This window comes from Hylobates moloch, unplaced genomic scaffold, assembly GCF_009828535.3.
Source record: "Hylobates moloch isolate HMO894 unplaced genomic scaffold, HMol_V3 SCAFFOLD_12, whole genome shotgun sequence".
Lineage (NCBI taxonomy): Eukaryota > Metazoa > Chordata > Mammalia > Primates > Hylobatidae > Hylobates > Hylobates moloch.
The window spans coordinates 50302683-50437183 of NW_026652287.1; the positions used below are offsets into that span (position 1 = coordinate 50302683).

At 54.2% G+C, this 134501-nt stretch overlaps 10 protein-coding genes across 21 annotated transcripts in view; 5 read left to right on the forward strand and 5 right to left on the reverse strand.

Annotated features, from left to right (window-relative positions):
- The window catches only part of USHBP1 (USH1 protein network component harmonin binding protein 1), a 20975-nt gene extending 13214 nt beyond the window's left edge, over positions 1–7761 (reverse strand). The window contains exons 1-8 of the mRNA XM_058424763.1: positions 7709–7761; positions 7284–7385; positions 7040–7188; positions 5582–6020; positions 2942–3067; positions 2640–2776; positions 2333–2473; positions 1258–1431 (exon numbers count right to left, since the gene is read on the reverse strand). Of these exons, the coding sequence (XP_058280746.1) occupies positions 1258–1431; positions 2333–2473; positions 2640–2776; positions 2942–3067; positions 5582–6020; positions 7040–7188; positions 7284–7337 (1220 nt within the window). The 5' untranslated portion in view covers positions 7338–7385; positions 7709–7761. The remainder of the gene's footprint in view (positions 1–1257; positions 1432–2332; positions 2474–2639; positions 2777–2941; positions 3068–5581; positions 6021–7039; positions 7189–7283; positions 7386–7708) is intronic.
- A 3023-nt stretch (positions 7762–10784) lies between these two features.
- On the forward strand, positions 10785–23195 carry BABAM1 (BRISC and BRCA1 A complex member 1). 3 transcript variants are annotated; one of them, XM_032170076.2, is made up of 9 exons: positions 10785–10904; positions 12199–12496; positions 15165–15223; positions 17472–17592; positions 17675–17753; positions 19377–19401; positions 20086–20215; positions 20415–20501; positions 22703–23195. In XM_032170076.2, exons 2-9 carry the CDS (start codon positions 12212–12214, stop codon positions 22904–22906), a joined length of 990 nt encoding a protein of 329 aa, XP_032025967.1. In that variant the 5' UTR covers positions 10785–10904; positions 12199–12211; the 3' UTR covers positions 22907–23195. The 3 variants fall into 3 exon arrangements, with proteins under 3 accessions (XP_032025967.1, XP_032025965.1, XP_032025966.1); XM_032170074.2 differs by having other exon boundaries at positions 10799–10904; positions 12161–12496; XM_032170075.2 differs by lacking the exon at positions 10785–10904 and having other exon boundaries at positions 11880–12496.
- Positions 23196–26176: 2981 nt separating this feature from the next.
- Positions 26177–32274, forward strand: ANKLE1 (ankyrin repeat and LEM domain containing 1). Of its 3 annotated transcripts, none has more exons than XM_032170077.2 (9): positions 26177–26451; positions 26526–26678; positions 27125–27230; positions 27333–27471; positions 27690–28346; positions 28551–28728; positions 29905–30064; positions 30155–30293; positions 30851–32274. In XM_032170077.2, exons 1-9 carry the CDS (start codon positions 26228–26230, stop codon positions 31021–31023), a joined length of 1929 nt encoding a protein of 642 aa, XP_032025968.1. In that variant the 5' UTR covers positions 26177–26227; the 3' UTR covers positions 31024–32274. The 3 variants fall into 3 exon arrangements, with proteins under 3 accessions (XP_032025968.1, XP_032025969.1, XP_032025971.1); XM_032170078.2 differs by having other exon boundaries at positions 26177–26448; XM_032170080.2 differs by having other exon boundaries at positions 27690–28424; positions 30851–31109.
- A 4285-nt stretch (positions 32275–36559) lies between these two features.
- On the reverse strand, positions 36560–48368 carry ABHD8 (abhydrolase domain containing 8). Its single transcript, XM_032170081.2, has 5 exons — positions 48184–48368; positions 45812–46580; positions 39765–39935; positions 39378–39594; positions 36560–37277 (listed from the first exon to the last, which is right to left on the reverse strand). Exons 2-5 carry the CDS (start codon positions 46570–46572, stop codon positions 37107–37109), a joined length of 1320 nt encoding a protein of 439 aa, XP_032025972.1. The 5' UTR covers positions 46573–46580; positions 48184–48368; the 3' UTR covers positions 36560–37106.
- A 2250-nt stretch (positions 48369–50618) lies between these two features.
- On the forward strand, positions 50619–51780 carry MRPL34 (mitochondrial ribosomal protein L34). The gene is made up of 2 exons (XM_032170082.2): positions 50619–50889; positions 51098–51780. Exons 1-2 carry the CDS (start codon positions 50825–50827, stop codon positions 51309–51311), a joined length of 279 nt encoding a protein of 92 aa, XP_032025973.1. The 5' UTR covers positions 50619–50824; the 3' UTR covers positions 51312–51780.
- Positions 51781–56209: 4429 nt separating this feature from the next.
- On the forward strand, positions 56210–67523 carry DDA1 (DET1 and DDB1 associated 1). 2 transcript variants are annotated; one of them, XM_032170084.2, is made up of 5 exons: positions 56210–56327; positions 60722–60802; positions 61037–61088; positions 62592–62653; positions 66770–67523. In XM_032170084.2, exons 1-5 carry the CDS (start codon positions 56325–56327, stop codon positions 66878–66880), a joined length of 309 nt encoding a protein of 102 aa, XP_032025975.1. In that variant the 5' UTR covers positions 56210–56324; the 3' UTR covers positions 66881–67523. The 2 variants fall into 2 exon arrangements, with proteins under 2 accessions (XP_032025975.1, XP_058281046.1); XM_058425063.1 differs by lacking the exon at positions 56210–56327 and adding an exon at positions 56995–57070 and having other exon boundaries at positions 66770–67108.
- A 2876-nt stretch (positions 67524–70399) lies between these two features.
- Positions 70400–82380, reverse strand: ANO8 (anoctamin 8). Of its 5 annotated transcripts, none has more exons than XM_032170083.2 (18): positions 82090–82380; positions 81218–81328; positions 80950–81082; positions 80629–80767; positions 80458–80554; positions 78805–78921; positions 78598–78725; positions 78338–78499; positions 77862–78014; positions 77635–77761; positions 77469–77524; positions 77266–77340; positions 75667–76491; positions 75211–75402; positions 74960–75091; positions 74757–74867; positions 71941–72610; positions 70400–71092 (listed from the first exon to the last, which is right to left on the reverse strand). In XM_032170083.2, the coding sequence occupies exons 1-18, from the start codon at positions 82193–82195 to the stop codon at positions 70725–70727; spliced, it is 3702 nt and encodes a 1233-aa protein (XP_032025974.1). In that variant the 5' UTR covers positions 82196–82380; the 3' UTR covers positions 70400–70724. The 5 variants fall into 5 exon arrangements, with proteins under 5 accessions (XP_032025974.1, XP_058281042.1, XP_058281044.1 ...); XM_058425059.1 differs by having other exon boundaries at positions 71941–72694; positions 82090–82377; XM_058425061.1 differs by having other exon boundaries at positions 71941–72694; positions 81683–82173.
- A 2643-nt stretch (positions 82381–85023) lies between these two features.
- GTPBP3 (GTP binding protein 3, mitochondrial) lies at positions 85024–90232 on the forward strand. Of its 3 annotated transcripts, none has more exons than XM_032170087.2 (9): positions 85024–85135; positions 85478–85725; positions 85839–85925; positions 86013–86215; positions 86428–86500; positions 86597–86740; positions 86905–87070; positions 88531–88809; positions 88995–90232. In XM_032170087.2, the coding sequence occupies exons 1-9, from the start codon at positions 85083–85085 to the stop codon at positions 89218–89220; spliced, it is 1479 nt and encodes a 492-aa protein (XP_032025978.1). In that variant the 5' UTR covers positions 85024–85082; the 3' UTR covers positions 89221–90232. The 3 variants fall into 3 exon arrangements, 2 of the variants coding, with proteins under 2 accessions (XP_032025978.1, XP_032025976.1); XR_004250812.2 differs by having other exon boundaries at positions 85030–85135; positions 86428–86740; positions 88995–89360; positions 89654–90232; XM_032170085.2 differs by having other exon boundaries at positions 86428–86740.
- A 9244-nt stretch (positions 90233–99476) lies between these two features.
- On the reverse strand, positions 99477–119947 carry PLVAP (plasmalemma vesicle associated protein). Its single transcript, XM_032170088.2, has 6 exons — positions 119527–119947; positions 113989–114085; positions 113177–113889; positions 108488–108548; positions 108252–108333; positions 99477–100391 (listed from the first exon to the last, which is right to left on the reverse strand). The coding sequence occupies exons 1-6, from the start codon at positions 119893–119895 to the stop codon at positions 100385–100387; spliced, it is 1329 nt and encodes a 442-aa protein (XP_032025979.1). The 5' UTR covers positions 119896–119947; the 3' UTR covers positions 99477–100384.
- Positions 119948–129823: 9876 nt separating this feature from the next.
- CCDC194 (coiled-coil domain containing 194) overlaps positions 129824–134501 on the reverse strand; it is a 7006-nt gene continuing 2328 nt past the window's right edge. The window contains exons 2-5 of the mRNA XM_058425835.1: positions 134372–134468; positions 133833–133965; positions 133140–133286; positions 129824–131885 (exon numbers count right to left, since the gene is read on the reverse strand). Coding sequence (XP_058281818.1) covers positions 131861–131885; positions 133140–133286; positions 133833–133965; positions 134372–134468 — 402 coding nt within the window. The 3' untranslated portion in view covers positions 129824–131860. The remainder of the gene's footprint in view (positions 131886–133139; positions 133287–133832; positions 133966–134371; positions 134469–134501) is intronic.

Sequence of the window (134501 nt, forward strand, 5' to 3'; positions counted from 1 at the left end):
GATCTCCTGACCTTGTGATCCACCCACCTCAGCCTCCCAAAGTGCTGGGATTACAGGCGTGAGCCACTGTGCCTGGCCGAGACGTCTTTATAAAAAATTAGCTGCGGCTGGGTGCAGTGCCTAACGCCTGTAATCCCAGCACTTTGGGAGGCAGAGGCAAGTGCATCACCTGAGGTCAGGAGTTCGAGACCAGCCTGACCAATATGGAGAAACCCCGTCTCTACTAAAAATTCAAAATTAGTCGGGTGTGGTAGTGGGAGCCTATAATCCCAGCTACTCGGGAGGCTGAGGCAGGAGAATCACTTGAACCCAGGAGGCAGAGGTTGCAGTGAGCCGAGATCAGACCACTGGACTCTAGCCTGGGCGACAAGAGTGAAACACCGTCTCAAAAAAAAAAAAAAAAAAAGACAGGGTCTTACTCTGTCACCCAGGCTGGAGTGCAGTGGTGCAATCTCAGCTCACTGCAGCCCCGACCTCCCAGACTCAAGGCATCCTCCCACCTCAGCCTCCCAAGTAGCTGGTACTACGCGGGCACACCACCACACCCAGCTAATTTGTTTGTCGTTTTGGTAGAGAAAGACTTTCGCCATGATACAAGGGCTGGTCTTGAACTACTGAGCTCAAATTATCTGCCTGCCTCGGCCTCCCAAAGTGCTGGGATTACAGGCTTGAGCCACTGTGCCTGGCTGCGGGTGCCAGTTTTTTTGTTGTTGTTGTTGTTGTTTTGAGACGGAGTCTCGCTCTGTCGCAGAGGCTGGAGTGCAGTGGCGCAATCTCGGCTCACTGCAAGCTCCGCCTCCTGGGTTCACGCCATTCTCCTGCCTCAGCCTCTCCGAGTAGCTGGGACTACAGGCGCCCGCCACCACGCCCGGCTAATTTTTCGTATTTTTAGTAGAGACGGGGTTTCACCGTGGTCTCAATCTCCTGACCTCGTGATCCGCCCGCCTCGGCCTCCCAAAGTGCTGGGATTACAAGCGTGAGCCACCGCGCCCGGCCAGGTGCCAGTTTTAACCAGTAGGCATCGTCATTCATCTTCATGCCAACTGCAATGTCTGTCAACCACCATGCCAACTTTGTCAAGTAGCAACAGGCCAACTGCAGTTGAGCCTCATGTCAACCAACTACAGTGAGCTCCATACCAACCTTGCTGGACACAGCCACACCAAGCCCCCAAACGTGGTGAGCTCTGGGAGCTCCATTCCCCAGTCAAGACCCCACTCCTCAACCAGGCCAATTCCCAGGGTTTCAGGGGGGTACCTTGGCTGTGAATTCTGCAGTGCTCCTGCATCCATGGCAGCCTCCTCTTGTGCCAGCAGCCTCCATGCTTCCTTTTCAGCTGCTTGCAGGTCACCCATGGGGGCTTCGTCTCCTGCTCCTGAGTCGGCCTCCCGCAGAGCAAGCAGAACCCTGTATGCCTCTTCACAGTGCTCACTGTGGGACACTGGTTCTGAGTGCTTCAGGACACTCAGCTTGTCTGGGTGCAATGGCCCTCACCTGTAGTCCCAGCACTTTGGGAGGCTGAGGCGGGAGGATTACCTGAGGTCAGGAGTTCGAGACCAGCCTGACCAACATGGTGAAACCCCATCTCTACTAAAAAGACAAAGATTAGCAAGGTGTGGTGGTACACACCTGTAGTTCCAGCTACTCAGGAGGCTGAGGCAGGAGAATCACTTGAACTGGGGAGGCGGAGGTTGCAGTGAGCCAAGATGGCACCACTGCACGCCAGCCTGGGTGACAGAGCAAGACTCTGTCTCAAAAAAAAAAAAAAAAAAGAAAAAAGAAAAAAAAACCACTTAGCTACATCTCGCTCTATAGGTGCCAGTCCCCACTTGCTCCTGAACCCCTCTTCTCCCCACTGCCCTCAGCTCTGGAAGCATGCAGACTCCCTTAGCAACCCTGAACTAAAATTGCCTAAAGTTAATTTCTGGGCCAGGCAAGGTGGCTCACACCTGTAATCCCAGCACTTTAGGAGGCCCAGTGGGGCGGATCACGAGGTCAGGAGTTCGAGACTAGCCTGGCCAACATGGTGAAACCCGTCTCTACTAAAAATACAAAAATTAGCTGGGTACAGTGGCATACACCTGTAATCCCAGCTACCCAGGAGGCTGAGACATGAGTATCATTTGAACCCAGGAAGCAGAGGTTGCAGTGAGCTGAGATCTCGCCACAGCACTCCAGCCTGGGTGACACAGCAAGATTCTGTCTCAAAAAAAAAAAAATTAATTTCTGAAGTGGGGAAGGTGCTCTCCAGTGAGGATTCTGTGGATTGGGGCCATCCTCAGAAAGCCCATTCCCTCCCCAGCTGGTGACATCACTGGCAGGGTGCACTGACCTGTACTGCAAGGCCAGATGCAATGCTGTGGCCTCAGCCTCCCGCTGGCCTAGCTGCATGCTGAGGCCTTCACAGCGGCCCTTGTAACCCTGGAGCACAGCTGATAGCAGACGGTTAAAGCATTTAAGCTTCTCAATGCTCCTGTCTCCGAAGGTGGGGAAGACGGAAAGTCAGAGGCCTTCTAAGGCAGTCAGGCCTCAATTTTCACCCTTTCCCTCCCTCCTGTTGCAGCTTCAGACTCCTGGCTTTATAACTCAGTTGGAGGAGGTGCCTGTGCCCTTATGAGCTCAGCATTTGAGTCTCTTACCCCCGGAGTTGCTCCATCTGGGCTTCCATGATGTGCATCTCAGGACTGAGGGGCTGGGTGGGAAGCGACCCAAGGATCTGGGTGCTGGAATGGCTGCGGAGGCGCCGAAGCAGGGGGTGAGCCAGGGAGAAGGAGTCCTGCCAAGAAGAGGTAATATAATTGACCCCAATTGTCACCAAGAGCCTGGGATTGTAGGCATTTTGCAACCCCAGAAGCTGTTGGATCCCATGACAAAGATTTGAGTCTCATTCCCCTGAAGGCTAAGGACATCAAGACCATGGGATTGAACTTCTCGCACTCACCTGAGTCTCCCAGGGTTCCCCATCTGCCTCAGAGCTGCTAGAACCACTGCCTGAGCCACCTGCTTGGCTGTGGGAAATACGTGGGCAGGGCTCCAGCCTCAAGAGGGAATCCTGCAGCTCCTGAACCTGGGAAAGATGAGGGGGATGTCAGGCCTAGGGGCTCAAACCAACCACCAGCCCTCCCTCCTCAAGGCCTATTCTTGGGGAAGTGGCAAGAACCCTAGCCGGAAGGCAGGAGGCTTGGATACTCAGCCTGCCAAAAGTCTCACTATCTGATCTTGGGAATGTTTGTCAGCTGCTGAGGATTTTATTTTTCCCAGCAGAAAAATGGGCCCCACTCTGGGGGAAAATGAATCCCTGGACTGGGCTCCCACAGCCCCGAGTTTTTCTACCAGCCTGAGATGAGGGCTTCCCTCTCAATATCTCATTCGGCCACATGCCTTTTTTATTTTTATTTTTATTTTTGAGATGGAGTCTTGCTCTGTTACGTAGGCTGGAGTGCAGTGGCACAGTCTCAGCTCACTGCAACCTCTGCCTCCAGGGTTCAAGTGATTCTCCTGCCTCAGCCTCCCGAGTAGCTGGGATTACAGGCATCTGCCACCATGCCTGACAAATATTTGTATTTTCAGTAGAGATGGGGTTTCACCATGTTGCCCAGGCTGGTCTTGAACTCCTGACGTCAAGTGATCGTCCTGACTCAGCCTCCCAAAGTGCTGGGATTACAGGCATGAGCCACTGCACCTGGCAGCCACACGGCTTTAAATGCCACCTGCGTGCTAGGGATGCTCAAGTGTCTCCCTTCTGCCCTGCTGTCTCCCCTGAGCCCTGGACTCAGACATATAGCTGCTCCCTTGAGGACCCACGTGGATGTCTCATGGACACTTGAGCTTATCAAGGGCTAAAGAGATCTGGTCACCCCCAGCCAAACCTGCCTACCCTGTAGCTCCTCCATCTCTCCCTTCTAGTCCAGCAGGTCCCAAAGCCTGAAGTTGTCCTTGACTTCTCTCTAGCCTTCACACTCACACGTGTCAGTTCCATCTTCCACATCAGCCAGAATCCATCCGCATCTCTCCACTTCCACAACCTCCACCATCGTGCATGTCTGGACCAGTGAAGTCACCTCCTGGCTCTCCAGGAGTCCACCCTCACCTCCGCAGACTGTTCCTACCTCCGCCACCAGAGGGCGCCTGTGAACACCTGCGTCGAGCATGCCCCTCCTCTGCTCAAAACCCTCCAGGGCTCTCACCTTAATCAGAGCAAAGCCCAAGCGTCTCCTTGCAGCCCACGAGGCCCTACGCGATCTGCATTTGTTCTCCCTCTGTTCTGTTCTGGCTCCCCACACTCCCTGTTGCCCCCTGTGTTCCAGCCACACTGGCCTCCTGGGTTTCTTGAACAGGCCAGTCATGCTGCCACTCCAGGGCCTGCTCTCACCACCCTCAGTTTTCTTTCTTTCTTTTTTTTTTTGAGAAAGAGTTTTCCTCTGTTGCCCAGGCTGGAGTGCAATGGCGGGATCTCGGCTCACTGCAACCTCCGCTCCCGGGTTCAAGCAATTATCCTGCCTTAGCCTCCCAAGTAGCTGGGACTACCAGCGCGTGCCACCACGCCCGGCTAATTTTTTTTTGTATTTTTAGTAGAGACGGGGCTTCACCGTGTTAGCCAGGATGGTCTCGTCTCCTGACCTCGTGATCTGCGCCTCGGCCTCCCAAAGTGCTGGGATTACAGGCGTGAGCCACCGTGCCCAGCATTTTTTTTTTTTTTTTTGAGACAGAGTCTCACTCTGTCACCCAGGCTGGAGTGCAGTGGTGTGATCTTGGCTCACTGCAACCTCCGCCTCCTGGGATCAGGCGATTCTCGTGCCTTAGCCTCTCTGGTAGCTGCAGAATTGCGTCAAGCAATTCTCCTGCCTCAGTCTCCCGAGTAGCTGGGATTGCAGGCACGTGCCACCACACCTGGCTAATTTTTGTATTTTTAATAAAGACAAGGTTTCACCATGTTGGCCAGGCTGGTCTCTAACTCCTGGCCTCAAGGGAGCCACCCACCTCAGCCTCCCAAAGTGCTGGTGTAGATTACAGGCATAAGCCACTGCACCCAGCCAACCTGGCTGATTTTTCTTTTTTGAGACAGAGTCTCACTCTGTCCCCCAGGCTGGAGTGCATTGGCACGATCTCAGCTGACTGCCATCTCCATCACCCGGGTTCAAGCGATTCTCCTGCTTCAGCCTCCTGAGTAGCTGGATTACGGCTAATTTTTTTTTTTTTTTTTTTTGTATTTTTAGTAGAGATGGGGTTTGACCATGTTGGCCAAGCTGGTCTTGAACTCCTGACTTTGTGATCCACCCACCTCAGCCTCCCAGAGTGCTGGGATTACAGGTGTGAGCCACTGTGCCTGGCCAACCTGGCTGATTTTTAATTTTTTTGCAGAGGTGGCAGTCTTGCTGTGTTGCCCAGGTTGGTCTTGAACTCCTGGCCTCAAAGGATCCTCCTGCCTCCACCTCCCAAAGTGCTGGGATTATAGGCGTGAGCCACCACACCCAGCCTCAAAAGGTTTTTTGAATGAACAAATGAATGAATATTGCCTACATCAGGCCCACCTCCTCCCTCAGACAGAGAGCCACATGGGAATCAGGATGGCCCCACTCACCTCTTTCTGCAGCGTCTCCTTCTCAGCTCGGATGGCCTCCAGGGAGGCCTGCGTGCGGACCAGCTCATCCTCTCGGCTACTCAGGGCTAGCCGGAGCCAGGCATTCCTCTCGGCCAGGCGAGCTGCCTCTCGCTGGCAGCTCCCTGCCCCTTCCTGCTTCCCAAGGAATCCTGGTCCCCCTTCGCTTGTGCCTTCCAACTCCATCGGCACACGATGGCTGGGGGGCCGGTGGCGCCAGGCTGCAGCCGCTGCCTCCAGGGAGCTCAGAGCATGCTGGAGGGTCTGAAACACATCAGGGGCCCCAGTCCCAGGGGGCACAGTCTCCTTGTACGGTAGGGCTGCTTCTGGGGCCTGGTGGGCTTCCACTGCAGGTTTGTGGGGCACTTCGGGGGCTGGGGCCAGTCCCCTGCCAGAGCCCCCATCCGTCTTCTTGTCGGTCCTGTGGACACCAACTCAGGCACTTGAGTCACTCCATGCTGGGTAGGGAATCCTTTCTTATTTTTTGAGACAGAGTCTCTGTCCCCCAGGCTGGAGTGCAGTGTCGCAATCTCGGCTCACTACAACCTCCACCTCCTGGGTTCAAGTGATTCTCCTGCCTCAGTCCCCCAAGTAGCTGGGATTACAGGCTTCCACCACCACGCCTGGCTAATTTTTATATTTTTAGTAGAGACAGGGTTTCACCATGTTGGCCAGGCTGGTGTCAAACTCCTGACCTCAGGCGATCCGCCCAACTCGGCCTCCCAAAGTGCTGGGATTACAGGCATGAGCCACCACATTCGGCCCTGGGCAGGGAATTCTGAGGGCTTAAACTTCATGGTCTTGGGGAGGGGTGAGCGGAGCAGGCAGTTGGCAAGAGCTGCGTGTTCTAGGACTGGCATCCCAGGGTGAGACTGGGAGGCTGGGAATTCAAGGAAGAGGTTGGACAGAGGTGGTGAAGAAGTTGGAGGGGAGCCCTGGCGCCAAGAAACAGAGTGAAGAGTAAGTTGGACTGTGATGGGCACTGGGGAAGGCCTGAAGGTGAGAGACAGAAGTTTCTGGAAATGGGGTCTTCTGGGGCGGCGGCTTACACTTGTAATCCCAGCACTCTCAGAGGCCAAAGTGGGGGGATCACTTAAGGTCAGGAGTTCAAGACCAGCCTGGCTAATGTGGCAAGACCCTGTCTCACTAAAAATACAAAAATTAGCCGGGTGTGCTGGCACACACCTGTAGTCCCAGCTACTCAGGAAGCTGAGGATCCCGCTTGAACCCTGGAGGCAGAGGTTGCTGTGAGTGGAGATTGTGCCACTGCACTGCACTGCAGCCTGGGTGACAGAGCAAAACTCAAAAAAAAAGAAAGTCAGGCTGAAGGCAATAGGGAGCTATGGTAGGTGTGTGAGCAGAACGGGCACATCAGCAGATCTGTGGATGGCAGAGATGCGTCTGGACTGGAGTGAAGGGCACAGACCAAGCGGGTCTTACCTGCTTCCTAGGCCTTGGCCACTGACCTCTTCTATGGGGCCCAGCTGCTCCAGCCCAGAGCTCACCGGAGGTGGGGCAAAGCTGGGCTTGGAGCTCCCACTGGCTGCCTCGACCTCCTCTGAACTCTCAGCCACGGGATCCAGTTCACCCTGCAAATGACCCCCGGGGCCCTGTTCTGAGCCAGGCAGGATGGGACCTTGGGGTCCCCAGGAGCTGGGTGTGGAGGGGAGAGGGCAACACTTACGGGTGGAGCATGCCTCCCTCGCCGGCTTCGGGGCCGTGTGGCACGGGCACTCATTGCTGTCCAGAAGCCAGTGCCCTCTGAATGTTTCTCCTTCGTCAACCCCTAAAACCACAGCCTGCCATGAGCTCTTGCCTTTGTTGTCCTGGACAAAGGACAACCTCAATTTCCTCTGCTGTGAAATGGGGCATTGACTACCCCTCAGGAAGGGATTTTGTTATCAATGTTGATTGGGCAGATTTGAATGCCTCCCTGGACAGGGAGCTCACTACCTAACAAGATTGTCCTGATCTCCCCCTTCTTCTCTGCCTTCTTTACCTTCACTGCGTCTTTGTCCACTTCCCTCCTCTATTTGAGCCTGGGAATGCGATCTCAAGAATTCCCTCTCTTCCCCGGCCCTCCCAAATGAGGGGTTCAGCTCTCTCTACCTCTGATCCTCTGGGGGTAACTTGATCAGAGGCCTGAGTCCCTGGACACTCTGTTGGGGTCACTCTGGCCACTGCCTGTTCAGGCCTGGGCTGGCCAAGCCTGGCCTGGGAGGGGCCGGGAAACAGGAAACCCCCCTCCCCTGGTCACGTGACTTGTTATTGTGTTGTTTCCTTCTTGGGGACAGCGGCTTCCTGCAGCCCTAGCAGGGCACACATACCTGACTCCCAAGGTTTCAGCCCCTCCTCATCTCAGCCTCCAAGCTCATGGCCCTTCTAGCTCTGACTCTTGGATTTTATTTCTCAAGAGCTAGAATGGGCCGAGCACTTGGCTCACGCCTGTAATCCCAGCACTCTGGGAAGCTGAGGAAGGCAGATCGCTTGAGTCCAAGAGTTTAAGACAAGCCTGGGCAACATGGCGAGACCCCCGTCTTTACAAAAATATAAAAATTAGCTAGGAGTAGTGGTGTATGCCTGTAGTCCCAGCTACTCAGGAGGCTGAGGTGGGAGGATTGCTTAACACCTGGAAGTTGAGGTTGCAGTGAGCCGTGGTCACGCTACTGCACTCCATTCTGGGTAACAAGGCAAGACCCTGTCTCAAAAAGAAAGAAAAAAAGAGCTAGAATGTTCCCCCGAGCTGATGGTTTTTATTTGGCTCCGCTGTGAACTTCTCTTCACTGTGGGCTGACGGTTCTTTTTTTTTTTTTGAGATGGAGTCTCGCTCTGTCGCCCAGGCTAGAGTGCAGTGGCGCAATCTTGGCTCATTGCAACCTCCACCTCTTGGGTTCAAGAAATTCTCCTGCCTCAGCCTCCCGAGTAGCTGGGATTACAAGTGCCCACCACAATGCCCAGCTAATTTTTGTATTTTTAGCAGAGACAGGGTTTCACCATGTTGACCAGGCTGGTCTCGAACTCCTGACCTCAAGTAATCCACCAGCCTCGGCTTCCCAAAGTGCTGGAATTGCAGGCATGAGCCACCGCACCCGGCTAGGGATGGGTTTTTGCCATGTTGGCCAGGCTGGTCTTAAACTCCTGACCTCAGGTGATCCACCCACCTCAGCCTCCCAAAGTGCTGGGATTACAGGCATGAGCCACCGACCCCACCAGCCCCAGAAACATTTAAGAGCCACTTGAAGCCTCAGTTTATGTATGTATGTATGTATTTATTTATTTATTTTTATTTTTATTTTTATTTGTTTTTGAGACGGAGTCTCGCTCTGTCGCCCAGGCTGGAGTGCAGTGGCGCGATCTTGGCTCACTGCAAGCTCCGCCTCCCGGGTTCACGCCATTCTCCTGCCTCAGCCTTCGGAGTAGCTGGGACTACAGGCGCCCGCCACCACGCCCGGCTAATTTTTTGTATTTTTAGTAGAGATGGGGTTTCACCGTGGTCTCGATCTCCTGACCTCGTGATCCACTCGCCTCGGCCTCCCAAAGTGTTGGGATTACAGGCGTGAGCCACCGCGCTCTATTTATTTATTTTATTTATTTTATTTTTTTAGATGGAATCTTGTTCTGTCACCCAGGCTGGAGTGCAGTGGCGCGAGTGCAGTGGCGCGGTCTTGGCTCACTGCAACCTCCACCTCCTGGGTTCAAGCGATTCTTCTGCCTCAGCCTTCTGAGTAGCTGTGATTACAGGTGCGTGCCACCACACCCAGCTAATTTTTTGTATTTTTAGTAGAGACGGGGTTTCACCATATTGGCCAGGCTGATCTCGAACTCCTGACTTCGTGATCCACCCACCTCGGCCTGCCAAAATGCTGGGATTATAGGTGTGAGCCACTGCCCCCAACCCCTCAGTTGTCTTTTTTTAAAGAGTCAGAGAAGCCGGCCACATTGGCCAGGCTCTAATTCGAGAATAGCCGGAGGGGCTGTGTAAGATGAGCTTTGAAGGATAAAGAACTTGCCAGAAAAGCAACAGGAGGAACAGCATTCCAGGCAGAAGGAACTGCCTGGGCAAAGGCTTAGAGCCTTCAAAGAGCCGCTCTAGGCGACACAGCGAGACTCCATCTCAAAAAAACAAAAACAAAAACGAAAAAAAAAAAACCAACAAAAACCCAGCTCTACTAAAAATACAAAAAAAATACATATATATATCTCAGCCGGGCCTGGTGGTGCATGCCTCTAATCCCAGCTACTTGGGAGGCTGAGGCAGGAGAATTACTTGAACCCTGGAGGTGGAGGTTGCAGTGAGCTGAGATTGAGCCACTGCACTCCAACTTGGGCGACAGAGCAAGACTCTGTCTCAAAAAAATAAAAATAAATAAATACCCCTGGAACTAAGGGGGAAAGCGTGCACTAAGAAGACAACAGCAGCCTGGGCGACAGACTGAGACTCCGTCTAAAAAAAAAAAAAAAAAAAAAGTAAGGAAGCCTGGTTTAGCCTGATGCGGTGGTCCTCGCCTATAGTCCTAGCTACTTGAGAGATCGTTTGGCTGTAGTGATTAGCCAGGATCGCGTGACTGCAGTCTAGTTTGGGCGACAGAGCGATAGATACCCCGTCTCTAAAAATAAGAAAAAAAAAAAAAAAAGCCATGAAAAAGGAGGCAGGCTTGAAATAGGCCCAACTTAGCTTTGCTCCACCTACAGTGACCCAATAAGACCAGAGTAAGTATTTTTTGATTCATGCAAATATATGTAAAATAACGAACAAGAATTAAGTAATTGGGAAGGGCCCTGGATGCTCAGGCCACACCCACATGAGAATGCCTGCCCCACACGTAGGCTCAAGCCAGCTCCACCAATCACCAATCAGCTCCTCCTCTTTCCTTAAATCGGGCTTCTCCGTCCCTCTTAGCCTATCACATTGCAAGCTCCACCCCTATTCCCCGTTTCAGCCTATCAGGGTAGAAGCACTGACCATTGTAGTCTGATTCGGCCAAGAACAAAAAAAAAAAAATTCACTGATTTTTTTAATCCAATCACATTTCATACTTTGCTCCAGTGTAGCCAATCACATTCCAGGTCCCGTAGCACCCAGCTCCAGGCTGCTCTCACTCCAAACCCCACCCCCTAGCCCAGTTTCAGCCGATCAGCTTCCAAGTTCTCCCTAGTCTCAACCAGTTTCTGTCTCCGCTTGTTCTGCAGCCCGCTGAACTACATTTCCCAGGAGGCCTCGGGGCTGCGCCGCACAACTTCCGGCTGTAAAGATGGCGGCTTCCTAGCGAGTCGGCGGCTGATTTAGAAGGAGGCTCAGGCTACGGTGAGCCGAAGTTGGGTGGTGAAAGCATGCGGGGCCAGTTCCTAGGGACCCAGCTCCCTTTGCCCCAAGAGATCCAGGTCCTCGCCTTTCCTGGGGCTTCCGCCTTTATTTCTGGTTTCTCCTGCAGTGTAGCGTCCATCCTTCTTGCTGCCGCTAAAGCTTTGTTTTCCTTAGAGGTGTGGGGACTGCAAGGCGCTCAAAGACCATCTTGGGAAGCCCGTGCCTATTGCCCAGATAGACCAACTGCTCCATTCGCATCCTGTTTCTCTCCAAGGGAACCACAGTACTAATATTTTGCTTCTCCCTCATGCAGACACCCGTTAGGCACGAGGGTGTCCTAGAGGTTATTATTCCTTTATTCACCAAGACATTTTCAGTTTTAGGTAACAGAAAACCCTACTCAATCTGGCTTAAGGAAGAAAAAGGAAGTTAGTGGCTTATAGATTGGGTCTAATAGGAGCTGGGTCCAGGTGGTCAGAATTCGATCTGCAGTTTTCTGGGTGGAGACCATTTCGCTTTTTACCTTAGAGGCAAAAGGGCCCCCTCGCAGCTCTCAACTTTATTCTCCCAGCTCTGCAACTCTAATGAAAGTCTCTTTTCCTTGATGGCACTGTTAGAAGTTGCAGAGCTGCCACTCAATGGCCTGATTTGGGTCATGTGCCCATCCCTGAGCCATTTTCAGTGGCCAGAGAGCTGGGATGTGCTCATTGGCCGAATAGGGGCATGAGGCTAGCACTACGTTAAAAAAAAAAAAAAGAGGAAAAAAGAGGGGGGACTGTTATCTTATGTCGGAGTGGCTGCTCGGCTGATAGGTGTAAAAGGCACCCATTCTACAGCTGAGGAAACTGACTCCCTAAGAGGAGTGACTCATCATCAGTAAGCGGCTCATCGCCCCTCTTCCTTCTTAGTAACCACGTTTTTTTGTTTTTTTTTTTGTTTGTTTTTTTGAGACGGAGTTTCGCTCTTTTTGCCCAGGATGGAGTGCAATGGCGGGATCTCGGCTCACCGCAGCCTCCGCTCCCGGGTTCAAGCGATTCTCCTGCCTCAGCCTCCCGAGTAGCTGGGATTATCTGCATGCGCCACCACGCCCGGCTAATTTTGTCTTTTTAGTAGAGAAGGGATTTCTCCATGTTGGTCAGGCTGGTCTCGAACTTCCAACCTGAGGTGATCCGCCTGCCTCAGCCTCCCAAAGTGCTGGGATTACAGGCGTGAGCCACCGCGCCCGACCATAACCAAATGCTTTTAAAACTCCCAAGGGGAGGATTCTGGCTTCCCCTGTCCGTGTTCCATCTAGCCACACAGGAGCCATGGAAGTGGCAGAGCCCAGCAGCCCCACTGAAGAGGAGGAGGAGGAAGAGGAGCACTCGGCAGAGCCTCGGCCCCGCACTCGCTCCAATCCTGAAGGGGCTGAGGACCGCGCAGTGGGGGCACAGGCCAGTGTGGGCAGCCGCAGCGAGGGTGAGGGTGAGGCCGCCAGTGCTGACGATGGGAGCCCCAACACTTCAGGAGTCGGCTCTAAGTCCTGGCAGGTGCCCCCGCCAGCCCCTGAGGTCCAAATTCGGACACCAAGGGTCAACTGTCCAGAGAAAGTGGTAAGTAGAGGGGGTGGCCTGGGGCTCTGAGATGCTAGGGAACCTAGCATCTTGTCTTTTGGGATTCACTCTGCAAACATTCCCTTTGTATTAGTTACCTGTGGCTGCCACAAGTCACCATGGACTTGGTAGCTTTCAACAAGAGAAATTTATTCTCTCACAGTTCTTGGGGCCAGAAGTCAGGTGTCGGCAGGGCCACAGCCTCTCTGGAGGCTCTAAGGGAGGATTCTTTCTTGCCTCTTCATTTTGTCTGTCTTTTTTTTTTTTTTTTTTTTTTTTGAGATGGAGTTTTGCTCTTGTTGCCCAGGCTGGAGTGCAATGGCACGATCTTGGCTCACTGCAACCTCTGCCTCCCTGGTTCAAGCAATTCTCGTGCCTCAGCCTCCCAAGTAGCTGGGATTACAAGTGCCCACCACAATGCCCGGCTAATTTTTGTATTTTTAGTAGAAACAGGGTTTCGCCACATTGGCCAGGCTGGTCTCGAACTCCTGACCTTAGGTGATCTGCCCGCCTTGGCCTCCCAAAGTGCCGGGATTATAGGCATGAGCCACCCCACCTGACCCGTTCTTGCTATTCTAGCCTCTCGTGGCTCCTGGCATTCCTTGGATTGTGGCTGCATCACTCTAGTCTTTGCCCAATTTTTTTTGTTTTTTTGAGGTGGAGTCTTGCTCTGTCACCCAGGCTGGAGTGCAGTGGCGTGATCTCGGCTCACTGCAACCTCCGCCTCCCGGATTCATGCCATTCTCCCGCCTCAGCCTCCCGAGTAGCTACAGGCGCCAGCCACCGTGCCCGGCTAATTTTTTGTGTTTTTAGTAGAGACGGCGTTTCTTGTTTTTTTTTTGTTTGTTTTTGGTTTGTTTTGTTTTGTTTTGTTTTTTTGTTTTTTTTTTTGAGAAGGAGTCTCGCTCTGTCGCCCAGGCTGGAGTGCAGTGGTGCTATCTCGGCTCACTGCAAGCTCTGCCTCCCAGGTTCACGCCATTCTCCTGCTTCAGCCTCCCGAGTAGCTGGGACTGCAGGCGCCTGCTACTACGCCTGGCTAATTTTTTGTATTTTTTATTAGAGACAGGGTTTCACCATGTTAGCCAAGATGGTCTGGATCTCTTGACCTCATGATCCACTCGCCTTGGCCTCCAAGAGTGCTGGGATTACAGGCGTGAGCCACCGCGCCTGGCCACTGAGACGGGGTTTCACCGTGTTAGCCAGGACAGTCTCGATCTCCTGACTTTGTGTTCCACCCACCTTGGCCTCCCAAAGTGCTGGGATTACAGGTGTTAGCCACCGTGCCCGGCTGTCTTTGCCTAATTCTGTCCAGTCCTCATAAAGCCTTTCTCACTGTGTCTCTGTGTCTTCTCCGCTTCTGTCTCCTATAAGGACACTTGTCATCAAAACAGGATCTTATCTCAAGACCCTTACTTTAATTACATCTGCAGAGACCCTGATTCCAAATAAGGTCACATTCTTTTTTTTTTTTTTTTTTGAGACAGAGTCCCGCTTTGTCACCAGGCTGGAGTGCAGTGGCGTGATCTCAGCTCACTGCAACCTCCGGCTCCCTGGTTCAAATGATTCTCCTGCCTCAGCCTCCCAAATAGCTGGGATTACAGGCACTCACCGCCACACCCAACTAATTTTTGTATTTTTTAGTAGAGACCAGGTTTTACCATGTTGGCCAGGATGGTCTCAATCTCCTGACCTCGTGATCTGTCTGCCTCAGCCTCCCAAGGTGCTGGGATTACAGGCGTGAGCTACCGTGCCAAGCATCTTTTTTTTTTTTTTTTTGAGATGGAGTCTCGCTCTGTTGCCCAGGCTGGAGTGCAGTGGCGCAACCTTGGCTCACTGCAAGCTCCGCCTCCCAGGTTCACGCCATTCTCCTGCCTCAGCCTCCCGAGTAGCTGAGACTACAGGTGCCCGCCACTACACCCGGCTAATTTTTTTAGTAGAGACAGGGTTTCACCCTGTTAGCCAGGATGGTCTTGATCTCCTGACCTCGTGATCCTCCCGTCTCGGCCTCTAAAGTGCTGGGATTACAGGCGTGAGCCACCATGCCTGGCCTCTTTTTTTTTTTTTTTTTTTTTTTGAGACAGAGTTTCACTCTGTCATCCAGGCTGGAGTGCAGTGGCGCAATCAGGGCTCACTGCAATCTCCACCTCCCGGGTTTGAGCAATTCTCTTGGCTTAGCCTCCTGAGTAGCTGGGATTACAGGTAGGTGCCACCACACCTTGCCAATTTTTTGTATTTTTAGTAGAAATGGGGTTTTGCCATGTTGGCCAGGCTGGTCTCAAACTCCTGACCTGAAGTGATCCACCCACCTTGCCCTCCCTAAGTGCTGGGATTACAGGTGTGACCCACTGTGCCTGGCCAAATAAGGTCACATTCTCAGGTTCTGGTTGGACATGTCTTTTGGGAGCCACAGTTCGATCCACTGTATCCTCATTTCTGTGTTGATGTGTCACACATTCTCTGGCTCATTTATTCACTTATCTACTTGGACTCCCAGTTCAGTGCCTATTCTTCTAAGCCATTGCTTTTCAAAGTAGATGGCTTGGCTGAGGATTGGCGGGGGGTCATCATACTGCCTTTTCAGACAAGGCAGCTTGAAGAGGGCCAGTGAGTGGTGTGGGGGCCAACGTTAAGGTCAGAGGACGCTCACCACCCTCCAACTACCTTGCAGATTATCTGCCTGGACCTGTCAGAGGAAATGTCACTGCCAAAGCTGGAGTCGTTCAACGGGTAAGAGGGACATTTTAGGGCTTGAACATGCGGCCATGGCTGGGAGGGTCCAGCCCAAAAGATACGGGGCTCTCACTCTGAAACTCACACCAGCTTGGTCTGGCTTCAGGCGTGGCAGTATCAGAGAGTAGCAAGAGCCAGGTGCAGTGGCTCATGCCTGTAATCCCGGTGACTCAGGAGGCTGAGATAGGATCACTTGAGGCTAGGGGTTCGAGACTAGTCTGGGCAACATGGACCCCATCTCTAAAAAATATATATATATATATATGTATGTGTCTGTATGTATGTATTTATTTTTGAGACAGGGTGTCGCTCTCTTGCCCAGGCTGGAGTGCAATGGTGTGAGCTCAGCTCACTGCAACCCCCGCCTCCAGGGTTCAAGCCATTCTTGTGCCTCAGCCTCCTGAGTACCTGAGATTACAGTCATGCACCACCATGCCTGTTTAATTTTTGTATTTTTTGTAGAGACAGAGTTTTGCCATGTTGGCCAGGCCGGTCTGAAAACTCCTGATCTGAAGTCATCTGCCTGCCTTGGCCTCCCAAAGTGCTGGGATTACAGGCATGAGCACCCAGCCTCTAAACTTTAAAAAATTAGCAGGCATGGTGGCATGCTCCTAGAGTCCCAGCTACTTGGGAGGGCAAGCTGGGAGGATCACTTGATCCCAAGAGTTTGAGGCTGCAGTGAGCTATGATTTTGCCACGACACTCCAGCCTGGGCGACAGAGCGAGACCCTGTCTTTTTTTTTTTTTTTTTTTTTTTTGAGACGGAGTCTCGCTCTTGTCTCCCAAGCTGGAGTGCAGTGGTGCGATCTCTGATCTCTGCTCACTGCAAGCTCCGCCTCCCGGGTTCACGCCATTCTCCTGCCTCAGCCTCCCGAGTAGCTGGGACTATAGGCGCCCGCCACCACGCCTGGCTAATTTTTTTGTATTTTTAGTAGAGATGGGGTTTCACCGTGTTAGCGAGGATGGTCTCAATCTCCTGACCTCATGATCCGCCTGCCTCGGCCTCCCAAAGTGCTGGGATTACAGGTGTGAGCCACTGCCCGGCTGACCCCGTCTCTTTAAAAAAAGAAAAAAAGAGGCTGGACTTGGTGGCTCATACGTGTAATCCCATTACTTTGGGAGGCCGAGGTGGGCAGATCATGAGGTTTGGAGTTCGAGACCAGCCTGGCTGACATAGTGAAACCCCCACCTCTACTAAAAATACAAAAATTAGCTGGGCACAGTGGCGCGTGCCTGTAATCCCAGCTACTCGGGAGGCTGAGGCAGGAAAATCGCTTGAACCTGGGAGATGGAGGTTGCGGTGAGCCAAGATCGCGCCATTGCACTCCAGCCTGAGCAATAAAAACGAAACTCTGTCTCAAAAAAAGTAAAATAAAATAAAAAAATAAAAAAAGAGTAGCAAGGACAACTGGTAATGTTAAGGCTATGGCCCATTGAGGCTCCATTCATAGCAATGAGTTGGAGACGCCAAGAAGCAAAGTGACTTGCTCAAGGGCTCAGAGTAATGGGGCAGAGCCAGGATTCGGACCCAGGCCCGACTGGCCCTGAAGCCCTTGTCTGGAGTCATGTGCTGCCTGCAGCTGTATCTGGGGTGGGGGGCAGTTTGGGTTGCAGGGCCTGGATGGGGCTTGAGGACCTCCTTGGAGATGTTGAAGGTGACACCTTCTTCCCCTCAGTGGCGTTCACAACTGCCCATGTCTGAGCAAAGTTCCTGCAGTGACTCTAGGGGAACCTTGAGCCCCATGCTGCGCAGAGGGACCCATTTGGAGAGGGCAGGAGCTCCGATGTCGGCCAGACTGGGTTTGTGGCTGAGCTCCGCCACCCCCCTGCAGTGTGACCTATACCTCCAGGGCCTTATCATGGGGCTGGTGCAGGGTTCTCAGAGGAGGGTGGCGGAAGGAACTTTTTTTTTTTTTTTTGAGACAGAGTCTCACTCTGTCGCTGCCCAGGCTGGACTGCAGTGGCGCGATCTCGGCTCACTGCAACCTCCGCCTTCTGGGTTCAAGCGATTCTCTGACTCAGCCTCCTGAGTAGCTGGGATTACAGGCACTCGCCACCAGGCCCGGCTAATTTTTGTGTGTTTTTAGTAGAGACGGGGGTTTCACCATCTTGGCCAGGCTGGTCTTGAACTCCTGACCTCGTGATCCACCTGCCTCAGCCTCCCAAAGTACTAGGATTACAGGCGTGAGCCACTGCACCCGGCCCTGAGGGAACCTTAATTCCCCTGTACTCTCTGCCTCCCCAGCTCCAAAACCAACGCCCTCAATGTCTCCCAGAAGATGATTGAGATGTTTGTGCGGACCAAACACAAGATCGACAAAAGCCACGAGTTTGCACTGGTGGTGGTGAATGATGACACGGCCTGGGTGAGGCTGCGGCAGGCGCTGGGTGCCCTGGGGTCCCCTGGGACCCAGGGAGCACTGCACTGAGGCCTCTGCTTCCCTGCAGCTGTCTGGCCTGACCTCCGACCCCCGCGAGCTCTGTAGCTGCCTCTATGATCTGGAGACGGCCTCCTGTTCCACCTTCAGTATCCTTCCTGGCAGAGATGTCCCCATGAAGGGGGCTGTCTCCTTCTGTCATCCTTGGGGCCCAGGAAAGTCTGAGTCATGACTCTGGCTGGCTGTGGTTCAGATCTCAGCTCTGCCAAGGCTGGGAAAGTCACCCCTCTGAGCCTCAATTTCCCCATCTGTACTGTGGAAGGCACAAAGCTGCCTACCCCATGGAGATGCTGTAATAATATAGAAGCAAAAGTACCTGATTTTGTCCGGGCATGGTGGTCCACGCCTGTAATCCCGGTGACTTGCGAGGCTGAGGCACAAGAATCACTTGAGCCCGGGAGGCAGAGGTTGCAGTGAGCTGAGATCTCGCCACTGTACTTCAGCCTGGGCAGCAGAGTGAGACTCTATCTTAAAAAAACAAACAAAAAGAAGTACCTGATTTGTACTCAGGAGGTCCAAAATTCACCCACAAGGGGATCACCTCACACAGGGCTGGGCATACAGTCGGTGCTCAATAAATGGCAGTATGTGACGGAAATGTCACCATTGCTCCTACAGCCACTTGAACCTGGGCGCAGGACATTTTATGGTAATTTGGACATAAAAGGCTCATGTGTGGCCCAAAACTGAAATAGAATAGGACTCTTGTAAGTTAAAAAAGGAAAAAATGGGGAGAGTTTTTTCCAGAAGGACAAGAACACCCCTGGCTCTTTCGTTTTGAGGAGAGTGGCCCCAGCCATGCTGGAAAGGGGAACTCTTTTATTTTTATTTTTATTTTTTATTTTTTTGCTCTTGTTGCCCTGGCTGAGTGCAATGGTTCGATCTTGGCTCATCGCAACTTCCACCTGCCAGGTTCAAGCGATTCTCCTGCCTCAGCCTCCCAAGTAGCTGGGATTACAGGTGTGCACCACCACACCTGGCTAATTTTGTATGTTTTGTAGAGGTGGGGTTTTGCTATGTTGCCCAGGCTGGTTTTGAATTCCTGGGCTCAAGTGATCAGCCCACCCCAGCCTCCCAAAGTGCTGAGATTACAGGCATGAGCCCCCATGCCCAGCCCCATTCTGTTTTAAAACATAAATTAGATTCCATCCCATCCCGTCTGTGCTCCAAAACCTCCCATGGCTCCCTGTGGATCTTATTTATTATTATTATTTTTTTTTGAGATGGAGTCTCACTCTTGTTGCCCAGGCTGTAGTGCAGTGGCACGATCTTGGCTCACCGCAATCTCCACCTCCCGAGTTCAAGCAATTTTCCTGCCTTAGCCTCCCAAGTAGCTGGGATTACAGACATGTGCCATCAGGCACAACTAATGTTGTGTTTTTAGTAGAGACAGGGTTTCACCATGTTGGCCAGGCTGGCCTTGAACTCCTAACCTCAGGCGGTCCGCCCGCCTTGGCCTTCCAAAGTGCTAGGATTGCAGGCGTGCGCCACCGTGCCTGGCATACCAAGAGTCTTAAAGTCATCTGGTGCCAGCACCCTATTTTGTGATCCATGCTGAGGGGAATTCGAGTGTCAGAGAGGGCAAGTGACTTGGCCAGGGTCACATGGTGCGTCTCTAAGGGTGCCGGGTCTCCTCTGGCATCAGGATCTGGGAAGCCACCTGTTCCCGCTCACTCCTGCTCTACCAGCGTTCTCCTTAGCATCCGCACCAGATCTGGAAGGACTTTTCGGCCTCATGTAAGTCCCCTGTGGGGAAATTCTTACTCACCTTCAAAGAGAAGGGTCACTTCTGGGAAGAAGCTCCAAACAGCACAGAAATAATCTAGAGAGCCTTAAAGCCTCCTCCCTTCCTACCTCGCCCTGAGCAATTCCTCATTTATGTGTCTTGGGAGCATGGGGGCTGGTGGAGATGCACATGCTGCTAGGCAGCTCCAGCTGACGGCAGTGACTGGGGACGCTCTGGACACTGAGGGTGTTCAGGACACTGAGGGTGGCCCAGGCGCAGTGGCTCACGCCTGTAATCTCAGCACTTTGGGAGGCCGAGGCAGGCGGATCACCTGAGGTCAGGAGTTTGAGACCAGCCTGCCCAACATGGTGAAACCGCGTCTCTACTAAAAATACAAAAATTAGCTGGGCATCTGTAATCCCAGCTACCTGAGAGGCCAAGGCAGGAGAATCGCTTGAACCTGGGAGGCAGAGGTTGCAGTGAGCCGAGATCTCACCATTGCACTCAGAGGGGTCGGGCTGGGAACGTGCTCAGGGCAGAGGGAACCGCTTATGGGATGCCTCACAGGCAGCAGCGAACTTGGAAGACATCAGTGGGGCCTCACCTGCCCGGTGAGCATCTGGGGTCTCTCAGGGTGATAAGAGGGGCAGACCCCCACAGGCTACTCTGACTGCTCCCTCCTCCCGGGTATGCAGCCAGCAGAAAACTGAGCTTCCGGTCACAGAGAACGTGCAGACGATTCCCCCGCCATATGTGGTCCGCACCATCCTTGTCTACAGCCGTCCACCCTGCCAGCCCCAGTTCTCCTTGACGGAGCCCATGAAGGTGGGTGAGGCCTGGGAGAGGGTGGGGTGCCTGCAGCCATGAGGATGGTGGTTAGACACCAGGAGGGACTTCCCAACCACAGAGGCTGGGGTGCCTAGAGGTAAGTTCCCAGAGTCTGAGGCAGAAATGGGGGAGTTATAGTCATGGGGCATGGGGTGACCCAAGCCCCAGAGGCTGGTGTTCTTTATTTCCCCCGCAGAAAATGTTCCAGTGCCCATATTTCTTCTTTGACGTTGTTTACATCCACAATGGCACCGAGGAGAAGGAGGAGGAGATGAGCTGGAAGGTGAGAGGCCTCAGCAGGTGTGAGTGGCAGGCGGGTGTGGACAGGATGCCTTGGAACACACCTGCGCTGGGTCTGGGGGTCTCTACCTCCATTCGATAGCCCTGGAGCCCTGGCCGGGGTAGGTCATGGCATTGGTCATTGAACAGCCGTTTCCCAGTTGTCTGCTGTGAGTGATGGGATGGCAGCCATTGGGACGATGGTCCAGGCAACATGTTGAGTCCTGCCTCCCCCATCCCCAATGTTCCCTGCTTTCCTTTCTTTCTTTCCTTTTTTTTTTTTTTTTTTGAGACAGAGTCTCCCTCTGTCTCCCAGGCTGGAGTGCAGTGGCACGATCTCGGCTCACTGCAACCTCTGCCTCCCAGATTCAAGCAATTCTCCTGCTTCAGCCTCCCGAGTAGCTGGGATTACAGGCACCTGCCATCATACCAGGTTAATTTTTGTATTTTTAGTAGAGACTGGGTTTCACCATGTTGGCCAGGCTGGTATTGAACTCCTGACCTCAGGTGATCTGCCTGCCTCAGCCTCCCAAAGCAGTGGGATTACAGGCGTGAGCCACCACGACCGGTCCCCTCTTCCCTTTCTTCCTGGCTTTGACTTCGCTGCGCCCTCGGCCTGGAGCATCCATCCCTCTTGGACTCCCCAGGCCCTACTGGGCCTTCACATCCCAGACCTGAATTAGCTGTGGGACCTCGAGTGGACTACTTACTTCTCTGAGCCTCAGTTTACCCAACTATGACAGGGAATTGAGACCAGCTCCTCCTTATACCTCAATACCCAAATCAAAAGTTCCCCCTCTAGCCAGGCGTGATGGTGTACGCCTGTGGTCCCAGCTGCTGCTGCTCGGGAGGCTGAGACAGGAGGCTCGCTTGAGCCCGAAAGGTGGAGATTGCAGTGAGCCATGATGAAGCCACCGCACTCCAGCCTGGGTGACAGGGCGGAGACCCTGTGTCAAAAAATGAAAATACGACCAGGTGCGGTGGCTCACACCTGTAATCCCAGCACTTTGGGTGAATCACCTGAGTTGGGAATTCAGACCAGCCTGACCAACATGGAGAAACCCTGTCTCTACTAAAAATACAAAATTAACCGGGCGTGGTGGCGCATGCCTGTAATCCCATCTACTCAGGAGGCTGAGGCAGGAAAATCGCTTGAACCGAGGAGGCAGAGATTGCGGTGAGCCGAGATCGTGCCGTTGCACTCCAGCCTGGGAACAACAGCGAAACCCTGTCTCAAAAAAAAGTAAAAAAAAAAAATAAGTAAAATAAAAAGTCCCTCCTCTGAGAAGTCCTCCCTGTTTTTCTTTTTTCTTTTTTTTTTTTTTGAGACCTAGTCTCGCTCTGTCGCCCAGGCTGGAGTGCAGTGGCGCAATCTCGGCTCACTGCAAGCTCCGCCTCCCAGGTTTACGCCATTCTCCTGCCTCAGCCTCTCCGAGTAGATGGGACTACAGGCGCCCGCCACCACGCCCGGCTGATTTTTTTGTGTTTTTAGTGGAGACGGGGTTTCACCGTGGTCTCGATCTCCTGACCTCGTGATCCGCCGGCCTCGGCCTCCCAAAGTGCTGGGATTACAAGCGTGAGCCACGGCACCCGGCCCTGTTTTTCAAGAAGGATCAAAGTGGGGGCCAGGAGAATGTGTCTGTATCTGACTGTATCCCTCCACACTGGGGACTCTTTTTTTTTTTTTGAGACGGAGTCTCGCTCTGTCGCCCAGGCTGGAGTGCAATGGTGCAATCTCGGCTCACTGCCAGCTCCGCCTCCCGGGTTCGCGCCATTCTCCTGCCTCAGCCTCCTGAGTAGCTGGGACTACAGGTGCCCGCCACCACGCCCAGCTAATTTTTTGTATTTTTTAGTAGAGACGGGGTTTTACCGTGTTAGCCAGGATGGTCTCCATCTCCTGACCTCGTGATCTGCCTGCCTGGGCCTCCCAAAGTGCTGGGATTACAGGCATGAGCCACCGCGCCCGGCCAACACTGGGGACTCTTTGGGGGCCATGAGTGGGACCTCTTCGGATCCTTAACACTGGGTCCATGGCTGGGAATGTTTGCTGAATGTGTGAATGGTTTCTGCTTGGCAAACTCCTCTTCACCCTTTAGAACCCACCCCAGATGTCCCCTCTTCTGAGAAGCCCTCCAGGGATATGAAGGGCCTGTTGGGGTAACCTCTGCCTGAGCAGCCCTTCACTGACCCCCATCTCCCCCGAAGGACATGTTTGCCTTCATGGGCAGCCTGGATACCAAGGGTACCAGCTACAAGTATGAGGTGGCACTGGCTGGGCCAGCCCTGGAGTTGCACAACTGCATGGCGAAACTGTTGGCCCACCCCCTGCAGCGGCCCTGCCAGAGCCACGCTTCCTACAGCCTGCTGGAGGAGGAGGATGAAGCAACTGAGGTTGAGGCCACTGTCTGAACCATCCCTGTGCATCTGCACCTTCTTGTGCAAGGAAGTCCTTGGCCTAAAGCCTTGGTTCTCAAACTGGGTTCCTTGGGACCTCCGGGGTGGGGGGGTTCCAGGAGGCACCTAGGGTACCTTGCAGGGTCCTAGGAGGGAAACCCAGGATTCCAGGAGGAATCCCAGGAACTGTGGGCACCCATCGTCTGTGTCTCCCAGCCCATTTCCACTCCTAGTTTGTCATGGATAGTTTTTGTTCTTCCCTGTGTGATTTTTGCCATTAAAATAAAAATTTGAGACTCGTTAACCGAAGTCCACGCCAATCACTTTGTGTTAATTGGGATCATCTTCGTTGCAAGTGACGGAAAACTTAGCCACTGAGCAAAGGTGAGTGGCTTTCTTGTGGATGAAAAAGCCCCCCGGGATGTGGAGGTTGCAGTGAGCTGAGATCACACCACTGTACTCCAGCCTGGTGACAGAGCGAGAGCTTTTCTCAAACAAAAAAGAAACATTCAAAAATAGATGAAAAAGCCAAGAGAACAGCTTCAGGCTTGGCTGTATCCAGGTGCTAGGACAACATTGCCATTGGGGAGGGTACTACATGGTTGCTAGTCAATGTGCCCTGCTTACCCCCCAACCAATGGAAAGGTGTGTGATGGCTCTGACCACTCCCCAGAGCCCAACCCAGGTCAAGGCGGAGTTCTCTCAGCACCTGGATATGATTGGACTCCCCCGGGGGGTTACATGACCTTCAATTAAGAGCTAGTCATGTCCCAGGGTTGTGTGATGTTCTGATCAGCCAGGCCTGGATCATACGTCCCTAAGGGGGAGGTTTAACAGCTCCATCAGCAGTGCTGAGGACATGATAGGAGGGTTGCTTGAGGCCAGGAGTTCAAGACTGCCCTGGACAACATAGCAACATTTCTTGTCTCTATAGGAAATGCAAAAATTAAGACAGGCTTGGTGTCTCACGCCTGTGATTCCCAGCTACTTGGGAGGCTGAAGTGGGAGGATCACTTGAGCCTGGAGGTGGAGGCTGCAGTGAGCTGTCATCCCGCCACTGCACTCCAGCCTGGGTGACAGAGCAAGACCCTATCTCAAAAATAAACAGCTTTATTGAGTGACTGCTTTTCCTCCCTATGAGCAATTTTCGGGAACCTATTGTGTGTCAGGCCCTTGTGCCCAAGCCCCTGTTCAATCCTTGCATCAACCTCGTTAGGATTCTCACATTTTGCAGATGGGACACTAAGACTCTCAGAGGTCCAGCCCTCCAAAATACTGAAGTCCTAGCTCCGCTGGATTGAAAATGGGCATCGCAGAATGGGGGCTGGAAATTTTTTTTTTTTTTTTTTTTTGAGACGGAGTCTCGCTGTGTCGCCCAGGCTGGAGTGCAGTGGCGCAATCTCGGCTCACTGCAAGCTCCGCCTCCCGGGTTCACGCCATTCTCCTGCCTCAGCCTCTCCGAGTAGCTGGGACTACAGGCGCCCGCCACCACGCCCGGCTAATTTTTTTGTATTTTTAGTAGAGACGGGGTTTCACCGTGGTCTCGATCTCCTGACCTCGTGATCCACCCGCCTTGGCCTCCCAAAGTGCTGGGATTACAAGCGTGAGCCACCGCGCCCGGCCGGGGGCTGGAAATTTTTTAAAAATTGTTTTTAAAGACAGGGTCTTGGCCAGGCGCGGTGGCTCACAGCTGTAACCTTAGCACTTTGGGAGGACGAGGTGGGCGGATCACAAGGTCAGGAGTTCAAGACCAGTCTGATCAACATAGTGAAACCCCGTCTTTACTAAAAATACAAAAATTAGCTAGGCGTGATGGTGCATGCCTGTAATCCCAGCTACTGGGGAGGCTGAGGCAGGAGAAGCTCTTGAACCCGGGAGGAGGAGGTTGCAGTGAGCCGAGATCACACCACTGCACTCCAGCCTGGGCAACAAGAGCAAAACTCCGTCTCAAAAATAAATAAAAAGGCCAGGCGCGTTGGCTCACACTTGTAATCCCAGCACTTTGGGAGGCCGAGGCGGGCGGATCACGAGGTCAGGAGATCGAGACCACGGTGAAACCCCGTCTCTACTAAAAATACAAAAAAAAATTAGCCGGGCGTGGTGGTGGGCGCCTGTAGTCTCAGCTACTCGGAGAGGCTGAGGCAGGAGAATGGCGTGAACCCGGGAGGCGGAGCTTGCAGTGAGCCGAGATTGTGCCACTGCACTCCAGCCTGGGTGACAGAGCGAGACTCCGTCTCAAAAAAATAAATAAATAAATAAAAATAAATAAGTAAATAAATAAATAATAAAGACAAGTTCTCCGCCTGTAATCCTAGCACTTTGGGAGGTGGAGGCGGGCGGATCACCTGAGGTCTGGAGCTCAAGACCAGCCTGGACAACATGGTGAAACCCCATCTCTACTAAAAGTACAAAAATTAGCTGAGCGTGGTGGTGCATGCCTGTAATCCCAGCTACTTGGGAGGCCGAGGCAGGAGAATAGCTTGAACCTGGGAGGCAAATGTTGCAATGAGCCCAGATTGCGCCACTGCACTCCAGCCTGGGCGACAGAGTAAGATCTGGCTAAAAAAAAAAAAAAAAAAAAAAAAAATAGGGCCTCACTCTGTTGCCCAGGCTGGTCTCAAACTCCTGCACTCACTAAAAGAAAAGAAAAAACAACAACAAACTAGTAGGCTCAAAAGATCCTCCCTCCTCAGCCTCCTAAAGCACTATGATTAAAGGCATGAGCCGGGCCCTCGGCCTGGGGGTTGGAAATTGAAGCCTCTATTTTATGTATTTATTTATTTTCTGAGACAGAGTTTTGCTCTGTTGCCCAGGCTGGAGTGCAGTGGTGTGATCATGGCTCACTGCATCCTCGAACTTCCGGGCTCAAGAGATTCTACCAACTCAGCCTCCCAAGTAGCTGGGACCACAGGCGCAAGCCACCCATGCCCAGCTAGTTTTTTGTATGTTTTTGTAGGGACGGGGTTTATCCAAGTTGCCCAGGCTGGTCTCGAACCCCAGAGCTCAAGCAACCCTCCTGCCTGGGCCTCCCGAAGTGCTGGGATTACAGGTGTGAGCCACCGTGCCGGGCCTAAGCCTCTCATAAGGCCGTGCGCCCTCCTAGAGGCCACCCTTGCAGAAGATTCCCTGAGACTTAATGACCTGGGGCACCCCGGACTTTCCTAATCGTAGCTCCACCCACTCGAGCCGGGTGCCTTCGCGTTTCCCGTTTTTAAATGAGATAGTGGCACACCCAGTGGCATCCTCCCGCCCGGGCTCTTATCGGCGGTCCCAGCCCCTGCTTGAGCGCCTCCGGGTGTCACGGGCCCCTGCGGACACTAAAGCTCTCGAACCCGGATGTGGACCTCGGTGCGGCGCGGGGCAGCCTGGCTGGGAACCCTGCTCGGCCCCGGAGAGGGGCCCCCCGAGCCGAGGGGAGGAGCGGCGCATGCCCACAAGCCCCCCGCGGGAAGTAGGAAATCGACCGGCCAGGCGGTGCGCTTCGGACCCAGCCAGGGCATGTGCTCGGAGGCCCGCCTGGCTCGCAGGTTGCGGGCTGCGCTGCGGGAGGAGGAGCCGTGGTGAGGGCGGGGCCGGGCGCGGGCCAGGAGTGGGGGTCTTTGGCCGGGGTCCACTCTGACCCTGGCGTTTGCAGGGCGGTAGAGGAGCTGCTGCGCTGCGGCGCGGACCCTAATTTGGTGCTGGAGGACGGCGCAGCTGCTGTGCACTTGGCGGCCGGAGCCCGGCACCCGCGCGGCCTGCGTTGCCTCGGGGTCCTACTGCGCCAAGGCGGGGACCCCAACGCTCGGTAAGGTAGAGCCTGGGTCCGGGGCAGGGTCTCCCCACGCCGAAGTCTGGGAATCCGGGAAGGGGCGCCCCACCATCCGGGGCCAGGGCCTCGGGGCCGAGGGTAGGGTTTGGGGGATCTTGGGGAGGGAACTTGGGGGTCCAAGGGCAGGGGCTAGGGCTCGGGGGAGGCGCTGGGGTCCCAGACCGAGGGCGGGGAATGGGGCTGCGTTAGGACCAACGCGGGGATCAAGGGTTCGGATCTTGGGGTGGAGGCTCCAGGGTCAGACGGCAGAGGTTTGGGTGCTGGCCTGAGGTCATAGCATCTAGGTTCCAAGGACAGTGTACCAGGGTGCACAGTGGAGATCGGGGAGGCCGAGAACGAAGGCTCCGGGTCCCCAGAGCGGAGATTGGGGTTCCTGCCGGGAGGCTGAGTCCGCAATGATCCCTCTTGCGCTGCCGCCCCAGATCTGTCGAGGCGCTGACGCCGCTGCATGTGGCCGCCGCCTGGGGCTGCCGCCGCGGCTTGGAGCTGCTGCTGAGCCAAGGAGCGGACCCGGCGCTGCGCGACCAGGTTGGGAGGCACTGCGCGGGCAAAGAAAGGCTGGGTGAGCCCAGATGGAGGGAAGGAAGGTAAGAGGGCCTCGGGCGCCCCCTGCTGACCTCGCCCCTGTAGGACGGACTCCGGCCGCTGGACCTGGCCCTGCAGCAGGGACACCTGGAGTGCGCGCGAGTCCTGCAGGATCTCGACACGCGGACCGGGACCCGGACCCCGATCGGGGCAGAGACCCAGGAGCCCGAGACTGCACCTGGCAGTGAGTAAGGCCTGCAGGGATGCTGGGGCTTGACTTCTGGGCCAGTCCCTGGCATCCACTGTCTTCCCCACCCCGCCCATTGGTTCTGTGTCACATCCGCTATCTGTGGCCAGCTCTTTCGGCCTCAGACACTCCGATCTCCTTTTTCTGTCTGATCCTATTCCCATCGCTGTCTCATCCCTCCTCCTCTCCTCTCTGGCCCCCACTCTCACCTGCAGCCCCAGGCCTCTCTGGACCTCCCGATGAGACGCTGAACTCCATAGCACTCCAAAAGCAGCCATGCAGAGGTGACAACAGGGACATGGGCTTGGAGGCTGACCCAGGACCCCCCAGCCTCCCTGTTCCCCTTGAAATTGTGGACAAAGATGGGAGCTCGGTGTCCCCTCCAGGGCACTGGGATTCCAGCTCAGACGCCTCTTTCGTCACAGCGGTTGAGGTCTCTGGAGCTGAGGACCCAGCCTCGGACACTCCCCCCTGGGCTGGGTCATTGCCACCGACCAGGCAGGGACTTCTGCATGTTGTCCATGCCAACCAGAGGGTACCTAGGTCTCAGGGCACGGAGGCAGAACTGAATGCCCGTCTGCAGGCCCTGACTCTGACCCCACCAAATGCTGCTTGGTTCCAGTCCTCCCCTTCCTCCATGCCTCTCGTGGACAGGAGTCCATCTCATAGCTCCCCACGGACACCACCCCCTGGAGCTGACTGCCACTGCCTGTGGGAGCACCAGACATCCATTGATAGTGACATGGCCACGCTCTGGCTGACAGAGGATGAGGCAAGCTCTACAGGTGGCAGGGACCCTGTCGGCCCTTGCCGGCAGCTGCCAGTCTCCACTGTGTCTGACTTGGAGTCGCTGCAGGGACTCCGAGCGCTTGGTGAGAATCCTGGCCCCGTCACACCCTTCACCTGGCGGTTCTACCTCCAGCGGCTGGTAGAAGCCCAGATTGCTCCTGGTTAGTCTCCCCAGGGCACGTGGAGTCCAGGGAGCCTCCAGGAATCTCCCGGAGAACCCCAGCTCTCAGCCCCACTTCCCTCCCTATCTTAGAATCATCCCTTCCTCCATTTCCCTTGACTTCCAGGCCCAGAGTTTTCAGGGCACAGCCTAGAACTGGCTGCAGCCCTGCGGACGGGCCATATTCCAGACGTCCAGGCAGACGAAGATGCGCTGGCCCAGCAGTTTGAGCGGCCAGATCCTGCCAGGAGGTGGCGGGAGGGGGTCGTGAAGTCCAGCTTCACATATCTGCTGCTGGACCCCAGGTACTAAGGGCAGGAAAGCCCCAGAAATAGAAACTAGAAAATTTGGGGATTGGTTTTTATTTGCTGTGTGCCCTTAAGAAAGGGGGGACTGGCCCTAGAATCATCAGTTCTTCTTCTTCTTTTTTTTTTTTTTTTAAGACGGAGTTTCACTCTTGTCAAGGCAGGAGTACAATGGTGCCGTCTCGGCTCACTGAAACCTCCACCTCCCAGGTTCAAACAATCCTCTTGTCTCAGCCTCTCAAGTAGCTGAGATTACAGGCACCTGCCCCCACGCCCGACTAATTTTTGTATTTTTAGTAGAGACGAGGTTTCACCATGTTGGCCAGGCTGGTCTCGAACTCCTGACCTCAGGTAATCCACCCTGGCCTCCTAAAATGCTGGGACTACAGGCGTGAGCCACCGCCTCTTTTTTTTTTTTTTTTTTTTTTTTTTTTTGTGGTGGAATCTCACTGTTTCGCCCAGGCTGGAATGTAGTAGTGCAATCTTGGCTCACTGCAACCTCTGCCTCCCAGGTTCAAGCAATTCTTGTGCCTCAGCCTCCCAAGTAGTTGGGATTACAAGCATGTGCCACCATGCCTGGCTAATTTTTTTTTGGAATTTTAGTAAATATGGGGTTTCACCATGTTGGCCAGGCTGGTCTTGAACTCCCAGCCTCAACTGATCCTCCTGCCTTGGCCTCCCAAAGTGCTGGAATTACAGGCGTGAGCCCCGGCTGGCCATGGTGGCTCACGCCTGTAATACCAGCACTTTGGGAGGCTGAGGTGGGCGGATCACCTGAGGTCAGCAGTTAGAGACCAGCGTGATCAACATGGAGAAACCCCATTTCTACTAAAAATACAAAATTAGCCAGGCGTGTTGGTGCATGCCTGTAATCCCAGCTATTCAGGAGGCTGAGGCAGGAGAATCACTTGAACCCGGGAGGTGGAGGTTGCAGTGAACTGAGATCCTGCCATTGCACTCCAGCCTGGGGAACAAGAGTGAAACTCTGTCTCAAAAAAAAAAAAGAAAAAAGAAAAAAAAGAAAGCTGCTGAATGTCTTTGGGGAGCCGCTGCCTCTCTCTGATCCTGTAATCAGGAGTCACTAGACATGGGTTCAAGATATGTTGTGACTTTAAAGACTGCCTCTGGGGACCACTCTATTCACTTTTCCCTGTCTGAGCTGTCCCCTTCATCCAGGGAGACTCAGGATCTGCCAGCCCGAGCCTTCTCACTGACCCCGGCTGAGCGCCTTCAGACTTTCATCCGTGCCATCTTCTACGTGGGCAAAGGGACGAGGGCCCGGCCATATGTCCACCTCTGGGAGGCCCTTGGTCACCATGGGCGGTCAAGAAAACAGGTGTGAGGACAGGGATCAGGGTTCAGCAAGGGCTGTCAGGCCATGGGCAGGGGAGGGGATTGGGGGTGCTGACTTCTGACTCTGCCCTAGCCCCCCCAGGCCTGCCCCAAGGTGCGTCAGATCTTGGACATCTGGGCCAGTGGTTGCGGCGTTGTGTCCCTACATTGCTTCCAGCACATGGTCGCTGTGGAGGCTTATACGCGGGAGGCGTGTATTGTGGAAGCCCTAGGTGGGTGCCTGGTACCTAGAATGGGGGTCATATGAAAGGCATTTGGCTTCCCAGTTCCCTCATTTTTTTCCTTCTGAGGGGTGTTGATTTGTTGACTGAGCAATTATTGAGCACCAACTTTGAACCTGCACATGCATGTATTTTGCTCCATTGGTTTATCCCCACTCGAGCAATACACATTGGGTTTGCTGTCATATACTTTTTTGTGTGTGTGTGAGACTCTGTTGCCCAGGCTGGAGTGTGGTGGCATGATCCCGACTCACTGCAGCCTCTGCCTCCCAGGTTCAAGTGATTCTTGTGCCTCAGCCTCCCGAGTAGCTGAGAATACAGGCACATATCACCATACTGTGCCAAGCTAATTTTTGTATTTTTAGTAAAGACGGGGTTTCACCATGTTGGCCAGGCTGGTCTCGAACTCCTGGCTTCATGTGATCTACCCAAAGTGTTGGGATTACAGGTGTGAGCCACCGTATCCAGCCTCCTGCTGTCACACACTTCGGCTGGATGGGGAGGTATCCCCATGGCTGCCCCTGTGACCCCATATGCAATTTCTCCAGGGATCCAGATGCTCACCAACCAGAAGCAAGGGCACTGCTATGGAGTGGTGGCAGGCTGGCCACCTGCTCGTCGCCGGCGCTTGGGGGTGCATCTGCTGCACCGTGCCCTCCTTGTCTTTCTGGCTGAAGGCGAGCGACAGCTTCGTCCCCAGGACATCCAGGCCCGGGGCTGAGTGCTGGGGAGTTGGCCATCTAGCCTGGGGAGAAATGTTTGAATGTTCCAGCTGCCCCATGCTGACAGCAGCCCCCATCTCTGGTTTCAGAAGGGGTGTGTGTGTGTGTGTGTGTGTGTGTGTGTGTGTGTGTGTGTGTGTGTAGGGAGCACCAGGGCAGATCTCCCCCAGGCTGAGGGAGGACTTTGTTGCAGATGGTGCTGCTGGAGAGGTAGTAAGTAGTGAGCTCCCCATCGTGGGAGGAGGACAAGAAGGGAAGCAGAAGGTGCTTTGGAACAGTCCAGTGCTTCTGTAAGAGGCGTTTGAACCTGGGCAACTCCACCTTGAATAGGAGCTGGGTAAAATGAGGCTGAAACCTACTGAGCTGCATTCCCAGATGATTAAAGCATTCTAAGTCACAGGATGAGGTAGGAGGTCAGCACAAGATAACGGGTCATAAACACCTTGCTGATAAAACAGTTTGCAGTAAAGAAGCCGGCCAAAGCCCACCAATACCAAGATGGCGACAAGAGTGACCTCTGGTTATCCTCATTGCTACACTCCCACCAGCGCCATGACAGTTTACAAATGCCATGGCTGGCCAGGCGCGGTGGCTCATGCCTGTAATCCTAGCACTTTGGGAGGCCGAGGCGGGCAGATCGCCTGAGGTCAGGAGTTCAAGACCAGCGTGGCCAACATGGCGAAACCCCATCTCTACTAAAAATACCAAAATTAGCTGGGCATGGTGGTGCGTGCCTGCAGTCCCAGCTACTAGGGGGGCTGAGGCAGGAGGATCGCTTGAACCCGGGAGGTGGATGCTGCAGTGAGCTGAGATTGTACCACTGCACTCCAGCCTGGGCAACAGAGCGAGACTCTGTCTCAAACAAACAAAAAAACAAATGTCACGTCAACATCAGGACGTTAACCTTTAGACCCTATATGGTCTAAAAAGGGGAGGCATGAATAATCCACCCCTTGTTTAGCATATCAAGAAATAACCATAAAAATGGGCAACCAGCAGCCCTGCCCTGTCTATAGAGTAGCCATTCTTTTATTCCGTTAGTTTCTTAATAAATTTGCTTTCACTGTACTCTATGAACTCGCCCTGGATTCTTCCTAGCATGAGATTGGAGAACCCTCTCTTGGATCTGGATTGGGACCCCTTTCTGGTAACACTTCGGCAGCTTCGTCCTGTCAAAATGGATAGAGCCTGCCAGGCGCGGTGGCTCACGCCTGTAATCCCAACACTTTGGGAGGCCGAGGCGGGCGGATCACGACGTCAGGAGATTGAGACCGTCCTGGCTAACATGGTGAAACCCCGTCCCTACTAAAAATACAAAAAATTAGCCGGGCGTGGTTGCAGGCGGCTGTAGTCGCAGCTACTCAGGAGGCTGAGGCAGGACAATGGTGTGAACCCGGGAGGCAGAGCTTGCAGTGAGCCGAGATTGTGCCACTGCACTCCAGCGAGACTCTGTCTCAAAAAATAAATAAAATAAAATAAAATAGATAGAGCCTGCTTTTACCTCCCAGACATGGGACACCCACATGGCGGGATGGACTAGGGGATCCTCAGCTGCACTCAGGTTATCTACCCAGCTCAAGAGCCAAGTTCACTGCTACCCAGCTGTGAGACCTCGGACCAGTATTTTATCTGTCTGAGCATCAGTTTCCTCGGTTGTACAGTGGAGGCAGTAAAGAGGTCCTACACCAGGGGATCACTGTAAGGTCATGTTAGGGGCTGGGCGTCATGCTTGTAATTCCAGCACGTTGGGAGGCTGAGGTAGGAGCATAGCATGAGCCCAGGAGTTTGAGACCAGCCTGGGCAACATAGCAAGACTCTATCTCTACAAAAAGTAAAAACATTAGGCGGATGTGGTGGGTGGGCCTGTGGTCCTAGCTGCTTGGGAGCCTGAGGTGGGAAGATTGCTTAAGCCTGGGAGTTGGAGGCTGCAAGGAGCTACCATCACAGCACTCCACTCCAGCCTGGGCGATATCAAGATCCTGTCTCTTAAAAAAACTATAAAAATTTAAAAATAAGGTCATGCGAGCAAAGTGTGTGGCTCAGAGCCCAAAGTGTGTGGCAGTGCAGCCCAGGTGAAAACTTTCTGGAGGAAGGGGAGGTGAGGGGGCCCTCAAGGGGCCACCTGTGTGATGAGGCGTGAGCAGGGCCGGGACCCTCCTCAGGATCACTGTGCAACCCCAGCCTCCCCTGTTGCTTCTAGGAACCTGTTTATTCCACTATAAAATGGGATTATTGGCCGGGCTTGGTGGCTCACACCTGTAATCCCAGCACTTTGGGAGGCCAAGGCAGGCAGATCACCTGAGTTCGGGACTTCGAGACCAGCCTGACCAACATGGAGAAAACCCATCTCTATTAAAAATACAAAAATTAGCTGGGCACGGTGGCGCATGCCTGTAATCTCAGCTACTTGGGAGGCTGAGGCAGGAGAATTGCTTGAACCCAGGAGGCAGAGGTTGCAGTGAGCCAAGATCACGCCATTGCACTCCAGCCTAGGCAACAAGAGTGAAACTCCGTCTTAAAACGGGATTATTAATAATAACTCGGCAGGGCGTGGTGGCTCACGCCTGTAATCCCAGCACTTTGGGAGGCCGAGGCGGGTGGATCACCTGAGGTCAGGAGTTCAAGACCAGCTTGACCACATGGTGAAACCCTGTCTCTACTACATACAAAACATGAGCCGGGTGTGGTGGTGAGCACCTGTGATTCCAGCTACTCGGGAGGCTGAGGCAGGAGAATCGCTTGAACCCGGGAGGCGAAAGTTGCAGCAAACAGAGATCACGCCACTGTACCCCAGCCTGGGCGACAGTGAGACTCCGTCTCAAATAATAATAATACTAAGAATAATACTAAGAATAAATAATAACCCCACTTCCAGCGATGCTATGCGACTTCAGACCACTCATGTGCAAAGGTCTTAAGTAAATACCAAGCCGCCATCCTAGTGAGACGTCAGCGGTCTGGTTTCGGGCGGGCGGGGTTGGGGGGGTCGAGGGCATTTAAGCTTCTGGAAGTCGCTTCTGCAAAGCGCCCGGTGGATTTAGGGACTTGGGAGAGATCCGCCGCCTCATTGGCTTCAGGACCTGCCGGTCATCACGGCGGTTTAGCCAACCAAGTCCCGCAGGGGGCGGGCTGTGACCTGGGCCGAGTTTCCACCCGCCTCGCCACTGCTTAGCCCCCGGCTGCTCCTGGGGTAATGGCTGGTGTTGTGATTAGGGGTCCAGTCTCTGGAGTGGGTTTGGGCTCGACCACTTGTAATCGAGCCGAAGAAACCGCTCTCTGAGCTTCACTTTCCTCCAGTGTAAAACAGAGGCCAGGCACCGTGGCTCACGCCTGTACTCCCAGAACTTTGGGAGGCCGAGGCGAGTGGATCACCTGAGGTCAGGAGTTCAAGATCAGCCTGGCCAACACGGTGAAACCCTGTCTCTACTAAAAATGCAAAAATTAGTCGGGCGTGGTGGCGGGTGTCTGTAATCTCAGCTACTCAGGAGGCTGAGGCAGAAGAATCGCTTGAACCCGGGAGGCTGAGGCTGCAGTGAACCGAGATTGTGCCACTGCACTCCAGCTTGGGCAACAGAGCAAGACACTGTCTCAAAAAAAAAAAAAAAAAAAAAAACAGTGTGAAACAGGGATGCCTCCCAGGTGCCAAATCTAATAATAAAGCCACAGGAGTTATGACACTGTGCCATCGCCCCGGAATACACAAACAGGACATTGGTAAAGAATCTGGAGCCCCCAGAAGAGATGGGATTTGTCTAACACAGGGTTTCCCAATCTTGGCCCTAATGACATTTGGGGTTGGCTTATTCTTTGCTGTGGGGTCTGTCCTTTGGCATTTCAGGGTGATGAGCAGAGTTCCTGGCCTCCATCCACTAGAAGCCAGCAACACCCATGCACCCCCAAAAATGGCGATCAAAAATGCCTCCAGAAGTTGCCAATGGACGCAATTGCCCCCCTGGTCTAAACTAAGGATGGAGCTCACAAACCGGTGGGGAAAGGACAGAACCGAAGGAAAGATTTCATCCCTCCTCCTGTAAGACACAGGAACCGCAGATAGGACTAGATATACATGGATCAGAATAAAATGTAGGCGAGGTGCAGGGGATCACGCCTGTAATCCTAGCACTTTGGGAGGCTGAGGCGGGTGGATCACGAGGTCAGGAGTTCAACACCAGCCTGGCCAAGATGTGAAACCCCGTCTCTACTAAAAATACAAAAATTAGCTGGGCGTAGTGGCAGGCGCCTGTAATCCCAGCTACTTGGGTGGTTGAGGCAGGAGAATTGCTTGAACCCGGGGGGCAGAGGTTGCAGTGAGCCGAGATCGTGCCACTGCACCCCAGCCTGGGCGACAGAGTGAGACTCCGTCTCAAAAAGCAAACAAACAAACAAAAAACAAAAACAAAAACAAAACCCAAAAATCTAAAAGACAGATTTGGTGGTTTCAAAAGAAAAGTCTTCTTGACAAAGGTGACCCTAAACCAAGCTGAAAGATATAGCATGGGGATAGTAAAAGGTCCTAACTTGCTAGGTGGGGTTGGATGAGTCGAATTCAATGAACCAGTGGGTGGCAGGCATTCAACACACAGCCTGGAAAACAGTGGGCACTCAATTATGGCAGCTCTAATTCCATGCAGCACCCACTGATCTTCACCTAAACCTCGGTTGGATCTCTTCCGGCCAGGGAAAGGCTCATCTCGTTTTTCTTGAGGAGTATCGCCTTGTTGCCCAGGTGGAGTGCAGTGGTACGATCTCAGCTGACGGCAACCTCCACCTCCTGGGTTCAAGCTATTCTCCCGCCTCAGGCTCCCCGAGTAGCTGGGACTACACGCGCGAGCCACCATTCCTGGCTCGTCTTTGTTTTTTGTTTTGTTTTGTTTATTTTTTTTTAGATGGAGTCTCGCTCTGTCGCCCAGGCTGGAGTGCAGTGGCATGATCTCGGCTCACTGCAACCTCTGCCTCCCGGGTTCACGCCATTCTCCTGCCTCAGCCTCCCGAGTAGCTGGGACTACAGGCGCCTGCCACCACGACCGGCTAATTTTTTGTATTTTTACTAGAGACGGGGTTTCACTGTGTTAGCCAGGATAGTCTCGATCTCCTGACCTCGTGATCCCCCCGCCTCGGCCTCCCAAAGTGCTAGGATTACAGGCGTGAGCCACCGCGCCTTGCCCGTCTTTGTATTTTTAAATAGAGACGGAGTTTCACCATTTTGGCCAAGCTGTTCTCGAACTCCTGTCCTCAGGTGATCCTCCCACCTCGGCCTCCCAAAGTGCTTAGCCTCCCAAAGTGGTGATTACAGGCGTGAGCCACCACGTCCGGCCGGGCTCACGTTTTGATAAGTTGCCTCCTGCCCTGGGGGATACCGTCCAAGGAGCCTCAGCCTTCTGAGGTGCGAGGGGAAATTCAGGAAGCTAACGTGGACCCCGGACATTGTCGAAGTCGATCCTGAGCGCGAGGCACCAGCCTGAGCCCAGTCTGCAGACGAGAAAACTGAGGCTCCAGGCGGTGAACACCCTGCCCCTGTGGTCACCCAGCACAGGTTCGGAGACTCCGATTGTCACTTCTGTTTATTGAGTTACAAGTTGAGATGTGCAGGATCGGTGGCGCCAGCCCCCCCATCCCTCCCCCCTTGGGCAAAAATAGCTCCCAGCGCCGAGGAATGGTGGGTAGGGAGGGTCTCGGGTAACGGGATGGGACCCCGAGGGTCCCTGTGGGGCTCGTGGGTCCCAGGATCAAGCACGGCTGACACGGAAGACAGAGAGCGGGGTGGGGGGCCTGCCTTGGCCGTGGTGTTGGGTGGGGGGAAGGTGAGGGAGAGCTTCTGTACAAGGCCATCTTCCGCGAGGGTCCCGGCTGCGGCCCCGAAACGCCGATGGGCCCCGCGGGACGGAAGCAGAGAGCGGACTGTCCGCTGGGCTCCCTCGGATGCCACGCCCCGCCCAGGCAGCCTGGGGGCGTCTCCCTGACCTGGCCCCGCCCACCGGAGCGAACGGCCCGCCCAGGTGGTCTGCGCTGCAGACCCGGCGCAGGCTACGGCCTCCTCCTGCTGCGGCTGTGCTCACCAAGCGATGCCCCGCCGGCCCAGCGGCTACTTCTTGTCTTCTGGAGGCGCCGGCAGTGGCTCGGGCAGAGCCTTGGGCGAGGGCTCGGGCTCCCACAGCAGGAATTCGTGGAGCAGCGTGTTGACCGTCTCGGGGCATTCCAGCATCACCATGTGGCTGCCCTCGTCGATGAGCTTCAGGAATGCCAGGAGCAGGATCTGCAGAAGACGCTGGGCTCAAGGTAGGCGGCGGGGGCAGGAGGGTGGAGCGAGAGGCCAGGCTTCCCTGGGACTCCGCCATCCACATATGGCCCACAGCATCCAAAAGTCCCTCCTCCCATCTACCCTGCATCTCTCCACTTCCACTCAAGGGGGAGCTGGAGGATGGCCTGTAGCCCTGCTGGAGCCCAACTAGTATTCAGGCATCCAGCATTTATTAAGTGTCTACAGTATGCTCGGAGAAGGATTTTCTTTTTTTTCTTTTTTTTTTTTTGGCGGGGGGGAGACGGAGTCTTGCTCTGTCACCCAGGCTGGAGTGCAGTGGCGCAATCTCGGCTCACTCCAACCTCCGCCTCCCGGGTTCAAGCGATTCTCCTGCCTCAGCCTCCCAAGTAGCTGTGATTACAGGCACGCGCCACCACACCCGGCTAATTTTTGTATTTTTAGTAGAGACGGGGTTTCGCCATGTTGGTCAGGCTGATCTCCAACTCCTGACCTCAGGTGATCTGCCCGCCTCGGTCTCCCAAAGTGCTGGGATTACAGGCGTGAGCCACTGCGCCTGGCCTGGAGGAGGATTTTGTCAACTTCGACTCTACCAACATTAGGAGCTGGATCATTCTTTGCTGGGGCGGGGGGTGGGGGTGCGGGGCGGGAAAGGGGCGGGTAGCTGGGGTGGGGGCTGCTATCCTGTGCATTTGTAGGGTGTTGAGCAGCATCCCTGGCCTCCACTCACCAGATGCCGGTAGTACCCCCTCCCCCTCAGTCGTGACACCTAAAAATGTCTCCATGCATTTCCACGTGTTCCTTGGGGGCAGAATCCTCCTTAGTTAAGAACCACCAGTCTAGAGCTATACTTTAATGGTTTTTGGTTTTTGTTTTTTTGTTTAGAAACGGGGTCTTGCTCTGTCGCCCAGGCTGGAGTGCAGTGGTGCGAGCATGGCTCACCACAGCCTTGAACTCCTGGGTTCAAGCGATCCGCCCCACTCAGCCTCCCAAGTTGCAACGATTATCGGCGTGAACCACCTCGCCGGGCTAGTATCCAGGGCTATTGTAAGTGCTAAGTATCCCCAGACCCTTTCTAATCTGAACTCGCTAAATAGAGTTTCTTTTTTTTTTCTTTTTCTTTTTTTTTTTTTTTTTTTGAGATGGAGTCTTGCTCTGTCGCCCAGGCTGGAGTGCAGTGGCACGATCTCGGCTCACTGCAAGCTCCACCTCCCGGGTTCACGCCATTCTCCTGCCTCAGCCTCCCGCGTAGCTGGGACTACAGGCGCCCGCCACCACGCCCGGCTAATTTTTTGTATTTTTTTTTTTTAGTAGAGACGGGGTTTCAACATGTTAGCCAGGATGGTCTCGATCTCCTGACCTTGTGATCCGCCCGCCTCGGCCTCCCAAAGTGCTGGGATTACAGGCTTGAGCCACCGCGCCCGGCTCTTTTTCTTTTTTCTTTTTTTGAGACGGAGTCTCGCTGTCGCCCAGGCTGGAGTGCAGTGGCGCGATGTCGGCTCACTACAGGCTCCGCCCCCCGGGGTTCACGCCATTCTCCTGCCTCAGCCTCCCAAGTAGCTGGGACTACAGGTGCCTGCCACCACGCCCGGCTAACGTTTTGTATTTTTAGTACAGACGGGGTTTCACTGTGTTAGCCTGGATGGTCTCGATCTCCTGACCTCGTGATCCGCCCGCTTCGGCCTCCCAAAGTGCTGGGATTACAGGCGTAAGCCACTGCGCCCGGCCTAGAGTTTGTAATCTAAAGATCCCCTGGTGCCCGTCTCCTATAATTATATAGGTCACCGGTCTCTTATACAAATCCTCCACTGTGAGGAGAGCCTTCTTACAGCGGCGGGGGACACTGCATAATTGCTAACACCTGTCCAGGGCAGCCCTGCTTTCTAGATTCTACTTTTGATGCTAGACCTAATGCTCCTGTTTGCCTGGGGTCAGAACAAGATACAGCATCTAGAGACCACGCCCACCCAGCAGCCACGCCCCCTCGGGAAGAAAGCACGCCCACCAAGCGCTACCACGCCCCCCGCAGAGGCCACGCCCCTCCCGGGCTGTACCCTGGGGATTTGTAGCTGTGGCGCCCCAGGTGCCCGCCTCTACCTCAGCCATGCGCTGGTCTTCCTCCACGGGCACAAACTTATCGTGCATGCCGTGGACAAGCAGGACAGGCACGGTGAGCTCGGCGTGGTAGACCTCGTCGCCCTCGGGCCAGTACTGGCCGCTCATCATGGCCCGGAGTACGAAGGATGACACGTTGAAAGCGTTGCCCTCCTTTAACAGCTGCTTCTCCTTGGCTCCTTGGCGGGCGAAGCCGGCCCTGGTGGTGGTGGAGGCGCTGCTAGAACCCCTTATGCCAGCCCGGCTGCCGCGGGGTGCCCCCGATGCCAGCCCTAGTCCCAGCGGTACGGTTCCCCCTCCCATCCAACTCGAGCAGATGCCTGGGTTCGCCAGGGCCAGGATCACGGTCTTTGGGGTGGGGGCACTCACTTGAGGAAGCTCCAGGCCAGGCAGGGCGACAAGCAGTGCAGGACGCAGGTGGGCATATTGAAGATTGAGCAGAAGCTGGGCTCCAGCGCCGTAGGGCCCCCGCCATTGATCATGATCACCTTGTGCACTAGGTCTGGGTACTCATGTGCCAGGAATGTGCAGAAAGAGACACTGCCCGGAACGGGTGGGGTGATGGGAGGATTGAAGGGAGGCGATCAGCAGGATACAAACAGTGACCATTTTGTTTTGTTTTGTTTTTGTTTTTGTTTGAGACAGAGTTTTACTCTGTCGCCCAGGCTGGAGTGCAGTGGCTCGATCTTAGCTCACTGCAACCTCTGCCTCCCAGGTTCAAGCGATTCTCCTGCCTCAGTCTCCCGAATAGCTGGGATTGCAGGGGCACACCACCACACCCAGGTAATTTTTGTATTTTTAGTAGAGATGGGGTTTCACCATGTTGGTGGGGCTGGTCTCGAATTCCTGACCTCAAGTGATTCATCCGCCTTGGCCTCCCAAAGTGCTGGGATTACAGGCATGAGCCACTGCGTCCGGCCTGATTTGTTTTTGTTTTTGAGACACAGTCTCACTCTGTCGCCCAGGTTGGAGTACAGTGATGCAATCTCAGCTCACTGCAACCTCTGCCTCCTGGGTTCAACTGATTCTCCTGCCTCAGCCTCCCGAGTAGCTGCGAGTACAGGCATGCACCACCACACCTGGCTAATTTTTGTATTTTTTTAGTAGACACAGGGGTTCAGCATGTTGCTCAGGCTGGTCGAGAACTCCTGACCTCAAGTGATCCACCCACCTTGCCTTCCCAAAGTGTTGGGATTACAGGCATGAGCCACTGGGACTGGCCTGTTTTGTTTTTGAGACAAGGTTTTGCTGTCGCCTAGGCTGGAGTGGTGCAGTGGCGTAATTATAGCTCCCTGTAGCCTTGACTTCCTGGGCTCAAGAGATCCTCCCACCTCAGCCTTCTGAATAGCTGGGACTACAGGCATGTGCCACCATGCTCAGCTAATTAAAAAAAAATTTTTTTTATAAAGACAGGGTCTCGTTATGTTGCCCAGGCTGGTCTTGAACTCCTGGGCTCAAGTGATCCTCTGGCCTTAGCCTCCCAAAATGCTGGGATTACAGGCGTGAGCTGTGACACCTGGCCTGGTGAGGGGGTTCATGTCCTCCCCTTACCCAGAAGGCAGGTCCTTGGAAGCCAAGATTCTTCCCCTGGGGTCCATGGATACCTGAAGGGGTGAGGGATGGGTGCGGCCTCTCAAATACTGTGAAAGTGTGAGATTGAGTGTTGAGGATGGAACTTATTTTGAAGAGAGAATCTGGATCCAGAAGTTTCACCAGACTTTTAATTTTTAAAAATTTTTGTAGAGATGGGGGTCTCACTATGTTGCCCAGGCTGGTCTTGAACTCCTGGGCTCAAGTGATCCTTCCAAAGTGCTGAGATTATAGATATGAGCCACTGTGCCCGGCCCTCATCAGATTCTTCAAGCCACCATGACCCAAAAGCAGTAAGAATTACTCATCAGCAAGTGTTAGGCAAACAATCTGATTAAACAAATGCTTCCAGCTGCCCTGGGTAGGTCACTGTTTCCTACTGTCCCTTCCCTTTCAGGATGTTCTGCCACCTGCCTCTGGGCATGACATATCTGTCTTCCTTATACAAGATGGAAGGGTACCACCTGAGGAGCCCCCAAAGCTCAGCTCCTCATTCCTACAAAAGCAGGGGTCAGCAAACTATGTACGGCCTGTGGGCTAGTGATTTGCTTTTGTAAATACAGTTTACACTTTTGGAGATTTGAAAAATTTTTCCTAAATAAGGTTTTTTTGTTGTTGTTTTTGAGATGGAGTCCTGCTCTGTCGCCCAGGCTGGAGCACAGTGGCACGATCTCAGCTCACTGCAACCTCCGCCTCCCAAGTTCAAACGATTCTCCTGCCTCAGCCTCCCGAGTAGCTGGGATTACAGGCACCCGCCACTATGCCCGGCTAATTTTTGTATTTTTAGTAGAGATGGGGTTTCACCGTGTTAGTCAGGCTGGTCTCGAACTCCCAACCTCAGGTGATCTGCCCACCTCGGCCTCCCAAAGTGCTAGGATTAGAGGCGTGAGCCACCGTGCTTGGCCAAAAAATGTTTCCTAAATAAAGTTTTATCAGAAGTTCCAACAGTGACTGTATGGCCTGCAAACCTAAAATATTCGCTATCTGACCCTTTAAGGAAATGTCTGCCAGCCCCTGCTGTAATGAGGAAAGGATACAGACAGGAGTCAGGCAGACCTGATTGTGTCAGGGACTTCCTGTATGCCTTTGGGCGGGTTGTTTCACCTCTCTGAGCTTCAGCCTCCACATTCTTGAAGTTGTAAATGTGCTGACCTCATAGCACTGTTATGGGGTCATGGGAACTATTGTAGGTGGGTGTTGTTTTTTTTTTTTTTTTTTTTTTTTTTTTTTTTCTCAAGACAGAGTCTTGCCCTGTCACTCAGGCTGGAGTGCAATGGTGCGATCTCGGCTCACTGCAACCTCCACCTCATGGGTTCGAATGATTATCCTTCCTCAGCCTCCCAAGTAGCTGGGATTACAGGTGCCTGCCAGCACACCCAGCTAATTTTTGTATATTTAGTAGAGACGGGGTTTCACCATTTTGGCCAGGCTGGTCTTGAACTCCTGACCTTGTGATCCCCCTGCCTCGGCCTCCCAAAGTGCTGGGATTACAGGTGTGAGCCACTGTGCCCAGCAGGTGGGTGCTCATTTAATTAGAGGAATCATTTCTCATAAACATCAACTTTTGAGTATGTTATATAAAGAAATATAAACAAATAAGAGCTGTTACCTCTCAGTCTAGATTCCTTTCTTTTAGATACTTATGTAACTTCTTTGTTTTCTTTTCTTTTTTTTTACTTTTTAATTTTTTGTAGAGATGAGATCTTGCTTATGTTGCCCAGGTTGGTCTTGAACTCCTCAGCTATAGCAGTCCTCCCTCCTCAGCCTCCCAAAGTGTTGGGATTATAGGTGTAAGCCACCACACCTGGCCACTTATTTATTTTTCTTTTTTTTCTTTTTTTTCTTTTTTTTTTTTTTTTTTTTGAGACGGAGTCTCGCTCTGTCACCCAGGCTGGAGTGCAGTGGCACAATCTTGGCTCACTGCAAGCTCCACCTCCTGGGTTCACGCCATTCTCCTGCCTCAGCCTCCTGAGTAGCTGGGATTACAGGCGCCTGCTGCCATGCCTGGCTAATTTTTTTTTTGTATTTCTTAATAGAGATTTTTAATCTCTTTTTAATCTTTTAATAGCTAATTTTTTGTCTTTTAAGTACAGACAGGGTTTCACTGTGTTAGCCAGGATGGTCTTGATCTCCTGACCTCGTGATCTGCCTGCCTTGGCCTCCCAAATTGCTGAGATTACAGGTGTGAGCCACCATGCCCAGCCTCTTTTTCTTGTCTAATTGCATAGGCTAGAATCTCTAAAACAGTGGTGCTCAACTTGCCTGGCTGTTCCAATCTTGCCTTTCTTCCTGGATAAAGGAGAGAATGAGGACACTTGGTAGTGGTAAAGCCCTGGGGACCAAGCCTTCCATGGAAGGGTTCTTGGTAAGTTTTAGGTTGTATTACCTGCCCTTTAAGCAGGAGTGAATTACAGTAACCCATGCCTTTGTAAATGCCTTGAATTTACAGGATTCCAATGAGCCCTTCCTGAATGCACAGTGTTCTCCAGGGCAGTTGATTTTTGAACTTAGTCTAAGGCAGTGGTTCTCAGCCAGGGGTAATTCTGCCCACCAGGGCATGTTTGGCAACTACTGAAGACATTTTTGACTGTCATGATCAACACTAGATTGTGTAGTTGCATCAAGTGGGCAGAAGCAAAGGATTCTGCTAAACATCCTACAGCCCCTCACAGAAAAAAAAATAACTGGGCCAAAAACGTTAGTGCTGGGATTGAACAACACTGCTTTTTTTTTTTTTTTTGGCAGAGTCTCACTCTGTTGCTCGGCTTACTGCAACCTCTGCCTCCCAGGTTCAAGTGATTCTCCTGCCTCACACTCCCGAGTAGCTGGGATTACAGGCACATGCCATCATGCCTGGCTAATTTTTTGTACTTTTAGTAGAGACAGGGTTTCACCATGTTGGCCAAGTTGGTGTTGAACTCCTGACCTCAAGTGATCTGCCTGCTTTGGCTTCCTAAAGTGCTAGGATTACAGGCATGAGACACTGCACCTGGCCTGACAAACACTGCTTTAGAACAATGTGAAATAATATCAGTGATGACGGAAATCCCTGTCTGATTACATATGTTAATGGGAGTTTTCAGCCTGCTATAGTGGCTCATGCCTGTTACCCCACCACAGCCGGAGGCTGAGGAGGGAGGATGGCTTGAGCCCAGGAGTTCAAGACCAGCCTGGGCAACATAATGAGACCCCTCATCTCTATATAATTTTTTTTAAACTTGAGAATTGGCCTGGTGCGTTGGCTCACGCCTGTAATCCCAGCACTTTGGGAGGCCAAGGAGGGCGAATCACGAGGTCGGGAGATCAAGACCATCCTGGCTAACACGGTGAAACCCTGTCTGTACTTAAAAGACAAAAAATTAGCTGGGTGTAGTGGCGGGTGCCTGTAGTCCCAGCTACTCGGGAGGCTGAGGCAGGAGAATGGCATGAACCCGGGAGGTGGAGCTTGCAGTGAGCCGGGATCACGCCACTGCACTCCAGCCTGGGGGACAGAGCGAGACTCCGTCTCAAAAAAAAAAGAAGAAAAAAGAAAAAAAAAATTAAGGCTGAGCACAATGACTCACACCTGTAGACCCAGCACTTTGGGAGGCTGAGGTGTGAGGATCACTTGAGCCCAGGAGTTAAAGAACATCTTGGGCGACATAGTGAAATGCCATCTCTATTTAAAAGAAAAAAAAAAAGTTTAAAAAATGTAAAAATTAAATTGAAAAATGGGATTTTTTTCAAGGAAAAAAATTAGGATTTTTGTTTGCTTTGTTTTGTTTTAAGAGATAAGGTTTTGCCATGTTGTCCAAGCTCATCTCCAATGATCCATCCACAAAGTGCTGGGATTACAAGTGTGCACCACTATACCTGGTGGCCCTTTTTTTTTTTTTTTTTTTTTGTGATGGAGTCTCTTTCTGTTGCTCAGGCTGGAGTGCAGTGGCGCAATATGATCTTGGCTCACTGCAAGCTCCGTCTCGTGTGTTCACGCCATTCTCCTGCCTCAGCCTCCCCAGTAGCTGGGACTATAGGTGCCTACCACCACACCTGGCTAATTTTTTGTATTTTTAGTAGAGACAGGGTTTCACCGTGTTAGCCAGGATGGTCTCGATCTTCTGACCTCGTGATCCGCCCGCCTCTGCCTCCCAAAGTGCTGGGGTTACAGACGTGAGCCACCGCGCCCGGACTTTTTTTTTTTTTCTTTTTTGAAGAGAGACAGGGTCTTGCCATGTTGCCCAGGCTGGAGTGCAGTGGTGTGATCACAGTTCACTGCAGCCTGGACCTCTCAGACTCAAGCAATCTCCCGCCTCAGCCCTTAAGCAGGTGGAACTATATGCGTGCACCTCCTCACCTAGCTAATTTTTGTATTTTTTGTAGAGCTAGGGGGTCTCCCTATGTTGCCCAGGCTGGTCTCGAACTCCTTGCCTCAAGATATCCTCCCGCCTTGGCCCCCGAAAGCACTGGGATTATAGGTGTCAGCGGCATCTTGGAGTCTCCCTCTGTCGCCCAGGCTGGAGTGCAGTGGCACAATCTCGGCTCACTGCAACCTCCACCTCCTCGGTTCAAGTGATTCTCCTGCCTCAGCCTCCCGAGTAGCTGGGACTACAGGCGCATGCCACCACGTCTGGCTAATTTTTGTATTTTTGGTAGAGACGGGGTTTCACCACCTTGGCCAGACTGTTCCTGAACTCCCAACCTCAGGTGATCCGCCTGCCTCGGCCTCCCAAAGTGCTGGGATTACAGGCGTGAGCCACGGGGCTCAGCCAAAAACTCAGTATTTTGTGACTGTCAGTTCCTGCTGATCCCATCCCTCACCCCCACCCCACATGCCAGGGTTCACTTACCCGTAGGAATGGCCAATGAGCACGTTTCGCTTCTTGGCATAGCGCTTGAAGATTGCTCGCATGTCCTCAGCCAGCGCATAGAAGGTGTAGGCTGCGGCCACCTGGGGCGCAGAGCTGGCCCCGTGGCCGGCCAGGTCAGGAGCCACCACCTCATAGCCTAGGCGCACAAAGAAGTCCAGCTGCTCCTTCCAGATGGCCAGGGAACCGCCGACACCATGGATGAAAAAGAGCACCACGTCGGCCTGGGCGCCTTTGCAGCTAGTGATGCGCTTCTCACAGTCAATATGGATGGTCCTCTTGGGGCGCCTGGCTCGCCGCCGCCGCCCACCACTGCCACTGCCGCTGCCGCTGCCTGCGCTGGCGGGGGCCGAGCGGCCATCGCTGCCCGCCGGATCTGCCAGCTCCACCTCCAGGGCGGCCGGCGGCTCCCCAGAGCCATTCTGCCCGTGCAGGAGGTCGGCTCGAGGGGCTCGGCCCAGGTTTTCCACCAGCAACCGCCCATTGCGGTACACGGTGATCCGGCGCTGACAGCGGACCAAGCCGGAGAGGTCCCCCTGGGCTGCATCCGAGGATGCGGATGATGGTGGAGGTGGGGCAGCGGCCGGGGCGGGTCCTGCATGCTTCACCCGCAGCACGCGGCCGGGCTTGACCTCTACAAAGGTGTAGCCATCGCTGGACTCGACGCTCTCCAGTGGCCCCACGGCGTTGGGGGGCGTGCCCAGCAGGCAACAGAAGATACCTTCGGTCACCCCGGTCAGCATGGTGTGTCCTGTGAGTGGGGACAGCAGCCAGTTCAGGTGCTGTCTCAATGAAAAACCTCCACCGAGCAGCAGGCACTCCCTGAGCCTTGGGAGAACCGTTTTAGACTCCCGTTTGGGGAGCGCCAGATCAAGTGAGCCACAGCACTGAGATTTGTGTGTGTGTGTGTGTGTGTGTGTGTTTTTGAGACAGCCTCGCTTTGTCATCCAGGCTGGAGTGCAGTGGCAGGATTTCGGCTTACTGCAACCTCCCCCTTCTGGGTTCAAACGATTCTCCCCCCTCAGCCTCCTGAGTAGCTGGGATTACAGGCAGGCGCCATTATGTCTAGCTAATTTTTGTATTTTTTGTAGAGATGGGGTTTCACCATGTTGGCCAGGCTGGTCTTGAACTCCTGACCTCAAATTTTCCTCCTGCTTCAGCCTCCCAAAGTGCTGGGATTACAGGTGTGAGCCACTGTGCACTGACATGTTTTGTCTGGGCAGTGCCTTTGTGGTAGTCACCCTCCTGGGCCACCCTAGTCTATCCTCAGAGAGAAAGACTTGGCTATGGCTTACCCCACAGGGTGTCCACAGGGAAGGTCGTGGGGTCTTGTGGGGGGACGTTCCTGGAGAAGGGGACATTGTGGCAAATGTGGACCAGCCGGAAGACACCCCCTCCCCCCAGCTGGAGTTTATACCATTTATGGCCTCCTAACTCATTCATTCAGGTATATACTAACTCATTCATTCAAGTATACACTAACTCATTCATTCAGGCATACACTAACTCACTAACTCATCCAGGTATGCACTCACTAACTCACATATCCCCAGGGCCTCCTAAGGCATCTAAAATGTGCAAACCTTTGGTGAACCCCCAGTGAGGCTCCTGGCTCTGAATTTGACTCCTGAAAGGTGAGGCCCTAGGAGAGGGGGATGGGGACTGAGCCACAGAAAGCCTTGCTCAGCTCCCCTAGACCGGGGTGAGCCGGGGTCTGTTTCATAGAGGGCCAAGCTGAGGCCCAGACACTCTGAGAGGAAGCTAGACTCTGAACTTCCTCCTTGGCACCCTGGATTCTGGGGATCTGCTATACAAGTCCCCGGAGGTGGAGAAGAGGATGGGAGAGGCAAAGCCCTGGCTGGGGGCCTCCAAGCCTCCATCCCACTCCTTGGGCCACCCCCGCCCCCGTGTCCATGGCAACCACAGGCGGTTACATAACCTAAGGGGGGATACCCGAGCAGTGCACCCCCATTGTCTAGGTGTCTAGGGCCTGGAGATGGGGCCAATTGCCTGCCTGCCCCCTACCCCAGTTTGGGCGCCGCTAAGGTAACGCACGCCTGAGACTGAGCCCGCAGTGGCCCCAGACATACTGGAGGGGAAGCAGGCCATGCCCCCCACCTCGAGTGGGGCCCTAATCCCGGATTGCGGAGGGCAACGCACAGGCGCCACCCCAGCCCCGCTTCCCCGCCCCCGGCCCCCGCCTTCCAGGTGTTCGTCATCCCTGCAACGGGGTCGAGCCCACTGGGGCTCCGTGGCTTCCTAGGAGCCCAAACGCGGGGTTGGTGGACACCACTCCTCCGAAGTGGAGGCCCCGGGGCTTCGATATCTCCTTTTGGGGCCCGCTCCCCACTCACCTCATCGAGGGCCGCGGGGCCCGGGTCGGGGCGGAGGGGTCCCAGGCGGAGAGGCCAGCGTCCGCCTGCTGGCGCCGTTTACATGGTGGCGCGGGGTCAGGCCGGGTGCGTCTACGCAGGCGGGCACCTGCCCCTGGCGGTCAGCGCAGGGGCATCCCGCGGCCGCCGAAACAGCCGGCCCTTTAAGTTCCTCCCCCGAGTAGGCGGAGCCACGTGCCGACGGGCGGGCACTTCGGCCTATCGCAGCTGCGGACTGACCTGGCCTAGTTAGAAGCCCAATCAGAGGCGGCAGTTCTGTAGTGGAGGCGGGCTCTGGGAGCAACAGCCCCGCCCCTTTTGGGGGTTCACCGAGGTTGGGGGAAGGATAGGGCCTGGCTCAAGGCGGAGAAAGCGGTTGCAGTCTAGGGTCTGCGGGACGCCTGGGAGTGTGCGGCCGGGGCCCTCTCTCTGCAAATGGGTCTCCCAAGCCTCTGCCCCCCAGCCCCTGCCTCCCAATTGCCCTGTTCCTCTCCAAACGAGGCCCCCATACTCTTCTCTCTGTATTGACCTTTCCGTTCTAGAAGCAGAGACTCCAAGATCTTTTTCCAATCTCCGGTGGGGAAACTGAGGCTCATAAAGGGCACAAGAGCATAAATCAAGCAAGCAGCAAACCTGGGACTTGAACCCAAGGCTGTGTGATTCCAAGCCCTGGGAACCATTATTTGCTAACCTCCCCCACCCCCACCCCTGCCCCCCCCCTTTTTTTTTGGTAGGGACGAGGCCTCGATATGTTGCCCAGACTGGTCTCGAACTCTGGGCATCAAGCAATCCTCTCGCCTACGGCCTCCCAAAGGGCTGAGATCACTGGCGTGAGCCATCGTGACAGGCTTCTCTAAAGCTTTCAAGGAAAGTCTTGGAGCTGTGGGTAATTAGGGAGTTTGAATTTCATAATCAGCTGATTTAACCTATGGCTGCCATGGTTCTGAGGAGGGCTGATAGCAAGAGGCAGGCATCCCAGCTCTGTGGTACCGGCGGGGCCATGGTAGGCCCTCAGGAGAGCTCAGGTCTCAAATCCAGCCTCTGCCCTTTGCTGATGTGTGACCTTGGGCAAGTTACTTCACTTTCCTGAGCCTCCGTTTATTTCTCTATGAAATTAATCCTCTCATAAGTTTGCTACGCAGGTAAAGCACTCATCATAGTGTCATGCATATAACAAATGCTCCATATATTATGGGCATTATTATAGTGGTGATGTTTTGCTAAACGATGCTACAGGTAGGATGGGCTTCGGAGGACGAGGGGTTAAATGCTCCTTGCTGCTTGGCCACTCCCATCCCCTGGAATTTGCTGCCAGAGCTGGATTCCGTCCAGACACCTACTCTTGCCCACTAAGGGCACTTCTGGGAGACTATCCAGTTTATTCATTTAGCAAACACCTCTCTGTATGAACCCCAAGCTGGCACTTGTAGGGATACAGCCCCAGGCCCCTGGCCCTTGAGGAGCCCTTGAACTTGGGGGCTCCTTGACTCCTTTTTTTTTTTGAGAAAGGCTCTCACTCCGTTGCCCAGGCTGGAGTGCATTGGCGCTGTCCTTGCTCACTACAGCCCGGATCTCCTGGGTTCAGGGAATCCTCCCACCTCACCTTCGAGTACTTGAGACTATAGGTGTTTGCTACCATGTCCCCAGGCTGGTCTCAAACTCCTGGCCCCAAGGGATCCTCCCTCCTCAGCCTCCCAAAATGCTGGAATTACAGGCATGAGCCACACCTCACTCAGCCCTTGGAGGCGAGGAAAGGATTTTTAAAGGGCGGATAGGGGAACACCAGGCAGAGAGGAGGGTGTGGCTGAAATGTAAGATGGTGTGTGTAGAGGGTGTTGCATGCCTGATGGAAGGGCTGAGCAGGTTTTACCTGGGGAAATGGGGAGCCAAGGATAGTGTGTGAGTAGGGGAGGGGTTCAGATCTGAGTATCAGAAAATTTTTCTTCCTTTTTTTTTTTGGTTCTAACAACAGAGGAAAATTCTTCTAGGGCCCGAAATGGGGGCAAGATTGCCAAAGACAAACTTGCAATCCATGAGTTTACAGATTGAGAAAGCCCAGAGAGGCGCAGGGACCACCCCAAGGACACCCAGCGAGCTTGAACTCAGGCCTCCTCGGCTTCCTGCCAAGAGGCGGAGACTTGGCTGCAGCCAGGACAAGCTGCCAGCCAGGACAAGCTGCCAGCCAGGACAAGCTGCCAGCCAGCTGTGTGCCATCTGCCCAGCTCCCGCTGTGGGTGGGAAGACCAACCAGCCGCTTCCTGCAGCTGCCACCAGCTGCGCCCGGCCACCGCGGGGCACCCTCTGCCGGTCAACAGCAGAGATAAGTACAGCTAAGCTCCCAGCTGACCGCGGGAGATAATGCCTTGTGCGCACGCGCGTGCTGAGAAGGCGCCATTCGCCGGCTACCTGTTGGTTTGTATGAAGAACAACCCTGTGCCCCGCAGATGTAGACCGGCGCGCCTCTGTTGCGCAGGCGTAGAACTACAACTTCAGGGTTTTCCCCAACGGCCTGTTTTTTGCACGTTAGGAGAAACTACATTTCCCATAATCCTTTGTTCCAGGGCTGAGGCGCCTCTGGGCTCCGGAATCGCCCGCGGCCGTGACTGCGGGACCCACTGCGGACATGGCTGTCTTGACTGGATCCCTGTTGGGCCCCACGAGTAGGTCGGCAGCGTTGCTGGGTGGCAGGTAAGTCCTCAGGGGGACCCTTCCCCAAATCTGGGAATAAGGGCGGCTTCGGAGGCTGGCGCCACTGTTCACTGCCCGCGTGACCTGCCCGTGCCTTGCGCATTTTGCAGCCAGGCTCTGTCTCCAGGAGCCGAGGCTCAGAGAGGTTGAGCGCCGAGGTCACCCAGCGCCCCGTCTGACCTTTCTCGCCGTCCCTCTACCCACGCAGGTGGCTCCAGCCCCGGGCCTGGCTGGGGTTCCCGGACGCCTGGGGCCTCCCCACCCCCCAGCAGGCCCGGGGCAAGGCTCGCGGGAACGAGTATCAGCCGAGCAACATCAAACGCAAGAACAAGCACGGCTGGGTCCGGCGTCTGAGCACGCCCGCCGGCGTCCAGGTCATCCTTCGCCGAATGCTCAAGGGCCGTAAGTCGCTGAGCCATTGAGGATCGCGACGCAGTCGGCGGGACCCCCATGGAAGCATCGCCCTCGCTTCGGACCTTGCCTGGCGCTATTTTTGCAGGGAGCTGGGGAGCAGGAACGCCTCGGACCTGAGTGCTCTCCATATTGTGGGGTTGAAGTCTGTGTGGGAGCTTGCCAAGTCCCTTTTTAGGCTTTTGAATTAGGAAGCATTTCGAACCTGCGCAACAGATCAAAGAACAGTACAACGAACATCCGTGTACCCAGTACACAGCCCTGACTACCGATTACCTACAACCCGTCCCTGCCCCATCCTGAGTTCTTTTGAAGCTGATCTCAGGCATCGGATTATTTCTTCTGTAAATATTTCAGAATGTATCTCTCCAAGATGAGAGCTCATTAAAAGATAATTACAAAGCTTATTACATCCAAAAGAATTATCAATAATTTTGAAATATTATTAAACGTGTAATAAATGTTCAAAGTTCCACTTGCCTTATATGTGTCATAACTCTTTTTTTTTTTTGAGACAGAGTTTCCCTTTTGTTGCCCAGGTTGGAGTGCAATGGGGCGATCTCGGCTCATTAAAACCTCCGCCTTGTGCGTTCAAGCGATTCTCCTGCCTCAGCCTCCCGAGTAGCTGGGATTACAGGCATGTGCCACCATGCCCGGCTAATTTTGTATTTTTAGTAGAGAGGGGTTTCTCCATGTTGGTCAGGTTGGTCTCAAACTCCCGACCTCAGGTGATCCACCTGCCTTGGCCTCTCAAAAAGTGCTGGGATTACAGGCGTGAGCCACTGCGCCTGGCCTAATTTTTGTGTTTTTAGTAGAGACGGGATTTCAGCATGTGGACCAGGCTGGTCTCAAACTCCTGACCTCAGGTAATGATCCACCCGCCTCAGCCTCCCAAAGTGCTGGGATTACAGGCGTGAGCCACCGTGCCTGCCTTTTTTTTTTGAGACGGAGTTTCATTCTTGTTGCCCAGGCAGGCTGGAGTGCAATGGTGCAATCTCGGCTCATTGCAACCTCTGCCTCCTGGGTTCAAGCGATTCTCATGACTCAGCCTCCCGAGTAGCTGAGATTACAGGCATGTGCCACCACGCCCGGCTAATTTTGTATTTTTAGTAGAGATGGGGTTTCTCCATGTTGGTCAGGCTGGTCTCAAGCTTCCGACCTCAGGTGATCTGCCCTTCTCTGCCTCCCCAAATTCTGGGATTACAGGCATGAGCCACTGCGCCCAGAGTTTTTTTTTTTTTTTTTCTGATACAGAGTCTCGCTCTGTCCCCCAGGCTGGAGTGCAGTGGCAAGATCTCGGCTCACTGCAAACTCCCTCTCCCGCGTTCAAGCAATCTCCTGCCTCAGCCTCCAGAATAGCTGGGATTATAGGCGCCCACCACCACACCTGGCTAATTTTTGTATTTTTAGTAGAGACAGGGTTTCAACCATGTCGGCCAGGCTGGTCTCGAACTCCAGACCTCAGGTGATCTGCCTGCCTCGGCCTCCCAAAGTGCTGGGATTACAGGTGTGAGCCGTCATGCCCAGCCTGGGTCATAGATTTTATAGGTCTAGGAAGGCTGGTGGAAAGCTGTGTGTGTGTGGGGGGGTGTTTGTTTTTGAAACAGGGTCTCACTGTGTCGCCCAGGCTGGAGTGCAGTTGTCGGATCCCTGCTCACTGCAACCTCCACCTCCTGGGTTCGAGCAATTCTGATGCCTCAGCCTCCCGAGTAGCTGGGATTACAGGCGCGTGCCACCATGCCCAGCTAATTTATGTATTTTTAGTAGAGGGGAGTTTCACCATGTTGGCCAGGCTGGTCTCGAACTCCAGCCTGTAAGGAGTTTGAATCTTCCACCTGCCCCTTGGGGATGTTTGATTTTGAGCAAGAATTTAACACTGTGAGGTGCATTTGTCGCCCATAAAATGCAGTGCTGGTTTCTCCTCTGCTCTGTTGCTGTTGGAGTAATAATACTTACTTAAGTAGCTTCCACTTAGCAACTTCACTGTGCAATTGCTATGTGCTGGGTGCCCATTCTTTACCCTGGAAGTCAGGAAGGCAGTTTGGACACAGAGGTGTCAGGGCTGGGAGGGGTATTGTGAGGGCTGTAGGACCTCAGTGAAGGTACCTGACTTGCCTTTTTGAAGATTGCAGTCAGGGAAGTCTTGCAGGAAATGGCAAGGTCTGGGAGAGCCCAGACACAGAAGGAATTGGTTAGAGGTGAGGACACAGGTGGGCAATGAAGACCGCAGGTGCCCATAAATGGGGTCAAGGAGGTGGGATTGAATACTAGGGAGTTACGGGAGGTGTTTGAGCAAGACGGTCTTGAGGAGGAGATAGGGAGTGTTATGGTTCTTATCTTCTAGGGCTGCTTTAAAAATGTAATAAACACAAGAAGATGCCGGCACGATGGCTCCCAGAACTTTGGGAAGCCAAGTCTGGAGGATTGCTTGAGGCCAGAAGTTTGAGACCAGCTTGGGAAACATAGCGAGACCCCCTGTGTCTTTTTTTTTTTTTTTTCTTTTGAGACGGAGTTTAGCTCTTGTTGCCCAGGCTGGACTGCAGTGGCTTAATCTCGGCTGACTGACACCTCCGCCTTCTGGTTTTAAGCGATTCTCCTGTCTCAGCCTCTCGAGTAGCTGGGATTATGGGCGCCCACCACCACGCCCGGCTAATTTTTGTATTTTAGTAGAGATGGGATTTCACCATGTTGGCCAGGCTGGTCTCGAACTCCTGACCTCGTGATACGCCTGCTTCGGCTTCCCAAAGTGCTGGGATTACAGGCGTGAGCCACCATGCCCCGCTTTTTTTTTTTTTTTTTTTTGAGACAGAGTCTTGCTCTGTCGCCCAGGCTGGAGTGCAGAGGCGCGATCTCGGCTCACTGCAAGCTCCGCCTCACTCACGGGTTCACGCCGTTGTCCTGCCTTGGCCTCCTGAGTAGCTGGGACTACAGGCGCCCGCCACCATGCCCGGCTAATATTTTGTATTTTTAGTAGAGATGTGGTTTCACCGTGTTAGCCAGGACGGTCTCGATCTCCTGACCTCGTGATCTGCCCACGTCGGCCTCCCAAAGTGCTGGGATTACAGGCATGAGCCACTGCGCCCGGCTGGCTTTTTATTTCATTTTATTTTTGAGACTGATTTTCTCTCTTGTTGCCCAGGCTGGAGTGCAATGGCGTGATCTCGGCTCACTGCAACCTCCGCCTCCGGGGTTCAAGTGATTCTCCTGCCTCAGCCTCCCAAGTAGCTGGAATTACAGGCGCAGAGATGGGGTTTCACCATGTTGGCCAGGCTGGTCTCGAACTCCTGACCTCAGGCGATCTACCCGCCTCGGCCTCCCAAAGTGCTAGGATTACAGGAGTGAGCCACTGCACCCGGCCGCGCCGCGCATCCTTTTTTTTTTTTTATCTTTTAATTATTTTGTTTATTTAATTTCTTTTTTTAAATTATTTTATTTTATTTTATGATTATTATACTTTAAGTTTTAGGGTACATGTGCACAATGTGCAGGTTTGTTACATATGTATCCATGTGCCATGTTGTGGTGTGCTGCACCCATTAACTCGTCATTTAGCATTAGGTATATCTCCTAATGCTATCCCTCCCCCCCCCCCCCCCACCCCACAACAGTCCCCGGAGTGTGATGTTCCCCTTCCTGTGTCCATGTGTTCTCATTGTTCAATTCCCACCTGTGAGTGAGAACATGTGGTGTTTGGTTTTTTGTCCTTGCAATAGTTTGCTGAGAATGATGATTTCCAGTTTCATCCATGTCCCTACAAAGGACATGAACTCATCATTTTTTATGGCTGCATAATATTCCATGGTGTATATGTGCCACATTTTCTTAATCCAGTCTATCGTTGTTGGACATTTGGGTTGGTTCCAAGTCTTTGCTATTATGAATAGTGCCACAATAAACGTACGTGTCCATGTGTCTTTATAGCAGCATGATTTATAGTCCTTTGAGTATGTACCCAGTAAGGGGATGGCTGGGTCAAATGGTATTTCTAGTTCTAGATCCCTGAGGAATCGCCACACTGACTTCCACAATGGTTGAACTAGTTTACAGTCCCATCAACAGTGTAAAAGTGTTCCTATTTCTCCACATCCTCTCCAGCACCTGTTGTTTCCTGACTTTTTAATGATCGCCATTCTAACTGGTGTGAGATGGTATCTCATTGTGGTTTTGATTTGCATTTCTCTGATGGCCAGTGATGATGACCATTTTTTCATGTGTTTTTTGGCTGCATAAATGTCTTCTTTTGAGAAGTGTCTGTTCATGTCCTTCGTCCACTTTTTGATGGGGTTGTTTGTTTTTTTCTTGTAAATTTGTTTGAGTTCATTGTAGATTCTGGATATTAGCCCTTTGTCAGATGAGTAGGTTGCAAAAATTTTCTCCCATCTTGTAGGTTGCCTGTTCACTCTGATGGTAGTTTCTTTTGCTGTGCAGAAGCTCTTTAGTTTAATTGATCCCATTCGTCAATTTTGGCTTTTGTTGCCTTTGCTTTTGGTGTTTTAGACATGAAGTCCTTGACCATGCCTATGTCTTGAATGGTAATGCCTAGGTTTTCTTCTAGGTTTTTATGGTTTTAGGTCTAACATGTAAGTCTTTAATCCATCTTGAACGCTCCGCGCATCTTAAAAACACACAGACACACAAAAGCTCTAGAGAGCCTCGCGGAGTTGTAAACTACAGCTCCCAAGAGACTTCGCGGCCGAGGCTTCCGCCCACTTCCGGATCTCACTTTCCATTGCTTCCAAGTACCGGGCGGGGCTTTGCTTCTTCAACCAAACGTGACCACAATGGGAGGAGGCGTGGCAACCAATGGGCGCATGAGTTAGCTGGATGCGGCCAATGGAAGCGTGCAAACTCTCCTATGTGGGGGCGGGGCTAGGGTGAGCACCAATGACGGGGGGGTGGTGGCGCCATCAGTGTGGGCTGTGCCGTGGCTGGAAGTTACTGTGAGGCGGCGGCTAAGAAGGCGGCTGTGGTGGCGGCGGTGGAGGCTGAGGCGGCGGCCGAGGCGGCGACGGAGGAAACAGAAGATGGTGAGGATGGCCTCCAGGCCCCTACTCCCCCTCTGCTCGACAAAATGGCGCCGTGGACCCACCCACCTCTAGTATCCCCCAGGCCCCTCTCTGTTCTGCCCGGTCCCCTGAGGTCCGGCCCGCCCCTCCCACTCACCTGTGACCTTCGAACCCCGGACCCTACCGAGACCTTCCTGCTGATCCCACTGCCACTCCTTCTCCGACCCCTGACCCCATCCAGGATACCAGGCCCTGACAACTCATTCATTTCCGGGTTGCGGCTCCCCCCGGAAATCGTCTGGGGTAGGGATGGGGTCCCGTAAGACCCCCTGGTCTGGCCTCGTTCTCAGCGCGCCGGGCCTGGATCTGTTCGGTTCAGGAGAATTTGGGAGGCCGACCTGGGCCCCGGGGCGGGGGAGGGGGCTTGGCACGGCGATATGCAGGGCTTTGTCGCCAAAGGAAGTGCGACATCGCCGACTGTCCCGGTCCCCCGGGCCCTGACCCCACCTCCGCCATTCTGGGCCCTTATCCGCCTCTAAGAATGAAAAACTTTTATCTCCGATCCGCATGGATTGTCCCTGTCAAATGAGGGTAGCAGTAGTCTGAACCTCTTAGGGTGGTGACAATTTAGGTAACTGACATCGTAAAGGACTCAGGATAGTGAATGCTCAACAGATGAGCTGGGTGACTCGAGGCCAGTGACGTTCTCTTCCAGCTGTCCCCTCATCATGAAGTGTGGATCGTCCCCACCTGGCTGTTGGAAGGTTGAAATTCCTTCGGGGTTCCTCAGTCATCCTGGAATTTGGGTCTGGTGGTTTTTCGGGGTTCAGTCTCCCCACCTGAAAAGCGGGATGGTGACCCACCCTCAGAGTGGAGCTAAAGCCTCTCCCCAACCCCCACTAGTTGGCATCCTCAGGGCTGGGAAGGGTGATGGGAAGCTTGGTCAAGATACCTCAAGTCTCCTTTGTCCCCTGACCCAGAGTCCCAGCCCACAATCCACAGTCCTTGGGATGTGGTGGGGATGAAAGGAAGACTCCCTTTCAGGAAGGAAATGGGAAGGTGGGTTCCTAGTGTGCGGGTCCCCAAGCCTGGGTGTTGTCCTTGATACCTTGGTACAGTCTCATCCCTACAGCCAATCATAAGTGGATTAGATTGGCTCTGCCTTCCGAACACACCTGAATTCATCCATGGCTTCACACCCTGTTGCAGGTACTGCCACCTCCCACCTGCATATCTGTCCCAGCCTCTTCCCTGGTCTCCTAGCCTTGCTCTTATCCCTTTGGCCGTTCATAATTCACCTGAACCAGAAGGAACTTTTTTTTTGGAGTCAGATTTTCACTCTGGCGCCCAGGCTGGAGTGCAGTGTGTGATCACAGCTCACTGCAGTCTCCACTTTCCAGGCTCAAGAGATCCTCCCACCTGGCTCATTTTTGTACTTTTTGGAGAGATGGGGACTCCCTATGTTGCCCAGGCTGGTCTCAAAGTCTTGGGCTCAAGTGATCCTGCCTCAGCCTCCCAAAGTGCTGGTATTACAGGTGTGAGGCACTGCATGGGGCCTGAGAAGGAGCTTTTTTTTTTTTGAGATGGAGTCTTGCTCTGTCGCCCAGGCTGGAGTGCAGTGGCATGATCTCGGCTCAGTGCAGCCTCCACCTCCTGGGTTCAAGCCATTCTCCTGCCTCAGCCTCCCAAGTAGCTGGGACTACAGGCGCCCACCACCACGCCCAGCTAATTTTTGTATTTTTAGTAGAGACGGTTTCGCCATATTGGCCAGGGTGATCTTGAACTCCTGACCTTGTGATCCACCCACTTCAGCCTCCCAAAGTGCTGGGAGTACAGATGTGAGCCACTGCGCCCAGCCAGAAGGAGCTTTTAAAGATGTGCATCAAATAATACCACTTTTTAGCCTACAAAATACTCCAGGAACCCTGGTGGCTCCCCTCCTCATCCTGAGGCCCCTGGCCACCTCTGTGACCTAATCTCCACTCTGTCTGTGAGCTTCAGCCACCCTGGCCTTGTTTTCACTTCCTCACACTCCAGGTTCCTGCTACCCCAGGGCCTTTACACCTGCTGCTCTTTCTGCTCAGAACACTCTTCCTCCTGTGATCGAGGCCCTTCCAGACTTTAGGGGGCCCCCAGTTCTCTGCTATTAGTGCACTGCTTCTCTTTCTCATCTCTTTGTTGGGTCCCTGGCAGGCTACCTGCAGTGGGACTGGCACACGGGTGTCTAGTGCGTGTCTGCTGAGGTAATGGATGGCTCCAGGGCCCAACCATGGCTGGCATTTGTCTGGGATGAGGCCTCCCCCACCCCCTGCCCCCCATATCTCAAGGCCTTGTTTTCCAGCTTAGCATGACAGGAAGGCTGCACATACCCTGCCTTCATTCATTTGTGCAACACAGACATGTTGATCCTAAAGGCTGCCCCCGAGGGAGCTCCGTGCAAAGCATTCCCCTTGTTGTCTTATGACTCAGAGTAACCCTGGGAGGTGGCCCTGTTGGAATGCCTCTCTTCACAGGGAGGCCCAGAGGCTGGGAGGTCCCTTGTCCCAGGTCACACAACCAGGGACGGGCTGAGCCAGGACTGAGAGCAGAACGCCTAGGGTACCTGCATCTCTCGCCACTCAGCCACCGGGCCCCATTCGAGCCCGGCCAGGGTTGAGTCAGCCCTGTCCTGTCCTCTGCCCTCGGGGAGGTACCAGTCCAGCCAGGGAGGTGGACGTGTAAACAGATGACCTCGCCGGGGTGTGAGGGACGCTCTGGGAGAGGCTCCCGAAGTGTCGGGGGAGCAAAGGGACCAGGGAGGGGGTTGGAGCTGGTGGGGAGGTTAGCCGGTATTTGCCACATGGAGGCATGAGGGGCATTCCTAGAGGGTGTGTGTGGCAGAGGGTGTGTGTGATGGGAGTCCAGCAGGGGCAAGCTGGGCCAGGGCTGCAAAGGGGGACAGGGACCCTTCCTCACCCTTCAGGTCTCAGTGCCTGCATCCCTGCGTCTGGGCAGCAACCCCTTATCCCCCAAATGGGCCAGAGCTCTGCCCTGCACCTCACACTGCGCCCTCGAGGCACCCTGTCCTGCAGCCGCTTCCTGTGCACTGTGCAGCTCTTTGCCCCACACCATCCCAAGGCCAGGCGCGCATCCATGGTGGCTCAGTCCAGTGCCCTGGTGCCTGCTAGGGCCCCAGAAGACCTTGCTGAATGAATGAAGCTGGCCCCAGAGCCGGGTGCTGAGCTGAGGCTGGCATCCTAGGGTGGGAGGGAAGGCAGGTTTGAGGGACTTTGAACTGGTCCTGGGGCAGTAGGTCATCCAGATGTGATGGCTGCCTCCCGGGTGGGAGGGGGAGGCCCACCCAGCCACATTCTGGCTTCTCAAGAGGGACCAGCAGAGGAGGGGCCAGATGTCATAGAATTGGTGACACTGCTGTTCCTGCCTGTCCCAGAGGGTGGTGGGAAATTGTCTGAACAGCAGCTTCTCCCAGGGCAGCTCTCTTGGGCCTCAGGCATCAGGGGATGGCCCTCCCTTCCAGGTCTGTAGCCTGCAGGGGCTCTGGCCCTTGCTTTTCAGGCATGTGATAAAGAGAAGGAGCTTGACTTCCGAGGTGGGGTATATGTGGGTTCAAATCAGCCCCCTGGTTTTCTGATTGAGACCGGGTGACCTCTCTGCCTCGATGTCCTTGCCTTTGATAGGGAGACACTACCTCCTGCCTTGTTGGGTCAGCAGATCATACATAGTGAGCTCAGGAGGGCCCCGTTCAGGGCAAGCTATGTGGGGAGACTCGCAGCAGACAGTCCCACCACTGGCCCACTCCAGACCTCACTCACAGGGTTGGATTGAAAATGGCTTTTTTTTTTTTTTTTTTTGAGACAGAGTCTGGTTCTGTCACCCAGGCTGAAATGCAGGGCCATGATCTCTGCTCACTGCAACCTCTGCCTCCTGAGTTCAAGCAATTCCCCAGCCTCAGCCTCCTGAGTAGCTGGGATCATAGGCGTGCACCACCACGCCTGGCTAATTTTTATATTTTTAGTAGAGATGAGGTTTTGCCATGTTGGCCAGGCTGGTCTCAAACTCCTGACTGCAGATGATCTACCCTCCTCGGCCTCCCAAAGTGCTGGGATTTCAGGCGTGAGCCCACTGCGGTAGGACTTTTAACCAGTGGCCTGTTCTCTTGCAGCCTCGATTTCCCCACCTCTTACCTAGTTAGAGGGCTGTCATGAGGATCCCGTGGGGGACGTGCACATAGCCTGGCTTGGTTACTTTTCTCTGGTCCCGGCAGTGTATCCAGCAGCCAGCTCAAGGGTGTGTTCTGGAAAACTTGAACTACAAAGAATAGTGGGAAGAAGGAACCCAGCAGTCACCCTGCAGGTGCTCCGGGGATGAGCCGGCCCTTGCCTGGTTTCTCATGTGCCATCTTCCATGTCTTCTAGGCAGATTTTTTGAAAGGACTGCCTGTCTACAACAAAAGCAATTTTAGTCGATTTCACGCGGACTCTGTGTGCAAAGCCTCGGTGAGTGCATGTTCCTGGGGCTGGGAGGGATTGGGCGCTTCCAGGGGGCCTGGGGGCGGCTTGTGTCCCCCAATTGGGGTCTTGGCAGGAACAGAGGCCGATCTTCAAGCCCAGCCCCATCCACATTCTTGAGTGTCTTCCAATCTGCACTGAAGGGTGGGTGCTGAGTGGAGGGATGAGGAGACCCCAGGCCCATGCGCTCTCCTAACCCACCCCTTCTCAACCCTCCTACAGAACCGACGGCCCTCAGTCTACCTGCCCACCCGAGAGTACCCGTCTGAACAGAGTAAGTGGCCGCTGTCAGTCTGTCCCATTCTGGTTGCTGAGGGGTGGGGTTTGGTGACTGCAGCGTGGCACGAGGAGGTTATCTTCATCCCTGGCCCAGGCCATAGACAGACTTGGCTCGGGTTCACATGCTGGCTACTGAATCCAGTTAAGTCGGGGAGGGCCTCCAGGGAGGTGCAGGAGGGGGACCGTGGGGGCTTCAGCCTGGGGATGCACATGTGGATGCCTGTCCACTCCCAGCCCCTGGGGACAGCCAGAAACCTGGCTTTCCCCAGGTATCTCTTGATTGGGACACACTGGGATCCACAGCCAGCTCAAAGGGACCCCCAAGTTGTCCCTCATCTGCCACTCACTGGCCCCTTCCCCTCCCTGTCAGATGAGGTCAGGCAAGAACTCTGGTTCTAAGACAAGTACTATTGGGCAGAGAGGCAGCAGAGGGCTACAGGGGCCTGGGCTGGGGATCCAGCCAAGCCTGGGTGGCAGTGACGGGAAGGGGTTCCAGGCGAAGGGGCCCACAGCACAGGAGGACTTGGTCCTGCTGTCTTAGTTTAACTGTTTAAAAAGACTCCACGGCCGGGCGCGGTGGCTCACGCTTGTAATCCCAGCACTTTGGGAGGCCGAGGCGGGCGTATCACGAGGTCAGGAGATTGAGACCATGATGAAACCCCGTCTCTACTAAAAATACAAAAAATTAGCCGGGCCTGGTGTCTGGCGCCTGTAGTCCCAGCTACTCGGAGAGGCTGAGGCAGGAGAATGGCGTGAACCCAGGAGGCGGAGCTTGCAGTGAGCCGAGATTGTGCCACTGCACTCCAGCCTGGGCGACAGAGTGAGAGACTCCGTCTTCAAAAAAAAAAAAAAAAAAAGACTCTACACCAGGTGGGGTGGCTCCCACTTGTAATCCCAGCACTTTGAGAGGCTGAGGCAGGAGGATTGCTTGAGGCCAGAAGTTCAAGACCAGCCTGAGCAACATAGTGAGACCCCGTTTCACCAAAAACCATATATATATGTGTGTGTATATATATATATGCCGGGCGTGGTGGCATGCGTCTATAGTCCCAGGTGGGAAAATCAGTTGAGCCCAGGAGCTCCAGGCTGCAGTGAGCTATGATTATTCCAGCCTGGGTGACAGAGTGAGACCCTGCTCTTAAAGCATTTATCCATCTGGAGGCCGTGGGGTGGGACTGTGTGTGGTCACTGGGCGCAGATATGTGGTATGTGCTCCTAGTCAGCATGGGAGAAACATAGGCATGAGAGTCTTAGTGGCAGGGCTTGGTCCCCCACCCAAGGGTGGAATCCCTTGCAGGGAGCAGGGACCCTGAAAGCAGCTGGCTCAGGCCTCTGGGAGTGGCTGCGAGTGTGCTCAGAAGCAAAAACATGGGACTTTTGGAGATCTCTGGAGTTGGGGGTACTGAGTTCCAGCCCCAAAAAGACCTCCCAGGGCAGTGTCACGGGAGGAGCCTGGGGAGGGGAGGCGTCTGCGACTTTCTCTATTTTTCCTCCTCAGTCATCGTGACAGAAAAGACAAACATCCTCCTGCGCTACCTGCATCAGCAATGGGACAAAAAGGTGAGGCCCACAGGGCTCCGGTGCGGGGATTGTGGGTGGACAGAGACGGGGCACCTGGCAGGGGCTTCTGAGCACAGGAAGGACTCTAGTGATTGGAGCAGGGCCTTGAGGGCTGGGTAGGAGTGCCCTGGGCGATCCAGGAGAGGGAAGAGCGTTCCAGTGGAGGGAACCGCTGTGCAGAGGCCACAGGACACCAGTGCTCAGGAGGCCGGAGGCCAGGCCCAAGCAGCCGCCAGGCCCAGCTTTCCATGGCCCTAGCATTAGGTAGGCTGTATTGGTATGAACTAGATAGAATATTTTCTGAGGCGGAGCGTGGTGACTCATGCCTGTAGTCCCAGCACTTTGGGAGGCCGAAGCGGGCGGATCATGAGGTCAGGAGATCGAGACCATCCCTGGCCAACATGGGGAAATCCCGTCTTTACTAAAAATACAAAAATTAGCTGGGCATGGTGGTGCGTGACTGTAATCCCAGCTACTCGGGAGGCTGAGGCAGGAGAATCGCTTGAACCAGGGAGGCGGAGGTTGCAGTGAGCCGAGATCACACCACTGCACTCCAGCCTTGTGACAGAGCAAGACTGTCTCAAAAAAATAAAAAAAGGCCGGGTGAGGTGGCTCACGCCTGTAATCCCAGCACTTTGGGAGGCCAAGGTGGGCAGATCATGAGGTCAGGAGATCGAGACCATCCTGGCTAACACAGTAAAACCCTGTCTCTACTAAAAAATACAAAAAAAAATTAGCCAGGCGTGCTGGTGGGCACCTGTAGTTCCAGCTTCTCGGGAGGGTGAGGCAGAAGAATGGCATGAACCCGGGAGGCGGAGCTTGCAGTCAGCCAAGATAGGACCACTGCATTCCAGCTTGGGCAACAGAGTGAGACTCCGTCTCAAAAAAACCAAAAAATCTTTTCTGAATGGTGAAATGTGTACACATGATTAAAAATCTAGGCCGGGGCCGGGCGCGGTGGCTCACGCTTGTAATCCCAGCACTTTGGGAGGCCGAGGCGGGCGAATCACGAGGTCAGGAGATCGAGACCACGGTGAAACCCCGTCTCTACTAAAAATACACAAAAATTAGCCGGGCGTGGTGGCGGGCGCCTGTAGTCCCAGCTACTCGGAGAGGCTGAGGCAGGAGAATGGCGTGAACCCGGGAGGCGGAGCTTGCAGTGAGCCGAGATCGCGCCACTGCACTTCAGCCTGGGCGACAGAGCGAGACTCCGTCTCAAAAAAAAAAAAAAAAAATCTAGGCCGGGCGTGGTGGCTCACGCCTGTAATCCCAGCACTTTGGGAGGCCTAGGCAGGCGGATCACGAGGTCAGAAGTTTGAGACCAGCCTGGCCAGCATGGTGAAACCCCATCTCTACTAATAATATAAAAATTAGCTGGGCATAGTGGCGCACGCCTGTAATCCCAGCTACTCCGGAGGCCGAGGCAGAAGAATCACTTGAACCTGGCAGGCAGAGATTGCAGTGAGCCAAGATCATGCCACTGCACTGCAGCCTGGGTGGTCTCAAGAAAAAAAGAAATCTAGACTGGGCGTGGTGGCTCATACCTGTAATCCCAGCACTTTGGGAGGCCGAGTCGGGCAGATCACGAGGTCAGGAGATCGAGACCATCCTGGCTAACATGGTGAAACCCCATCTCTACTAAAAATACAAAAAAATTAGCCAGCGTGGTGGCAAGTGCCTGTAGTCCCAGCCACTCGGGGAGGCTGAGGCGGGAGAGTGGTGTGAACCCAGGAGGTGGAGCTTGCAGTGAGCTGAGATTGCGCCACTGCGCTCCAGCCTGGGCAATAGAGTGAGACTCCATCTCAAAAAAAAAAAAGAAAAAAGAAATCCAGGCAACATGAGAGGGTGTGGCTGGGTGTGGTGATTCACACCCGGAACTGCCTGAGAGGCTGAGGCGGGCAGATGGCTTGAGGCCAGGAGTTTGAGACCAGCCTAGGCAACATAGCAAAACCCGTCACTAAAAAAAAAAAAAAAAAAAAAAAATTGACTGGCTGTGGCATGTTCCTGTAATTCCAGCTATTCAGGAGGCTGAGGTGGGAGGATCGCTTGAGCCCAGGAGGTTGAGACTGCAGTGAACCATGATCGTGCCATTGCACTCCAGTCTGGGCAACAGAGCCAGACTCTATCTCTAAAAAATAAAAGTAAAAGGGTGTAGTTGCAGTGAAGAGTCATCTCCTGCCTCCTGCTTCTGGTGCCGCAACTCCCTTCCCAGAGGCTGCCTTTGCACACGGGACATTTTTTCTTCTTTTTCTTTTTCGTTTTCTTTTGCCATGCCCTGCCCTGCCCTTCCACCCTTTTTCCCTTTTGTTTTCCCTTTTTCCTTTCCTAGATGAGGTCTTGCTCTGTCGCCCAGGCTGGAGTCACCCAGGCTGGAGTGCAGTGGCATGATCTCGGCTCACTGCAACCTCCTCCTCCCAGGCTCCGCCTCCCAGGTACAAGCAATTCTCCTGCCTCAGACTCCTGAGTAGCTGGGATTACAGACATGCGCCACCATGCCCAGCTAATTTATTTTATTTACTTATTTTTTTGAGATGGAGGTTTGCTCTTGTTGCCCAGGCTGGTGTGCAATGGCGTGATCTTGGCTCACTGTAATCTCCGCCTCCTGGGTTCAAGCAATTCTCCTGCCTCGGCCAGGCGCGGTGGCTCACGCTTGTAATCCCAGCACTTTGGGAGGCCGAGGCGGGCGGATCACGAGGTCAGGAGATCGAGACCACGGTGAAACCCCGTCTCTACTAAAAATACAAAAAAAAATTAGCTGGGCGTGGTGGCGGGCGCCTGTAGTCCCAGCTACTCGGAGAGGCTGAGGCAGGAGAATGGCGTGAACCCGGGACGCGGAGCTTGCAGTGAGCCGAGATTGTGCCACTGCACTCCAGCCTGGGCGGCAGAGCGAGACTCCGTCTCAAAAAAAAAAAAAAAAAAAAAATTCTCCTGCCTCAGCCTCCCGAGTAGCTGGGATTACAGGCATGTGCCACCATGCCTGATGAACTTTGTATTTTTAGTAGAGGCGGGGTTTCTCCATGTTGGTCAGACTTGTCTTGAACTCCTGACCTCAGGTGATCCACCCGCCTTGGCCTCCCAACATGCTGGGATTACAGGTGTGAGCCGCCATGCCTGGTCTAATTTTTGTATTTTTAGTAGAGACGGGGTTTCTCCGTGTTGGCCAGGCTAGTGTTGAACTCCTGACTTCAAGTGATCCACCCATCTCGGCCCCCCAAAGGGCTGGGATTACAGGTGTGAGCCACCGCGCCCGGCCTTCTTTTTTTTTTTTTTAGGAGACGGAGTCTCTCTGTTGCCCAGGCTGGAGTGAGTGCAGTGGCATGATCTCAGCTCACTGCAACCTCTGCCCCTTGGGTTCAAGCAATTCTCCTGCCTCAGCCTCCAGAGTAGCTGGGATTACAGGCATGTGCCGCCGCGCCCAGCAAGTTTTTTTTTTTTTTACCTAACATTGAACAGTGGGTGCCTACCTACGCAGGGCAAAGTTGGAAGGTCGGGGGACTCTGTGGCAAAGTGACTGCTTCTGAAAATCCAAGCTGCTGGGCCCATCCCCGCCCCTTCTCCTGCCCCGCAAGCCTTGGTTTCCACAGCAGGGAAGCAGATGTGTGCTGCTCTCTTGCGTTGATGTGCGGCATCCCCAGTGGCTTCCAAAGGCCCTTTATTCCCAGGCTGGGTGGATTGCTCCTCTGAGTGCTTGAGAAACCAGCCCTATGTGGGTCATTGCACGTGGTGGGGGTGACTCCTCCAGGTACCAGGAAACACCTATCACCAGCCATGGGTCTGGGCAGGGCTTAGCGGGGCAGATCCTGGTGGTAGGAGGGGCTGCCTAGCCAGGGACCCCGGGGCCCCCCACTGTACTCCAGGCCTACCTCTGTGATGCTGCTGCAGGGGCCTGGGCTGGCATTATGACTCTGAGAGCTTCACCCACATGAAGACTCACAGCCTCCGGCTGGGCAACATAGTGAAACCCCCATGTCTACCAAAAGTAAAAATATTAAGCGTGGTGGTATGTGCCTGTAGTCCTAGCTACTCCAGAGGCTGAGCTGGGAGGATTGCTTGATCCTGGAAGGTTGAGGCTGTCCGAAAAAAAGACACAGCCCCTCATTTTTCCCTGTCCCCCAGAACGCTGCCAAGAAGAGAGACCAGGAGCAAGTGGAGCTGGAAGGCGAGAGCTCCGCACCTCCCCGCAAGGTGGCGCGGACCGACAGCCCAGACATGCACGAGGACACTTAAGACTCTCAACTCCACAGGCGCCTCCTGCCAGGTCTGCTCCTTGGTCGCCCACCCGCCTGCCCGCCATGTGTAAGCACCCCGCCCGCCCGCCCGCCTCCCTGCCGGCCCATCCACACCCTGCGTCCACACCACTTCCAACCTCATAGGAGCCGATGTATTTATTTTCGTTGAGTTTTTATTTATGCTGTAACCTGTATCAAGCGTTGGTTAAAGGGGACATCAGACCCAGTAGTATGATGTTGGTAGATGCTTTTTAAAAAAAACAACATTGTCCCCCCGACCCCCGCCTTCCATCGGGCCAGTTCCCCGATTCCTGCCCCCAGTTATCCATAGGACCAGAGCGTGTCTGTGAGGGTCTCTAGCGGGGGCTTTACTGTGGCAGGGCGACAGGGGCGGGTCCAGGGCGGCCTGACCCAGCAGGACAGCCGAGTGGCCTTCTCCCCTCCAACACCAGTCCAGGCCATTGAGACTCGGTCTTGTCCCACGCTCCGCCTGGAACTCTCCCATGCCCAGACCTCACCCAGTGTGCGCGCACGTTGGGGAGAAGTCGGCCCTTGGGATCTTTCTCTTGAGTCATTTTATTTTTATCATGGACTAGCGCGTGCTCCATGTCCACCCCAATAAAAGGGTCTTTCCTACTTGACCTCGCGTCTTTGCTCCACACACCTTGGCTGCAGAGGACGGAGCCCCTGGGAGTCATCCCTGTTGTCACCAAGAGGAGTGAGAAGGGCCCCCCACGCCAGGGGCCCCAGGACCGGCTGGATTCTCTCGTGGGCTTGCTGAGGCCACCATGTTCAAGGCCAAGACCTGCCTGGACCATCCCCTCTGCCTCTCCTGTCAAGGTGATCCTAAGGACAGGTCATTCCTGAGAGACGGTCCATGGTGCCAAGGATGGAGCGGGGTCAGCCCCCTGCCTGGGATACCGCCAAGCAGGGCAGCGCACCTGTCAGCCACCGCAGAGATGGCCGGCCTCACCTGGGGGCCTGGGGTCTCCGGCCTCTGCCACTCCCCTGAGGCATGGTGACAGTACAGATGGCATCTGGCTGGTCTTGCTGTCCTAGGTGGTGGCCTCACCCTTGCTGAGTCATAGAGGAGCTGTACAGAAGGTTGGCACCTGGCAGTTGGCATGTGCCATGGCCACTCATGGGGACCCCTCCTCTGCCAGCTGGGCTGGGTTTGGGGTTGAGCTTTGGTATGTGGGGGGTGTTCGGGCTCTGGGCAGAAGGTTTGTGGCCCTGACCACTAAGCCTGGGGCTGGGGGAACACCGCTTCTCCCCTTATCGCCCCCACTGGCGGTGGTGGGGGTCTCAGTTTTCTTTTGTTTATTTTGTTTTGTTTGTTTGTTTGAGTTGGGGTCTTGCACTGTTGCCCAGGCTGGAGTGCAGTGGTGTAATCACAGCTCACTGCAGCCTCGACCTCAAGCATTCCTCCCACCTCAGCCTTCCAAGTCGCTGGGACCACAGGCACATACCACCATGCCTGGCTAATTTTTTTTTTCCTGAGATGGAGTCTCGCTGTGTCTCCCAGGCTGGAGTGCAGTGGCAAGATCTCAGCTCACTACAACCTCCGCCTCCCAGATTCAAGCGATTCTCCTACCTCAGCCTCCTGAGTAGCTGGGATTACACGCGTGCTCCCTTACACCCAGCTAATTTTTCTATTTTTAGTGGAGATGGCGTTTGTCATGTTGGCCAGGCTGGTCTTGAACTCCTGACCTCAGGTGCTTTGCCTGCCTCGGCCTCCCAAAGTGCTGTGACCGCGCCCGGCTGCCTGGCTATTTTAAAATTTTTTCGTAGAGACAGGATTTCGCCATGTTGCCCAGGCTGGTCTCAAACTGCTGGGCTCAAGTCATCCGCCTTCCTCAGCCTCCCAAAGTGCTGGGGTTACAGACGTGAGCCACCGTGCCTGGCAGAGGTCTCGGTTTTGAGAGCTGAGTCTGAGGGCATTATGGTGTGGGGTTGGGCCACAGAGCTAGCAGAGACTCCAGGCTATGGAGGGTCCGCCTGCCCCAGATTCCACTGTGGAGGGCCCTGCCTGTGTCTGACCCTCGGGCCTAGGCGGCCCATCTCTCCCAAGGACGGACAGTGCCAGGGTGGGCTCCTGTCCTACACAAGGAGTGGCTGACCAGGCCCAGGCACAGCACAGCCACCCAGCTGTGCCTCCCAGCTCCCGGCAGTGTCTGCACCACAGGGATGGTGCTGTAGGGTCCATGTGGTCACAGGGCAGGTGGTCGGGAAACGCACACTTGAGCGCGGTCGGTGGTGCCGGGTCCCTGAATGCCCTGGAGGCTCCCAGGCCAGCTGGGGAGTCCCAGTCCCCAGGGTTGGTGTGACTGGGCAGGCCTACGGTGTCCATCTGTGAATGACTGAGATGGTGAGACTTCAGCTTCCAAGGCCAGGGGCCAGAGTGGGAGCAGGGGGCACTCCCGCCTTTCCCCTCGGCCTGTCTAGACCTCTCCGGCCCCCGGGTTCTGCTTTGAGTGGCTGGGGGCTGTCTCCTGCCTGTGCTGTCTGCCCGTGGCTCTGCAGGGCTGCTGGGCGGGCACCTCCTTCCCCTCCCCTGCCTCAGCTCCCTCCGATGGGGTCTGAGGGCTGTGCCCCAGCTTGCCTCCCTGTGGCCTCCCCCTAGAACCCTTGGGTCTGTCGGGACATGCCCCACCTGGCACACACACCCTGTGTGGCTCCCACTGCCTGTGGGAGGACGCTGGGCCCCTAAGCCAGCCTCTGCCTACCCTTCCTGCCTTTGGGGTCCCCCTTACCCCACTGTTCCCCCAAACTGCCTTCCACCTTCTCCGCCTTTGCACAGGCTGTTCTGCCTCCAGTGAACTCTGACTTCTCCACAGCCTCCCGAAGGGCCCCTTGCTCACACGCCCCAGCCAGGCCCTCTGGCCCAGCCCTGCAGCATCGCCATGTTGGTCTCTGAGCCTTAAGCCTTTGGATATGGACACATTTGTCCTCTTCTTCCTGAAAAACGTGAGGGTCTGAGAGGCCACATTCCTGTTCCTGAGTCATGCAACAGAGTCCCAGTGACTTGGGTCTGATGTCCGTCCCACAGTGGGACATCCCTGCTGCGTCCCAATGCCACCCCGTGTCCTGGGGACACCCAAATGTGCCATTCAGTATCACAAGTCGGGGACTGCAGGAGGCTCAGGTGCCAGGTGCCTTCTGATGTTCATGCCACAAGATCTTCCCACTGTCTCTGGCTCCCCAGATGATGTTCCAGGAGGCGGGTGTGCTAGAAGGGGCCACGTCTTGCAAACCACAGCGTTGTTCTCTTTGAGAAGGCGTCTTACTCAGGACTGGGGCCTGTGCACACATTGTCGCCTCTTCTCAGCACTTTGTCTAGTGGCTGAAGCCAGGGCTGAAGTTGGCCTCCAAATCTGGGCCGTCTCAGAGGCGATGTAGCCTGGAGTTTTCCATCTGTGGCCGAGACCCAGTTTTTGGGAGGAGGCCCCCACGGGTCAAGCCAGCCTGTACCAGGATCGGGGGAGGGGGGTTCCCAACCCAGGCCCCAGCCACCCAGACTCCCTCACCCCCACTCCCTTTTCCACTGCTCTGACCTCGGGCACTGTTGAAATATAGTTTTTATTGCATTTCTGCCGTTTTACAAAAATATGACAAAATAAATTAAAAACAAATAAATAATCACCTATTCTGTGTGTGTGTGTGTGTGCGTGTCTGTGTGTTTTCTGTTGGTTTTGTGGGTTTCCTTTCGTTTGAAAAGGAAAACGGCAGATGGGGGGTGCCGGCCAATACTGGGGGCTGAAGCGCATCTTGCATTTTGGGGACCGGCCGCCCCTGTGAATGACTGATATTGCATATGAGAAGAGAAGGCAGGGCGGGTAGAGCTAATGCCAGCCGCTGGGCCAGCACACGGCCTGGGGGCTGGGGCTGGGGCTAGGGGAAGGCTCTGGGGTCTCGAGGGCATCCGAGGTGGGCGGCAGCGGTGGGGGCGGGAGGCTGTAAAAGCTGGCGTCCCCCTGCAGGGGCTGGGGGGCGGGTGGGGGCCCGGCCATGGCACAGGGTGGGCACTCGGCAGCGGCCAGGGCCTGGCGGGGGGCGACACCCTCGCCCCCGCAGCCCCAGGGCCCGTCCCACTGCCAGCAGCCGGCGGGCGGTGTCGGGGGCCGGGGCAGCGGCATTGGCGGCGGCGGCGCGGGGCTCCGGCTGCGGCGGGTGCGGAGGGCAGGGGCGCCCACGGGGGCCAGCGCTGTCCCTGCGGAGGCGAGAGGGGCCGTTCCGGGGGGATGCCGCCCCCGCCGGACCCCGCCGGGCTGGCGACCCTGCCCGCACTCCCTCCCGGGCATCCAGGCACATAAAGGCCTTATTGCTTCTGATCAGAGACTGAGGTGGGGCGGCCCCCTGGGCGGCTTCCGGTGCATACCCTGCCTCTGGGCACGGCCCCTGCCGGTCACAGGGGGAGGACAGTTTGAGGAAGTCCCTCTGGCTTCTGACCTATGGCCCTTGTGCTGCAGCTGCCACCTGTTGGGCTCCCTGGGGATGGGGTTGCTGGAGCCCAGGCTGGGATTGGGGCAGGGGAGGTGGTGGGGGTGGGAGGGTAGGGGTGAGAGGGTAGGGGTGAGGCCTGCACCTCTGCTCAGCACATGTGGGAGCTCCCTGGGTGGGCAGCCCCAGCCCCATCTCGAGGAAGGCCTTCCTGAACAGCTGGGCTGCAGGGTGTGGATTTGCATAGAGGCCTGGGGGGTCAAGTGCCCCCCAAGAGTGAGCTGGAGCAGGAGAAGGGTGGGCTGGTTGGGAAACAGGCCTCCCTCATCTCTCCTGGCACCGGAGCATGGTCGGGGGGGTCCCTGGGTGCAGTCCTGGGACAAGGGGCTTTGGCATCCCTCCCTGGGGAGGGTCAGGCACGGGGCTCCAGGCTAACAAAGGCCCTGGAGATACTAAGCAGGCTTTAACTGAGAGGCTCCACCTACCACGTACCTGGTCCCACCAGGACCCAAGACCGGGCTTCCCCTGTCCCCTTCAGCCCCTCTCCCCAGGCCTGGCCACCCTACCCTATCCCCAAAGCCGGCCCGGCGTCCCCACCCCCGAGTTAAAGCTTGTGACCTGAGCCTTCCTCTTCGGGCCGGGGGGCTTCCAGCTCCTCAGCCAGGGCCTCGTCCACCGGCCCACTCCTCTGAACCCGGCTGCCGCCACTGCTGGGGGTCCCGTCTGGCCGGGCCTGCCCGCCCGCCCCGTTGGACCCGGGCTCAGCCCGGGTGCCACCAAAGGGGAAGAGCTTGCCAGCGTGGAAGGCTTTGGGCGGTGAGTGGCTGCGCTCAGAGTCCCGCCGGGTCTCGGGTGACTTGAGGAACTTGAAGCTGAGGAAGGCAGGCAGGCGGGTGTCGCTGCCCGTGGGTGAGTGGGCAGGGGGAGGCCGGGTGGTGGCTCCGGCCCCTGCAGCAGCCAGTGAGGATGTGGCCCCTGACGAGAGGAATTTGCCCTGCAGTGGGATGATCTGCTTCAACTTCATGACGTTGTTGGGTGCCAGCAGGGACCCTGGGCGCTTGGGCCGTTCAGGCCCGTGGCCACCCGCAGTGCTGCCCTTGGCCTTGGCAGAGGCCTTCTCGGAGGAGGTGGCAGGGTCCAGCCCAGAGCCCTCGGCCCTCGCCTCCTCCCGGCCACCAGAATCATGCTCTCGCCGGGCATGGTGCTCTGCATGGCGCTGTCGCTCCTCCTCCTCCCGCCGCCTGCGCTGCTGCTGCTGGTAGCGATGCTGGGCCTGGCGCTCGTGTCTCTGCAGGTAGAGCCAAGCCGTTACAGGACTAAGAAGAAAGGGTGTTAGCGGGTGCCAGCTGAGACTGGTGCAAGCCAGGGCTCTCTGCAAAAGTGGGGGAGACTTAAATGCTTATTAGGCTCCAATTGTATCCCTGCACCCACAATGGGGGCTCCCTGCAGAAGTGGGAGAGAGCCAGTCACTTATTGGGTGCCAACTGCATTCCCAGGTACATGATCAGCCTCTCTGTGGAAATAAGGGAGGCTTAAATACTTATTGGGGCTGGGCGCAGTGACTTGCGCCTGTAATCCCAGCACTTTGGGAGGCTGAAGTGGGCGGATCACTTGAGGCCAGGAGTTCGAGACCAGCCTGGACAACATGGCAAAACCCCGTCTCTACCAAAAATATAAAAATTAGCTGAGCATGGTGGCACACGCCTGTAACTCCAGCTACTCGGAAGGCTGAGGCAGGAGAATCGCTTGAACCCAGGAGACGGAGGTTGCAGTGAGCTGAGATTGTGCCATTGCACTCCAGCCTGGGGACAAAGCAAGACTGTCTCAAAAAAGAAAAAAAAAGCGTATTGGGCGCCAACTTCATCTCTGGGCCCACACTGAGGTTCTCTGGGGAACTGGAGAGAGATTCCGAGGCTTATTGGGTGCAACTGAATGAATCTCTGGACCCACGCCGGTACTTTCTGGGAATTGAAAAGAAAACCAACATTCACTGGCCATCAACTCTGTCCTCGGCTGTGTGCCAGGCAGCGTCTTAGGAATTGGTAAAGTGGAAACCAATCCTGAGCCTCAACTGATCCCCTGCTTCCCAGAGAACAGGCAAGAGACAGAACCGTGGCTGCAGGCTGGGTGCGGTGGCTCACGCCTATAATCCCAGCACTTTGGGAGGTGGGCAGATTGCTTGAGGTCAGGAATTGGAGACCAGCCTGGCCAACATGGTGAAACCCCATCTCTATTAAAAATGCAAAAATTTGCCAGGCGTTGGGGGACATGCCTGTAATCCCAGCTATTTGGGAGGCATGAGAATTGCTTAAACCTAGGAGGTGGAGGTTGCGGTGAGCCGAGATTGGGCCACTGCACTCCATGCACTCCAGCCTGGATGACAGAGTGAGGGAGATTCTGTCTCAAAAAAAAAAAAAAAAAAAAGCCGGTCGCGGTGGCTCACGCCTGTAATCCCAGCACTTCGGGAGGCCGAGGCAGGCAGATCACGAGGTCAGAAGATCGAGACCATCCTGGCTAACATGGTGAAACCCCATCTCTACTAAAAATACAAAAAATTAGCCTGGCGTGGTGGCGGGCGCCTATAGCCCCAGCCAGCTACTCGGGAGGCTGAGGCAGGAGAATGGCGTGAACCCGGGAGGCGGAGCTTGCAGTGAGCCGAGATGGCGCCACTGCACTCCAGCCTGGGCGACAGAGCGAGACTCCGCCTCAGGGAAAAAAAAAAAAAAAAAAAAAGGACTATGGCTGCAGCAGACTATACCCAGGTAGCCACGTGTGGCTCTGTTCAATAAAATAAAAATTCAGTTTCTCGGTCGCAGCAGCCCGACTTCAACGTGCTTACTTATCACCTGTAGCTAAAGGCTGCAGGGACAGTGCAGACAAGGGACATTGTCATCCTCGAGGAATGTTCCCTGTGCAGGCACTGGGGAGCTCCTTGGCCCATTCTGTAGCTTTCTGAGGAATGCAGAAGAAGCTGCGCTTCTAGGAAGCCTCCGCTGTGTCCCTGGCCCCCCTAACAGGATGCAATCGGGCAAGCTGGTAGATGGCTGAAGGTTCTGAAGGGCCAGCCTGGTGCTGGATGCTGCCAGGATTCCAGAAGCGACTGGACCCGTTGTGAGCACTAGTTATTATTGCTTATTATTACTCTTTTTAGAGACAGGGTCTTGCTCCATCACCCAGGCTGGAGTGCAGTGGTGCGATCATAGCTCGCTGCAGCCTCAAACTCCTGGGCTCAAGCGATCCTCCCACCTTGGCCTCCCAAAGCACTGGGATCTTAGGAGTGAGCCACTGCACCCAGCCAGGGAGCACTAATTATTATACCCAGCTCTGTGCAGTCTCTGCATTTGCCCTCACGCTAAGGAATTGGCCACCAAGATCAGAGATCCACCAGAAGCCCCACCAATGAGAAAACGGAGCCCAGCCTGGTGCCCCCCTACCTTAAAGGCCTCGCGGCGCTGGTACTCCAGCTTGGCCATTTCCTCGGCCACCCAGCCCGGGATATCGGGGATGGCCACGTGGATGAGGTACTTGAGGAGCAGAGCGAAGTGCTGTAGGGGTGACAGAGAGGAAGCTGCAGGCTGCAGACGCTGGGGCAGCCCTCTCGCCTCCCAGCTGCCCCCGCCCCTGTCGCTGGCCCCACCTCGAGCACTACCACGGACACGATGGCTGCCTCCGGGCTCAGCCAGGGGAAGAGGCGCTGCAGCTGCCCGCACTGGCCGATTAAGTAGCAGTTGACCACAATCGCTAGGACACCCATGGCCTCCATCACCTTCTGCAGGGCGGCAGGAGGGCTCAGGCGGGGTCCAGCCAGCCTCCCCAGACCCCAGGCTCCTCCCAGCTGCACCTGGGCTCCCTCTGGGCCTCAGCTCGGAGCTCTTGGCTTCCCCCCACCTGCCACTGGCCGATGCTTTCCACGCGCTGGCCGAAGGGCCGCTGCAGCCCGGTACACAGCTTGAAGGCGTCGCTGCGGATCTCAATGAGGTTGTTGACCAGGGCGCACAGCGCCGCCAGGGGGAAGGCGGACGAGAATAGCACGACGTAGCCGAACTGCACGAACATCTCCTGGTAGTCCTGGAACGTGTCCTGCGAGTGGGCGGGCCTCAGACCTGGAAGCCTCTTCCCTCGGACAATCTTTCTCCCATTGAGCCCGCCTCCCTCAGATTATCCCATATGGACCCAGGGCCTGTCCCCATCCTCAGCCAGTCCAGAGGCCTCCTCTATCTGGCTAGGCCTTCCTCTTCTGCAGCATCCCAACATCAAGGGCCCTGTTATCACCACTCCCACCCCCACGGCCTTCACCCTCGGACGGTGTGTCCCACCCCCTGCGAGGCCCCGCCCCCGCCTCACCTCGTACTTCTTCATACAGCTCTCCAGCTCCGCCTGGGTGAGCTGAGGCGAGTATTCCTCCTCCGGCGGATCAATCCAAGACGACCGGTTCTGCCGTCTCTGCCTACGGGTCGAATCGCTGTTGGAGCCGGGCTCCGGGTCCGGGCCCCCGTCGGGCCCCTGGTCTCGGCCCTCGCCCCCGGCCCGGCGGAGCAAGATGGCCGGGGGCTCCCGTTCAGGGCTGCCGGGAGCGACCTCCGCCTCGTCGTCCTCCTCGGCCAGGGTGAACACTCCCGGCTCCAGCCCCTTCTCCACCATTGTGGGGCTCCCCTCCTCCAGGAGGGCCTCCGGGCTTGGGCCGGGCCGACGCCGCCCCGCGCCGCGCTCAGCGAAGCTGACCTTCTTCAGCCGGAGCCCGCAGTCCAGGAGGCCCCCTTCCTCGCCCTCCTCCTCGTCCTCCTCTTCCTCCTCGTCCTCCTCCTCGTCGTCGTCCTCGTCTTCCTCCTTGCCCCCTGGAGGCCCGTCCCCCTCCTCCCCGCCTTCCCCTGCCCGCCGCCGCTCCACCAGCGCCGCCGCCTCCTCCTCCTCCTCCGGCGCCCCGCAGCCCCCGCTGAGGCACCTGCGGCCCCCGCCCCCGCTGCCGCCGCCCCCGCCCTCATCCGCCTGTGGTTCGAGGCGGCGGGGCGCAGGGCGCCGGAGGCTCAGGAGGCCAAGCAGGGCTCGGGCCAGCTCCCAGACGGCCCGCAGGCCCAGCTCGCCGCGGCCCAGGCGCCGGTACAGGTGCGGCTGCAGGACCTCGCGCACGTTCTGGAGGAACTGGCGGGTGATCAGCAGCGTGGCCAGCATCTGGGGGCAGGAAGGGGAAGGAGAGAGGCGCGTGGGGGGCAAGCGGGGCGCCGGGATCGGGGGACTCACCCTCCCTTGGGCGCCCCGCCAGAGCACCGTGCCCAGACACACGCCGAATCTGGTTCCTAACTCCGCTGCTTTGGACGCGCCTCGACGCGAGGCCGCCAGCGCTCAGCCACAAACTACAGCCTGGCACGCGCAGCGCTCCTCGTCCACCTCACGGGCAGGCCCAGCGCCTGTCCACCCCACCGCGGGCTCTGTCGGTGCACTGGGCCGCGTGCGCCCCCAGCCGCCTGCACCTGCTTGCTGGCGGTCCCCGACCCCAGATTCCCTCCGCGCATGCCCCCTTAGCTCGGCGCGCCAGGCCCCCAGCACAGCCACGCTGCCCACCCCGGCGAGGCCCCACGGGCTCGCCACCTGCCCGTACTTTGGCCCGGGCCGCGAGCAGGAGGCCCCGGAGGGAGAGGAGGAGCAGGCGGAACCGCAGGGCCGCGAGCGGGACCAGCGCCGCCCGCAGCTGCCGCTCGAGGCTCTGGGACAGGGACAGGACGAGCAGGAGCTGTGAAGGGACCGACGGACAGATGGACGGACAGATGGGGGGACGACAGGCAGAGAGAGGACGCACAGACGACGGACAACGGACGGACAGACAGGAGAGAAGGATGGAGGAGGGGAGGGAGGGGCTGGAGAGCCCTTGGACCCCTTGTGCCACGTATGGCCCCTCGCTGGCCGCCATGGGGGCAGGGGGGACTGCCGCTGGGGCGGCGGTCTCACCTCTTTCAAGCGCTCCATGTCCTTGAGGTAGAAACCGATGTAGAAGAGGCTCAGGTACGAGTTGACAAACTGGAACTGCAGGAAGGAGGCAGGCGGTGGTCACCCAGCACCCACACCCCACTCCTTGGAGCCTTCCTTGTGCCCCCATACAGACTCCACAGCTTCCCTGCTGTCCCCCTGCCTGCCGGATGGTGGTGACTCACCAGGACAACTTTGATGATAAGGTGCTTCTCATAGGCGCTCTCCAGCCGGTAATTTTCTAGGGGCCAAAGGGGAGAGTGAGGGGGCAGCCGCGGTCCCCCCAAGGGTGTCAGGGATCCCAAGAGGCAGTGGAGACCTTCCTCCCAGAGACCCCCTGGCAGGCCGTACCCATGTCATTGAGCCAGATGGCTAGCTTCTTGTAGCCCTCGGCACTCACACTGACAAGCAAGGCCAGCATGACCTTAGGCAGGAATCGGGCGAGACGGGGCAACCCCTTCACGCTCAGCACCAGCTCCTGCGGGAGAAGGGGGTTCAGGGCTCATCCCGGCTGCAGGGCTCAGCCCAAGGTGGAGCTGGGCACCAAGGACAGGGCGGGTGGGGGTATGGGGGGTCACCTGCAGCTGGAAGCAGCCAAGCATGAGCAAGAAGACACAGACGAGGCACGCCAGGCACAGGGGGAGGCTCACAAGCAGCTGGAAGAGCAGCCGCTTCCAGGGCGGGTAGTAGAACTCCTCGGCCTGCGTGATGGGGCTGATACGTCGCACGCCCTGATGGTGGGCAAGGGCCGGGCTCAGCATGAGCTCAGAGGGGCCACCTCCGCCTCCTGCACCCCTCCCTATCCTCAGAACTCAATTTCCCTCCATCATGTGGAGGTGACCCTCTCAGGTCACCCACCTAGGGCACTGTTTCCAGTCCCTCAAATCCAACTTCCACCCCTCCCCCTGGGGAGCACACAGAGCCCGCCTCGGTTTGGCATACCCTCTTTGATGGAACAACACTGTTTCACACCTCTCTGCCTTTGCTCCTGCAGTGCCCCCCACCATTTACCTTTGCCCTGTCTCCATGACCCTGGACTCAGCCCCCAACTGACCCTGAACTGGGGGCGTGGCTCCTCCACGGCTTCCCCAGGTGAGTCCAGCGTCCCCCACTTGTATGCCAGCTCAGCCCCTCTCCGCTTCCATTCTTCTAGGAACAGCGTCGACCAGATCACATTGAAGAGGGCAAAGACCACGCAGGAAACATCCCGGCTTGTCTGTGAGTGGCAGAGAAGAGTTGAGTCATTGTTTGTGCCAGTCCAGGAAGGAGGGCGCCTCTGGATCCCCCAGACCTTGCAGGGTCCCTGCCCAGTACCTGATCAGCCTCTGTGAATGTGTACAGGACAGACCCGAAGACAGCTGGGTATACCATAGCCGATGTGTAGAAGCCCAGCCAGGCGAAGTACATGGCAATTTTCACGCCAAAGTAATCACAGATGTCATCTGCCAGGGGACAAGTGGGTCTCAGTCATCCCCTGCCTGTCTGCTGGGACTCCCTCCCACCCCCCAGCCCAGGCAGCACCTAGAGGCTGGTTTTCGCACACAGCCTGCACCCATGACTTCATGAGGCGGTTCAGAATACGCTGCTCGTGGACAGGGAACACCTGCTGGATGATCCCACGTGCTGCCAGCTCGGGGACTGTGGAGGGAGGAACACAGGTGATCCCCACTCCTCTACCTGTGCCTAGCCTGGCTAGCCCCTTTTTGTCTAAAACCCAAGTCACAGGTTTTTGCCTGCTCTTAAACCTCTAGAGCTCTTTCCAGGGGAGGACTTCTAGATGGATAGAAGATCTGATTCTCCTTCAGAAATTGTAGGTGCAGGGGCAGGCGGGGAGGATGTAAAGGAACCGGGAGAGTCGGGTCCTGGTGAGGAACCATGTTTTCTTTCTTGCTTTCTTTTTTTGAGACAGAGTCTCGCTCTGTCGCCAAGGCTGGAGTGCAGTGGCGTGATCTCCGCTCACTGCAACCTCTGCCTCCCGCATTCAAGCGATTCTCGTGCCTCAGCCTCTGGAGTGGCTGGGATTACAGGCGCCCACCACAACGCCCAGCTGATTTTTGTATTTTAGTAGAGAAGGGGTTTCACCATGTTGGCCAGGCTGGTTTCAAACTCCTGACCTCAAGTGATCCACCCGCCTCGGCCTCTTAAAGTGCTGAGATTACAGGTGTGAGCCACCGTGCCTGGCTTTTTTTTTTTTTTTTTAGACGGGGTCTAGCTGTGTCACCAGGCTGGAGTGCAGTAGTGGGATCTCAGCTCACTGCAACCTCCGCCTCCCGGGTTCAAGCGATTCTCCTGCCTCAGCCTCCCGAGTAGCTGGGACTACAGGCGTGCGCCACCACACTTGGCTAAATTTTGTATTTTTAGTAGAGATGGGGGTTTCACTATGTTGGCCAGGATGGTCTCGATCTCCTGACCTCGTGATACGCCCGCCTCAGCCTCCCAAAGTGCTGAGATTACAGGCGTCAGCCACTGCGCCCGGCCTTATTTTTTACTTTATTTATTTGTTTATTTTGAGACAGGGTCTCGCTCTGTCACCCAGGCTGGACAGAGTGCAGTGGCGCTACCATGGCTTACTGCAACCTCAAACTCCTGGGCTCAAGTGATGCTACCGCCTCGACCTCCCAAAGTACTGGGAGCCACTGTGCCTGTTCCCCTGCTTTAAATAAAGCTCAGTTTGTGGACCCGAACGTCTGAGGAATGGTAAAAACTTGCTGTCGGAAGGTGAACTTGGGTGGCTAGTTTCCTGGAGGGGAATCCAACGCCCAGAGCCGCACCACTCTGTAAGTGGAGTGCTGTCCATGGTCCCTGCCTCCACCTCATCCCAGACCCAGAAAAAGGCCTCTCCTGGACCCATCTCCCAGAAATAAGCCCCACCCTTTGGCCAAAGCCACGCCCCCTCAGCACATTGGTTCCCAACTCTTTGCCAACCCCTAACTGGTTGGACATAAGCCCTGCCCTCCTGCCCTGATAAGCTGTTCTCTCAGAGCTCCACCCAACTCAGGAGATAAGCTCTACCGGTTTGCTAAGGCCACGCCCCTTTAGCTCATTGGTTTCCTAACTTTTTGCCAACCCCTGACTGGTTGGATCTAGGCCCCGCCCTCCTGCTCCAATAAGCTGTCTTTGAAGACCTCCACCCAACTCTTTGCCTGTGATTGGTGTTTTCCCTGCCCTGCTCACTGATTGGCTGGTCCTCCAGGAAGCGCACGTTGTGGAGCGCCTCTCCTTGCTTGGCACGCAAATTCTGCAGCCAGTAGCGGATGATGCTCTGGCGTTCCTGCGAGGAAGAGGGCGTGAGCTCAGGGAACTCATAGGCACAGGATGCATGCAGGGGCCCAGAGCCGGCCTCACCTGGGAGGTGAAGAAGCGCAGCTCGCTCTCCACATTCTCATAGATAAAGTCCTCCTCGCAGGAGAAGCCGCGGGTGCCCCCGCCAAACTCAGCCTTCACTGCCTTGCGGAGACCCAGCTCGTCGGCCCCTCGGAGTAGGCTGTGAAGAAGGTGGAGGAGGTGGGCTCACAGGGAGGCCCCGGCCCACCATCCTGGAGCTGAGGATGGTGCACCTGGCAGCCTTTGGGACAAACGCAGGGCGGCTGGATAGCATGGTTGGCACTTGGTAGAGCGGGGAGCCAGGTGGCAGGCTCAGCGAGAGGCCAGGGACAGGGGACTCGCCTCTCATACGTGGCGGTGACAAAGAAGGCGTAGGCACGCGTGTGGCGGTGGTGGCGGACTTGCACGATGAGCTCGGGGATGCCCACGCGGATGTGGTTCAGCAGCCATAGCAGCGTGTGGTCATCGGTCGTGTCTGCCAAGGGGCACAGGGACCGATGGCTCTTGCCACGAGGGGGCCCAAGGCCTCCTACATATTCCCGCTCTGGGAAGCCGAGCTCAGGAGAGCCGCATCTGGGCACCGGGCGGGCGGGCGGGCGGGCGTGGGTACCTGGGAAGGTCATCAGCACGTCACAGTTCTCTGTAGGCACCGTCTTCATCCACGCCTTGTGGGACACCAGGTAGCGACCCGCCTGCAGGAGCCGCTTCCCGAAAAGCTTATCTAGGGGGCGGCGTAGCAGGCCCGGGTCAGGCCACTCTGGGACCCGGACCCAGCCTCCAGTCTTGGCTCCTCCGGCCCCCGCCAGGGCTCCTCACCACTCTGCCTGGCATTCAAAGCCCCGGGAGCTCTGGGCTTGGCTTATTTTCCTCCCTCCACGTCCTTGTACCAGCCAGGCCTTCCTCCAGAAATGCCCTTCCCCCCAGATCCTCCCTTACAAATCTTACTCATTCTTGAGGCCCAGCTCCGCCTCCAAAACCACAATCGATGGGGCGCTCACTAGCAGCCCTGAGCGCTTCACCACATTATGACAGCGCCGTCCTTGCAGCAGCCCCAGGAACTAGGTGCGGTTCTTACCCCCATTTCACAGGTGAGGAAACTGAGGCCCAGAGCGTTTAAGTCACGCGCCCAAGGTCACACAGTCGAGCTGGGATTTGAACCCAGGACCGTATGATTCTGTATTCTTCGCGGAGAGGCTCTCTCAAGCACATCCCTGGCCCGCCGCGATCCCGCAGCCCGGGGGTGGCAGGGCGCAGCCCAAGCCTGGGGCTCTCGGAGGGGCGTGTCCGTGTCTCCGCGCCGGGACCCCAGCCCGAAGCACCGTCCCAGCCCCGCCCGCCGGGCCGCAGCCGCAGTGCCGGGAGGAGCCGGCCCCTCGTCCAGACACCACGCCAGGTTACGTTTGACCCTGATCCTCCTCCCCGTGCAGTTGACGCGGGCTCCCCAGGCACCTGCAACCCTGTCTGGTCCAGCCGCACACATACCCAGAACTCCGGACGCCGGGGCTGCAGGCTCGCCCTCCGGCGGGGGCCTCTTGCCACGCTCGCCCTCCAGGGACGTGCCCGCAGCGCCGGAGGCGGCCTCGGCCATGGCGAGGACAGGTCAGGTCAGGGGCTACGGACGGCCCGGGCGACGGGGGGCCGCGGGCTCATGGGGCCGGTGCCGCCGCCGAGCGCGCGGGAGGAGGAGACAAAGGCCGCGCCCGCCCGCGCTGGCCGCCGTCCTCGCTCGCCCGAGCGCTGCTTCTCGTCCCCGCCCGAGCCGAACCTCGATTCTCCTTCCCGGCTCGGTGCACGTCACTCTGGGGTTCTCAGCTAAGTTCGCTCGCCTAGTTCTTTGGTTCGCGTCTCCGCCCGTGTTGTTTTCTGGGTTTCCTTCTCGCCCGCCTACCTCGCTCCCTGCTGCTGGTCCCCGCCCGCACTGATGGTGCATTCTCCAACTTGTCCCCACCCATGCTTTCTTCTGGTCTCCGCCTCAGAGCCTCAGTTTCCCCATCTGCAAACTCCGGACCCTGGAGACGCTGTTTGGAATGTGAGATGGGCGTAATTTGACTAAGGGAGGACGTGGGAGGGGCGGGCTTGTTGGGGAAGATTCCTGGTGACAATAACTTCAACCACCCCAGCAGGGCTGTGATAGATAATTACAGCAAGCCCTGCTTAGGAAATTTGCACGCACCATTTAGCTGCCTAGAACACTCCTCATGCACTCTTCGTCCGGTTAACACCGACTCCCTCCAGGATGTAACCTCGGAGAGGATCCCATAGAGTTGCCAAGTTTAGCAAATAAAAATACAGTCCGCTTAGTTAAATGTAAATTTCAGATAAAAGAATAAATGTTAGCTGGGCGGGGCGCACCTGTAATCCCAGCTACTTGGGAGGCTGAGGCAGGAGAATCGCTTGTGCTCAGGAGGTCAAGGCTGCAGTGAGCTGAGATCACACCCACTGCACTGCATCCTGGGCGACAGAACGAGACCCTGTCTCAAATACATACATATATACATACATACATAAATGTTTCTATGTCCTATGCCTACATGGCACATAGTAGTACTAAAAAATTATTCATTATTTATTTGAAATTCACATTTAGCTGGGAGACCTGGGTTTTACCTGGCATTTGGCCAACCCCTGACCATCCTGAGTAGCTCAGTCTGTTAGACTGAAAGCCCAGCGAGGGTAGGAACGAGGGGCTAGCTCTGGTTCTCAATGCGAGCACACAGTAGGCACTTGCTATATACTTGTTACAGATGTAACAACTACAGAATGGCAGACGAAATATAAATATGTCATCATTTGTTCCTATTTTACAACTTAAAATATTAAAGCCTCGGCCGGGTGCAGTGGCTCACACCTGTAATCCCAGCACTTTGGGAGGCCAAGGCGGGTAGATCACCTGAGGTAAGGAGTTCGAGACGAGCCTGACCAACATGGCCAAACACTGTTTCTATTAAAAATACAAAAAATTAGCCAGGCATGGTGGTGCACACCTGTAGTCCCAGCTACTCAGGAGTCTGAGGCAGGAGAATCGCTTGAACCTGGGAGGCGGAGGTTGCAGTTAGTCTAGATCGTGCCACTATACTCCAGCCTGGGCGGCAGAGCGAGACTCTGTCTCATTAAAAAAAAAAAAAAAAAAAGCCTGGGCAACATAGTGAGATCCCCGTCTCTACCAAAAAAAAAAACAAAAACAAACGAACAAAAAAAAAGCAAATAAAAAACACCAAAAAACTAGCCTGGCGTGGTGGCTCGCGCCTGTGGTTCCAGCTACTCAGGAGGCTGAGGCGGGCGGATCTCTTGAGCCCAAAAGTTGGAGGTTGCAAGAGCCGTGATCGCGCCACTGCACTCCAGCCTGGGCGACAGAGTGAGACCCTGTCTCAAAAATAAAATAAAATAATAAAGTAAATAAAAATATTGAGCAGGGCGAGGTAAGGGGGTATTAGAACTCTATTCTGTCCGACAGATTTTTCTTAACACGCAAGTGCGCCGCCCGCCCGCTCTGATCCAGAACCAGAGAATCCGCCATGCGAAGACGCTCCCGGAGACCCCGCCCAGCCAGTGCCTGGAATTCCACCACCAGCGCTTTATTCCGAGTTTCACTGCTGTCCTGGGTTAACCTGAAAGCAATCTCCGAGGCTCCCCTTTCTGGCTTTCGGGGAGCCAGAGACTGACCGGACACTTGGCTCTGCAGGTGCAGACCTGGGCCAGAGAGAGAGACAGCCAAGGAAGTCCACCGTGGAGAGAGGGCTGTGCTGGGGGTTCCAGGAAGACTTCCTGGAGGAGGGGGATCTTGGAGCTAGGCCTTGAAGACGAGTTTGTCAAATGAGGAAGGGCATCCGAAGCCGAGGGAACGGCAGGAGGGAACGCTGGGGAGGGGAGAGAATCTGGAGAGTTCCGGAAAAAGCAAGTAGGACTCTTTCCAGAAGTTTGGGCAAGATTTTCCCTGGACCAGGGCGTGGGTTCTTCAGTACTCATCCCTCCCGGTCACTGAGATGCTCTGAGTTTCCGGTCTGAACCTGAACGTAAAGAGGTGTAGTCCCTCCTTTCTTGAACGGGAAAACTGAACGCACATAGGTCCTTGCCACGCCTAAGACTGCGGAGTGAGCAGATGGAAAATGCGGGACTCAAAACCTCCCCTCGCTGTAATTTGCACTGCCCTGTGCCAAGCTCTGTCCTTTCTTCCATTCCTTATTCCTATTGTCAGCCTCGCAGCGCTAGGACCCTAAAAATTTGGTCTCATGTTGCCCGGGGAACAACATTTCGCTACACCTACCTTCATAGCGCCTCCCGCTCCCTCTCTCCGTTGCACCAGCCAATGGAAGCGAGGATCTTCTGACGGTGGGCGGGACGTATCCTGAGGTACCCAATGATGGTCGAGAATAGTTGAGCACTTTACTAGTCAAGCCGCGGAGTGGGCGGGGCCTCCTGCCCAGACTTGAAGCCACACAGGCAGGTCGGGCAGGCGGGTCGCGGGTTGTAAATCCATGTGGCGGGGGCTTTGGACCCTGGCGGCCCAAGCGGCACGTGGGCCTCGCAGGTGGGGCTACAGGGGAAGGGGTGTGACAGCTTGGGGTGTTGTTTGGACCCTCAGACCCACTCCCTGGGTTTAGGGGCCCAATTCCCTGCGGCAGAGCAATCATTCGCGTTCTTCCATGCCTCAATCGTCCACGACCCTTGCCGCAGAGCCCACATCTGGGTCTCCTTCTGGCCTCACGGTCCCTAATCCTGTCACCCTTCGGCCTTCAGAACATCCAATTTGTGCATCCCCCAGCCGCAGAACCCCCCCACCTGGGGCATCTCGCGATCATCGAGCCCTCGGTCTACTTGACACCGAGGCTAAGCCTCCCAGTGCGCTGATTCGCCTCCCCTCCGGTTCCAGATTGTGCACGCGCCGGAGCAGCGGCGCACCAGCCCCCGGCTCCGGCGCCACCATCTTCGCGCTAAGCTCTGGCCAAGGCCGCTGCGGCATCGCGGTGATCCGGACCAGCGGCCCCGCCAGCGGCCACGCCCTCCGAATTCTCACGGCACCCCGAGACCTGCCCCCTGCTCGCCACGCCAGCCTGCGCCTCCTCAGCGACCCCCGCTCCGGGGAGCCTCTGGACCGCGCACTGGTGCTCTGGTTCCCAGGTGAGGGTCCCCAGGTTCCAAGCCTCCTGTAGGTCCCATGACTCAGTTTCACCCTTCCAAGGGTTTGCACTGGCTGTGCTGTCCTCCTGACTGTCAGCTGTCTGCCACATTAGGTCCCCAGAGTTTCACCGGTGAGGACTGCGTGGAGTTCCACGTGCATGGAGGCCCGGCAGTGGTGAGCGGCGTCCTGCAGGCCTTGGGTGAGTTGCAGCCTTGGGTGAGATGCTTGGTCCTCCCAATGGGCCTGGGTGGGGACCAGGGGGTGTCAGACTGGGACCTTGCTGCAGGTAGCGTGCCAGGGCTTCGACCGGCAGAGGCAGGCGAGTTCACCAGGCGGGCGTTCGCCAATGGGAAGCTGAACCTGACCGAAGTGGAGGGGCTGGCGGACCTTATCCACGCAGAAACCGAGGCGCAGCGGCGGCAGGCCCTCAGGCAGCTGGACGGGGAGCTGGGCCACCTCTGCCGTGGCTGGGCCGAGACCCTCACCAAAGCAAGTCCCCCATTTGTCCATTCTCTCCCTCAGAGACCCCATCTGTGCAACCCCTGCGTGAGACCCCCCCTCAATCCCGCATTAATTCCCTGCGTGAAAGCTTCCGGTCTATGGGCCGCCAAGCTGGCCCCTGAAGTCGGGCTGGACAAATTGGGTGTGGGAAGGTGGGTTTCTGGGTGCACACACCACCTCTGGTCTCCCTGCCCCGCCAGGCTCTGGCCCACGTGGAGGCCTATATCGATTTCGGTGAGGATGACAACCTGGAGGAGGGGGTCCTAGAGCAAGGTGGGTCTACCGGCTGGTGGGGGAGGAAGACACCTCGGATCAGCTCTCAAAGGCTCCCCTCACTGTCTCTCTCTGCCTGCCTTCTCTCACCCACAGCCGACATCGAAGTACGGGCACTGGAGGTGGCCCTGGGTGCACATCTACGAGATGCCAGACGTGGGCAGAGGCTCCGCTCAGGGGCGCACGTAGTGGTCACTGGACCCCCCAATGCCGGCAAGAGCAGCCTAGTGAACCTGCTCAGTGAGTAGGAGGCGGGAAGGGGGCGGGGCCTAGTGCCAGGAACGGGGACAAGAGCTGGGTAATTGAATTGTTCAGGTCTAAAGCTCCCTCCAGACGTGGGGTAGAACCTGGGGGGAGGGGCTCCCTTGTCTCCACCCTCTCCTCTTCTTCTGACCCTCCCCCAGGTCGGAAACCTGTGTCCATCGTGTCCCCGGAGCCAGGGACCACCCGTGACGTGCTGGAGACCCCCGTCGACCTGGCCGGATTTCCTGTGCTGCTGAGCGACACGGCTGGGTTGCGGGAGGGCGTGGGGCCCGTGGAGCAGGAGGGCGTGCGGCGCGCCCGGGAGAGGTGGGCGGACAGGGTGGTGATGGGAGGGGAACGCGGGGCCCTTTCTCTGCCTTTCCTCCTTGTTGCGTTTATTTTTCATTCTTCCTGAATCAGAGAACCTGCTAAGCCCTATCAAGCAGGGATCTCAGGGATTTGGTTCTTTTTTTTTTTTTTTTCCCGAGACCGAGTCTTGCTCTGTCGCCCAGGCTGGAGTGCAGTGGCGGGATCTCAGCTCACTGCAAGCTCTGTCTGCCGGGTTCAAGCAATTCTCCTGCCTCAGCCTCCCAAGTAGCTGGGATTACAGGCGGGAGCTACCACGCCGAGCTATTTTTTTTTTTTTTGTATTTTTAGTAGAGATGAGGTTTCACTATGTTGCCCAGGTTGGTCTCTAACTCCTGAGCCTCGGCCTCCCAAAGTGTTGTGAGCCACTGCACCTGGCCTGGGGTTTTTTTTTTTTTTTTTGAGACGGAGTTTCGCTCTTGTTGCCCAGTATGCAGTGGTATGATCTCGGCTGACTGCAACCTCCGCCTCCCGAGTTCAAGCGATTCTTCTGCCTCGGCCTCCCGAGTAGCTGAGGTTAGAGGCGCCCACCACAATACCAGGCTAATTTTTTGTATTTTCAGTAGAGACGGGGTTTCATCATGTTGGCCAGGCTGGTCTCGAACTCCTGACCTCAGATGACCCACCTGCCTCGGCCTCCCGAAGTGCTGGGATTACAGGCCTTAGCCACTGTGCCCGGCCAGTGATTTGGTTCTGACTAAGTCCTGCCCCCGGCCCTCCGGACGTTTCTCATTCCTAAGCGCTCCGCCCAGCCCTCACGTTCTGCCCCGCCCTCTCGTGCTCTGTCCCGCCCTGGCACTTTGCTCTGCTCTCGCGGTCTGTCCCATCCCCTGTCCTCTGTCCACCCCCTACATTCTGCCCCGCCCCTCGTGCTCTCTACCCCATCCCCTGTAGTGTGTCTGGTCCTTCTTGGTCTGCACCGCCACTCATGGTCGCCCCACTCCAGTGCTGTACCCGGCCCCTTTTGCTCTGACCCAACCCCTGTGCTGTGCCCTGTCCCTCTTGCTCTGCTCTTCCCCCTGCACAGTGCTCTGCCTCTCTTGCTCTGCCCCGCCCTCCTGTGCTGTGCCCCGCCCCTCCTGCCCTGCCCTACTCACTGCACTGTGCCCAGCCCCTCCTGCTCTGGCCCGCCCCCTGCACTGTGCCCAGCCCCTCCTGCTCTGGCCCGCCCCCGCACCTTGCCCCCTCCTCTTGCTCTGCCCTGCCCCCTGCACTGTGTCCCGCCCCTCTTGCTCTGCCCCACCCCCTGTGCTTGGCTTGGGCCCCCAACATTCTGGCGGGCCCCTGGTACTCTACTCCTTCCCCACCTCACACTTCGCAGCTCCCCCAGTGCTCTGCCTGGCCCCTCACTGTCCCTCCACCCAGTGCCTTCTTCAATTGCTCAACTTGGGATCCTTGCTCAGTTGACCTTGCTCCCGCAGGCTGGAGCAGGCTGACCTCATTCTGGCCATGCTGGACGCCTCTGACCTGGCCTCTCCCTCCAGTTGCAACTTCCTGGCCACTGTCGTAGCCTCTGTGGGAGCCCAGAGCCCCAGTGACAGCAGCCAGCGCCTCCTCCTGGTGCTGAACAAGTCGGACCTGCTGTCCCCAGAGGGCCTAGGTCCCGGTCCTGACCTGCCCCCGCACCTGCTGCTGTCCTGTCTGACGGGAGAGGGGCTGGATGGCTTCCTGGAGGCACTGAGGAAGGAGCTAGCTGCAGTGTGAGCCCCCCTCCCACTCCCAGTCTCCCCTGACCCACAGTTTAAGTATGGGCTGGCCCACTGGCTTTGGGCCCGTGCCTGCCCCTCAACTTCAATTTCTGTACCTACAAAATGGGTACAACCATTTTCCCTTCAAGGGATGGTTGTAAAAGGTCGGGAGAGACCATGTCTCTTGTCTCTTCCAGGTGTGGGGACCCATCCACAGATCCCCCGCTGCTGACCCGAGCAAGGCACCAGCACCACCTCCAGGGTTGCCTGGATGCCCTCGGCCACTACAAGCAGTCAAAAGACCTGGCCCTGGTGGCAGAGGCGCTGCGGGTGGCCCGGGGTCACCTGACCCGGCTCACAGGTGGAGGGGGTACCGAGGAGATCCTGGACATCATCTTCCGGGACTTCTGTGTGGGCAAGTGATGGGATCCGGGGAAGTCGCACCCAAGCTGCGTGGAGACCCAGGAGCCTCGGGGGATCTGGAAACAGTCTAGGCCAATTGGGATTCTCATTCGCCTGGGAAAGAACTTGATTCTCAAACAGTGAAGCAACACAGCTGAGAGGTAGTGAGATCCCTGCAGGGACTCCCTGGAGATTCAGGGCCTGGAATGGGGCTGAATGGAGGTCCCGTTCGACTCTTGATGCTGGGGCATCCGGGTTGGGATGGAGATAGGAGGATCTCAGTGTATTTGTTTTGTAGTTTTTAATTTATTTTGCAAATACCAAAGGAATGTAAAAAAAACTCAAGTGATCTAGAAGTTTTTATTTTCTTCCCTTCCCTTCCCTTTCCCCTTCCCCTTCCCCTTCCCTTTCCCCTTCCGTTCCTCTACCTTTCCCTTCTCTGTCTATTGCCCAGGCTGGAGTGCAGTGGTGCGACCTTGGCTCATTGCAACCTCTGTCTCCCGGGCTCAAGCGCTTCTCCTGCCTCAGCCTCCTGAGTAGCTGGGATTACAGGCATGTGCCAGCATGCCTGGCTAAATTTTTTTTTTGAGATGGAGTCTCGCTCTGTCACCCAGGCTGGAATTCAGTGGTGGGACCTCGGCTTACTGCAACCTCCGCCTCCCGGGTTCAAGCGATTCTCCTGCCTCAGCCTCTTGAGTAGCTGGGACTACAGGCCCACGCCACCACGCCCAGCTAATTTTTGTATTTTTAGTAGAGACAGGGTTTCACCATGTTGACCAGGCTGGTCTTGAACTCCTTGACCTCAGGTAATCTGCCCATCTCGGCCTCCCAAAGTGCTGGGATCACAGGTGTGAGCTACCACGCCTGGCCCCAGAAGTGTTTCAACATGGAAATTTTCCTTAGCCCTTCTCCGGTTGTCATGGCTTAATGTGTGTCTTTCCAGAACTTTGAATGTTTGCATACTTGTGGATGTACCTTTCAAATATGTTTGTCTTGTGTATCATATATAAATAGTATTGTGTTCATTGCTCTACAAATTGTCATTTCTTTTTAAAAAAACAGAATTATGGAGATGGGGGTCTCACTATGTTGCCCAGGCTGGTCTTGAGCTCTTGGACTCAAGCCATCCTGCTGTCTTGGCCTCCCAAAGTGTTGGGATTACAGGTGTGAGCCACTGTGCCTGGCCTCATTCCTTTTTTAGTCTTTAGTCGTCTTTTTTTTTCTGTGTGTGTATGTGTGTGTGTGACAGGGTCTTGCTCTGTTGCCCAGACTGAAGTGCAGTGGTGCGATCTCAGCTCACTGCAGTCTCTGCCTCCTGAGCTCAAGCCATTCTCGTGCCTCAGCCTCCCGAGCAGCTGGGATCATAGGTGTACCCTACCACACCTGGCTAACTTTTGTATTTTTAGTAGAGATGGGATATTTGTCATGTTGCCCAGGCTGGTCTCGAGCTCCTGGCCTCAAAAGATCTGCCCATCTTGTCCTCCCAAAGTGCTGGGGTTACAGGCGTGAGCCACCACACCCACCTTTTTTTTTTTTTTTTTTTTTTGAGACGGAGTCTCACTCTCTCACCCGGGCTGGAGTGCAGTGGCGCAGTCTCGGCTCACTGCAAGCTCCGCCTCCCAGGTTCATGCCATTCTCCTGCCTCAGCCTCCCAGTAGCTGGGACTACAGGTGCCCGCCACCATGCCCGGCTAATTTTTTGTATTTTTAGTAGAGACAGGGTTTCACCGTGTTCGCCAGGATAGTCTTGATCTCCTGACCTTGTGATCCGCCCACCTTGGCCTCCCAAAGTGCTGGGATTACAGGCGTGAACCACCGCACCCGGCCCACACCCACCCTTTTAAAAAAAAATTAAATTAATTTATTTTTTACTCTGTACCTCAATGGATGAAAAATGTAGTATTAGTCTGGACATTTTGCCTCTTCTATCTTTTTTTTTTTTAGACAGGGTTTTGCTCTGTTTCCTAGACTGGAGTGCAGTGATGGGTCACTGCAGCCTTGAACTCCTGGGCTCCAGCAATCCTCCCACCTTGGCCTCCCAAAGCAATGGGATTAGATGCACATGGCACAGTGCCCAACCTTGCCTCTTGTATCTTTAAACAATTTTTCAATTAGTTCAATTATTAATTAATTAATGATTTTTGAGATAGAGTCTCACTCTATTGCCCAGACTGGAGTGTAGTGCCACATTCATGGTTCACTGCAGCCTCGAACTCTTAGCCTCAAGGAATCCTCCTGCCTTGGCCCCTCAAGTAGTTGGGACCACAGACACGCACTACCATGTCCCATGTCTGGCTAATTTCTTATTTTTTATAGAGATGGGGGTCTCCCTATGTTGCCCAGGCTGGCCTTGAACTCGTGGACTCAAGCGATCCTCCCACCCCAGCCTCCCAAACTGCTGAGATTACAGGTGTGAGCCACCACACCAGGACAACCTCTTGTATCTTAAAAATGACTAGCAAGGCCAGGCGCAGTGGCTCATGCCGATAATCTCAGCACTTTGGGAGTCCATATGTGGGCGGATCACGAGGTCAGGAGATCGAGACCAGCCTGGCTAACATGGTGAAACCCCATCTCTACTAAAAATACAAAAAATTAGCTGGGCATGGTGGCACGCGCCTATAGTCCCAGCTATCGGGAGGCTGAGTCAGGAGAATTGCTTGAACACGGGAAGCAGAGGTTGCAGTGAGCCGAGATCGTGCCACTGCACTCCAGCCTGGGCGACAGAGGGAAACTCCGACTCCGTCTCAAAACAAACAAACAAACAAACAAACAAAAATCTGACTGGCAAAACCTAGGGGCCTTTCTCCCTCTATAAGCTGAATCTTTATTCATTCATTCATTCACTCACTCCATGAATATTCATCAAACTCCTGCATCCAGCATCGTACACATCATTTTATTGAATCTTCACCACAGCACGATGTTGTGGCTATTTTCTTCCAGTTTTGCATATGAGAAAACCGAGGCTCACAGGAGTAGTTACTTCCTGGAGTTTCCCCAGCTTTGGGGTTTGAACGCAGGTCTGTTTCACTCCAAATCTGAGTTTGCTCAGGGCTCCTGTGCAGCAGGCAGGATGTTGGGGTCACAGAGGGGAGCAACGGGCTTGGTCCCTGTTCACATTAAAGAAGTGACAAGAGGCCAAGCATGGTGGCTCAAGCCTGTAATCCCAACACTTTCAGAAGCCAAGGTGGGCAGATCACTTGAGGCCTGGAGTTTGAGATCAGCCTTGCCAACGTGGTGAAACCCCATCTCTACAAAAAATACAAAAACTAGCCAAGCATGGTGGCACATGGCTGTGGTCCCAGCAACTCAGGAGGGTAAGACAAGAGAGTCGCTTGAACCTGGGAGGCAGAGGTTGCAGTGAGTGGAGATCGTGCCACTGCACTCCAGCCTGGGCGATAGAGACAAAGGAAAAGAGACAAAGGTCATTACATAAGGCCTGATGGTTTTTTTTTTTTTTTTTAAAAGACTTTTTTTTTTTTTTTTTTTGACGGGTCTTGTTTGTCCCAGGCTGGATCAGGGGGATCTCAGTCACTGAACCCCACCTCCGGTTCACCTATTCTCGGCTCAACCTCCGATAGTAGTACAGGCCCCCAAACCCCGGTAATTTTTTGTGTTTTTTAGTAGACGGGTTTTCACCTTTTACCAGGATGGTCCGACTCTGACCTCGGATCCCCCGGCCTCCAAATCTGGATTACAGGTTTGACCACCGGTCTGCCCAGGGTGGAGTGGCACGATCTCGGCTCACTGCAACCTCTGCCTCCTGGGTTCAAGCGACTCTCCTGCCTCAGCCTCCCGAGTAGCTGGGACTATAGGCGTATGCCACCACGCCCGGCTAATTTTTGTATTTTTAGTAGAGACAGGTTTCACCATGTTGGCCAGGCTGGTCTCAAATGCCTGACCTCAAGCGATCCACTTGCCTCAGCCTCCCAAAGTGCTGGGATTACAGGCGTGAGCCACCGTGCCCAGCCTTTTTTTTTTTTTTTTTTTTTAAGTAAAGATAGGGGTCTTGCTGTGTTGCCCAGGCTGGCCTCAAACTCTTGGCCTCTGGTGATCCTGAGACCTCAGCCTCCCAAAGTGCTGGGATCACATGTGTGAGCCAACGTGCCTGGCCTGATGGCTGCTTTGGAGCTCATAAAGAGGAGACGTGACCTAGTCAGGCAACTTAAAGTGGGCTGCCTGGCAGAGATGATGAGTGTTGAGATCTGAATGGTGAGGATGCAAGATGGAGGAGCTGGGGAGGGCACCCCAGGCAGAGGGCATTGAGTATGCAAATCCCTCCATATGCATATCCCACTGACACATATTTCACTGGATTACACATCCCACTGATGCAGGAACTTCATGGTGTGTTCAAGGAATAGTGAGATGGTCAGGTTTTTTGTTGGTTTGTTTGCTTTTTGTTTTTGTTTTTTGTTTTTTGTTTTTTTTTGAGACAGGGTCTTGCTCTGTCGCCCAGGCTGGAGTGTGGTGGCGTGACTGTGGCTCACTGCGACCTCCGACTTCCAGGTTCAAGCAATTCTCCTGCCTCAGCCTCCCAAGTAGCTGGGATTACAGGCGTGTGCCACAATGCCCGACCTTTTTTTTTTTTTTTTTTTTTTTGAGACAAGGCCTCTCCCTTTCACCCAGGCTGGACTGCAGTGGCTCAATCATGGCTCACTGTAGCTTCTATCTTCTGGGCTCAAGTGATCCTCCCACCTCAGCCTCCTGAATAGCTAGGACTACAGGCATGTGCCACCATGCCCAGCTAATTTTTAAATTTCTTTTAGAGATGGGTTCTCACTATGTTGCCCAAGCTGGTTTTAACCTTTTGGGCTCAGGCGATCTTCCTGCCTTGGCTTCCCAAAGTGCTGGGATTACAGGTGTGAGCTACTATGCCTGGCCTTTTTTTTTGGGGGGGGGGGTGTTGGGGTGGGGTCTCACTCTGTCACCCAGGCTGGAATGTAGTGGCACAATCATGGCTCACTGTAATCTTCCACCTCCTGGGCTCAGTTGATCCTTCCACTTCAGCCTCCTGAATAGCTAGGACCACAACCACCATGCCCGGCTAATTTTTTAATTTTTTCATGGAGACAGGATTTTGCTATGTTGCCCAGGTTGGTCTCAAACTCCTGACCTCAAGTGATCTGTCCGCCTCGGCCTCCCAAAGTGCTGGGATTACAGGCGAGAGCCACCGCGCCCGGCCAGAGGTGGTCAGAGTGGCTGGAGCAGAGGAAGGGAGGAGAGAGAGGAGGGAGACCATTGGAGAGGGGATGGAGGGGTCTGATAGACAGAGGTTAGTCTGAGATTCTTGGGGGAGTCTGACGTGGCGGGGACCGACCAGCAGAGGGCGCATCACGCTAACAGAGGCGGTCCCCAGCAATCCTCCCATCAACGCTCCCGGTGCCCCACCCTCAGCGGATCTAGGCCTCCGGCACTCACCTGGTAGCATGTGAATGGTTAACTTCCCCTGACAGGGGTGGAAACTGAGTCTCGAAGAGAATCAGGATCTTTTCTGGAATCAGAAAAAGATCTCCACCTCCAGTGGTTGAATAAACTCTGGTTTCAGTGGACACAGAGCCTGGGAGGCATCCGCGGCAGACAGAGGGCACGAAAAGGGCCTAAGGAGGCCCGCAGAGTTTCCCGACCACCCAACTAAAGGAGACCCCAGGGCCGGGCGCGGTGGCTCACGCCTGTAATCCCAGCACTTTGGGAGGCCAAGGTGGGTGGATCACCTGAGGTCAGGAGACCAGCCTGGCCAACGTAGTGAAACCCCGTCTCTACTAAAAATACAAAAATTAGCCGGGCGTGGTGGTGCACATCTGTAATCCTAGCTATTTGGGAGGCTGAGGCAGGAGAATCGCTTGAACCTGGGAGGCGGAGGTTGAAGTGAGCCGAGATGGTGCCACCACACTCCAGCCTGGGAAACAGAGTGAGACTCCATGTCACATTAAAAAAAAAAAAGAAAAAGATCTCCACCCCCAGTGGTTGAAGATAGAAACTCTCTGGTTTCAGGGGACACAGAGCCTGGGAGACATCCCGGGCAGACAGAGGGCATGACAAGGGCCTAAGGAGGCCACCAGAGTTTCCCGACCACCCAACTAGAGGAGACCCAGGCCTGATTTTATTTACAGAGTTCCTGGCAATATGTCACTATTTGTTCATTTCCTTGCTTGTTCAACCAAATCAACAAATTGGGGCTGGAGGGGCGGTGGCCAGAGTGGAAAGGATCACACCATGAGCTGAGTCCACGGATGTTACTATTGCCCCCATCAGGAAACCAAACCGATGCCCAGAGAAGAAAAGCACTCATGTGGATCCAGGGTTGAGGGGTGGGCTCGAAGTGGGGAGGGTCCTGAAGGCTCCCAGGAGGGGTGAGCTGGGCCTGTGCCTGGGTGGGGTTGGAGATGCTCTTTGGACAGGATGCTGGGGCGCCGCCTGCCTTCCCCGGGGCCCTGGCACACAGCTGGCCTGAGGTCCTTGGCCACAATCCCTTTTTTCCAAGAAGGGTGAGGTGGTTTGTGGGAAGCAGCCATGGGGGTTATTTATAGAGGCTGCAGGAAATCCCCAAACAGTCTGAGACTCGCCAGGCGGTTGGACCTCAGGGTCAGGAAGGGGGCCTGATCTGCCAATTGCTCGACCCCCACCCCCTGTATTCAGCCCCCACCTGGTTTCTGAGAAGCCACCAGCCTGGGACAGTCAGAGCTTTAGGGTCAGGGCTGGAAAGAGGGAGGGATGAGGCTGGGAGGGAGGTTTCCAAAAGGGGAAGCAAGGGCTATATCTGGGACATCAAGAAAGGCTGCCTGGAGGAGGGGGTCTCTGGAGCTGGGCTTCAGAGGAAGAAGGGTTCGTTAGACATGAAAAAGGCTTTCTAATCCAAGGGCACAGCACAAATTAATGCATGTTGAGTCTTTTACAAAGAATTAAAAAGTCCAGGATAGCAGGAGGCAAAAGGGGAGTCACAGATGTGCTAAGGAGTTAGACTTTGTTCTAAGGGTAATAGGGAGCCATGGAGGGTGTGTGAGCAGGAGAGGGACTTGGACAGAGTCTGTAATGGAAAGACTCCTCTGGACCAGCACAGGAGCCATACCAGAGGCAGCGGCTGAGGTGCAAGTGTACAGGGGCTGAGCCAGGGCCAGGTCACTGGGGTCGGTTAGAGGGATGATGGCTCCTGGAATGTTCTGGAAGGCAAAACAAAGGACCAGAGGCCTGTGCCCACGTGTCTGGAGAGTTTAGAATTATTACTATCATTATTTTAGAGACAGGGTCTTGCTCTGTCGCCCCAGCTGGAGTACAGTGGTGCAATCCTAGCTCACTGCAGCCTCCAACTCCTGGACTCAAGTGATTCTCCTGCCTCACCCCCCAAGTAGCTGGGACTAAAGGTACGCACCACCATGCCCCAGCTAATTTTTAAATTTTTAGTAGACATAGGGTCTTGCTAAATTTCCCAGGCTGGTCTCAAACTCCTGGACTCAAGCGATCCTCCTATCTCAATCCCCCAAAGCGCTGAGATAATAGCCATGAGCCACCGTGCCCAGCCCTAATACAACTTTATTTACAAAAACAATGCCTGGCCTTAGAATTATTATTATTACACCCAATGCTTGGATGAGAAAATGGAGGCTGGGATTGACTGAGCCAAGATTCAAACCCGGGGATGTTTGGCTCTGAAATCCTAAATCAGGTCTTCTGGGATGGTTAGGACTGGCTGGCATCAATGTCTCCCCCTAAGGACTCTGGGCTGTCTGGGCAGTAGGCTTAGGGGCAGGGATGTCCCCGCTTCCTTGGGGCCTCCAACTCAGCCCGTCTGGGCGGTCTGACCGGGCTGACCCCCCTGCTCTGTCTTGGCAGAGCCCCAGCTGAGCGCTTCCTGCGGTGACCATCTCTCGCCCTTGTTTCCGTATCCCGGAAATATCGCTCCTTTGTCCCTCCAGACTAGCCTGCCCTAAGCGTGGCGCTGCCAGCTCCCAGGTCCTTGTGACTCATCCGTCCCAGTCCAGGACCCCAGGGGGTGGGCTGGGAGGGAATTGAGGGATTGAGAGGATGGGAGGTGTGGGGGGAGGAGACAAGCTGAGATCCTAGCCAGAGATTTTTTTCTTTTTTTTCTTTTTTGAGATGGAGTCTCGCTCTGTCGCCCAGGCTGGAGAGCAGTGGCGCAATCTTGGCTCACTGCAACCTCTGTCTCTTGGGTTCAAGCGACTCTCCCACTTCAGCCTCCTGAGTAGCTGGGACTACAGGCATGCACCATCACGCTGGGCTAATTTTTTTTTGTATTTTTAGTAGAGATGGGATTTCACCATGTTGGTCAAACTGTTCTCGAACTCCTGATCTCAAATGATCTGCCTGCCTCCGCCTCCCGAAGTGCTGGGATTACAGGCGTGAGCAACCATGCCCGGCTCTAGACAGCGATTTTAAGGCTGTTTTTCCTGACAGCCATTGACTTTATGTCCTGAAGTTTTTACTTGTTAGAGATAAAGCCCCAGGGATGGGGTTACTGAGTCAAAGTTTTGTGCATTCATTCATTTGAGACAGGGTCTTGCTCTGTCACCCAAGTTGGTGCATAGTGGTGGAACCAGAGCCCACTGCAGCCTTCAACTCCTGAGCTCAAGCAATTCTCCCACCTCAGCCTCCCAAGTAGCTGGCACTACAGGAATGCACCATCACACCTGCTTTTCTTTAAATTTTTCATAGAGATGAGGTCTCACTATGTCGCCCAGGCTGACCTCGAATTCTGGCGCTCAAGCGATCCTCCTACCTAGGGCTCTCAAAGTGCTGAGATTACAGGCATGTGCCATTGCATCCAGCCTGATTTTATTACGTTTCACTAAACTAGTTTCTGGAAGGGCTATTACAGAACTTGAATTTCTACCAGTCTTGTAGGAAAAGGACCTTTCTTCTACACCTTTACCTGCAGTAGGTGTTAGGTGTTATGGCCAAAAGACATTTTCCCAGTCTGCTGGGTGCAACGTGATTTCCATGTGTTCTTTCGATTTGCTTTTCCCTGACTACTGGCTAATTTAGTGATATCAGTGAGCCAAAGTGTCTTTAAACTGAACATTGGTACCTTTTCTGGAGAATTCTTTGCAAACCTAGAACTTTCTTTCTCTTTTTTCTTTTTTTTTTGAGACAGGGTCTTGCTTTGTTGCCCAGGCTGGAGTGCAGTGGCGTGATCTCGGCTCACTGCAACCTCCACCTCCCAGGGTTCAACAGGTCCTCGTGCCTCAGCCTCCCGAGTAGCTGGGATTACAGACATGCACCACTATGCCTGGCTTTGTGTTTTTTGTAGAGATGGGGTTTTGCCATGTTGGCCAAGTTGGTCTTAAACTCCTGGCCTCAGGTGATCCACCCACCTGAGCCTCCCAAAGTGCTGGGATTATAGGGACTACAGGCGTGTGCCACCATGCCTGGCTAATTTTTAAAATCTTTTGTAAAGACAAGTTCTCACTATATTGCCACAACTGGTCTCAAAATCCTGGGCTCAAGCAATTCTCTCACCTCTGCCTCCAGATTAGCTGGGTCCACAGGTGCACACCACCATACTTGGATAATTTTTAAGGTTTTTGTAGAGACAGTGTCTTGCTATGTCGCCCAGGCTGTTCTTGAACTCCTGAGCTCAAGTGATCCTCCAGCCTCAGCCTCCCAAAATGCTGGGATTACAGATGTGAGACACCTTTCTTGGCCTGCTGTTTAAAGGAAACACTAAATTTAACAGCATTGCTGTCATGATGCTGTGTCTTGTAGCCACTACATTAAACCCTCTTTGGCTATGACTCTGCTATTTCCCTTTGTGTATAGAGATGCCTGTGCCTTGGGGACTGCTGGTGTCCCCCAACGTTTGTTCCAGGTTGAAGGGTCTTCTGGCCTGGAGAAGTTGGGGAGGAGGTTCCCTGGCTTTCATCTTCTTTCCAGTCTTTTCTCCTTCATAGCCATGTGGTACTTTTGTTTTGTTTTTTTTTGTTGTTGTTGTTTTGTTTTGTTTTTGCTCTGTTGCCCAGGCTAGGGTGCAGTGGCTCGATCTTGGCTCACTGCAGCCTCCACCTCCCGGGTTCAAGATTCTCCTCCTTCAGCCTCCCGAGTAGCTGGGATTACAGGCGTGCGTCACCACGCCCAGCTAATTTTTGTATTTTAAGTAGAGATGTGGTTTCACCATGTTGGCCACGCTGGTCTCGAACTCCTGACCTCAAGTGATCCTCCCGCCTTGGCATCCCAAAGTGTTGGGATTTCAGGCATGAGCCACCGTGCCCAGCAACCATGTGGTACCTTTAAAAGCAGAAATCACAGCTCTGGAGTCTTTGGAGGATTTACTCATATTTATTAAGTGCCACCAACATTTCAACGGGCCACAGGCAGGGCTGGGAGTGGGGGAGAAGGAGTGGCTCCCCTCCTGACAACAGGTGACCCTTACCCCCGGATCAGGGCCCCGAGGGGGGCCTGGAAGCACTCACGCTCAAGGAGCGGAGGTGAATGGCTTCCTGTTCTCACCTCCGGGTACAGGTACTAGGGGTGAGGAAGTGGCTGGGAGGCAAGGAAGCTGGAGGAGGGGAGGTGCTGGGGCCCAGGGCTGTGCAGGAGGGGATGGGATCCTGTGGGTACCTTGGCCCCTGTGCCAGGGTCGGGGGGACGTGACACTAGGTGAGAATTGGGTAGAAAGTGTGTGTGAAAGGGCATGCGTGCATGTGATGTTGGTGCCATATCTATAGATGTCATTGTCATGGTGTGTGTTGTCACTGTGTCTGTGTGTGACATCATCACCATCTGTGTGATGCCATCGCCACGTCTGTGTGACATTGATATGATGTGTGATGTCAACGTGGCCCGTGACGTCATTGCTGCATCCCGGTGTGGCATCATGCCAAGTTCGCCATGTCTGTGTGCAACGTGCTGCATCTGCACGATGCCATCGCTATATCTCTTCGTGACGTCTACATGGCCACGTGACGCCATCACTATGGTGATATGTGACGTCAGCGCCGGTGCTTGCATGACGTCATCTCCGCGGCCGTGTGTTCTGGGTGAGGGATCGTGAGGCGCGGGTGCGGGTGTGAGAGAGTACTAGGGGTTTGCATGCAGGGAGTTGTCTGATGGTGGCCCTGGGTGGTTGGGGGCGGCGGGAGGGGGTTGTGTCGGGCGCTGTGAGCATCTCACTGCATCCTCCGCAAACCGCCGAGTCGGGCCATCCCTTGGTCCTCAGGCCTGGAGCCTCTTCAGCCACTAGGGCAGGAAGGGGATGGTAACACAACAGAGTGTCAGACAGAGGGAAGGGCAAACCTCGCCGGGCCCTGGAGGCTCGTCCTCAGCGGGGACACAACATCCTGGGGACCCCGGCCCTGCCTCCTCCCACCCTGGGCCCCTACTTGTTCCCCAGGACCCCAGGGCTCCTTTGGGTTCAGCCTCCCCATGAGACTCTCATGTGTTGAACTCCCCAGGATGGTGAGACTGAGGTGTGTTCCTCCCCATTATACAGATGAAGAGACTGGGATTCAGAGTGGCCGCTTCAAGAGCCCCAAGCCTCTGCCACAGCTTGTTTGACTCTCCCCAGTGCCTCCCAACATTCTGGGGATACTGAGAATTTACCCCAAAGCCTCCACTCCCCCAGACCCCTATACTGGTTCCCAAGGCAAGGCTTCGGTCTCCCTCTTTTGCCTGCTCCTGCTCACATGTCCTCCATGGCTCCCCAGTGCCCTCAGGACAAAGTCCAAACCTTACAATGTGGCATTCAGGGCTCCACCCCTCTGCCCCTGCCAGGCCTCCCCATCAGGGACTCCTACTGCGCCAAAGACCCAACAATTCCAAGAGCCATCACACTGCTTCCGCACCCCCGGCCCCACCGCCTTTGCACGAGCGGAGTTGTCTTGCTATCTGGGATGCCCTCCCCCTCCTGGGCCTGGCAGAGGTTCCTGCGAGGGGTCAGGGGTTGGCTTAGAGCCCGTTTCCTGCTGGGGGAGGAGGGGGCTGTGGCCAAGTCCCGCTTCCGCTGGTCCTCTCCCTTCCTTCCCCGGCTCTTCCCTGGGGCCCGAGTGGCCTCACGTTCCTTGGTTGGCTCTGGGCCCTGGCCCTGGCCCCAGACTCCATCCTCAGCCAGCATTTACCCAGCTCTGGTCCCTGCTGCCAGCCTGCAAGGCTCCATCTTTGCTTGAACTAGTGCAGTCACCTTTGTCCTGGTCCCCAGCTCCTTGTCCCCTAGTCTGTTCCCCAACAGTGACCAGAGGAACTTGTGGATGCTTGAACTGGGTCATGCACATCCCCCATCTGCTCAGGTCCTCACAGCAGCCACAGGCAGGGCTTGATCAGCTCCCATCACTTCCCTGCCCTCACCTCCTCCTCCCATTCCCCTCCATCACTCTGCTCCAGCCACACCGGCCTCTTCCCTCAAACACACAAGGCACAGTACCACCTTGGGGACTTTCCCCTGGCTGTGTCCTGTCTGGCGCACCCTTCCTGGGATCCCCCCATGGCTTCTCCCTCACCTCCTTTGGGTCTCTGCTTCAATATCACCTCCTCAGTGTAGCCTGCCCTGTCTCTGGTAGAAAGTTTCAGCCTTCTTACGCTTCCTTCCCCTTTCTCTGTCTCGCCCATCACCAAAGGGCTCTTGAGTGACCCATTCATCTGATTTATCATCCATCTCTCCCACTAGACTGTGAGCCCCATGAGGGCAGTGGGTTTCTGTGCTTTGTTCCCAGCACCCAGCACCATGCCCGGTTACCAGCAGCTGCTCAATAAATACGGCTCGAATGGACAAACGAATCATGGGAGTGGCAACAGTGAACTTGAACAACATTAACTATGTGCCTGGCTCAGAGCCAGGGCTGGACTCCCATCTTAAGCTCATACGGCTAGGCACGGTGGCTCACGCCTGTAATCCCAGCACTTTGGGAGGCCGAGGTGGAGGGATCATTTGAGGCTAGGAGTTCAAAACCAGCCTGGCCAATGTGGTAAAAACTCATCTCTACTATAAATACAAAAGTTAGCCGGGCTTGGTGGCGCATGCCTGTAATCCCAGCTACTTGGGAGGCTGAGGCATGAGAATCGCTTGAACCCAGGAGGTGGAAGTTGCAGTGAGCCGAGATCACACCACTGCACTGTGGCCTGGGCAACAGAGTAAGACTCTCTCAAAAAATGAAAAAGATTAAAAAAATAATGCCGGGCTCAGTGGCTCATACCTGTAATTCTAGCACTTTGGGAGACTGAAGTGGGCGGATCACCTGAGGTCAGGAGTTTGAGACCAGCCTGGCCAACATGGCAAAACCCCATCTCTACTAAAAATACAAAAATTAGCCGGGTGTGATGGTGCATGCCTTTAATCCCAGCTACTCGGGAGGCTGAAGTAGGAGAATCACTTGAACCTGGGAGGCAGAGGTTACAGTGAGCCGAGATGGCACCATTGCACTCCAGCCTGGAAAACAGAGCGAGACTCTGTCTCAAACAAAAACAATTAAATTAAATTAAAAATAAAAATAAAAATAAAATCTTGGCCAGGTGTGGTGGCCCAGCCTGTAATCCCAGCACTTTAGGAGGCTGAGGCAGGCAGATCACCTGAGATCAGGAGTTTGAGACCAGCCTAGTAAACATGGTGAAACCCCATCTCTACTAAAAATACAAAAAAAAATTAGCCAGGCTGGTGGCAGGCACCTGTAATCCCAGCTACTCGGGAGGCTGAGGCAGGAGAATCGCTTGAACCTGGGAGGTGGAGGTTGCAGTGAGCTGACATCACACCACTGTACTCCAGCCTGGGTGGCAGAGTGAGACTCTGTCTCAAAATAATAATAATAATAATAATAATAATAATAATAATATAAATAATAATATCGTTTTTTAAAAAAGCTCTTCCCATTGCAATTCTTGCCATATTCAGCCGCATAGCTCCTGGACCAAGATTTACTTAATATTTGCCCTTTAAAAAACGTTTTAGAGGCAGGGTCTTCCTCTGTCACCCAGATTGGAGTGCAGTGGTGTGATCATAGCTCACTGCAGCCTGACCTCCTTGGCTCAAGCAATCCTCCTGCCTCAGCCTCCCAAGTAGCTGGGACTACAGGTGCATGCCATCATGCCTGGTTAATTTTTTTTTTTTTTTTTGAGATGGAGTCTCGCTCTGTAGCCCAGGCTGGAGTGCAGTGGTGTGATCGCGGCTCACTGCAACCTCCACCTCCCAGGTCCTGGTTCAAACAATTTTCCTGCCTCAGCATCCCGAGTAGCTGGGATTACAGGCACACTCCACCATGCCCAGCTAATTTTTTGTATTTTTAGTAGAGACAGGGTTTCACCATGTTGGCCATGCTGGTCTTGAACTCTTAACCTCATGATCCGCCCATCTCAGCCTCCCAAAGTTCTGGGATTACAGGTGTGAGCCAACATACCCAGCCATTACTGTCTTTATATCATTTTTTAAAGAAACTTACATTGATTTCCAAAGACACTCAGTCTCTACTTCTTTTTTTGTTTGTTTTTGTTTTTGCTCTGCCTCATGTGATCTGCACGAAGGGACACTCAGTCTCATCAAGTAAAGGAAAGCTGGCGCACATGCCACCAACAGAAAATGACTTTAAAATTTTCCATAGGCCGGGCACCGTGGCTCACGCCTGTAATCCCAGCACTTTGGGAGGCCAAGGCGGGCAGATTGCCTGAGGTCAGGAGTTCGAGACCAGCCTGGCTAACGTGGTGAAACCTTGTCTCTACTAAAAAATACAAAAAATAACTGGGCATGCTGGCATGCGCCTGTAATCCCAGCTACTTGGGAGGCTGAGGCACGAGAATCGCTTGAACCTGGGAGACAGAGGTTGCAGTGAGCAGAGATTGCGCCACTGCACTCCAGCCCAGCGACAGAGTGAGACTCCATCTCAAAAAAAGAGAAAGTTTTATTTCCATAAGAGCAAGACCTCGTGCTGAAGCCCAGCTGATGCGGGGCCCTGGGTCGGCCATCGATTTGGGAACATGGGAGACACGCAAGTGTCTGGAAGCCGTTAGAGCAAGTTAATACTAGCTGAGGCTTTGTCTATTTGATCTTTTTAAACTAAACACTACATTAATGAGGATTTTATTTTTCTCTCTTAGAGATGAGGACTTGCTATGTTGCCCAGGCTGGACTTGAACTCTTAGACTCAAGCAGTTCGCCCTCCTCAGCCTCCCAAAGTGCTGGGATTACAGGCGTGAGCCACTGCGTCCCGCTAAGATGAGACTTTATCAAGGCTTAGAAGGAATAAGAGTGGGCTGGGTGTGGTGGCTCATGCCTGTAATCCCAGCACTTTGGGAGGCCGAGGTGGGTGGATCACCTGAGGTCGGGAGTTCGAGACCAGCTTGACCAACATGGCGAAACCCCGTCTCTACTAAAAATACAAAATTAGGCAGGTGTGATGGCGCATGCCTGTAATCCCAGCTGCTTGGGAGGCTGAGGCAGGAGAATCGCTTGAACCCGGGAGGTGGAGGTTATGGTGAGCTGAGATTGGGCCATTGCATTCCAGCCTGGGCAATAAGAGTGAAACTCTGTCTCGAAAACAAAAAAACAAAACAAAACAAGAAGGAATAAGAGTGGAGGCTGGAGGGGGTTTATACCTGTAATCCCAGCACTTTGGGAGGCTGAGGAGGGCGGATCGCTTGAGGCCAAGAGTTTGAGACCAGCCTGGCCAATATGGTGAAAACCCAAAATTTTTACAAATTTTGTAAAAAAAGATACAAAAATTAGCCAGGTGTGGTGGTACACTCCTGTAATCCAAGCTACTCAGGAGGCTGAGGCAGGAGAACTGCTTGAACCCAGGAGACGGAGGTTGCAGTGAGCTGTGATTGTGCCACTGCACTCCTGCCTAGGAGACAGAGACTCTATCTCAAAAGAGAGAAAAAGGAGTGGAAAAGGAAAAATCAACTCTCCCGATGCATGAGGTGGGTGATTTAATGCTGAATCTTGTCCCAGCACCTCATTAGTTGCATCTAAAATTCTAGTGACTCAGTTACTTGGGAGGCCGAGGCAGGAAGATCACTTGAGGCCAGGAGTTTGAGTCCAGCCTGGGCAACATAGCAAGACCCCTGTCTCTACAAAAAAATAACAATTTAGCTGGGCATGGTGGAGTGTACCTGTAGGCTCAACCACTGGGGAGGCTGAGGCAGGAGGATTGTTTGAGCCCAGGAGTTTGAGGCTGCAGTGAGCTATGATTATGCCACTGCACTCCAGCCTGGGTGACAGAGCAAGACCCTGTCTCAAAAAAAATAATGATTAAAAAAATAAAATTCCAGTGACTCTCCCCAAGTTGCCCAGTTAACCCGGAGCAGATAGCCCCAGCCCACTTGCCCCTGGCCTCTCTCAGGGGAAGGCGAGTCAAGGGCAGAAGCCACCAGGCCAGAAGCCCTTCCTGCGACCGTGAGGAGAGAAGCAGGCAAGGTCCAGGCTTAAGTACACATTGTTTTCTCGGCAGGTGGACGTCATTTTGGGGTAAACAATGTCAAGAGCTTCCCCGGTTCTCAGCCGAGGGCCTGACAGTCCTGGGCTGGGAGCCCGGGCCTGGCCCTGATTCTCCACTGTGTGACCCCGGGCTGCTCACTTCCCTGGGGCCTCAGTTTCCTCCTCTGAGAAGTGGGGATAATAATAGAACCTCCTTCCTTGCCGTGAGGGCTTTCGGCCAAGATGGAGAGAGGGAAATTGTGTTTGCTTGGAGCAGGGAATCTCCTCCTCACGTTTTTGTTTCCCTCCCTGTGGGCTGCTCAGGGCTGAGAACTTTCTCCCATGCAGAGCCATCTAGAGCAAAGGGGTTGAGAGACAGCTTGGCAAGGGAGTGAGGTCCCTGTTGGAGAGGGTATGCAAGAAGAAAAAAAGAAAAAGAAGAGGTGGAAATGGAGCTGGACATGATGCATCCTGGGGAGTTGGCGGCAAAGCTTTCGGAAATCTACTTGGCCAGAAATCCTGTATTAGCCCTCTGAGGCTGCAACAGACCCAGATCGACAATACCTCCGTGGCAAAATGGTCACAGGCACAGTGTTTGGGGTCAAAGGGATCTGACTTAAAGTCCTGGTGCCTTCCTGAGCCTCGGGTCCTAAACTGCAAACAGCAATGCCAGGCCCTGACTCCTCCGTCAGTGGTGTAGCAGGACCCCAGAGAGAGCACAGGCTGTTCTTGGGGCGGTGGCCTGAGTCACCATCCCTGTGACGCACAGGCTGCCCTCTGAGAAGTGACTGACTCTGGGAGGAGGCGGGGGGCACAGGCATCAAGCCATGACCTGAGCGTGTGCCAGGAGCCCTCGCTGCTTCCTACAGAGACCCCTAGTCCCTTGCTCCGGTCATTTTTGGATGGCATCTTGCAATTAGCAAAGCATTTCCAGGCCCTTGACTTCAGAGACTGTCTTTTTTTTTTTTTTCCAAGACAGGGTCTCACTCTGTCTTCCAGGCTGGAGTGCAGGGATGCGATCTTGGCTCTCTGCAGCCTCCACCTCCTGGGCTCAGGCGATCCTCCCACCTCAGGCTCCTGAGTAGCTCGGACTATAGGCGCGCACCACCACACCTGGGTAATTTTTGTATTTTTTGTACAGAGAGGGTTTTGCTATGTTGCCCAGACTGGTCTTGAACTCCTGGGCTCAAGCAATCCTCTTACATTGGCCTCCCAAAGTGCTGGGATTACAGGTGTGAGCCGCAGTGCCTAGCTGAGACTCTTTTTATTTTTATTTTTTTGTCGCCCAGGCTGGAGTGTAGTGGCACGATCTTGGCTCACTGCAACCTCCACCTCCCGGGTTCAAGCGATTCTCCTGCCTCAGCCTCTGGAGTAGCTGGGATTACAGGTGCACACCACCACACCCGGCTAATTTTTGTGGTTTTTTTGTTTTTTTTTTTTTAGTAGAGACAGGGTTTCACCATGTTGGCCAAGCTAGTTTTGAACTCGTGAGCTCAGGTGATCCACCCGCTTCGGACTCCCAAAGTGCTGGCATTACAGGCGTGAGCGGTGAGCCGTGAGCCACTGCACCCGGCCTCTTTTTTTTTTTTTTTTTTTTTTTGGGACAGAGTCTTGCTCTGTTGCCAGGCTGGAGTGCAATGGCGCCATCTCAGCTCACTGCAACCTCTGCCTCCCGGGTTCAAGTGATTCTCCTACCTCAGTCTCCCAAGCAGCTGGGACTACAGGCGCATACCACCACGCCCAGCTACTTTTTGTATTTTTAGTAGAGACGGGGTTTCACCATGTTGGCCAGATGGTCTTGATCTCTTGACCTCATGATCCGCCCACCTCGGCCTGGGATTACAGGCGTAAGCCACTGCGCCCGGCCTTTTTTTTTTTTTTTTTTTTCCTGAGACAGTCTCACTCTGTCATCCAGGCTGGAGTGCAGTGGCATGATCTTGGCTCACTGCAAGCTCTGCCTCCCAGGTTCAAGCAATTCTCCTGCCTCAGCCTCCTGTGTAGCTGGGATTCCAAGCATGCGCCACCGTGCCCAGCTGAGACTCATTTTCTAGAAAGTAAAGGTCAGGAGTCATTCCTGGATGCCACTCCCCCCTCTCTCCCTCTGCTCATTACCTTCCCTCACCCCCGTCCAGCTTCCAGGCCTTTGGCCTGGCTGTTCCTGCTGCCTAGAACACTGTTCCCCCTGCTTTCCCTGGGGCCAGCTCCTCATGCTCCAGCTCTTCCTCACCAAGGCTCTCTCTTGCCTGTTTGGGGTCCGATGGCCTAGGTTCGTGTCCCAGCTCTGCTGTGCTCCCTGGGGTACAGGGCATGCCCTCTCTGTGCCTCATTCTCCTCATCTGGAAAGTGGGTAGAATAGTGGTTTGCCCTACTATTATTGTTAAGTTGTGAAGATTACATGAATTAATCTTGCAAAGTACTTAGAACTGCATGGGGCTCCCAGTAGGTGTCTAATAATTGTGGGCTCTTTGGTAGTCCCATCATGACACTGTCTAATCCACTACTCAGTGAGTTTCATGAGGACAGGACTGGGTGTGTCTTGGATACTGCTGTGTCCTTCACGCCCAACCATACATGACCTAGTATAGAGCAGGTGCTCAATTAAGGAAGAAACAAGTGTGAGATCAGCCTCCCTCCACCCTCAGTTCTGGTCCTAGCTTTGCCCACAGCCCTAAGACTGAACAACTGCAGTCTGCCCAGTGCCTTACCTGGATGGGGCTACAGGGATGCCTGCAGGGGGCCTCTGGGACTCCAGGATCTTCCTCTTGAACTCCTCCAGGCTAGCTGGGTCTGTGGAGGGAGAGAGGTGAGGCTTGACCTACAGCTTCAGTTGCCCCTGCCCCTGGGCTAGGGATGGGCTAGGGGAGTGGGAGAGTGGGGCTGGGGTGGGGTTCGAGGTAGAAAGGGGCCCCTCCCCTACTTGGCTCTGTCTTTTGTCACTCACCGATGGGCTGGGGGTTGGGGACAGGGCCCATGGGCCTTGACACTGGCATCATCGGCTGCGACTGTGAAAGAAAGATGGAGGGAGGTTGGTAGGAGCCAGGGCTTCCCAGACAGGCTTCTGCCTTTTCTTTTCTTTTCTTTTTTTTTTTTTTTTTTGAGACGGAGTTTTGCTTTTGTTGCCCAGGCTGGAGTGCAGTGGTGTGATCTTGGCTCATTGCAAACTCCGCCTCCCAGGTTCAAGCGATTCTCCTGCCTAAGCCTCCTGGGTAGCTGGGACTACAGTCACACACCACCATGCCTGGCTAATTTTTTGTATTTTTAATAGAGCTGGGGTTTCACTATGTTGGCCAGGCTGGTCTCGAACTCCTGACCTCAGGTGATCCACCTGCCTCAGCCTCCCAAAGTGCTGGGATTACAGGCATGAACCACTGCACCCGGCCGGGTTCTGCCCTTTCGTGCCCTTCAAGACCAGCGTCTCTAAAGTCCTTCCAGGGCAGGGTAACAGACCCCATGTAGAAAGACACACATGGTCATGAACATAGAATCACCTGCACCCACCACAAGACTTGGGGACACCACAAGATGGCTTGGGGACTTGTGGGACTGATCACCTCGGTAGTCCCGAGGCCCCATGCTGCAGAGCTGGCCTACCCCTGTCTCCATCAGAACCTCAGGGTGAATCCAGTTCCAACCCAAGACCCCATCGGAGTCTACTCACCCACCACAGCCCCCTTCAGACTGAAGCTGACCTACCCTGTAGACCAACTGGACCCCGATCCTAAATGCCACCCCTGGAATATCCCTGAGCCAATCCCCCAAAACCTGAAATCCAAAGCCAATTCTGAACTCAATCACCTAAAATCTGATCCCAACATGAAAAGTCAATCTCCCTTAGAATCAAGCCCCAGCCTAAACCCAATCCTAATTATAAACTGGATTTGACCATATCTTCAGATCTCACTCTGACTCCAACCGTTCTCTTGACCCAACTGCTATGAAAATATCCATTTCGGGCCAGGCGCGGTGGCTCACACCTGTAATCCCAGCGCTTTGGGAAGCCGAGACGGGCAGATCCCCTGAGGTCAGGAGTTCGAGACCAGCCTGGCCAACATGGTGAAACCCCATCTCTACTAAAAATACAAAAAAATCAGCCGGGCCTGGTGACGGGCACCTGTAGTCGCAGCTACTCGGGGAAGCTGAGGCAGGAGAATTGCTTGAACCTGGGAGGTGGAGATGGCAGTGAGCCAAGATTGCACCACTGCACTCCAGCCTGGGTGACAGAGCGAAACTCTGTCTCAAAAAGAAAAAAGAGAAAATATCCATTTCCCCAGCCCCAGCCCTGGGCTCCAACATGCCCTCTTACAAACACTTGTGCAAGGTCATGCTCAACCCCCTCAACCCCAGACCCCAGCCTCTACCCAGCTCCCATCCTAAACCCACCCTCAGTTCCAATCCCAACCCAAACTTCACCCCAATCCTAGGGCCCTGTGGAGCCCCTGATGTTAACCCGAAACAGTCCTAAGCTTGTCAGTTACCCCAAAGCCACCTCAACCCAGTTCCACCCCGAGATTGGCATCTACCCCAGATTTTACTCTCGACCCAGCCCTGATCGTCACTCAACCCCAATGTCCCCAGCCATAACCCAGGGTCACCCAATCCTTCAACTCAACTCTAAGCCCACTCAACCTTCCACCAGTCACCCTAAACCAACCCAACCTCAACTCCTAACCCATTGTCAATACCAATCCCTATGTCAATGCCAATGAAATCCGAAATTCACCCTTGGCTGCAACCTATAAGCATCTCTATACCCACCAGCCACCTCCAGCTACCAGAGCCTCAAATCCAGCTTCAGTGCTTCAACTCAGTCCCAAAGCAACTGAGATCCTAGATCATTCTTCACCCAACCTCACCCCCTAAAAGCATCCCTGACTCAATTTGCAAGCTTTTCTCACCATCCAAATTCCACATTCAACCCCAGTTCTAAAATCAGTGAAATCCTAACCTTAACTCAAATCAGCTCCAGATACAGCAGTGACCAAAAACTCATCTCAGCCCAACTTAAACACGAGTTCAACCTTCACATCAACTCTTCCTCTAGGCATCCTCACCCCAATATCACTCCCAACACTAAACCAACTCCCCTGGTTCCTCAACTCAACTCAAATACAGGATTTTAACTCTGACCTTAACCCCAATCCTGATCCCAGCCGTAGACGAACACACCAGCTCCCTACACTCAAACTCAGCCTCGATTCTTTCATTTTTCTTTTTTAGGATTTGGAGCAGATTTTATTTTATTTTAGATTCAGTGGGGATGTGTGCAGGTTTGTTACATTGGGTATACTGCATGATGCAGAGGTTTGGGTTTCTTTTTTTTTGAGACGGAGTCTTGCTGTGTCACCCAGGCTAGAGTTGCAGTGGCGCAATCTGGGCTTACTGCAACCTCTGCCTCCTGGGTTCCAGCGATTCTCATGCCTCAGCCTCCCAAGCAGCTGGGATTATAGGCGTCTGCCACCAAGCCTGGCTAATTTTTGTGTTATTAGTAGAGATGGGGTTTCACCATGTTGGCCAGGCTGGTCTCGAACTCCTGACCTCAGGTGATCCGCCCACATTGGCCTCCCAAAATGCTGGGATTACAGGTGTGGGCCACCGTGCCTGGTCCTAGAGGTCTGGGTTTCTAATGGTCCCATTGCCCAAGCAATGAGGACAGTACCCAAAGTGTAGGTTTTTAACCCCTTCCCCCCTCCCTCCCTCCCTTTCCCATTTTGGAACCCCAGTGTCTGTTGTTCCCATCCTTGTTTGTACTCAATATTTAGCTCCTACTTATAAGTGACAGCATGCGGTATTTGATTTTCTGTTTCTTCATTAATTCTCTTAGGATAATGGCCTCCAGCTGCATCCATGTTGCTGAAAAGGACATGATTTCCTTTTTTTTTTTAATGCCAGCCTCAATTCTTTTCTTTTTCTTTTCCTTTTTTCTTTCTTTTTTTTTTTTTTAGATAAAGTCTTGGTCTTTCACTCAAGCTGTAGTGCAGTGGTGCAATCCCGGCTCACTGCAGCCTCAGCCGCCTGGGCTCAAGCAATCCTCCCACTTCTCAGCCTCCCAAGTAGCTGGGATTACAGGTGTGTGCCACCACCACACCTGGCTAATTTTTTTTTTTTTTGAGACATAGTCTTGCTCTGTCACCCAGGCTGGAGTGCAGTTGTGTGATCTTGGCTCACTGCAAGCTCCGCCTCCTGGGTTCATGCTATTCTCCTGCCTTAGCCTCCTGAGTAGCTGGGACTACAGGCGCCCGCCACCACACCAGGCTAATTTTTTGTGTGTGTTTTTAGTAGAGACGGGATTTCACCATGTTAGCCAGGATGGCCTCAATCTCCTGACCTCATGATCCACCCACCTTGGCCTCCCAAAGTGCTGGGATTACAGGCGTGAGTCACCGCGCCCAGCCTAATTTTTGTATTTCTTTTTTTGTAGGGATGGGGTTTTGTGTTTTGTTTGTTTGTTTCTTTGAGATGGAGTCTCGCTCTGTCACCCAGGCTGGAGTGCAATGGCATGATCTTGACTCACTGCAACCTCTGCCTCTTGGGTTCAAGAGATTCTTCTGTCTCAGCCTCCCAAGTAGCTGGGATTACAGACGCACGCTGCCATGCCCAGATAATTTTTTGTATTTTAGTAGAGGTGAAGTTTCACTGTGTTGCCCAGGCTGATGTCAAACTCTGAGCTCAGGCAATGCACCTGCCTCAGCCTCCCAAAGTGCTAGGATTACAGGTGTGAGCCACCACACCCAGCCTGGGGTGGGGTCTTGCTATGTTGCCCAGGCTGGTCTGAACTCCTGAGTTTAAGCTATCCTTCCACCTCGGCCTCCCAAAATGCTGGGATTACAAGTGTGAGACACCATGCCTAGCCAGCCTCAATTCTTAATCCTTTCTCAATGTCATTCCTAATTCCAAATTCTACCCTAATCCTAATGCCAATAAACTTCTCCATCCACATGACTACAATCCTATAACCATCCGTAGAGTGGACAGCCACCAAAAGGTCATCACAGCATCCATCCTAAATCCACCCTCCATGCTTCAACTCAACCCGAACCCAAAAGCAACAGAAATTCTAGATCCACCCCCTCACCCAACCCTAGACCCGATACCCACCCTACCTCTAATTCCAGTCTTTTCTTTTTTTTTTTTTTTGAGATGGAGTCTTGTTTTGTTGCCCAGGCTGGAGTGCAATGGCTCGATCTTGGCTCACTGCAACCTCTGCCTCCTGGGTTCAAGGGATTCTCCTGCCTCAGCCTCCCGAGTAGCTGGGATTCCAGGCGCCTGCCACCGTGCCCGGCTAATTTTTGTATTTTTAGTAAAGATGGGGTTTCGCCATGTTGGCCAGGCTGGTTTCGAACTCCTGACCTCATGTGATCTGCCCACCTCGGCCTCCCAAAGTGTTGGGATTACTGGCATGAGCCACTGCTCCTGGCACTCTAATTCCACTCTTAACCCTGCACTCTTCTCAATGCCCATCCCCATTCCAAGCTCTATCCTGATCCTAATGCCTGATCCTAGAGATCGTAACTCACCCAACCTAGACCAGGAAGCCATCCTCAAAGCCAACTCCAAGTTCAACATCACCACCACCCTCTTGGCATCTTTACCTAACTCCACTGCAGCCTCCCTCTGGGGCCCGCAAGCCCACCTTGGCCTTGATGCAGGTGTCCAGGGCCGAGTTTCTGATGGCCAGCTCCATCCTGAGCTGCTCCGCCTCCCTCTTCTTCTCTTCCAGCTCCTTGGCCAGGTTGTCTCGTTCCTTCCGCAGCACCGCCTTCTCCTCCAGCGCTAGCTGGGTCTGCCGGGAGCATTCGGCCTGGAGCTTGGCCTCCCGGGCCTGAGCCTCCTTCTCCACCTTCTGTTTTGCCTCCTGACTGGCCCGCAGGCCCTGCTGGGCTTCCAGCTTCTGGCGTTGGAGGTCTGAGTTCTCGCGGGCCACGCGTTCGATACCCATCCGGAGGCTCCGGGCCAGCTCCTCCACCTTGGAGCTCATGAGGCTGGGCATGTGGTCGCAGGCTCTGCGGATGGAGGCCAATTCCGAGCCCAGGGGATGGTAGAGGTTGTAACCCAGGTTGTCCAGGCTGCGTGGGATAATGGAGTCCCTCCACAGGTTACGAAGATCCATCTCAAACTTGTCCTTGTCCAGGGGCAGGCAGAGGGCTTGCACCTTTTGCAGTTGCTCCTCGGCCAGCTGGCGCTCTTGGTGCTGCACCTCCCGGGTTTTCACGCATTCAGCCAGCTGTTCCTCCACCACGCGTTTGTTCAGCAGCATGCTTTCCTTATCCTTAGTGCAAATGGCCTTCTCCTTGGCTATCTCCACCTCCAGTGTCTTCACCTTCTGATTCAGCATGAAGAGCAAGGCTAAGGAAACAGGACCAGAAGACCCAGGAAGATTGGGGGCTGCCAAGAGCACTAGGCTAGGAGTCCACCACCCCGGCTCCCTGTGGCCTTAGCACTCACCATCGCAGCTCTTGTTCATGTCCTTGAATTGATCTCTGCATTGCTTCTCACTCAAGATGATGGCAGCCATGTACCGCTGATTGTTCGTGAAGATGACCTGCCCGGAAGATAGGGGGAGGATGCAGGACGGAGCTTAGTGTCTTGCCCCCGGGACTGCCTGGACCCAGATCGAGCACCCTGGTGGCCAGAGTGAGCGGAGTCCACAAGGGCATGGTCCCTTTATGAGGGGATGTTGGAAGCCAGGTGTGGCAGCTCACACCTGTCATCCCAATTACTTGGGTGGCTGAGGTGGGAGGATCACTCAAGCCCAGGAGTTTGAGACCAGCCTGGGCAATATAGCGAGACCCCCATCTCAATAAAACAAACAAAAATAAATAAACAAAAATATAGTGGATGTTTGTCTGATCTTCAAAAGCTTTTACAGTTACTACTATCCAGAAATAAAAAGACACAAAGTATAAATACATGCTACAACATGGATGAACTTTAAAAATATTACATCCACATTTATGGTCAACTGAATTTCTTTTCTTTTTTTTTTTTTTTGAAACGGAGTTTCACTCCTATTGCTGTTGCCCAGGCCGAAGTGCAGTGGCACAATCTTGGCTCACCACAACCTCTGCCTCCCAGATTCAAGCAATTCTCCTGTCTCAGCCTCCCAAGCAGCTCAGATTACAGGTGCCTGCCACCATGACTGGCTAATTTTTTTGTGTGTTTTTGGTAGAGACAGGGTTTCACCATGTTGGCCAGGCTGGTCTTGAACTCCTGATCTCAGGTGATCTGCCCGCCTCGGCCTCCCAAAGTGCTGAGACTACAGGCTTGAGCCACTGTGCCCGGCTCAAATTTTTTTTTTTTTTTTTTTTTAGACAGGGTCTCACTTTGTCACCCAGGCTGGAGTGCAGTGGCCCGATTTCAGCTTACTGAAACCTTGATCTCCCAGGCTCAAGCAATCCTCTTGCATCAGTCTCCCGAGGAGCTGGGACTACAGGTATGCGCCACCACTCCTGGCCAATTTTTTGTATTTTCCTTAGAGATGAGGATTTTACCATGCTGCCCAGGCTGGTCTTCAACTCCTGAGCTCAAAGAATCCATCCACCAGGGCCTCCCAGCCCTGAATTTTTTTTGTTTTTTTAAAGAGACGGGGTCTCTCATAATTAGCCGGGCGTGGTGGCGGGCGCCTGTAGTCCCAGCTACTCGGAGAGGCTGAGGCAGGAGAATGGTGTGAACCCGGGAGGCAGAGCTTGCAGTGAGCCGAGATTGTGCCACTGCACTCTAGCCTGGGCGACAGAGCGAGACTCCGTCTCAAAAAAAAAAAAAAAAAGAGACGGGGTCTCACTCTGTTGTCCAGGCTAGAGTACAGTGGAGTGATCATAGCTCACTGCAGACTCGAACTCCTGGGTTCCAGTGATTCTCCTGCCTCAACCTCCCCAGTAGCTGGGACTACAGGCCTGTGCCACCACGCCTGATTAATTTTAAAATTTTTTTTTTCTTAAGACAGAGTTTTGCTCTTGTTGCCCGGGCTGAAGTGCAATGGTGCAATCTCGGCTCACTGCAACCTTCGCCGCCTGAGTTCAAGCGATTCTCCTGCCACAGCCTCCTGAGTAGCTGGGATTACAGGCATGCAACACCACACTCGGCTAATTTTTGCATTTTTAGTAGAGATGGGGTTTCTCCATGTTGGTCAGGCTGGCCTTGAACTCCCAACCTCAGGTGATCCGCCCATCTCGGCCTCCCAAAGTGCTGGGATTACAGGAGTGAGCCACCATGCCCAGCCTTAAATTTGTTTTTGTAGAGACGGAGTTTCACTATGTTGCCCAGGGTGGTGACGATCTCCCCCGTCAGCCTCCCAAATTGCTGGGATTACAGGTGTGCACCACTATGCCTGGCTATGGTCAACTGATTTGGACAAGGATGCTGCTATGAGCTCAACTGTATCCCCAGTACCTGAGAATATGACTGTATTTAGAAGTAGGGTTTTTTTGTTTTTGTTTTTGTTTTTTTTAAACGGAGTCTCGCTCTATCACCCAGGCTGGAGTACAATGGCTCGATCTCAGCTCACTGCAACCTCTGCTTCCCAGGTTCAAGTGATTCTCCTGCCTCAGCCTCCCGAGTAGTTGGGATTACAGGGGCCCACCACCCTGCCCAGCTAATTTTATTTTTATTTTTTTTTTGAGATGGAGTTTCGCTCTTTTTGCCCAGGCTGGAGTGCAATGGCATGATCTCAGCTCATCGCAACCTCTACCTCCCGAGTTCAAGTGATTCTCCTGCCTCAGTCCCCCTAGTAGCTGGGATTACAGGCATGCACCGCCACGCCTGGCTAATTTTGTATTTTTTAGTAGAGACAGGGCTTCTCCATGTTGGCCAGGCTGGTCTCGAACTCCCATCCTCAGGAGATCCACCCACCTCGGCCTCCTAAAGTGCTAGGATTACAGGCGTGAGCCACCACACCTGGCCAAACTAATTTTTGTATTTTTAGTAGAGACAGGGTTTCACCGTGTTGGCCAGGCTGGTTTCAAACTCCTGACCTCAGGCGATTCGCCCCCCTCGGCCTCCCAAAGCGCTGGGATTATAGTCGTGAGCCACCTCTCCTGGCAGAAGTAGGGTCTTTAGAGAGGTAATTAAGTTAAGGTGAGGTCCTCGTGCGTCCTAATCCGACATGACTGATGTCCTTATAAAGAGAAGAGATTTGGACACAGAGACACGGACAGAAGGAAGACCAAGAGCAGACACAGGGAGAAGATGCCGCCTGCAAGCCATGTAGAAAGACCTGGAACAGGCCGGCTGCGGTGGCTCACGCCTGTCATCCCAGCACTTTGGGAGGCCGAGGCGGGTAGATCACGAGGTCAAGAGTTCAAGAGCAACCTGGCCAAGATAGTGAAACCCCGTCTCTACTAAAAATATAAAAAAATTAGCCAGGCATATTGGCGGGCGCCTGTAATCTCAGCTACTCGGGAGGCTGAGGCAGAGAATTGCCTGAACTCAGGGAGGCGGAGGTTGCAGTGAGCCGGGATCGCATCTGTGCACTCCAGTCCAGCCTGGGTGACAGAGCGAGACTCGGTCTCAAAAAACAAACAAATAAACAAACAAACAAAAACCTGGAACAGATCCTTCCCTCACAGCCTCAGAAGGAACCAACCCTGCTAACACTTTGATCTTGGTACCACCCAGTCTGTAATACCTTGTCATGGAAGCCGTAGCAAATTAATACAAATGCTAACACCATCTCATTAGGCAAACAACAGCCTTTAAAAAAAAATCTTTTTTTTTTTTTTTTTTTTTTTTGAGACAGGGTCTCGCTCTGTCACCCAGCCTGGAGTGCAGTGGCACGATCTTGGCTCATTGTAACCTCCGCCTCCCAGGTTCAAGAGATTCCCCAGCCTCAGCCTCTCGAGTAGGTGGGATTACAGGCGTGTACCACCATACCTGGCTAATTTTTGTATTTTGAGTAGAGACAGGGTTTTACCATGTTGGCCAGGCTGGTCTCGAACTCCTAACCTCAAGTGATCTGCCCACCACCAGCCTGGCCAACATGGCAAAACCCCATCTTTGCTAAAAATACAAAAATTAGCCACACATGGAGGCGCATGCCTGTAGTCCTAGCTATTCCGGAGGCTGAGCCAGGAGACTCGCTTGAACCCGGGAGGTGGAGGTTGCAGTGAGGCGAGATTGTGCCACCGCACTCCAACCTGGGGAACAGAGTGAGACTCTACGTCCAAAAAAAAAGGAGAAAAATTAAAACTAAATTAAATAAGATATGCAAATGGCCAACGAGCATATCAAAAGATACTCAAAATCGGCCAGGCGCGGTGGCTCACGCCTATAATCTCAGCACTTTGGGAGGCCAAGGCGGGTGGATCACCTGAGGTTGGGCGTTCGAGACCAGCCTGGCCAACGTGGTGAAACCCCATCTCTACTAAAAATACAAAAAAATTAGCCAGGCCTGGTGGTGGGTGCCTGTAATCCTAGCTACTTGGGAGGCTGAGGCAGAAGAATTGCTTGAACCTGGGAGATGGAGGTTGCAGTGAGCCAAGATCGCACCATTGCACTCCAGCCTGGGTGACAGAGCGAGACTCTGTCTAAAAAAAAAAAAAGATTTTCAAAATCATTAGCCATTACGGAAATGCAAATCAGGACCACAGTGAGATACCACTTCACACCCACGAGGGTGGCTATTTTAAAAATCCATAAACCCCCAAAATGAACAGTAACAGGTGTTGATGAGGATGTGGGGAAATCAGAATTCTCAGACAGTACTAGTGAGAATGTACCATGTTGCAAATGCTTTGGGAAAGTCTGGCAGTTCCTCAAAATGTTAAACATAGTTACCACGTGACCCAGAAACTCTACTTCTCAGCATATACCCAGAGCAATGGAAACACATCCTCACATCAACTTGCCAGGAATGTCCAGAGCAGCTCGATTCACAGTAGCCAAAAGGTGGAAAGAACCCAAATGCCTGTCAGCAGATGAATTAACGCACAAAATGTGTTCCTTCCATACATAGAACATGATTCAGCCATAAAAAGGAAGGAAGCACTGATCCATGTTGCAATGTGTGTGAACCCCAAAAGCATGATGCCTAAGTGAGAGAAGCCGGACACAAAAGGCCACAGAGTGTGAGATTCCATTGACATGAAATGCCCAGAACAGGCAAATCCATAGAGACAGGAAGCAGGTTGGTGGCTGCCAGGGGTTGGGGGAGGGGGATGGGGAGTGACTGCTGATGGGGACGTGGGTTTTCTTTTGGGAAGGTGAAAATGTTCTAAAATAATGTTCTAAAATGGATCGTGGTTATGAATGTACAACTCTGTGAATGTACAAAAAATCATCAAATTGGCCGGGCCCGTAATCTCAGCACTTTGGGAGGCCAAGGCGGGCAGATCACGAGGTCAGGAGATCTAGACCATCCTGGCTAACACGGTGAAACCCCTTCTCTACTAAAAATACAAAAAATTAGCCAGGTGTGGTGGCGGGCGCCTGTAGTCCCAGCTACTCAGGAGGCTGAGGCAAGAGGATCACTTGAGTCCAGGAGATTGAGGCTGCAGTGAGCTATGATAGCAATTGCACTCCATCCAGCCCAGGATTCAGATGGAGACCCTGTCTCTTCAGAAAAAAAAAAAAAAAATCTATCGGCCAGGTGCAGTGGCTCACGCTTGTAATCCCAACACTTTGGGAGGCCAAAGCAGGCGGATCACTTGAGGTCAGGAGTGTGAGAACAACAGCCTGGCCAACATGGTGAAACCCCATCTCTACTAAAAATACAATAATTAGCCGGTTATGGTGGCACATGCCTGTAATCCCAGCTACTTGGGAGGTTGAGGCAGGAGAATCCCTCGAACCCAGGAGGCAGAGGTTGCAGTGAGCCGAGATTGCACCACTGCACTCCAGCCTGGGAGACAGAGCAAGGCTGTGTCTCATAAGAAAATAGAATATTGGTCCTGTGATCGTCCCCCTCTCTTGGATGAGGAAACTCAGGCTCAGAGAGATGAGGGGGCTTGCCCAGGGTCCCCAGGATGAGTGTCCTGCCCACAGCCTTACCCGGTCACCCTGGCACTGGCGGAAGCTGGCATTGATGCGGTCCAGGTCGCGGCGGGCGCTCAGCAACATCTGCATGATGGCATCCTTGGCGCGGGTAGTGAGGTTGAGCTCCTTGGTCAAGTTGGACTGGGAGGCCGTGAGCCCTAGGAGCTGACTGTATAGGCCCTCCGCTCGGCGCTCGGTGGCCTGCAGGTTGGACTCTGTGCTCACGTGCACGTTGCCATAGACCATGAAAAGCACGAGCCCCAGGATGATGAGGAATTGGATGAGGGAGACGAAGAGGAAGAAGTAGCGCAGGTAATACCAGCAGCCTCGAGAGCTGCCCCCCGCCCGAGCGTAGGACCCTCCGTGCTCCATGGCCAGACCCATTTGCTCGATCCCGCTGTCCGGTGCACCGTCCCTGCTCGCCACCCGGCCTGCTGTGGCCCCCGCCTCGCAGGGGAGAGTGCTTATATTACTCCTCTTAATACTTCCTCTGCTTGGCTCCTTCCTGGCCCGGAGGAAACGGGGGCTGCGGGTTATCACAACACTCCCACTCTGGCTGTGAGAGGGCGGGGGTGGGGCTGGGGGCCCAGAGCCAGGGCACCGTCTGGACCCCTCTGATTAATGCTGGGTGGGGTGCTGGCTGGCTGGTCAGGCATTCCCGGCCTCTTCGAGCCTCGCGTTCGCCTTTACTTGGTGGAAGGTGCTGTTCTCAGTACCTGCTGTGATTAGGTCGCTGAATCATGCCAGGTCTGTTGCTGTCTCCCTTGTGTGGCGGAGGAAACTGAGGCATAGGGAGGAGAAGGGGCTGCCTCGGGGTCTCATGCTGTTAGTTCAGCGAGCTTGCCTTACCTCAAGACAGGCTGGCTACAGACGTGCACTCACTTCACCAGGGCAGTGCTGATCAAGTGCCACAAAATGTGGGAAATGCGCCAGTCGCGGTGGCTCACGCCTATAATCCTAGCACTTTGGGAGGCCGAGGCGGACGGATCATCCGAGGTCAGGAGATTGAGACCAACTTGGTCACCATGGTGAAACCCCATCTCTACTAAAAATACAAAAATTAGCCGGCTGTGGTGGCGCTCGCCTGTAATTCCAGCTACCCAGGAGGCTGAAGCAGGAGAATCGCTTGAACCCAGGAAGCGGAGGTTGCAGTGAGCAGACATCGTGCCATTGCACTCCAGCCTGGGGTAGAGAGCAAGACTCTGTTTCAAAAAAAACAAAAAAAGTGTGAAACGCTTAGTTAGCCTAGGGATGGACAAGCAGTAGGTGATCAGTAATTGCATAGGAGGGCGTCACAGAGGGCTGAGCCATGGATGGCGGTGGCGCTGGCTCCCCAAGCTCTGTCATTGCCCCCAGTGCCCTGTTCACTTAGATGCTCAGTAAATGCTCCAGGAAGCTGCAGCACAAGGAATAATGAACTTGGAGCTGGGAAGAGCTGGCTTTGTCCTGTGAGAGCTCGGGCAAGAGGCCTCCCATGTCCGTGCCTCCCTTTTCCCCTTTGTGAGACGGGGTATGCCCGGTGCCTCGTCACTCTGTGGCTGTTGCTATGATTAGGATCATTTCCTGCTGGAGGCACTGCTGGGGGCTCCGTGAGATGGTGAATGAGAAGTAGTGGATAGGTGGGACTGAGATTCCTCCCCCTGACACTCAAAACCCCATGGTGGGCCGGGCATAGTGGCTCACATCTGTAATCCCAGCACTTTGGGAGGCTGAGGCAGGCGGATCACCTGAGGTCAGGAGTTCGAGACCAGCCTGGCCAATATGGTGAAACCCCATCTCTACTAAAAATGCAAAAATTAGCCGGGTGTGGTGGTGAGCACCTGTAATCCCAGCTTCTTGGGAGGCTGAGGCAGAAGAACCACCTGAACCCAGGAGGTGGAGGTTGCAGTGAGGCGAGATCGGGCCACTGCACTCCATCCTGGGAGATAAGAGAGAAACTCTGTCTCAAAAACAAACAAACCAAAAAAACCATGGGAGTTTTCTAGGGTCACTGTGGGTCACCCCCCAGTTGGGCCTGGAGGGGATTTGGGGACCAGGAAGCAAAGGATTCTGTTTGTCCTGCCTATCTCCCATGATCAGGAGCTCCAGGGAAACCCTCCCTGGAGTCCTTTCTTTGTTTGCTCCGTGCTGGGTGATGCCAGGGCCCCCCAAGAGGCGTCAGTCCCAAGCCCAGCCACAAGCAACTCCCAGTCTTGGGAGACAGACTGGGACAGGTACCCCCTACCCCGTGGAGTCAGGGTGGGCTGGAGGGACAGGAGCAGGGAGCTGGAAAGGAGGCTGGACTCCGGACAGGTGACAATCATGCAATTGCTGTCCTCTGTAGGGCAGTGTGAAGGCTGGGGCGTGGGGACCCGTCCCCCCATTAGCCAGGGTAAAGGAGTGGGGAGGGGTCGTTGACAGAGCGGAGGGGTACTCCAGGGTGGTGCTCAGTGAGGCGAGTGTAGAGTTGAGAAGAAGGAAGTTCCCAGGGGTGGGCAGGAAACCCATGTCTGACCTTTGACCTTTGCAGCTACCCGGTGGTTCCTGATCCTGATTCCGGACCCTTCCCAGCGGCGTCGTCGTCGCCGCTGCTAGTGGGGGAAGGAGGGCTGGGGGCTGCCACGGGTGCCCAACCAGCCATTTCTCCAGGTTGGCCAGACCCACTCAGAGCCCCCCAGAGCTGGGCAGGAGGAGAACATCCTCAGTAATGGGGGCAATGTAGTCTGAGTGAACCCAGCATTACAGTTTAGAGTTCTGGAGTTGAGTTCTGACTGTGTCACCTACCAGCTTTGTGGCCTTGGAGAAGTGACTTTCCCTCCCTGGGCCTCAGTTTTCTCCTGTCCGAAGTGGAGATAGCCAGGTGCAGTGGCTCACACCTGTAATCCCAGCAATTAGGGAGCCAGAGGTGGGAGAATCGCTTGAGCCCACAAGTTCGAGACCCTGTTCTAAAAAAAAAAACCCAAAAAACAAAAACAAAACAAAAATCAAGTGAAGACAACATAGCCAGTTTTTTTTTTGAGATGGAGTCTGGCACTGTCACCTGGGCTGGAGTGCAGTGGCACCATCTCGGCTCATCACAATCTCTGTCTCCTAGGTTCAAGGGATTCTCCTGCCTTAGCCTCCTGAGTAGCTGGGACTACAGGCACACGCCACCATGCCTGGCTAATTTTTTGTATTTTTAGTAGAGACAGGGTTTCACCATGCTGGTCTCAAACTCCTGACCTCATGATCCGCCTGCCTCGGCCTCCCAAAGTGCTGGGATTACAGGCATAAGCTACCGCGCCTGGCCAACAACATAGCCAGTTTTGAGGTACTTGACATCATGCCTGGAACATACTCAGTCTTAATAAATGATGGCTTTTTTTTTTTTTTTTGAGACAGAGTCTTGCTCTGTTGCCCAGGATGGAGTGCAGTGATGCAATCTCGGTTCACTGCAACCTCTGCCTCCAGAGTTCAAGCAATTCTCCTTCTCCTGCCTCAGCCTCCCAAGTAGCTGGGATTACAGACGTGCAGCACTACTGCTCAGCTAATTTTTGCATTTTTAGTAGAGACAGGGTTCCACAATGTTGGCCAGGCTGGTCACAAACTCCTGACCTCAGGTGATCCACCTGCCTTGGACTCCCAAAGGGCTGAGATTACAGAATGAACCACCACACCAGGCAATGATGGCATTTTTTAAGATGTGAGGGCTGGATCATGCCTGGCCTCTGATGTCAGGCTGAGGAACTGAGACATAGGGGAGGGGCAGTATTCCCAGCTGCCAGTGCCCCAGGCCTGTGAGAGCACTGGGGAAAGGAGAGCATGATGGGGATGAAGTGTGGGTGACCAGGGTCCAGCAGAGGAGCTGAGGCTGGATGCAGTGTCTGGGCCAATGCCAGGAGGTGTGGGTCTTGGTGTACACTTAAGATCTTGGCTGTTCTTCATTGTATATAGAAGATGTTGCATCTATGTATGTATGAATGTGATATCAGTTGATGAGGAAAAATAAAGGCAACCTCAAACTCCCAGAAAACAAAAAGCCCCCCTGGACCTGATGGTACTGACGTGCCACAATTTTGAACAGTTGTCACCAGGTGAGAAGCAGAGTTTTAAATATACATACCAATGTTATTTGTATCAAGCCCAAAAACAATATTTAGTGTCCTTTTCTAATTTGATATCACACCTTTAATTTGTAATGTTTCTGTTTTGGGTCATTTGTTATATTAGCTGATTTAACTTTGTAACTTTTTGTTTGTTTGTTTTGAGGCAGAGTTTTGCTCTTGTAGTCCAGGCTGGCGTGCAATGGCATGATCTTGGCTCACCACAACCTCCACCTCTGGGTTCAAGTGATTCTCCTGCCTCAGCCTTCTGAGTAGCTGGGATTACAGGTGCACACCACCATGCCTGGCTGTATTTTATACAGATGGGTTTCCCATGTTGGCCAGGCTGGTGTCGAATCTGACCACAGGTGGTCTGCCCACCTCATCCTCCAAATCTGGATTGGCTCACACCTGTAATCCCAGCACTTTGGGAGGCCAAGGCGGGTAGATCACGAGGTCAGGAGTTCGAGACCAGCCTGGCCAATATGGTGAAACCTATCTCTACTAAAAATACAAAAATTAGCCAGATGTGGTGGCGGATACCAGTACTCCCAGCTACACGGGAGGCTGAGGCAGAAGAATCGCTCGAACCCGGGAGGCGGAGGTTGCAGTGAGCCCAGATCGTGCCACTGCACTCTAGCCTGGACAAAAAAAAAAAAAAAAAAAAGGTAAAGATAGACCTTCCTTTTTTTGCACAGTATTATGTCTTTGAGATTCATTGACTCCTATGGCCGGCTGTTTAGGTTTTCACTAGATACATTTTGAGTATTTTTTTCTGAGCTTTTTTTTTTCAATAAATAAAAGAAGATTTAAAATCAAATTTCCTGGCTGGGTGCGGTGGCTCACATCTGTAATCCAAAGCACTTTGGAAAGCCAAGGCAGGCGGATCACTTGAGTCCAGGAGTTTGAGACCAGCCTGGGCAACATGTTGAAATCCCATCTCTACAAAAAATACAAAAATTAGCTGGGTGGCCGGGCGCGGTGGCTCACGCTTGTAATTCCAGCACTTTGGGAGGCCGAGGCGGGCGGATCACGAGGTCAGGAGATCGAGACCACGGTGAAACCCCGTCTCTATTAAGAATACAAAAAGTTAGCCGGGCGTGGTGGTGGGCGCCTGTAGTCCCAGCTACTCGGAGAGGCTGAGGCAGGAGAATGGCGTGAACCCGGGAGGCGGAGCTTGCAGTGAGCCGAGATTGCGCCACTGCACTCCAACCTGGGCGACAGAGCGAGACTCCGTCTCAAAAAATTAAAAAAAAAAAAAAAATTAGCTGGGTGTGGTAGTCCCAGCTACTTGGGAGGCTGAGGCAGAGAATTGCTTGAATCCAGGAGGCAGAGGTTGCAGTGAGCCGAGATCACACCGCTGTACTCCAGCCTGGGTGACTGACTGAGACTCGGTCTCAAAAAAAAAAAAAGAAAGAAAGAAAGAAAGAAAATCAAATTTCCAGAAATGAATGAAATTACTGGGTCTCAAAGTGGGCACATTTTTACATTTTGATAGTTGTCACCAACTTGTGCTTCAAAGAGATTGTTTTCATTGACATCTTTGCCTGCGATGTCTGAAATCTCCAAACGTGGACTTTATGAAAATGTTCTGTTTGTGTCCTTGGCCAGAAAAATCTGGAGGGAGAATGTGAGTGCCTGATCAAGAATCTACATGAAGTCAAATGCATCAGCCCTGATGTGAGTGTTGGGTTTTTTCCTGAAAACAATTTGTCATGTTCACAGGAAATTTTGCACATGAATCCCTTCAAATTCCCTTGGAGGGGCATCAGAAAATCAGGCTTGCTTTGTAAACTCTTTTGTTTTTCTAAACAGAAAACAATTGATTTGGTTTCATTTGTTTGTTTGAGTGGAGAAGGAAAAACTGTCATGAGGAAGTCACCTCTGTGTCACTCCCTGAAAACTGACACTGAAGTCCTCATGGAGACACGAGTTAAAAAAAAAAAACAACACTCAGAACTTCAGGAAGGTCGTTGAGGAAGTGATATTTCTGGTGAAGAAAGATTTCAGTGAAGTTCAGAAAACCCTCCACTATTTTCTTTTTTTTTAGAGACGGAGTCTTGCACTGTTGTCCAGGCTGGAGTGCTGTGGCACGATCTCGGCTCACTGTAAGCTCTGCCTCCTTCTGGGTTCATGCCGTTCTCCTGCCTCAGCCTCCCGAATAGCTGGGACTACAGGTGCCCACCACCACACCTGGCTAATTTTTTGTGCCTTTAGTAGAGATGGGGTTTCACTGTGTTAGCCAGGATAGTCTCGATCTCCTGACCTCGTGATCCACCCACCTCAGCCTCCCAAAGTGCTGGGATTACAGGAGTGAGCCACTGCACCTGGCTTTTTTTTTTTTTTTTTTTTTTTTTGAAACAGAGTCTCGCTCTGTCACCCAGGCTGGAGTGCAGTGGCGCCATTTTGGCTCACTGCAACCTCTGTCTCCCAGGTTAGAGCAATTCTGGCTCAGCCTCCTGAGTAGCTGGGACTACAGGTACGCACTACCACCCCCGGCTAATTTTTGTATTTTTAATAGAGACTGGGTTTCACCATATTGGACAGGCTGGTCTTGAACTCCTGACCTCAAGTGATCCTCCTACCTCAGCCTCCCAAAATGCTGGGATTACAGGCATTAGCCACTGCGCCTGGCCAACCCTCCACTTTTATGTCCATGTGTTTGGTTTTTGGTTAATCAAAGTGAAATTAAGTTTTGTGCTTTTGGAGGTGATGGAGGCAGCAAAGAGAGTCCCTCTGTGGGGTGGAGGAAACCTGTGCTCTCTGGGAGTCTGTGTTCCCTGCTGAAAAACAGGGACCTAGGCCGGGCGCAGTGGCTCACGCCTGTAATCCCAGCACTTTGGGAGGCTGAGGCGGGCAGATAACCTGAGGCCAGGAGTTCGAGACCACCCTGACCAACATGGAGAAACTCTGTCTCTACTAAAAATACAAAATTAGCCAAATGTCCTGGCGCGTGCATATAATCCCAGCTACTGGGGAGACTGAGGCAGAAGAATCTCTTGAACCCGGGAGGTGGAGGTTGCAGTGAGCCGAGACTGCGCCATTGCACTCCAGCCTGGGCAGCAACAGCGAAACTTGGTGTCATAAATAAATAAATAAATAAAAAGAAAAACAGGGACCCACTTCCTTGCCTGTGACTGGGGGGCTGGAAAGGTCAGGTTGCAGCTAGCCCATGTCCCCTCCTGCCAAGGCCACTATGGGCTTTCCATTTTTGTCCCCTACCCCTGTCCCTCCAGCTATGGGAGGGGACCTCCAGTGTGGCCACGGATAGGGATTACCCAGGATGGTGCCCTGGAGACAGGGGTAGACAGACAGAGATAACCAGAGACAGAAAGACACTTAGAGAAATGACCAGCAGAGGCCGGGTGCTGTTGCTCATGCCTGTAATCCCAGCACTTTGGGAGGCCAATGCAGGTGAATCACCTGAGATCAGGAGTTCGAAACCAGCCTGGCCCATCATGGTGAAACCCTGTCTCCACTAAAAATAAAAATATTGGCCAGGCGCAGTGGCTCACAGCTGTAATCCCAGCACTTTGGGAGGCCAAGGCGGGCGGATCATGAGGTCAGGAGTTCAAGACCAGCCTGGCCAACATGGTGAAACCCCATCTCTACTAAAAAAAATACAAAAATTTGCTAGGTGTGGTGGCACGTGCCTGTAATCCCAGTTACTTGGGAGGCTGAGGCAGGAGAATCACTTGAACCCAGGAGGCGGAGGTTGCAGTGAGCCGAGACTGCGCCACTGCACTGCAGCCTGGTGACAGAGTGAGACTCTGAATTAACCATGTATGGCATCCTGTAACCACTACTTGGAAGGTGAGGCAGGAGAACCTGAACAGGAGGTGGAGGTTGCCGACCGAGATCACCCACTGCACTCACCTGGGGACAGACAAACTCTCAAAAAAAAAAAAAAAAAAAAAAAAAAAAAACTAGGTCATGGCTCACGGGAGGCTGAGGCAGGTGGATCACCTGAGGTCAGGGGTTCAAGACCAGCCTGGCCAACATGGTGAAATCCTGTCTCTACTAAAAAAGAAAAGAAAAGAAAAGAAAATTTGCTGGGTGTGGTTATGCGCACCTGTAATCCCAGCTACTCAGGAGGCTGAGGCAGGAGAATCACTTGAACTCAGGGGGCAGAGGTTGCAGTGAGCCAAAATCATGCCATTGCACTCCAGCCTGGGCAAAAGGAGCGAAACTCCGTCTCAAAAAAAAAAAAGAAAGAAAGAGAGAGAGAGATGACCAACAGAGACCAAGAGGGATCATTAGACAGGTGGAGGCAGGGAGACAGAACAAGGACAGCTCAGTGGCTGGCTCTCTAGGGTGGGAGGCAGGTCTCACTGAAAAGTGCTGTTTGCCTCTCTGGGCATCTGGGGAGCCTCAATGCAGACCAAGTTCTCGGCTTACCCTCCTCAATTCACCTCGAATACTCACCGACTCTCTGTCTTATGACTTCCCTGGGGTTCAAAGCCTCCAGCCTCAAATTCCCTGCTTCCCAACATTCTTTGATACTAGTTCTGCCTGTGCCGCTCCTACTCACACATCTGCCATGGCTCCCTATCACCCTCCATCCCCAGAACTGATTTTTTTTTCTTTTTTTGGAGATGGAGTCTCGCTCTGTTGCTCAGGCTGGAGTGCAGTGGTGCGATCTCGGCTCACTGCAACCTCTGCCTCCGGGGTTCAAGCAATTCTCCTGCCTCAGCCTCCCGAATAGCTGGGATTACAGACGCCCACGACCACACCCAGCTATTTTTTTGTATTTTTAGTAGAGACGGGATTTCCCCATGTTGGCCAGGGATGGTCTCGATCTCCTGATCTCAAGTGATCAGCGCGCCTTGGCCTCCCAAAGTGTTGGGATTACAGGAGTGAGCCACCACGGCTGGCTCAGAACTGATGTTCAGGGGTCCCTCGGGTATGGTCAAGATGGAGTCAGCAGTGGAAATAAATGCATAATGGTGACAATGACTTAGTTCCCATGGACAGCCCTGTGCCCTGCCCTTTACACGGGCCAGTTCTTGGACCACACAGCGCCGTGGTGAGGGGGTCTTGCGTCCCTGGGGTCCTGGCTGGGACGAGGCCAGTCTCCAGGCTTCCAGCTCTGGCTGACTCCAGAAGGAGGAACCGTTTCCTGCTGGCTTCTGGATTGACGCCAGGGCCGGGGGAGGTGGTCTCAGACCCACCCGGTCCGACTCTCAAACTCAGGGCCCTCAGGAGGCTGCAACCGGATCTGCTGGCTGGGGCGGCCCCTGGTGGCCGTTGGCGGAACACAACAGCTAAATCTTCCCTTCCCGCAGCCTCATTTTCCCCATAGGCGGAGCCTTCAGGTGAGCCCCCTCTCAGGTGAAGGTCCTGATCAGGCACCTACAAACCCCAGGTGGATGGGAGGATCGTGAGCAGGACTGGCTAAAGGGGTTGGTGTCAGAGTTCCAAGAGCTTCCAATCCCCTGTCTACACCAGCCTCTTAGGAATGTTTTAAATTTATTTTTATTTACTTAGTTTTTGAGTAATGGGTCTCACTCTGTCACCCAGACTGGAGTGCAGTGGCTATGATCTCGGCTCACTGCAACCTCCACCTCCAGGGTTCAAGCGATTCTCCTGGCACAGCCTCCCGTGTAGCTGGTACTACAGGTGTGCACCACCACGCCCAGCTAATTTTTATTTACTTATTTATTTTTTTGAAATGGAGTCTCGCTCTGTCACCCAGGCTGGAGTGCAGTGGCGCAGTCTGGGCTCACTACAACCTCTGCCTCCCAGATTCAAGCGATTCTCCTGCCTCAGCCTCCCAAGTAGCTGGGATTACAGGCGCCTACAACCTCGCCCTGCTAATTTTTGTATTTTTAGTAGAGATAGGGTTTCACCATGTTGGCCAGGCTGGTCTTGAACTCTTGACCTCAGATGATCCACCTGCCTCGGCCTCCCAAAGTGCTGGGATTACAGGTGTGAGCCACCGTGCCCGGCCTATTCATTCAGCTTTTGAGACAGGGTCTCACTCTGTCACCCAGCCTGGAGTGCAGTGGAATGATCTTGGCTTACTGCAACCTCTACCCCCAGGGTTCAAGCAATTCTCCTGCCTCAGCCTCCCAAGTAGCTGGGACTACAGGTGTGCACCACCACGCCTGGCTAATTTTTAAACTTTTGGTAAAGATGGTGGTCTCCCTACATTGCTCAGGCTCTTCTCCAACTCCTGGGCTCAAGTGATCCTCCTGCTTCAGCCTCCCAATGTGCTGGGATTATAGACACATGCCACCACACTCAGCCCAGACATTTGTAAAAACAATTTTTAATTTGTAATTTGTAATAAGTGATACATGTGCAAGGTTTTTAAAAATGCAATTTTTACAAAAGGTACATAGAGAAACGTGCAAGTATGTCCCCCACCAATTCCCAGACCCCTGGTTCGCTCCCCAGAGGTGGAGGCTGTGACCAGCGTGTCCTTCAGAGATATTTGGATAAAAGTCCCCTCCTCAAGCCCTGTACAAAAAAAAAAAAAGGGGGGGGGGGCGGGCACAGTGGCTCACACCTATAATCTCAGCACTTTGGGAGACCAAGGAGGGTGGATCACCTGAGGTTAGCAATTCAAGACCAGCCTGGCCAACATGGTGAAACCCTGTCTTTACTAAAAAACACAAAAAAACTAGCTGAGCCTGGTGATGGGCGCCTGTAATCCCAGTTACTCGAGGCTGAGGTAAGAGAATCGTTTGAACCCGAGAGGAGGAGGTTGCAATGAGCCGAGACTGCGCCATTGCACTCCAGCCTGGGCAACAAAAACAAGACTGTCTCAAAAAAAAAAAAAAAAAAAAATACACAACCTATCACTCTCCTGCTTTTCACATTAACATATCTTAGAGAAGAGCTGCTTTGGCCGTTTAAATGGTGGTTGCATAGTGTTCCACTGTGGATGGACAGACACTTTTTCTTTTTCTTTCTTTCTTTTCTATTTATTTATTTATTTCTTTTTTTTGAGACGGAGTCTCACTCTGTCGCCCAGGCTGGAGTGCAGTGGCACGATCTCGGATCACTGCAAGCTCCACCTCCCAGGTTCACGCCATTCTCCCGCCTCAGCCTCCCAAGTAGCTGGGACTACAGATGCCCACCACCATGCCCAGCTAATTTTTTGTATTTTTAATAGAGACAGGGTTTCACCGTGTTAGCCAGGATGGTCTCGATCTCCTGACCTCGTGATCCGCCCGCCTCGGCCTCCCAAAGTGCTGGGATTACAGGCGTGAGCCACTGCGCCCAGGCTCTTTTTTTTCTTTTTCTTTTTCTTTTCTTTTCTTTTTTTTTTTTTTTTTTTGAGACAGGATCTCACTCAGTCACCTAGGCTGGAGTGCAGTGGCATGATCATGGCTCACTGCAGCTTCCATCTCCTGGGCTTAAGTGATCTTCCTGCTTCAGCCTCCCAAGTAGCTGGGACCACAGGTTTATGCCACCAAGCCTGGCTACTTTCTTCTCTCTCTTTCTTTTCTTTTCTTTCTTTCTTTCTTTTTTCTTTCTTTCTTTTCTTGAAGGGGTTTTGCTCCAGTCACCCTAGCACGATCTTGGTTCACTGCAGCCTCTGCCTCCCAGGCTCAAGTGATCCTCCCACCTCAGTCTCCCAAGTAGATGGGACCACAGGTGCATGCCGCCATGCCCAGCTAATATTTTGTATTTTTGGTAGAGAATGGGTTTCACCATGTTTCCCAGGCTCGTCTCAAACACCTGAGCTCAAGTGATCCACCCACCTCAGCCTCCCAAAGAATTTTGAAACAATTATTTGTAGAGACAGGGTCTCCCCATGTTGCCCAGACTGGTCTTGAACTTCAGGGCTCAAGAGATCCTCCCACCTTAGCCTCCCAAAGTATTGGGCTTACAGGCATGAACCACTGTGCCCAGCATGATTTTCTTAATAATTTTTTTCTAGCTTTAATTTTTCATGTTTAATTTTTGAGACAGGGTCTTGCTCCGTCACTCAGAGGACTGAAGTGCCATCATGGCTCACTGCAAACTTGACGTCCTGGGCTCAAGTGATCCTCCTGCCTCAGCCTCCCAAGTAGCTGGGGCTACAGATGCATGTCACCATGCTCAGCTAATTATTGATATTATTTGTAGAGACAGGTTCTTGCTATGGTGCCCAGGCTGGTCTTGAACTCCTGGGCTCAAGTGATCCTCTTGCCATGGCCTCCCAAAATGTTGGGATTACAGGTGTGAGCCACCACACCTGGCCAGCCTTCAGTTTGGAGGAGTCAAAGTTATGTGTGAATTTTCAACTGCATGGAGAACTGGTGCCTATAACCTTTGTGTTGTTAAGGAGTTGGAGATTAATCTACCAAATTTTCTGTAAGTCTGAAGTTATGCCAAATATAAAGGTTAAATTTAGATAACAAGCTAAAAATGTTTAAAGGTTAGAAAAACAAGAAAACCCACTAATACATTCATGTGAAATTGAGCAATATAAAATTGTCCATATTTCAATGATTTTTGACCCATATAAACAGCACTTTCTTGTGATTCAACCTATAGATTCTCTTCCTTTTAGTTGTAGCTTTTATTTTTCTTGTGTAATTGCATTGGCTAGTACTCCCAGAAAAAAAACTACTTGACAGTGGACGTCCTCACCTTGGCACTGATTTTGATGTGTTTGTTCCCCCACAATCTATACATTTCCTCATTTGATCTATTAGTATAGCAATGAACAGACTTGGGAATATTGAACTATTGCTCCGTCTCAGGCATAAGTCACCTTTGTTGCAGTGTAGGTTAAAAACATGGGCCGGGAGCGGTGGCTCACGCCTGTAATCCCAGCGCTTTGGGAGGCTGAGGTGGGCGGATCACCTAAGCTCAGGAGTTCGAGACCAGCCTGGCCAATATGGTGTAACCCCATCTCTACTAAAAATACAAAAATTAGCTGGGCGTAGTGGTGGGGACCTGTAAATCCCAGCTACCTGGGAGGCTGAGGCAGGAGAATTGCTTGAACCTGGGAGGTGAAGGTTGCAGTGAGCCCAAATTGTGCCACTGCACTCTAGCCTGGGCAACAAGAGCAAAACTCCATCTCAAAACCAAACCAAAACAAACATGTTACTTGGTTCTTTTTGTTTAAATTCCATCTGGGAGTTTTGTACCCTTCTCACAGGGTTAGGGATTTGCGGTTTTCCTATTGTGCCACCTTTGTCAGCTTTTGTTGTCAAATCAGCTCCTCATCATGAGTCCAATCACCCATTTTACAGATAGGGTAAACTGAAACCCAAAGAGGGAAAGTGACCCTTTCCGGTTACTCCTGAGCCAGGGCTAGACCTCCAGTCTTCATATCTATCGGATGACGGCAACATTGTTGTTAGGGGGGACTTCAAATCCCAGCTAAGCACTAGCTCACTGCATGATCACTTGGGCCTCAGTTTCCCTGTCTGTAGAATAAGCACTTTACATGGTGGGGGAGAGAGGGCTGAGGCTCCTGTCTGTGCAGTTTCCGTTCAGGACGTCTCCAGGGTCTAAAGCTGAGCGTCGCATCCAGCGTGGGGGTGCCTCTATACACGTCCCCGCAGACCCCCACCATGTGTGTCCTCCAGGCCGACGCCCCCTTCCGGCAGGGGGCCGACTCACCCTCGTGCGCGCCGCGCGGGCCGCCGGCAGCCCCCGGAGGGCCCGGAGCGAGAGCGCGAGCGAGAGCTGGGCCGGGGTCGGGACCCCGAGCGGGGACGCGGCCGGGGCACTCTGCGCTGGGGGCTCATCTCAGCTTCCAGGGCGTTACTGCCGGGAATGGGGAAGGGGGCTGTCAGCCTCTGGACCCCTGTCCCCAGACATCGCCAGCCCTCATCCGCCAGAGCGTCCCATTGCTGGGAACTCCATCCCCAGAGATCCCCATCTCCCAGGGTTTCCCGCTCCCCAGGATCCGGCATCCGTTCTCGACCCCCAGCCATTCCCGGGACGCCTCCCTAGAGACTCCCAGCTACATCCCCAGAAGCTCTGTCTCCAGACCACCAGCCTCTCCCTCGATACTCCCTTTTCCTTGCTTCCTTCTCTTCCGTTCCCCGTCCCTCTCGGGGCTCCCACCGACGCTGGATCGTGGGGACCCAAGTTTCTAGAATGCCCGCCCCAGCCTGGAATCCCAAGAGAGTCCACTCTCCTCTCCATCCTTACGTTCCAATTCCAGGATCCCCCTATTAAATCAACAATACCCCGCCCACAATTCCACGCCCAAAGAAATGATTGGCCAAAAGAATGTAGCCCTGCGCAAGCATTGGTCGCGCCCTCCCCGTCCATGCGACCCCGCCCTCAGGCCAGCCCCTCACTCACAAGCGTTCGCGCAGCGCCGCCTCCCGGGCCGCACAGGCTTCGCCCTCGGCCTCCGCCACGCCTGCGCGCCGCAGAGCCTGGTCCAGCCGCCGCGCAGACTCCGTGGCCGCCACCTCCCAGCGCGCCAGGGCCTCTGCGGGCGCAGGGGGCGGGGTCAGGCTGGAGACCCCCGCGCCCACCCGCCCCACGCACGCCGGAATCCAAGTTGATAGTCTGCATGCCGTTTGCACGCTTTCCTTTATTTGAATTAAATTTGTGTGTACCATTGCATGGCTTCCACGTGCCATTTGCATAGCTTTTCATAGGTTTGCATTGCTTTTGTGAGTCGTTTACAAGGAGTTTGCATGTTTTGTGGCATTTGCGTTGTTTTTGTGACCTTTGCATGGCCTCTGCATGTTGTTTGCATTAGTTTCATAAGTTTTTGCGTTTATTTCCGTGTTATTTGCATTACGTTTGCAACTGTACTTGTTTGGATAACTAGGATTCGCCTAGGCTCCTCCCACCTCTATCCCTGCCCACTCCCTTACACCCCAACGCACCTGTCAGCGCCCCGTTTTCAGCCCCCATCTGGGTCCCCTGTGCCTTGGCTTCGTCCATCTCAATCTTCAGTGTCGTTAGTTGGGTCTGAAGCCGGCTCTGAGGAGTGGAGGGGAAGTGGGAGGGGGTGTA

Excerpts from the sequence above, each read along its gene's own strand:
- ABHD8 (XM_032170081.2), bottom strand. The coding sequence starts at position 46,572 with ATGCTGACCGGGGTGACCGAAGGTATCTTCTGTTGCCTGCTGGGCACG. Across the intron at positions 39,595-39,764 it reads CTGGCCTGGAGCTTCCTCAA|GGCCGGCTTCGCCCGCCAAG; the intron begins GTGAGTGCCCCC and ends CACCACCACCAG. Across the intron at positions 37,278-39,377 it reads AAGACCAGCGCATGGCTGAG|ATCCTGCTCCTGGCATTCCT; the intron begins GTAGAGGCGGGC and ends CGTCTTCTGCAG.
- ANO8 (XM_058425059.1), bottom strand. The coding sequence starts at position 82,195 with ATGGCCGAGGCCGCCTCCGGCGCTGCGGGCACGTCCCTGGAGGGCGAG. Across the intron at positions 81,329-82,089 it reads CCCGGCGTCCGGAGTTCTGG|ATAAGCTTTTCGGGAAGCGG; the intron begins GTATGTGTGCGG and ends GCCGCCCCCTAG. Across the intron at positions 77,525-77,634 it reads CATCTGGCTCAATGACATGG|AAAATTACCGGCTGGAGAGC; the intron begins GTACGGCCTGCC and ends TTTGGCCCCTAG.
- BABAM1 (XM_032170076.2), top strand. The coding sequence starts at position 12,212 with ATGGAAGTGGCAGAGCCCAGCAGCCCCACTGAAGAGGAGGAGGAGGAA. Across the intron at positions 15,224-17,471 it reads AAGCTGGAGTCGTTCAACGG|CTCCAAAACCAACGCCCTCA; the intron begins GTAAGAGGGACA and ends CTGCCTCCCCAG. Across the intron at positions 17,754-19,376 it reads GGCCTCCTGTTCCACCTTCA|ATCTGGAAGGACTTTTCGGC; the intron begins GTATCCTTCCTG and ends CATCCGCACCAG.
- GTPBP3 (XM_032170085.2), top strand. The coding sequence starts at position 85,083 with ATGTGGCGGGGGCTTTGGACCCTGGCGGCCCAAGCGGCACGTGGGCCT. Across the intron at positions 85,726-85,838 it reads ACTGGTGCTCTGGTTCCCAG|GTCCCCAGAGTTTCACCGGT; the intron begins GTGAGGGTCCCC and ends CTGCCACATTAG. Across the intron at positions 85,926-86,012 it reads CGGCGTCCTGCAGGCCTTGG|GTAGCGTGCCAGGGCTTCGA; the intron begins GTGAGTTGCAGC and ends ACCTTGCTGCAG.
- DDA1 (XM_058425063.1), top strand. The coding sequence starts at position 57,035 with ATGAAGTGTGGATCGTCCCCACCTGGCTGTTGGAAG. Across the intron at positions 57,071-60,721 it reads CCCCACCTGGCTGTTGGAAG|GCAGATTTTTTGAAAGGACT; the intron begins GTTGAAATTCCT and ends CATGTCTTCTAG. Across the intron at positions 61,089-62,591 it reads AGAGTACCCGTCTGAACAGA|TCATCGTGACAGAAAAGACA; the intron begins GTAAGTGGCCGC and ends TTTCCTCCTCAG.
- MRPL34 (XM_032170082.2), top strand. The coding sequence starts at position 50,825 with ATGGCTGTCTTGACTGGATCCCTGTTGGGCCCCACGAGTAGGTCGGCA. Across the intron at positions 50,890-51,097 it reads GCAGCGTTGCTGGGTGGCAG|GTGGCTCCAGCCCCGGGCCT; the intron begins GTAAGTCCTCAG and ends CTACCCACGCAG.
- ANKLE1 (XM_032170080.2), top strand. The coding sequence starts at position 26,228 with ATGTGGACCTCGGTGCGGCGCGGGGCAGCCTGGCTGGGAACCCTGCTC. Across the intron at positions 26,679-27,124 it reads GGCGGGGACCCCAACGCTCG|ATCTGTCGAGGCGCTGACGC; the intron begins GTAAGGTAGAGC and ends CTGCCGCCCCAG. Across the intron at positions 27,231-27,332 it reads ACCCGGCGCTGCGCGACCAG|GACGGACTCCGGCCGCTGGA; the intron begins GTTGGGAGGCAC and ends TCGCCCCTGTAG.
- PLVAP (XM_032170088.2), bottom strand. The coding sequence starts at position 119,895 with ATGGGTCTGGCCATGGAGCACGGAGGGTCCTACGCTCGGGCGGGGGGC. Across the intron at positions 114,086-119,526 it reads GCCAGTGCCAGGGTGACCGG|GTCATCTTCACGAACAATCA; the intron begins GTAAGGCTGTGG and ends TCTTCCGGGCAG. Across the intron at positions 113,890-113,988 it reads CATGAACAAGAGCTGCGATG|CCTTGCTCTTCATGCTGAAT; the intron begins GTGAGTGCTAAG and ends CTGTTTCCTTAG.